Below are 112,340 nucleotides of genomic sequence, written 5' to 3'. Positions count from 1 at the left end.
GACCCCCACCGACTATACAGTCTGTGGAATTCTCCAGGCCAGAATACTGGAGTGGGTAGCTGTTCCCTTCTCCAGGGGATCTTCCCAAACCAGGGATCGAATCCAGGTCTCCCGCATTAACAGGCAGATTCTTTACCAGCTAAGCTACCAGGGAAGCCTGAGATGGGGGCAGAGTGGGTGGGAAAACTTAGCAGAATGTTCAACTTCCTGGCTTAGGCAACAGGGTGGTGCCATTCAGAGAGGTAAAACAGACTACAAGATGAAGTTGAGAAAATAACTGAGTGGTTTTGAAAATGCTGAAATTGAGGTTTATGTGACATCACAGGAGAGATGGCCAATTGTCATTCAGATATACTGAATATCTGATATTCTGATATATACTGAATATACTGATATTCAGATATACTGAATATTCTGTCAGATAGACTGACAGAATTTGAAGTTCTGTGCAAAGATATGGGCTGGGCTATAGGTCAAGGCAAAACCATGAATGTGACTAATGTTACCAGAGTGTTTTCAAGTAAAAGGATAAAAAGAGGACCTGAGGGACTTCCTTGGTGGTCTAGTGGTTAGGAATCCACCTTGCAAAGAGGAGGATGCAGGTCCATCCCTGTTCAGGAACTAAGATCCTAGATGCTGCAGAGCCACTAAGCCTTTTAACAAAAGAAGCCCATGGTGCCACAGTGAAGACCCAGAGCAGCAAAAAAAAAAAAAAAGAGGATGGGAGCAGGGACTTCCCTGGCGGTCCAGTGGTTAAGACCCTGTGCTCCCAATTCAGGGGGCACAGATGGGGGAACTAAGATTGTGTGTGCCACACGGCACAGCCTCAGGAAACAAAGAGGATGGGAGCAGAGATAGGTGACAGGATATTTAGTTGGCATTTGGGGCCTTGAGGGATGGTGGAGCATGAGCCCAAAGAGTCTAGGTCCCTGAGGATTTTATGGGACAAGCTGTCACACCAGCCCTAGGCTACCTGCTTCTAGGTAGAGAAATAATGCTCTATCGTGCTAAAAATATTCAGCACTGTTATTTTGTATTTTCGTCTCTTTTGAAGCAGAATGTAATGTTAATGGGTTCAAGGACTAAGGCTGAAACAGTTATTCAGGCTATCATAGTCATACCTTTAGGTTCATTCTGATGCATACCCTCAGATACTGAACATAGATAACATAAGCCCCCTTAAACACAAACTTACTTTCACAAACACAGATTTGTCCCCTCCAACACATATATTTGACACTCTTTCATATACACGCAATCCTCCATTATACCTACCCACCCCTGACTATGAAAAACACGCTAACCTCATACATACACACATTGATTTTGAGCTCATATTTTCATACTCTTACTATACCGCTGCTTAACACAAAAGACTCAGTCCTTTAGATCCTCACTGATGCCATCTAGACACACTGACCTCATTTTTCACTCTGTGACTCCTTAACATGTACAAACTGACCCCCTCACTCACACTCATTACTTCAGAGAACTGTGGTGTTGGAGAAGACTCTTGAGAATCCCTTGGACTGCAAGGAGATCCAACCAGTCCATCCTAAAGGAGATCAGTCCTGGGTGTTCATTGGAAGGACTGATACTGAAGCTGAAACTCCAATACTTTGGCCACCTGTTGCAAAGAGCTGACTCATTTGAAAAGACCCTGATGCTGGGAAGGATTGAGGGCAAGAAAAGGGGACGACAGAGGATGAGATGGTTGGATGGTATCACCAACTCAATGGACATGGGTTTGGGTAGACTCCAGCAGTTGGTGATAGACAGGGAGGCCTGGTGTGCTGCGGTTCATGGGGTTGCCGAGTCGGACACGACTGAGTGACTGAACTGAAGTGAACCCTGGGTTGGGAAGATACCCTGAGGAGGGCATGGCAACCCACTCCAATATTCTTGCCTGGAGAATCCCCATGGGCAGATGAGCCTGACGGGCTACAGTCCATAGGGTCACAAAGAGTCATACACGACTGAAGAGACTTAGCACGCCCGCACCTTCAAATGCACGCATGCTTCTTGAAGTACACACATTGGCCCTTGATAAACTTCATTGGCACCCATGAGCAGACATGCTTATTCCTTCTTCATATACATTTGTTCTCCTCTATAAGAGAAAGTTTGTTGACCAATAATGTGCTGGTAAATAATCACCTCTCTAGGTTGGAAGAGAGGTGATCTGATTTATAGCATTTGCCAATTTCCATAGAGTAAATACTCTAAGTATGCCCTTTCAAGCTATTGTTTCAAGTTATCAATGCTTTTGCAACCTGCTCACAAAATTACTGCCAATTTCACAATGCTCTTAGAAGCACTTTGGTTCAGTACACCATTGAATGCTGACCAACCCAGATGCCCTCACTTGCTTTAAGTGACTAGTGAGTCTGGGTCTTACTGCAAAATGGCTTAGAGCATGGGCTTATAATTCTCTGCCTCATGGAGGCAGTATAGTGCGTAGTTAACAGCTATTACATTACCATTATCTTGAAGGATTGTGATGAGGCTTTAAATTAAATGAGATCACCATGATTTTTAAAAACTGATATTTACAAGTATGAACAAAAACAAGAGTAAAAAAAACACCAAAAGTTGAAAAAAAAGATGTTTAAAAGTCCTGAGCACAAATGTCTGGCATTTGTAAGACAGTTGTACAAAACTTTTTAAAATAACCCTTTCAGATTCATTGACTCACAGAGACACCCAAGATTGCAGAAATACAGATCCAAACTCCTCCTCAATGCAGTCAGCTCTATCATGGAGAATCACTAAAATATATCCTCTGAATAAAGGCATGCTCTAAATTGTGTGATGCATACTTTTAGAACTCAAGGAGGTTAAAGGAAAGGAAACCCAAAATGTTACAATTGGAAGAGATTGCAAACTGGCAGCCCTCAGGCAAATTCAGTTCTCCAGGGAGTTTTATTTGGTCATCAGAATGCCTTTAGGGTCACATTTCTTTCCCATTTTCACAGTCCCAATCTTTCCCCTTGTTTTACAGGGTCCTCTCTTAGCTTCGGAGAAGGCAATGGCACCCCACTCCAGTACTCTTGCCTGGAAAATCCCACGGACGGAGAAGCCTGGTAGGCTGCAGTCCATGGGGTCGCTAAGAGTCGGACACGACTGAGCGACTTCACTTTCACTTTTCACTTTCATGCATTGGAGAAGGAAATGGCAACCCACTCCAGTGTTCTTGCCTGGAGAATCCCAGGGACAGGGGAGCCTGGTGGGCTGCGGTCTATGGGGTCACACAGGGTCGGACACGACTGAAGTGACTTAGCAGTAGCAGCACTTAGCTTATTTGGTTTACCAGCCCAGCCATTCAGCCAATCCAGTTTCCCAGTCCCTGAATTTAAACTAATAACTTTAAGGTTTTTGGTTTTTTTTTTTCGCCCCTACATGCAGCATGAAAAACTTCACTGTGCAGGGATAAAACCATTTACCTCTGCAGTGGAAGCACAGTATTTTTTGTTTTGTTTTTTTAATTATGAAAATATGATAATACATACAGGAGACTTGGAAAATACAGAACAAGGTTACATATAGATCCACTATATATTGAAATTAGTTTTTAAGTAGATAAATTAAGATTTTTAGTTGGAGTTTTAATATCAAACTCTCAAGAATTAATAAAATGAATATACAGAGAAGTAGAAGGATATAGTAGACCTGAAAAGCATTATGAACCAGTTCAACATAATTAAGATTTATACAGTTTTCACACAAGAGTAGGATACAAGTTCTATTCAAGTTCCCATAGACTAAAAACTAGGAAACACAGGAAAATATCCAGGGACATAAGACCAAGTGCAAAAACTTGATGGTCTAAATTCCCATTTTTCTTTTTTTTTTGCAACATAGTATTTCTTTATATTCTCTGCATTAGATTCGAAGTTTCAAGCCTCATTCAAATTTTTTTTTTAAATCAGTAAGATAATAAACTTTCCAGACTTTAATCGGTAATACTACTAGATACCAAAATACATGAAACTATATCAAAGTTTTGAGTGAATATAAATTAGAAATCTAGCATTCTATTCATATTAAGTCAAACAAGTAGAATCAAAATGTCATAAATTGTTTAGCTAGTCAAAGATTGTAAGTTTTCCAAAATGTATATATATATATATTTTATGTATACATATGAATACACAGAAGAACTATACAAAAAAGATGACCCAGATAACCACGATGGTGTGATCACTCACCTAGAGCCAGACATCCTGGAATGTGAAGTCAAGTGGCCTTAGGAAGCCCACTTGAATCACTAAGAACAAAGCTAGTGGAGGTGATGGAATTCCAGTGGAGCTATTTCAAATCCTAAAAGATGATGCTGTGAAAGTGTTGCACTCAATACGCGAGCAAATCTGGAAAACTCAGAGGTGGCCACAGGACTGGAATATGTCAGTTTTCATCCCAATCCCAAAGAAAGGCAATGCCAAAGAACGTTCAAACTACGGCACAATTGCACTCATCTCACACACTAGCAAAGTAATACTCAAAATTCTCCAAGCCAGGCTTCAACAGTACGTGAACCGTGAACTTCCTGATATTCAAGCTGGTTTTAGAAAAGGCAGAGGAACCAGAGATCAAATTGCCAACATCCGCTGGATCATGGAAAAAGCAAGAGAGTTTCAGAAAAACATCTATTTCTGCTTTATTGACTGCCAAAATCTTTGACTGTGTGGATCACTATAAACTGTGGAAAATTCTGAAAGAGACAGGAATACCAGACCACCTGACCTGCCTCTTGAGAAATCTGTATGCAGGTCAGGAAGCAACAGTTAGAACTGGACATGGAACAACAGACTGGTTCCAAATAGGAAAAGGAGTACGTCAAGGCTGTATATTGTCACCCTGCTTATTTAACGTACATGCAGAATACATCATGCGAAATGCCGTGCTAGATGAAGCACAAGCTGGAGTCAAGATGGCCGGGAGAAATATCAATAACCTCAGATAGGCAGATGACACCACCCTTATGGCAGAAAGTGAAGAGGAAATAAAAAGCCTCTTGATGAAAGTGAAAGTGGAGAGTGAAAAAGTTGCCTTAAAACTCAATATTCAGAAAACTAAGATCATGGCATCTGGTCCCATCACTTCATGGCAAATAGACGGGAAAACAATGGAAACAGTGACAGACTTTATTTTTTTGGGCTCCAAAATCACTGCAGATGGTGACTGCAGCCATGAAATTAAAAGACGCTTGCTCCTTGGAAGAAAAGCTCCGACCAACCAACACAGCATATTAAAAAGCAGAGACATTACTTTACTAAAAAGATCCATCTAGTCAAAGCTATGGTTTTTCAAGTAGTCATGTATAAATGTGAGAGTTGGACTATAAAGAAAGCTGAGCACCAAAGAATTGATGGTTTTGAACTGTGGTATTGGAGAAGACTTCTGAGAGTCCCTTGGACCGATGGAGAAGCTCTATACAGTCAGCAAAAACAAGACCAGGAGCTGACTGTGGCTCAGATCATGAACTCCTTATTGCCAAATTCAGACTGAAATTGAAGAAAGTGGGGAAAACCACTAGACCATTCAGGTATGACCTAAATCAAATCCCTTATGATTATACAGTGGAAGTGAGAAATAGATTTAAGGGACTAGATCTGATAGACAGAGTGCCTGATGAACTATGGATGGAGGTTCGTAACATTGTACAGGAGACAAGGATCAAGACCATCCCCATGGAAAAGAAATGCAAAAGGGCAAAATGGCTGTCTGGGGAAGCCTTACAAATAGCTGTGAAAAGAAGAGAAGCGAAAAGCAAAGGAGAAAAGGAAAGATATAAGCATCTGAATGTAGAGTTCCAAAGAATAGCAAGGAGAGATAAGAAAGCCTTCCTCAGCGATCAGTGCAAAGAAATAGAGGAAAACAACAGGATGGGAAAGACTAGAGATCTCTTCAAGAAAATTAGATATACCAAGGGAACATTCCATGCAAAGATGGGCTCGATAAAGGACAGAAATGGTAGGGACCTAACAGAAGCAGAAGATTTTAAGAAGAGGTGGCAAGAATACACAGAAGAACTATACAAAAGAGATCTTCACGACCCAGATAATCATGATGGTGTGATCACTCACCTAGAGCCAGACATCCTGGAATGTGAAGTCAAGTGGGCCTTAGAAAGCATCACTATGAACAAAGCTAGTGGAGGTGATGGAATTCCAGTTGAGCTATTTCAAATCCTGAAAGATGATGCTGTGAAAGTGCTGCACTCAATATGCCAGCAAATTTGGAAAACTCAGCAGTGGCTACAGAACTGGAAAAGGTCAGTTTTTGTTCCAATCCCAAAGAAAGGCAATGCCAAAGAATGCTCAAACCAATTGCACTCATCTCACACGCTAGTAAAGTAATGCTCAAAATTCTCCAAGCCAGGCTTCACCAATACGTGAACCATGAACTTCCAGATGTTCAAGCTGGTTTTAGAAAAGGCAGAAGAACCAGAGATCAAATTGCCAACATCCGCTGGATCATTGAAAAAGCAAGAGAGTTTCAGAAAAACATCTATTTCTGCTTTATTGACTATGCCAAAGCCTTTGACTGTGTGGATCACAATAAACTGTGGGAAATTATGAAAGAGATGGAAATACCAGACCACCTGACTTGCCTCTTCAGAAACCTGTATGCAGGTCAGGAAGTGACAGAACTGGACATGGAACAACAGACTGGTTCCAAGTAGGAAAAAGAGTACGTCATGGCTGTATATTGTCACTTATTATTGCTTATTTAACTTATATGCAGAGTACATCATGAGAAATGCTGGGCTGGAAGAAGCACAAGCTGGAATCAAGATTGCCGGGACAAAAATCCTCAGATATGCAGATGACACCACCCTTATGGCAGAAAGTGAAGAGGAACTAAAACGCCTCTTGAGGAAAGTGAAAGAGGAGAGTGAAAAAGTTGGCTTAAAGCTCAACATTCAGAAAACGAAGAGCATGGCATCTGGTCCCATCACTTCCTGGGAAATAGATGGGGAAACAGTGGAAACGGTGTCAGACTTTATTTTTGGGGGGCTCCAAAATCAGTGCAGATGATGACTGCAGCCATGAAATTAAAAGACGCTTACTCCTTGGAAGCAAAGTTATGACCAACCTAGATAGCATATTCAAAAGCAGAGACATTACTTTGCCAACAAAGGTCCGTCTAGTCAAGGCTATGGTTTTTTCCAGTGGTCATGTATGGATGTGAGAGTTGGACTGTGAAGAAAGCTGAGCGCCGAAGAATTGATGCTTTTGAACTGTGGTGTTGGAGAAGACTCTTGAGAGTCCCTTGGATTGCAAGGAGGTCTAACCAGTCCATCCTAAAGGAGATCAGTCCTGGGTGTTTGTTGGAAGAACTGATGCTAAAGCTGAAACTCCAATACTTTGGCCACCTCATGTGAAGAGTTGACTCATTGGAAAAGACCCCAATGCTGGGAGGGATTGGGGGCAGGAGGAGAAGGGGACGACGGAGGATGAGATGGCTGGATGGCATCACCGACTTGATGGACATGAGTTTGAGTGAACTCCAGGAGTTGGTGATGGACAGGGAGGCCTGTGTGCTGTGATTCATGGGGTCGCAAAGAGTCGGACACAACTGAGCGACTAAACTGAACCGAACTAGACCACAAGGAGATCCAAGCAGTTCATCCTAAAGGAAATCAGTCCTGAATATGCATTGGAAGGATTGATGCTGAAGCTGAAACTCCGATACTTTGGCCACCTGATTCGAAGAACTGACTCATTGGAAAAGACCCTGATGCTGGGAAAGATTGAAGGCGGGAGGAGAAGGGAATGACAGAGGATGAGATGGTTGGATGGCATCACTGATGCGATAGACATGAGTTTGAGTAAACTCTGGGAGTTGGTGTTGGACAGGGAAACCTGGTGTGCTGGAGTCCTCGGGGGTGCAAAGAGTAGGACATGACTGAGCGACTGAATTGAACTGACTGACTGATGAATACAAAAACTTTTCTAGTATGCTTGATAAAGGCTTGAGAAAGAACATAAAAAAAAAAGATGGAGAAATTGGAAAACATAAGCTAAATTAAATGGGAACACTGAATATGAAATAGAAAAAGTGAAAAAAAAAAGAAATAGAAAAAGTGAAACAAACTAGATAAAAGTAAAAAATCTTCATATAGTCTAATTGTTTTTAAACATAGCTGCTCATTAGAAACACATCTGGATCTTCGGAGGAAAAAAAGCAATACCTGGGCATTTGTATTTTTCAAAAAAGTCCGAGATAATTCTGATATGCATCTGAATTTTAAAAAGTGATTGCAGGTTTTTCTATTAAACAGTAGTTTTAGTGATTTAGAATTCTATCATTTTCTGTTGGCCAGTCATGATACAATGCTATTAAGTGAATAATAGTTACATAATTATAATAGTAAAAGATGCTTATCAACTTTCACAATCAATAGTCAGGCAAAAAAGAAAAGATAATTACAGTTGCAAGCCATAATGGAAACATGATTAACCTAACAATATAAAATAGTTACATACAATTTGGGGGGTTAAGTAAAGTGTTGTAAGTGGAAGTGCATACATGTACATATTTTCATCCAGCCAGCCAGTCTATGTCTTTTGACTGGTACATTTAATCCATTTACACTTAAGGTAATTATAGGTATGTATGGTCCTCTGGGTGGAGAAGGAAATGGCAACCCACTCCAGTATTCTTGCCTGGAGAATCCCAGGGGTGGGGGAGCCTGGTGGACTGCCATCTATGGAGTCGCTCGGAGTCAGACACGACTGAAGTGACTTAGCAGCAGCAGCAACATGGTCCTCTGGGTGGCATTAGGGGTAAAAAACCATCTTACCAATGCAGGAGATTTAAGAGATGTGTGGTTGATCCCTGGCTCGGGAAGATCCCCTGGAGGAGGACATGGCAACCCACACCAGTATTCTTGCTTGAAGAATCCCATGGGCAGAGGAGGCTGAGGGGTTGCAAAGAATCGTACTCTTGTACTGAAGTGACTTAGCATGCACATTATCATTTTGTTAATTGTTTGGGTTTGTTTTGTGTTGGTCTTTTCCTTCTCTTGTGTTTCCTGCCTTGAGAAGTTCCTTTATCATTTGTTGTAAAGCTGATTTGGTGATGCTGAATTCTCTTAACTTTTGCTTGTCTGGAAAGTTTTCCTTGCTGAGTGGAGTATTCTTGGTTGTACGTTCTTCCCTTTCAATACTTTAAATAATCTTGCTATTCCCTCTGGCTTGTAGTGTTTCTGTTGAGAAATTAGCTGATAACTTACAGGAGTTTCTTTTTATTTGTTGTTTTCCCCTTGTTGCTTTTAGTGTTTTATCTTTGTCTTCACTTTTTGTCAGTTTGATTACCATGTGTCTTGGTGTGTTCCTCCTTGGGTTTGTCCTGCCTGGGACTCTCTGTGCTTCCTGGACTTGGTTGACTATTTCCTTTCCCATATTAGGAAAGCTTTCAGCTAATATCTCTTCAAATATTTTCTCAGGTCCTTTCTCTCTCTCTTTTCCTTCTGGAACCCTATAATGCAAATGTTGGTGCCTTTAATGTTGTCCCAGAGGTCTCTTAGGCTGTCTTCTTTTTTTTTTTTTTTTCATTCTTTTTTCTATATTCTGTTCTGCAGTAATGATTCCCACCATCCTTTTCTTCAGATCACTTAACTGTTCTTCTGCCTCATTTATTCTTCTATTGATGCCTTCTAATATATTGTTCATTTCTGTTTGTTTTTTAGTTCTTCTGAGTATTAGTCATTCAGTCATGTCCTACCTTTTGCGACCCAACCCCGTGGACTACAGTCCATGCGACTCCATGGACTGTAGACCACCAGGCTCCTCTGTCTGTAAAATTCTCCAGGCAAGAATACTGGAGTGGGTAGCCATTTCCTTCTCCAGAGGATCTTCCCAACCTAGTGGATTAAATTTGAGTCTCTTGCATTGCAGGCAGATTCTTTACTGTCTGAACAACCAGGGAACCATTCTTCTAGGTCTTTGATAAAAATTTCTTGTATCTTCTCCATTCTGTTTCCAAGATCCTGGATCATCCTCACTATCATTCTGAATTCTTTTTCTGGAAGGTTGCCTATCTCCATTTATTTAGTTGTTTTTCTGGGGTCTTATCAGGTCCCTTCATCTGGGACATAACTCTCTGCTTTTTCATCCTGATTAACTTTCTGTGGTGTGATTTTCATTCTAACTGCTGTGAGATTGTGATTCTTCTTATTTCTTCTGTCTGCCCTTTGGTGAATGAGGCTTGTGTAAGTTTCCTGATGGGAGGGACTATGTGGGGAAAACTGTGTCTTGTTCTGGTGGGTAGGGCCTTGCTCAGTAAAGCTTTAATCCAATTATCTCTTGATGGGTGAAGTTGATCCCTCCCTTTAAGTTGCTTGGCTTGAGGCCACCCAGCCTTGGGGTCTCTGGGCTCTATGGTAGGGTTAATGGTGAACTCCAAGAGGACTTAAGCCATGGGCCTCAGGACTGCTGCTGCCAAGGCCCCATCCCTGTGGTGAATCACTGCCAACCCATGCCAACCCAGGAGGCCCTCCAACACTAGCAAATAGGTCTGGTTCAGTCTCCTGTGGGGTCACTGTTCCTTTCCCTCTGGGCTTTTTTTTCTTAATTGGTTTTGCCAAATATCGAAATGAGTCCACCACAGGTATACATGTGTTTCCCTCGGGTCTTGGTGCACACAGATGTTGTTTGTGCCCTTCAAGAGTTGAGTCTCTGTTTCCCCTAGTCCTGTAGAAGTCCTGTAATCAAATGTGGCTGTCCTTCAAAGTCAGATTCCCTGGGAATTCCCAGTCCCTTTGCTGGATCCCTAAGCTGGGAAGCCTTACGTGGGGCTCAGAACCTTCACAACAGTGGGAGATTTTCTTTGATATTATTGTTCTCCAGTTTGTGGGTCACCCACTTGGCCGAGTATGGGATTTGATTTTATCGTGATTGTGACCCTGCTACCATCTCTTTGTGGCTTCTTCTTTGTCTTTGGGCGTGGGGTATCTTTTTTGGTGGATCCAGCGTCCTCCTGTCCATGGTTGTTCAGCAACTAGTTGCAATTTTGTTGCTTTTTTTTAGGGATGAGTGCACGTCCTTCTACTCGACTATCTTGAACCAGAAGCCAGAAGCGCAGTCTTAACCACTGGACCACCAGAGAAGTCCTAATACCCCCACCCCATGTTTTTAAATTGATGCTTCATGTGTGAAGAATAATAACAAAAGTTACTTTGTGCCAAGCATTATCTTAAAATTCTTCAACTCTATGAAGTGAGTACTTTTTAATCTTTTTACAGACAAGAAACTGAGCATCAGAGAGAGGGAGGAACTAACTTGCCAAGTCACAGACCTAGAGAGTGATTTGAATCTAGGTGTGTTTGACTATAGTTTGCTAAAACGTGACTAGATCAAGGGGATAGGGGGACATTGCTATGCTAAGTCACTTCAGTTGTGTCCGACTCTGTGCGACCCCATAGATGGCAGCCCACCAGGCTCCCCTATCCCTGGGATTCTCCAGGCAAGAACACTGGAGTGGGTTGCCATTTCCTTCTCCAATGCATGAAAGTGAAAAGTGAAAGTGAAGTTGCTCAGTCGTGTCTGACTCTTAGCGACCCCATGGACTGCAGCCTAACAGGCTCCTCGGTCCGTGGGATTTTCCAGGCAAGAGTACTGGAGTGGGGTGCCATTGCCTTCTCTGAGGGGGACATTAGCAAAAATAACTAAGTGGGAAGGAGAGACAGCCTTGCTTTCTGTGGATGCAGGGCAGTGAGAGAAGGCAGCACACCAAGGTGGGAAAGTCTTGAAATGCAGAAAGAAAGAGGTATTGACTTGTGGACACACTGAGTTCTCCCACTTTGCTTCACCTTCCCTGCCATCTCCGTAGTGTGAAATTTGGAATCCTGCAAGAGGCATTTCATGTTCATTCCTCTTCATCTCAATATAATTCTCACCATCATCAGTATGATTGGAGATGCAATAGATCTTCTCTAACTTCCCCCTGCTCACACTCCTTCAAGGACCTGCCCTTACACTAAGGATAAAATCCCAAAGCTTTAATGTGGCCTTTGAGGCCCTGCTTCTGCCCATCTGCCCAGTCTCCACTTGTGCTCTTCTCTCCACCCCATTGCCCGTTTTGCCATAGAACAATACTACCGGCTAATATTTATTGTCTCTCTTCACCAGTTGGCCATTTTATCCTTCAGATCTCACTCAGCTTAGGGTTTCCCTGGTGGTTCGGTGGTAAAGAATCCACCTGTCAATGCATGAAACATGGGTTCCATCCCTAGTCTAGGAAGATCCCACATGCTGCGAAGCAACTGAGCACATGAGCTCTAGAGCCTACATGCCACAGCTACTGAAGCCTGAGCACCCTAGAGGCTGTGCTCCGCAACCAAAGACGTCACCACGATGAGAAGCCAGTAAGTCACAACTACAGAGTAGCCCCCACTCACAGCAACTAGAGAAAAGCCCACACAGCAAGGAAGACCCAGCACAGCCAAAAAGAAATAAACATTTTAAAAAAATCTCATTCAGCTTAAACGTCATTTTCTCAGAGAGGCCCTCCTGATTGCCTACTCCATCTATGGGTTCTCTATTGCATGCAGAAATCTTCAGCTGTGGGATCTAGTTCCCTGACTAGGGATCAAACCTGGGCCCCCTGCTTTGGGAGTGCAGAGTCTTAGCCATTGGACCACCAGGGAAGTCCCAGTTTGTATAAAGATTAAGGTACGTCTCCATCACTAGACTGTAAAACCCTTGGGGACAATGATTGTGTCTGTTTCCATCATTGCTGTATACGCAGTGTTAAGCATAATCCCTGCCTGTGTTAGGTTTCCAATAAGTGTTCATGGAAACAATAGATGAATTAACAGATAGGTAAGAGCCATACCTCCTTTTCACTGAGTAGTGCACACACAGACAAACGTCCAGTTAGTCATCAGTAGACACATAAGTTTTGACAATGAGCACAAACATTTATTTCAGCTTAAACTTAGTTTGATTTCTTTGGAGTATCTTGGAGTGGAGCTGAAGCAAGAGCTGAGTAAATGAAGGGCAGAGTCCAGTTCTGAGCTTGGGTTTGGTCAGAGTCACTGAAATCTGTGCAGAGTGGAGAGAGGAGGGGAATATCGGCTTAGAGTCAGCAAAGTAAGTGTATTCTGGCACCCAGCCATAGTTCAACTCCTCCTACCTCCAAATTACCTTTCTAATGGTAATTATTCCAAAAAGTGCATAGACTGTTACCCACTTTACCAAGGAGATTTTCTCATACTTTTTTCTCCATTGTTCTGGCCACATAGGGTCCTTCTAACCCTCTTACAGGAAGCCATTCCAGATTTGTTCCCTCAATCCCTCAACTTCCCATCACCGGTCTGAATTTGTTTTGGTTTCTGCACCTTGGCGTCTGCATCTTGAATGAATGTCCTGTCTCACTGTTCGAGTGGCTGAATCTCTCCATGGTTTTGAGTCATCCCTTTGCTTCTAAGACATGATATTAATAAACTGAAAGACTTCCTAGCTGAGGAGGAGGATTCGAGGATTATTGAGACCAGCTGGAGCTACAGAGAAGGGCAACATTCCTCCAACTCTAGGGGTTTCATCACTGAGAAGCTGCCATGGCACAAGGGTACTGAGGGAAAGCTGAGGATGCTATGGTCTTGGGTGGGTAGGGCAGGTGAGAGCAGCGTCTCACCTGGAGGAAACTGAGGAAGAAGTGAAAGTGGTACGAATATCTGTCAACATTGCCAAACTCTTAATACTCTGCAGATGTTGCTGTCACCCTTTTCCTAGCATTATCTCATTCAAACCCCACCAAATCCTATGAAGTGGTTTAAATAACCCTGACTTTCACAAAAATGCCTCTTTGCGACCCCATGGACTGTAGCTACCAGGCTCCTCTGTCCATGGGATTTTCCAGGCAAGAGTACTGGAGTGGGTTGCCATTTCCTTCTCCAGGGGATCTTCCCAACCCAGGGGTTGAACCCGGGTCTTCTGCATTGCAAGCAGACGCTTTACTGTCTGAGCCACCTGAGAAGTCTCAAGTTTCAGAGAGTGTAAGTAATTTGGCAGCCTGTGTTGGGGTGAAGATCTGAACCCACGTCTGACTCCAGAGTGAGAGCTCACATCCAATATGCAATATGCCCAAAGCTGCTAAACTCCCACCTGAGCCTGCAGAGCTCCATCTGATCCACCATCCAGGCCAGCAGCTCTCGAATCAGTAAATGCTTTAGCAAATCTTCATCACTGGGGTTCTTGGGCAGGGAGCTACAAAGAAGAAAGCCTCTGGCAGGCCCCTTAAGCCCAGGCCCCACCCAGAGAGAGTAAACACTGGGGCTGAGACTCCGTCGTGGTGGGACAAGGTGGGGCGGGGGTGGGGGGTGCGAGTCAACACAGCTGCCTCTCAGTTGTCTCAGCTTTCAAAGCTCCGCCCAGATCTGTCGGCCAGGGAATATAGGCTCTTCCATACAGGCAGACAAACAATTCTGGTGGGAGACATCCCACCCACCCACCTCTACAGTTTTCCCAGAGTGTATTCCAGCCCCGCAGAGATTACTTTGGGAATGTTCACTCTTTAGAATGATCTGTGTCAATTCCTCAGCTTCCTACAGAGACAGGGTAACTGATTTCAGGGGACTGGCCTTGGGAGGGTCCTTGTTCCATAAAAGCCTTCCTGAAGTTTAGCAGACAAAAGGGAGAAGCCAGTTTCTGAAGTCCCTCCTGGAGCCTTGAGCTCCTGGACTTGAGTCTCTCCTGGACTTGGTGACTCTGCACATTGTCATCAATCTTAGAAACTCTAGCCCCAAATCCCCTCCCAGGACCCCCATCCCCATTCCTCCTAGGCTATTCCCTTAGGCTTGGGCTGATCTCCAGGAGCTTTGTGAAGACCCCTCTTTGAATTCTGGGTAGAAGAGGATGCTTGTCTGGGGCCTAGCCCTGCTCCGGTCTGGGAAAGGGAACAATGAGGTGGGAGTGAGTCGGAGGCCCCACCCCCACCCCTTCCCTTGCGGGCAGACTCACCCCTGCTTCTCCTTTGCCTCCTCCTTCCTGTTAGACTGATGGGCCAGCTCTAGGGCCCCAGCCTCCCTCTGGGTGATGTTGTGTATCCAGCTGGTAAAATAAAGATTAGGGAATAGGTAGGGCCAGGGGCGATTCCAGATATTCTCCAGCCCAAAGAAGCTCCAACCATTTGGTACCTCAACCCAAGGAGCAGAGGGTACCTCTTTCTTCAGTCAACCTCCCAACTGCTTGTCTTCAGCTGCCAGTGAAAAACTTTTCAAAAGCTACCACGCAGGTCAAACAGCAAAGTCAGGGAAAGAGACTTTGCAAAGAGAAGACCGAGATCAGCTCGTCTTATTTCCAAAGTCTGAAGCTGCCACCACTGAAGAGTCATTGGCAGCAGTTCAGCTCCTCTGCCTTCATCCCCAGCCCCCTAGGGATCCTCTCAGAGCCCAAAACACCTTCCCTGACCCCTCCCCTTAGAAGCAAAGGATTGGAAAATTGCCCACGTCCTGCCCTCAGACCGGACTGCTGCCTGAGCCAGGAGCCCAGGCAGGACTGCCGTGCAATTCAGCTCCCGATCAGCACCTAAGTGAAAGACGACATTGGGCTTGTGCATCACACGGGGCACAGGGAGCAGGGGTTGGGGGTGCACGTGACTCACTCGCTCTTCTTCCCCTTCTGCGCCAGTAGCCAGTTCACAAAGTCTTGTTGGCGGATCTTGTCCATGGCGATACTGTAGTCACTGATGAAGGTGCCCTCAGCATACCTGGTTGCTCGAGGCTGGGAGCCACTGGCCTTAGAGTGGAATCTGAGAGGCAGGGAGGGGAGAGAGAGGGAAACCGAGGTGCCATAGGAGCAGAGAGCGCAACAATAAATGATTGTCACCACCATCTGAAAAGGAAGCAGCCCATTTCTTGGGAGTCAGTTTTTATGGAGTCACCCTTTTGTCCATGCATCACGCCCCTGGGACTTTATCCTTAACTCAAGAGCCCACTTCCTGCATCCTCAGTATGTGAGGCTCTGGCTTCTGGGCAAAGATCAGAGGTTCCCCTCGTCCCCAAGGACTGAATCAGAGTTCCCTCCTTCGCTCCTTTTGTCCTGGTGCCACCCAATTCAGTTATTTGGTTCTCAGTTTCCTAATAATGGGCTTCCCTGGTGGCTCAGATGGTAAAGCGTCTGCCTGCAATGCAGGAGACCTGAGTTCGATCCCTGGGTCAGGAAGATCCCCTGGGGAAAGAAATGGCAACCCATTTCAGTAGTCTTGCCTGGAGAATTCCATGGATGGAGGAGCCTGGTAGGCTACAGTCCATGGGGTCATAAAGAGTCGGACATGACTGGGTGACTTCACTTTCACTTTTCCTAATAAGAGTGAGCTCTTATAAAACAGGACTTAATATGAGTCAGGTCCTGTACAAGTCCTTTAAAACATAAATTCATTGTGTAGGAGGTAGACACTACATGTCTTTGGCGAGTGAGGCAACCACGATGCAGAGAGATTAATTTAGCACAAGCGTGAGCAGGGCTGACCCTCAGCTAGTCTGGGTCCAGGTCTACCATCTTTAACTTCTACACGATGTTGTCTCAAACTTCCACGGCCAAGTTGATAGGGCCATATGGCTTGTCCTTGCATCTGAGAAGGCCTAACTCTACTCAGACGTGTCTCTCTTGGTCTCCCCAACACACAAACAGAGTCCCCTACTGTGTGTGTTCAGTTGCTAAGTCGTGTCTGACTGTTTGCAACCCCATGGACTGCAGCACACCAGGCTTCCCTGCCCTTCACTATATTTCCCCCTATTATATTCACTCATAACCTTCTCTGCCTCTCCTCACAGCACTCATGACAGTTTGAAGTTTGCTTAGATGGGTCTTTGTCTTCCCCTTGGATCTATATGCTCCATGAGGACAGGTGGCATTTGCGGACCGCTCTTCATGTGTATCCCTTGTGCCGAGCACACAGGAAGCTGCCTATAAAATCTGATCAAACGCACAAACAAATGAGCAGTTAAGGCTTTCATCAGGGAGATACTTTCACCTACTTCAGCCACTTCACTGCTGGGAAGTCCTTCCGGAGATTTAACTGCAATCTCTCCAGCTGCAACAGTAGCTGGTAAAAATACTCTCTGGTTCTAGCCTCGTTCTGCACCCCGATTACTGTAAGGTTTTCCCTCGAGCATCTTTCTTCTTGGCCTGGGATTCCTCCCTTTCTTACCTGTCTCTTGAAAACCAGAACCCAGTCATCCCCCCAGCCACCTGACCCCTCCTTCTCACCCCAGCTTGGAGTGATCCTCTTCTTTCTCCCCCAGCACCACTGCCAGGAGCAGGGACACCACCAGCAGGGAGAAGGTCTTCATGGCCAGCATCTTCCAAGGGTTCTTTCCTGCGATAAGAGAGAAGAGGACAAGGATGAGAAGAAAGCCCTGTGCTGAGGGGACAGCCAGTATGGTGGTGCACTTAGGAGCCCTGGAGCCTGTGGGGAATCTGGAAGCTGGGGGCCAGGCCTTGGGAGTTAGAGCTTTTCTAAGACCCTGGAGAAATACCTTGGGGATGGTGAGGGGTGCTGGCATTACAGCTAGAAGGGACATTAGAAGGCACATGGAACCTGGCCAAGAGTGAACCTGTTTGGGGGGTTTTAGGAGGAGTCTAAGCAGGGAGGAAGGAGGGCAGCAGGGAGCCTTCCTGGCAGGAGAAAGCAGTGAAGGCTTGTATGTCTGGATGGCCCCCTTCCTGGCCCCCATGGCTAGACATCATGGGCATGTGAACTGGCAAGATTTTCACCTGCAGAGTCTCCAGCTCTCAAGTTGGCTGTCACCTAAATCATCGCAGCCCTCTGGCCCAAAGTGAAAATCGCAAATAGAAGCCCTCTCCATTTCTCAGACTTCACTGTCCCCACTCAGGGACGTCTGATGCTTCTGCCTAGGGCGAGCCCCATTTCCGCAGGGCATCTTCAGCAGAACTTTCCTTCCAAGCCCTGAGCACCAAAGCTAGCTCTAGAGATGTGTCGGCTGCAAGACCCTGCCTTCCTGCCTCGTCACCTGGTATTAAAGGAGCCCTTAAAGCCACCTTCTTATTACCTGCGTAGAAGAAAAGTGCTAGGTGCCGAGACCCACCCCCCAGCATCTCGTCCACGGCCACCCCTTCCCAGCTGCTCTCCTACCAGGCTTCCTTTCCAGCTCACCCAGAAGGACAGGGCAGGGGTCTTCTCCTCCTCCCTCCTGGCCTTTCAGAGCCTCAGGAAAGTTTGCCCTGGCTCCTTTATATCCAGGCATCACTGATCTGCTGATTAGCCTAAAAGCATCTTATCTCAAGAAATTAAGCCCACAGCTCCCGCCACATTAAGTCCATTTTACATGTAATAAAGTTGTCCTTTCCACTTGGACTGTGCTAATTGGTGATTAACATTTGGGGATCTCCAGCTGCTGTCTGGGCTTGACCTGTGGGCAGGGTACCTTAAGTGCCCCTTTTCTTCTCCCCTTCCCCTTCTGGGCCCCAGTATCCCCCCACTTCCTTTATAGATGCTCTCGCTTAGAAGGATGCCCCTGGTGAGGGCAGATGCATGTAGGGTGGCACTAACTGGAGTGGGGTCACTCCCACCAGCATCAGGCTACTCCTGGGTTGGAGGGCGTGGGGCCACAGTGGCCTAAGGCTTAGTCAGTGCGGCAGTGTCTCCATCTAGATGTCTAGGAGGGGGTCCAGCTGGCTGGAGAAAGGGCGGAGAGTGATGGGCAGAGGGTTAAACCCCCATGAAGGATGGGGGTTTCCTGGTGAGAGCTGTGAACTGAGAACTTCCACTTGAGCTACCTTCCTGCTGAGGGGCAGGCAGAGTTGGGAAAAGAGGATCATGGACACCGTGAGGACGCAGAGCAAAGCGGGCCAGCTACAACTCGTTCCTAACTGGAGAGATTTATGAGCTCCAAATCTCTCTCCTCAAATGCTCTGCTCTCCTCTAAGAGAGAAGTATATGCCCCTGTCTTTGCTATGGGAGTGGGGCCCCTGAGGCCCTGCTCTCCTCCATCAGACCCTGGGCTCTAAGCTCAGCACTGGGAGCCAGGCTGTGTGCCCCATCGCACGGAGGCTTCCTCAGGTTAAGGGTGGTATCTGATCCTTGGACTGGAGACTTGTTGAGAGGCGCCCTTTTCTTTCTGCAAGCACTTAGTGCATGGCTCTGTCTGCATGGGCTCTCAGTCCAGAAGGGACAGGGCACAGCCTGCACATTTGGCCGACCCCCAAGGCCTCCTGCCCAGGCTGTCCCTTCTCCACTTGCTGTGGGTACTTTGAACCCTAAACAGCCCTGCTAGCTGCAGGGCCGAGTAAAGGCCACTTTCCTTTCCAGGTCAACTCCCCAGCCTGGGAACAGGTCCAGCATGAAATTAAGTGCTTGTGTGGGATGAGGGGGAACTGACTGGGACAGCCACTCACCTCTGCTTCCTAGAAACCTCGCCTACCCACTACCCATTTCCCACCATCTCAGAAACTTCTCTCTGGGCAAGCTCTGCAAATTCCATCTCCTAGCTATCAATGGGCAGAGATTAGACATCAGTTCAGATTTGGCCTCCAAGGACGGTGTGGGGGCTGCTTGTGATCCTGCTTCCTGGTGAGCAACACAGTAAATGGGCTGAGAAGGGTTCATGTCCAAACCTGGGCCTCTGCTGGAGGCACAGCTTATCCAAAAAGGGTGGACATCGTTCCCTGGGACCCTTACGTCTCATGCCCAACTGAAATCAAAGAAGGTTCTGGAATGGGTCCCAGCAGTCCTGAGCCCCTGCCGGGTACCCTGGGGACTCATTTGGAGTGGAGGTGCAGGATTGCTTGGAAGACCAGCTGTGCTTTTTGTCCCTACCTTACCCGCTCTTGGCACTGACCTTTATGAAGCCCTCCTCCCTTTTTCCCTTTGATTTGGGGCTCTCATGCCCAGCAATGGACAGATTAGGGAGAAATGTAGCCTGGGTCCTGGAGAAGAAGATCAGAGAAGATGCCAGACTCCAAGGGGAGCCCACAGGCCCCTCTCCCTTTCTGGTATATTGGGAGGCCAGAGAATGGGAAAGATGACTTTGGGAAGTTTCTGGGGATCAGAAGGGCCTGCTGAACTTAATCAAAATAGTTAAATAGGGACTTCCCTCCAGTGGCTAAGACTGCACACTCCCAGTGCAGGAGGCTCAAGTTCAATCCCTGCTGGGGAACTGGATCCCACACGCCACAAGTGGGAGTGCCATAGATCCCCCATGCTGAAAGAGAGATCCAGTGCAGCCAAATGAATACAATAAACATTGAAAAAATAATTCAGTAAACCAACTGGCAACCCAGTCAGCCTGTCAATGCCATGATGGGCAGTGCCCTGGTGTGCAGAATCCAGAGCAGTGCAGTGCAGGAGTGGGGGTGGGGCAGAGAGGCCCAGGAGGGAGCAAAGAATTCTACTGTGGAGAATTTCTAGGATGTGAGGATCAGAGAGGACACAGGGGATGGAGAGGCAGGAAGACACGCCCCACTGGTTGGGAGCCCAGACACAAAGGCCCAGACAGGTGGAGAAGATCTGTGGATCTGGGGGTATCTGAGGAATCAAGTCAAGGAATCAGAGTGGGGAGGGGAGGGTGATGGCAGTTCTGCTGCAAGAGAACCCAGCATCCTGCTTCCCTGATCCTCCTGGCATCTTGATTGAGGCGTTGGGGGCTGTAGCAGCAAAAAAGCTTTGGGAGCTTCCTGGCTCTTCCAGCTCATGGAGGTGACTCACTCTCGCCCCCCATGAGGCCCGAAGGGACATCACAGATGTTCCAGGCCTGGCTCTGAAGCCAAGCCAAGGTGACTCAGAGGGCTGGCTGCAGCCTCCCTGCCGTGGATTCTGTTCTAGAAATTCTCTCGATCTTCAAGCTTACCAGCTAACTCAGGAAGTAGCCATCCCTCTTGGAGCTTCCTTACACCAGGTGGCAGATTTTATTCTCCTCCTGAAGAGGAGACAAGAGGTGACTGGGAACCCTGACAAACTCTGCTGAGTCATCTGGTCTATCGTGATTGCTGGAAGGATTACCTAGAGCTTTACCCTTGAGTCACATCACAAACACAGGCATAGTCCCAGACATTTTTTCCCACTTAGCCTCCACTGCCATTCAGATCAAGATACTTTTCAGAAAGATCTTAAAGAAAATATATACTACCTATAGCTTCTCTTGACCATCTGCTCTAGGGGATTAGTTTGGAAGTTCCCTCTGGTGGCTCAGATAGTAAAGAATCTGTCTGCAATGCAGGAGGCTCAGGTTTGATCCCTGGGTCGGGAAGATCCCCTGGAGAAGGGAATGGCAACCCACTCCAGTATTCTTGCCTGGAGAATTCCATGGACAGAGGAGCGTGGTGAGCTACAGTCCATGGGGTTGCAAAGAGTCAGACACGACTGAGTGACTAACACTCACTTTCTTCCCTCTAACTCCAGTCCTTCTTGCTGTTTTCAAAGGTGTGGGATTTTTTGTTTGTTTTGGGAGGGTTACTTGTTTTGTTTTTGTCTGCTTTGGTTTGTTGAGAAAAGGGCTCAGTCCTTAGTAGTTGCAGGAGAAGAGCGGTGAGGAATTAGAATTGGGAGAGGGTGGCCACAGGTTCTCAGTTCCAGGGACTGAAAGAATTGGGATTTAGGTAATAAAAGGTCAAAGAGCTGGCCCTCCCAGAGAGAACAGCCTTCCTGAGCCTCTCACTCTCCTGTGTAGGAGCACATCCCAGTGAAAGAAAAAGAGGGGTAGGAAGTGAGGGCTTTCCCTTCCTTTTCCTTGTATGGGGAACATGAAGGATGAAGTGATTTTCAGGGTCCCCAGGGAGTGCCCCCCATCCTCCCATCAATACAACACACACACTTTCCTGCAATGGATATGGAGAGAGCCTTCTGCAACTTCAGAAAACATGAAGTTTTAGTTAGATTAGGGAGTAGCCTGGTAGGATGGAAAGAGAGGAGTAGAAGGATTCAAGCTCAAGCTCCACCCTCTCACCACTCCAGGGGTTGTTTGGCTTTGTTTCCTTGAAGGCTTTACCCACACAGAGCCTTAGCTTCATTGTTTCTAAGCTGGGGACCAGAAAACAAAATCTGCTCTGCCTAGCTTATGGGAAGTGTCAAATACTTGTTTTGTTAATTTGAGGGCTTCTTGCCAGTGTTGGCTGGTGGTTTTCTCTGGAATGACCTTATTTACCTCACTCTATCATGAGACTTAAATAAGATGAAATAATAAGTCCAGGTTGGTTCAGTCCAGCACCCAAAACATAGAAGATGCTGAAATTGCCAAGGAGGGCTGAGGGCTTTGGAGACAGGTCCACCTATAAGGGTGATTTGGAGTAATGTGTCCTTCTTGTGCTTTGGTTTACCTTCCGGCAAAATGAGGAATGTAATAGTTCCTGCTTCAGAGCATTGGTTTGGAAAGTATTGTACTTAGAAAATGCATTATGTTACATTATATCTTGATGCATTAGGTATCTTATGCTGTTTATCAAATTACTCCAAATTTTAGCAGCTTAAAGCAACGAACATTTATTTCTCACGATTTCTGAGGATCACTGATGTGAGAGAGACTTAGCTGGGTGGTTCTGGCTTAGAGTCTCTCCTGTCAGCTGAGCTGTAGTCTCAGAAGACTCATCTGGGGCTGAAGGTCACCTTCCAAGTTCACTTCATGACTCTAGGCTGAAGGCGTTAGTTCCTCACTACGTGGATGTCTTCACAAGGGTTCTCACTGCGTGGTTTCTTTCCCCCAGAGGCAGGGCATGCGCCTAAGATGAAAGCCCAAGTGTCTTAACACCTAAACCCGGAAGTGACATACCACATATCATCAGGTAACCTGTACGCTATTGTCACAGGGAGCAGCATTAGCACAATGTGGGGGGGACTCCACGTCTGTGGCTACCAGGAGGCAGGGTCATTGGAGGCCGCCTTAGAGACGGGCCATCTTAGGCGTACTGAAGCAGGCCTTCTTATCTCTCCTTGCTAGGCTCCGGCACTCAGCATTTAGTTGGGTGTACCTTTCCCTATGCTCAAAATTCTCCAAACCAGGCTTCAGCAACCGTGAACTTCCTGATGTGCAAGCTGGTTTTAGAAAAGGCAGAGGAACCAGAGATCAAATTGCCAACATCCGCTGGATCATGGAAAAAGCAAGAGAGTTCCAGAAAAACATCTATTTCTGCCTTATTGACTGCCAAAACCTTTGACTGTGTGGATCACTATAAACTGTGGAAAATTCTGAAAGAGACGGGAATACCAGACCACCTGACCTGCCTCTTGAGAAATTTGTATGCAGGTCAGGAAGCAACAGCTAGAAATGGACACGGAACAACAGACTGGTTCCAAATAGGAAAAGGAGTACGTCAAGGCTGTATATTGTCACCCTGCTTGTTTAACTTCTATGCAGAGTACATCATGAGAAACGCTGGACTGGAAGAAACACAAGCTGGAATCAAGATTGCCGGGAGAAATATCAATAACCTCAGATATGCAGATGACACCATCCTTATGGCAGAAAATGAAGAGGAACTAAAAAGCCTCTTGATGAAAGTGAAAGTGGAGAGTGAAAAAGTTGGCTTAAAGCTCAACATTCAGAAAACGAAGATCATGGCATCTGGTCCCATCACTTCCTGGGAAATAGATGGGGAAACAGTGGAAACGGCGTCAGACTTTATTTTGGGGGGCTCCAAAATCACTGCAGATAGTGATTGCAGCCATGAAATTAAAAGACGCTTACTCCTTGGAAGGAAAGTTATGACCAACCTAGATAGCATATTCAAAAGCAGAGACATTACTTTGCCAACAAAGGTACATCTAGTCAAGGCTATGGTTTTTCCTGTGGTCATGTATGGATGTGAGAGTTGGACTGTGAAGAAGGCTGAGTGCCGAAGAATTGATGCTTTTGAACTGTGGTGTTGGAGAAGACTCTTGAGAGTCCCTTGGATTGCAAGGAGATCCAACCAGTCCATTCTGAAGGAGATCAGCCCTGGGATTTCTTTGGAAGGAATGATATTAAAGCTGAAACTCCAATACTTTGGCCACCTCATGCGAAGAGTTGACTCATTGGAAAAGACCCTGATGCTGGGAGGGATTGGGGGCAGGAAGAGAAGGGGACGACAGAGGATGAGATGGCTGGATGGCATCACTGACTCGATGGACATGAGTCTGGGTGAACTCCAGGAGTTGGTGATGGACAGGGAGGCCTGGTGTGCTGCGATTCATGGGGTTGCAAAGAGTCGGACACGACTGAGCGACTGAACTGAACTGACTGACCTTTCCCTTTCTCCCTTGCTTTTCACTTCTCTTCTTTCCACAGCTATTTTAAAGTCTCTTCAGACAGCCACCTGGCCCTCTTGCATTTCTTTTCCTTTGGGATGGTTTTGTTCGTTGCCTCCTATACAATATTACGGACCTCTGTCTACAGTTCTTCAGGCGCTGTGTACTAGATCTAATCCCTTGAATCTATTGGTCACCTCCAGTGCATATTCATAGGGGATATTATTTAAGTTGTACCTGACTGGCCTAGTGGTCTCCCCACTTTCTTTAGTTTAAGCCTGAATTTTGCTATGAGGAGCTGATGATCTGAGCCACAGTCAGCTATAGGTCTTGTTTTTGCTGACTGTATACAGCTTCTCCATTTTCGGCTACAAAGAATGCAATCAATCTGATTTTGGTATTGATCATTTGGTGATGTCCATGTGTAAAGTCATCTCTTATATTTTGAAAAAGGGTGTTTGCTATCACCAATGTGTTCTCTTGGCAGAATTCTGTTAGCCTTTGCCCTGCTTCATTTTGTACTCCAAGGCCAAACTTGCCTGTTACTCCAGGTATCTCTTGACTTCCTACTTTTGCATTCCAGTCCCCTATGATGAATTTGCTCTTCAGTCACTCAGTCATATCCAACTCTTTGTGATCACATGGAATGCAACACTTCAGGATTCCCTGTCCTCACCATCTCCCGGAGTTTACTCAAACTCATGTCCATTGAGTTGGTAATGCCATCTAACCATCTCATCCTCTGTCATCTCCCTCTCCTCCTGCCCTTAATCTTTCCCAGCATCAGGATGTTTTCCAGTGACTTGGCTCTTTGCATCAGGTGGCCAAAGTATTGGAGCTTCAGCTTCAGCATCAGTCCTACCAATTAATATTCAAGGTTGATTTCCTTTAGGATTGACTGGTTTGATCTCCTTGCTATCCAAGGGACTCTCCAGAGTCTTCTCCAGCACCACAGTTCAAAGGCATCAATTCTTCGATGCTCAGCCTTTTTTATTGTCCAACTCTCACATCCGTACATGACTTCTGGAAAAACCATAGCTTTGACTATATGGACCTTTGTAGGCAAAGTAATGTCTCTGCTTTTTAATATGCTGTCTAGTTTTGTCATTGTTTTTCTTCCAAGGAGCAAGTGTCTTTTAATTTCATTGCTGCAGCCACCATCCACCGTGATTGTGGGGACCAAGAATAGGACATCTTTCTTGGTGTTAGTTTTTGGAGCTCTTCTGGGTCTTCATAGAACTGATCAACTTCAGCTTCTTCGGCTCTGGTGGTTGGGGCATAGACTTGAATTACTGTGATATTGAATGTTTTGTCTTGGAAATGAACCAGGATCATTCTGTTGTTTTTAAGGTTGCAGCCAAGTACTGCATTTTGGACTCTTTTATTAATTATGAGGGCTACTCCACTTCTTTTATGTGATTCCTGCCCACAGTAGTAATTATAGTGGTCATCTGAATTAAATTCACCCATTCCCGTCCATTTTAATTCACTGATTCCTAAGATGTTGATGTTTACACTTGCCATCTCCTGCTTGTAACTGAGAATGGTGACTGCATCCGTGAAATTAGAAAATGATTGCTTCTTGGCAGGAAAGTTGTGACAAACCTAGACAGTGTGTTAAAAATCAAAGATATCACTTCGCTGACAAAGGTCTATATTGTCAAGGCTATGGTCTTTCCAGTAGTCATGTACAGATGTGAGAACTGGACAGTAAAGAAGACAGAGCGTTGAAGAATTGATGCTTTTAAACTGTGGTGCTGGAGAAGACTGTTGAGAGTCCCTTGGAAAGCAAGGGGATCAAACCAGTCAATCTTAAAGGAAATCAACCCTGAATACTCTTTGGAAGGACTGATACTGAAGCTGAAGCTCCAATACTTTGGCCACCTGATTCGAAGCACTAACACATTGGAAAAGACCCTGATGCTGGGAAAGATTGAGGGCAAGAAGGTGACAGAGGATGAAATGGTTGGATGGCATCACCAATTCAATGGACATGAACTTGGGCAAACTCTGGGAGATGGTGAGGACAGGGAAGCCTGACGTGCTGCAGTCCATGAAGAAGTCAGATATAACTTGGTGACTGAACAACAACAATATCGTATGCATAATCAGTACTAAAAAAATGTTAACCACTGTTTCCACTGTTATAGAAAATGCTAGATTCGTTTCTTTTCATCATCATAAATTCTGGCCATTTAATATCTCCCTATCCCTATCTCTCCGCTTAGTATCTCCCAGTCCTGATCTCTCTGCAAGAGTGGAAATGGAGATGATTTTAGATATCGAAGACCAGCAGAGGACAGATAGCAGAATGAATTGCATTCCAAGAGGGTACTTGCTTGGGTAGGCAGCAAATCCTGCATGGGATGTATTTGTAATAAAAGTGTTTTAACATGGTTGTTTATCTGAAATTCTGATTTAACTGAGCATCCTGTGCTGTTACTTGCCAGATATGGCAACCTGAACTTCCCCAAGATTTTAAAAATCCTAGTGCCTCAGTGTCATTCCCAGAGACTCTGTGTGTCATTTGTCTGGAGATTTTTAAAACCTTCTGTTTTGAAATATGTTAAAACTTACAGGGAAGTTGTAAAAATAATATGGAGAACTCCAACATACGCACAGCATTCAACGTTTGCCACTTTTCTTCCATCACTCTGTTATCTATCTTTTAAATTGAGAGTAGATTATGTACATCATGCTCCTTTACCAGTTAATATTTTCAAGCATATTTCCTACAAACAAGGATATTCACTTATCTAACCACAAGAAGTACAATTATGAAATGTGAGACATTTAACGTTGATATGGTTTTTCCTGTGGTCATGTATGGATGTGAGAGCTGGACTGTGAAGAAGGCTGAGCGCCGAAGAATTGATGCTTTTGAACTGTGGTGTTGGAGAAGACTCTTGAGAGTCCCTTGGACTGCAAGGAGATCCAACCAGTCCATTCTGAAGGAGATCAGCCCTGGGATTTCTTTGGAAGGAATGATGCTAAAGCTGAAACTCCAGTACTTTGGCCACCTCATGCGAAGAGTTGACTCATTGGAAAAGACTCTGATGCTGGGAGGGATTGGGGGCAGGAGGAGAAGGGGATGACAGAGGATGAGATGGCTGGATGGCATCACTGACTCGATGGACGTGAGTCTGAGTGAACTCCCGGAGTTGGTGATGGACAGGGAGGCCTGGTGTGCTGCGATTCATGGGGTGGCAAAGAGTCGGACATGACTGAGCGACTGAACTGAACTGAACTGATAAACATATAGTCTATATTAGAATTTTTTTCGATTATCCTGCTAAAGTCCTTTCAGGTATTTCTCCTCTGTTCATAGATCCAGTCCAGGATTGTGTACTGCCTTTCATTGTTATGTCTCTTTATTCTCCTTTAATCAGTTTCTCAGTCTTTCTTTCTTTAATGATACTGACATTTTTAAGAGTATAAGCCAGTTATGTTATAGAATGTTTCCCCATTTGGTTTTGTCTGATGTTTCTTCTAGATTAGATTCGGGTTATACATCCTGACCAGAACATTGGAAAATGAAAATGTGTCTCTTTTTCAAGGTATTGCACCTGGAGGAACAAGGTGTCTGCCTTCCCATGACTGATGATAATTTTGATCACCTGCAGTTGGATTTTCCCACGGTACAGTTCTCCTTATAACTAATAAGCAATGTACATGGAGACACTTTAGGACAATGCACATCCCCATTTCTTCATCAGAATTCCCCCACCCTCAGACTTATTTAACAACTTTTGATGATTCTTGCCTGAACTTATCTCTACTATGATGATGGAAAATGGTTATTTTTCCAATTCACCACTCCTTCCTCAGTATTGGGATTTTTAAAAATGGCACTGTTGAGGTATAACTGACACATACTTAACTGCACGTATTTAAAGTGTACAATGCAATGTTTTGACATGTGTCTCCTCCCGTGAAATCATCACTCCACTTAAGGCAGAGAACATAACTGCTGTCTCCCAAAGTTTCCTGGAGCCCCTCTCTCTTATGACTTACCCCTCCCATCACCAATCTTCTTTCTGTCACTGTAGATTTGTTGGTATTTTCTTGAATTTTACATGCATGGAATCACACAGTATGTATTCTTTTGGGCTGGCTTCTTTCATTTAGCGTACTTGAGATTCAATCACATCATGGCACACTGTCCATTCTTTTTTATTGCTATGTAATATTCTTCCATCGTATGGATATATTAGTTTATCCATTCATCTGTTGGTGGGCATTTAGATTATTTCCAGCTTTTGGCTATTACAAATAAAACTACTGTGAATACTTGTGGACAAGTCTTTGTAGGGACATATACTTTTATTTGTATGGACATATAAAAGAACAATACCTAGGATTGGGGTATATTTGGCTTTTTAAGAAACTGCCAAGGTGTTTTTGAAGTGATTGTAACATTTTACATTTCTACAAGCTGTATGAAAGTTCTTCTACCTTTTTGCCAAAACTGAATTTGGTCACTTTTAAATTTTAGTCATTTTAATAGATATGGTATCTCATTGTGATTTTAATTTGCATTTCTCTAATGGCTAATAATGTTAAGTAGCTTTTTTATGGGTTTATTTGCTATCTGTATATCTACTTTGGTGAAATGTCTGCTCACATTTTTTGACTATTAGGGAGGAGGGGTGGTTGTTTGTTTTCTTGTTATTGAATTTTGAGAGTTCTTTGGATGCGAGTCCTTTGTCAGATATATGATTTACAAAACTCTTCTCCCAGTCTATGATGAGTCTCTCTTTATTTTGCATTTTTATTTTTTATTTTTCTCTTCCAGTTTAGAGGTATCATTGACATACAGCACTATATATCCAATCAGCATGATGATTGGACTTCTACCTACATTGTGAAATGATTACCAGGGTGTTTAGCAGACATCTATGAAAATTTTAAAAGGAGAAAAAAAATGTTATTATGATGAGACTCTTAGGATTTACTCTCCTAACAAGTTTCATATATAGCACCAGCATCGTTGAGTATAGTATTCATGTTGTACATCATATTCCGAGTGCTTATGTATAACTAGAAGTTTGTAACTTGACTGCCTTCACCCTCCCCTCACCCATCCTCTCTAGTACTACAAATCTGACCTTTTTCTATGTCTGTTTGTTCAAAGCATAATTGACCTACAATACAACACTGTATTAGTTCCAAGCACACGACACAGTGTTTCTATAGGATACTCACCACTGTGACTTGTCTTTTCATTGTCTTAACAATATCTTTTGAGAAGCATTTTTAAATTTTGATGAAGTCCGCTTTATCAATTAGGCTTTTTTGTGAATTTTGTTTTTAGTGTCAGACCAAAGCTTTGTCTAACCCAAGGTTGCAAAGATTTTTCTCTTAGAAGTCTTATAGTTTTGGGTTTTTCAGTTAATTATATGACTCAAGTGATTAGATTTAGGTATACGATTGAGTTAACTTTTGTATATAGGATGGGGTATGAAAGGATATTTATTTTTTGCATGTGGGTATTTAACTGTTCCAGCACCATTTGTTGAAAAGATTATCCTTTCCCCATTGAGTTGTCTTTACACATTTGTATGAAATGAATTGTGATGTATATGTGGGCTACAGTGGGATTTTTAAATGCTCCACTGATAGAATAGCAAGCGCAAGGACTTCTGTCTAAGCATACCTGGGTAGACTCCTGGTCTATCTGTGGCATAGTTGACCTATAGAGTAGAAACAATGATAAACCACCTCAGGGTGTTTACCACATTTTCCATTGTTCTTTGTGCATCTCTTCTTTCCTCTTCTGCTCTCCTCCCAAGCAAAGTACTGGAATTAGGAAAGCTGGTCCTGACTAATGGTTCTCAAACTCTAGAGTCCTCAGATCCAGGACTCTAAGAAGGAAGGAGGGAAGGTGGAATGGGTACAGTGTTATCCATGAGCTATTTTCAGCATGATTCAGTGGGTAAAGAATCTGCCTGCAATGCAGGAGACACAGGAGACACAGGTTCAAACCCTGGGTCAGGAAGATCCTCTGGAGGAGGAAATGGCAACCATTCCAGTATTCTTGCCTGAAAAATCCCAAGGACAGAGGAGCCTTGCAGGCTACAGTTCAAAAGGTTGCGAAGAGTCAGACCTGACTGAGCGACTAAGCATGCACGCACACCAGACATCAAATACAAATTATTTAGGCACAGCTGTATGGGTAAATTCCAATGCCAAGTCCCTCTGCTTTTGGTGGAAATAGTGTAACCTCTTGCCACTTGTGTAGAAGCTCTGCTTTGTTGTTTATTCGCTCAGTTGTGTGCAGCTCTTTACAACCTTGTGGACTGCAGCATGCCAGGCTTCCCGATCCTTCACTATCTTCTGGAGTTTGCTACAACTTGTCCATTGAGTTGATGATGCCATCCAACCATCTCATCCTCTGTTGCCCCCTTCTCCTCATGCCCTCAATCTTTCCCAGCATCAAGGCTTAGCCACTCATTTGTTATTACTTGATCAATGGAATTTTTTGTTAAGGCAACATTTTGAAAAATGTTGGGCTTATATATGCAAGCATGTTCAGTCGTGTCTGACTCTTTGTGACCCCGTGGACTATAGTCCCGCCAGACTCCTCTGTCCATGGACTTTTCCAGGAAAGAAAACGAGTGGGTTGCCATTTCTTTCTCCTGGGGATCTTCCCAACCTGGGGATTGAACCCATGTCTCTTATGCCTCCTGCATTGCAGGCAGATTCTTTGCTGCTAAACCATAGGGAATTTCTCACTTGATCAATGGAATTTTTTGATAGGCAATGGTTTTCAGAATATTGGGCTTATAGGGAAATAATAAAGGAGATCTTAGGTGGTAAAAATAATGAAGCCACTCAGAGAAAGGAAACAACATGGATCCTGCCATGCGGTTTCCAATGTATTGAAGGACATGATCCCTCAGCAAGAAACTCCCAAACTAATGAGAAAGAAATAAGCTTCACCCTATGGGTTTCCAGTGATGCCAATGAAATGCATCTGTAAGATCTAGGATAGACTGGGCAGGTGTGAATCTGGGTGCTTGCTTCCTATTATTCACCAGCTGGTCCTAAGTTTCAGCACAGACCATCTCAGTTTATTATGAATACATGTATAATTAATCAGACCTTTAGCTAAAGTCAAGCCACATCCATGATTTGGCTTGTAAAGATATTTTGGGATGATTAATTTAAATATCCATTTTACCTTTTAAAAAAAGTTTGTTACAAGAATGTAATAGTTGGGAAACCCTGAAAAATATAGCAAAGAGAGAGAAATGGACAGTGGGGAGAGAGAGAGAGAAACAAGGAGGGGGAACAGAAGGAAATTCACTAATAGTCTTAAAACCAAAGAGTTATTGTTAATGGTGATAATACTGAAATGTATAGAAATATCAAATCACTGTGTTCTGCCTCAGGAGCTAACATAGTGTTGTAGGTCATTACTTCAAACAAACAAACAGAAAGAGATCAGATTTGTGGTTACTAGAGATGGGGGTGGTGAGGGGAGGGGGAACTGGATGAAGGTGATCAAAAGCTACCAACTCCAAGTTATCAGATAAATAAGTACTAGGAATGTACAGAACAAAATGATTAATATAACACTTCTGTATGTTATATATGACAGTTATTAAGAGAGTACATCCTGAGTTCTCATCACAAGGAAAAACTATTTATTTCTACTTCTTTAATTTTGTATCTATATAAGATGATGGTCACTAAACTTACTGTAATCATTTCATGATATACTTGTCAACTCATTACACTGTACACAAACTTATACAATGCTGTATATCAACTATAGCTTATTAAAACTGAAAGAAAAAACCATTGTTAACAATAGTTTTCCAAGCTTTATTATTTCCATTAATTTTTATTATGAAATAATTATACTTAACAAAAATAATGCAAACTATACACATAGAGTTTCAACAATAATAAAACAAATACTTACGAAGCCATGACTTAGATTAAGAACTAGGACATCCATTCCCAATCTTTGAAGTATCCTGAGTCTCCCTACACACTGTTTAGTTATGCATATTTTTTGAACTTAGATAAATGGAACCATAATGTGTATATTACTCAGTCTCTGGTTTTTCTTTTTAAAATCAAATTATGAAATTCATCCATGATGACACATTGCTGAAATTCGTTCATTGTCATTGCTCACTAGTATTCCATTGCATAACTATACCTGGTTTTACTTACCCATTCTCCTATCAATGAACATTTGTAGGGTTTCTAGGTTTTGTTATTATAAACAATGCTGATGTAAATATTCTTGTACATGTCTCTGGATCTCCATGTACAAGAGTTTCTATAAGGTAATTTCTAGTCCTTTATGCACATGTAATTTTTATTTTCAATCATACAGACTACATAAGCACAAATACTGTTTTGCGACATACATTTTTGGGTAAACTTCCCCTAAGTTTTTCTAAACTCTAAACATAATTTTTTTTTAACACAAATGCAGTTTTATTTTAATAAGATTTATGCTAGTAACTGAGTTAAGAATTTGTATACTCAGATAAGATAAAGAAGAAAATTCAAAATTGTAGGACTTATGTATTCAAGGAATTTTATACAAAATACTGACTCCAAACAATCTTCCCAAATTTAACTCTATGACAAATGCTAAAGTATCTGTTTTGGCAGTAAAACTAATATTACTGAGGTTACACTTTGAAATGATATTACCTCTTCTGTACTTAGTTAAGGAAACAACATACTCCTGTGGCCAGTTTCTTGAGCTGTCTAAGCAGAAAGTACCATGAAGTAGGTTTATGCCTCTCTAATCACAGTCATCATTGATGATCTATGGAATCTCATTTTCATATCACTTAATGAAAAACTGATCAAACTTAATAATTTCACAAATTCTTATTTAAAAATTTAGTCTATTTATAACTTTAATTTTAAACTCAATGTAAACCACAGTTCTCCCTCTACATTGTATGTTCAGGCTTGATCTGGAACTCTTGACAGTTTACTGTGAAGGATGGTAGGAAAGATAAGATATAGGTCAAGTATACAATTTGATAAGCTTTGACACATGTATAGACGCAGGAAATCACCACCCTAATCAAGAACGTGATTCAGAGTATGTGAGACTTTGCACACATTCTTTAAGAGCAGAGTTGCTGTTTCCAGCATCCTTCCAGTTCCTCCAAACAAGTCCCACTGGCCTTGTGTGAACATAATTTTTAATGACTACATAATATTTTACTAATAAAGTTACTTGAACAGTTCTGTGTTTTAAAGCATTTATATGACAGATACATAACATATCCTTATTCATTATCTTTTTTTTTTTCCTTTTGAAATTTTCATTAAGTTTTTTGCCTTTAAAAATTTTTTTGGGGGGAAGCGGCGCACTGCACAGCATGTGAGATCTTAGTTTCCAAACCAGAGATTGAACCCATGCCCCTTGCAGTGGAAGCAGAGTCCTAACTGGACTGGACCACCAGTCCACTGGACCACTGGGGAATCTACCTTTTTTGCCTTTGTTAATCACGGTAAAATATATATAACATAAAATTTATAATTTTAACCATTTTAAGATTCAGTGGTATTAAGTACATTTATAGTGTTGTGCAATCATTGCACTGTTTCCAGAACGTTCCTGTCCTCTTAAGTTGAAATTCTGCACCCTCAAAACAGCAACTACCCACCCCACCTTTTTCTCCCAAATCTTGGTACTTTCTGTCTCTGAATTCACTCTAGGTATCTCAGGTAAGTGGAGTCATATATTTGTCCTGTTGTATCTGGCTTATTTTACTTAGTGTAATGTTTTTAAGGTTCATCTATATTGTAGCAGTTATCAGAAATTCACTTCTTTTTAAGGCTGAATAAAACACTCTATATACTGGACTTTTGGTAGAAATGTTCTCAAAGTGCAATTTCTTAGTCAAATGGTATGAATTTTTAGAAGTGTTTGTTGTTTTAAACTTCTCCTCCAGTTACATGGAATGTTCTATTTCCCTATATTCTTGCTAGTAATGAGTATAAATTAAAAACCAAACAAATCATTTTGCTGTTTTCATAACTGGCTTTATTTTTTTCCTTATTTAACCTGCTATTCAAATATGTTTGCCTTCTCCTTGAGTGTTTATGGCTGTACTGATACCTGTGTGTCTGTGCTCAGACCTGTCTGACTCTTTGCTACCCCATGGACTGTAGTCTGCCAGGCTCCTCTGTCCATGGAATTTTTCAGGCAGGAATACCAGAGTGGGTTGAAATTTCCTACTCTAGGAGATCTTTCCTGAACCAGGGATTGAACCTGCATCTCTTGGGTTCTCCCGCATTGGTAAGCAGATTCTTTACCACTGCACCACGTGGGAAGCCTGTACTGATAGCTAGAATGTTTAAAAAACATCTGCTATTGTTGGGTGACTATTCCAGACATTCTGAGAATCATCAAGATGGGAGGGCTGTCCTGGAATGACATTTTTGCTTTGGATGATGGTTAATGGGAGCTGCCTACATTCCAGAGGAAAGACCCAAAGAGGGATCTTGGCAGGAGGTGTATGTAGATAGGGATTGTCATGCTGGTTGTGTGGCATCAAGGGAGATCAAGATAGTAAAGAGACTGGCCAGCTCTGTTGGTTGCCAATGACTGCCTGAAACTCTGAGTTGAGAATAATTTCAAGACTATTCTTTGGACCAGACATGGAAAGAGGATGCTCCACATTGGGCATTGGGCACTGTCATGGCACAAGACTAGGGAGTGAAAAGCCCAGAGATGCCATTTGGTTGCTATTCTTGATGCAGGCGAATCAGTTTTTTTGGATGGCTGCATTTACTTGTACTTCAACTGATGATTGTTGAGTATTGTATTTAAAAAAGAAAAGAGGAGGGGAAGGTAAGGGAAATGAAAAGAAGGAAAGAAGGGAGGGAGGGAAAGAGGGAGGAAGGAAAGAAAGAAAATGCACTTATAAGCTGAATACAGCATTTTATCTGATTGCATTGAGTTCATCTTCTTCTCAGGTAGCATCAAAAGACACTTATTTTATATATACATATATCTGTGTATATATATATGTCAGACACCTGTTAGCACTGTGTCCCACTCCCTGGGTAACAGTCTTTGCTGTCAAGGATTTGATGCAGAAAAATGCTAATAACCAAGTTAGTTATAAGCAACACAAGACACAGGAAAATGATACAAAGAAGGAAAAGTGTCTAGGTAATGTTCAGACAAAACACACTGGGGGTACAGGGGTGAAGCAGCTCTGGGGTCTGAATAACCCTGGAGTTCTCAAAAATTTAATAAGTTTCCCATTTTGGTGTATAAAATAATTCAAGCATCTCTGTGTCCTTCCACTTCACTGGAAATAACAGTTTAAATGACACGTCAATGATAGTGGGAGAGGAAGCGGGAAGGAATGAAGAAAAGCAAAGAAAGTTTGAATAGGTGTACTGATTAAAAAGAGGAAAGGAATGGGTTGAGGGGCATAAGACTCAGAGAATAATAAAAGGGGGAAGAGAAGTAACAAAGAAAAAAGAAAAACTGAAAAGAGGGTAAAGGTAAAGGGGGAGGAGGAAAGGAATTGGCAGTGTCGGGAGTAGGAGGAAAAATGGAGGAACAAAAGGAGAGGAGGGGGAAGAAAAAGAGGAGGGGTGGGGGGAGGGGCGGGGAGGAAGAGGAAGATAGAGATCCTGAACCTCATTTCAAAGCAATTTAGAAACAACTCTAGTATTTGTTTCCTACACACTTTGTAAGCACATTTTAGAAATGAAAAGAAATTCATAAAAGGTATTCAATCATTTATCACACACATGCTCATCAAATACTTTCAGGTTATGTTTAAAACTGGAAGTTGTGCTAATAAAAATTCTTAAAAATTTTTTAGTATTTATGGGAGGAGTGGATGGACCAAAACTCTAGACTGTTAACCCATGAAAACTGAAATAACTTTTAGAATTGTGTCTCAGTTTAGTTAAACAACCATTTAAAAAAAAAACAAAAAAAAAACAACAATGTACTATTAGGCTGGGTCCTTTTTCTTTTACAAAGAAAAAGTTTGTTTTACAAAGACAGATTGAAGTGTTTTTAATGAGTATTTCGCTGATGAACTATCAGTGAAATAGTATATGTATTAATTTTTTCATCTTAAATATATTTTTAAAAGTATCCCTTTTAAGCACTCAGAAACATTTAAACATTCAAGACACCTCCTGAAAAAAAGGGTCCAACTAGAAACTGGAGTAAGGTAAATTAATTTTATCATCAGAAGTAAACTTTTAATGAAGAAAACAAAAATAGTTTGAGTTCCAGATAGAAAAATTCTTTTAGTCTTGAAAAGCATAAAGGTTATGCAGATAAAATCAAATTAACTCCATTCAATTTAATGTTGTAACTTAAAATCATTTACTTAGAAGACATGTAGCTTTCAAGTAAAAAATTGTCTTATTACTATTCCCACTTAAATAATATCCATGTATGCATTCCCTCACTTTTGTTGCTTGTTATAATTTATTTGGGAAAATAACATTTACTTCAAAAAATAACATTTATTTCCTTGTCTTATATTCAGTTGTACAATTTTGCCCCAAACATACCAACTATCTATTTTACATTTTGTGCAAAATAATGACTAAATAAAGTTGTTTATTGTCTTTTAACCAAATGATTTTGCTGTAAAAAAAAAACTTGTGTAATCTGAGGAATGTTATCACCATTTCTTTTACATGTGTGAATAGGGGTTAGTGTGGTGAAGTTTAATTGACTAACAAATTGAATTTGGAAGCATTTATTTTTTAAAAAGTTAATTAAATAAATTATTCTCTCCCTTATCTAAAAGTTTCTACATTGTAAACCTGAGCCAAAACCAAAAGTTAAGCAGTTTTTGTCATACACATTGTGTGACCCATAGAAAAACAAATGACTGTTCTTAAAGTTTTTTTCCCCCTCCATGAATCTCTTCTATCTCTGGAATAAACACATTTCTTTTCAAGGCTTTAAATACTGAACACTTAAATAATAATTTGAAGGAGGAAATTTCCTTTTCTGCTTATAATTCTCTTACATTTTGTGAGTTATCTTAATCATATAATTATCCTTATTGACAGGAGAAAATGCTGAATGTGCTTTAATAGTGGGACAAATTTACACTTTTTCAAAGTTTGTAGGCATTTAAAAGAACCACACTAAAACTTCAAGTTGCAGGAAGAAATAAAATATCTCAAGACAGTAACAATGAAAAACAAGCAAACAACAACAAAATAAACAAAAACCAAGCAAACAAAAGACAAATTCTTTCAAAAAGTTTGAAGTCAAAGTGGCCAAATGTCAGGAAATGTGCAGTCTTCTTTTTCTGTGTTTCATAGAAACCATAAGTGTATTTCAATAGTGATTATGATTCATTAGAAAACAAAAATTGTAAAAATTCTATTTTAATGTATTTTCCTTTTAAGTGCTTTCCAATTTGTGTCCTCTTTTTTGTAAAGCATGTTAAGTTTTTGAAATAGAAAGCCATTGATAACTTTTAGATTTAAAATGCAGTATACATTCTGGGGATTTATCCAAAGGAGCTAATTTAAAAGAGGAAAAAGTTATATGCCCTCAAATACCTAGTCAGCACTACTAACAAAAGTAAAAGATTTGATGTAACTTATATACCTAAGAATAATGATTCATGATTAACACATCTATTGGGCTAAATATAACATTTTGGCTAAAAATGGTCATTATCAAAGCTTGGGGCAGCATAGGAAAATACTTATGGTACAAGAGTGAGTAAAAAAATCAAGATATACAAATAAGATGACAAAATAAAAAATATAAAATTATTACAAATAAAAAACTGAAAAAATATTAAAATTAATTTGTGGAAATGCTGATTTTTTTCACTTTATATTTAATTATTTTTATATTAAAATTTTTTAAGCTGTATTATCCTCTTAAATTTTTTTTCTCTCTCCAAGTATTTGTATGTTTGCACTGAAGGAAAATGGATCAGAACCCCCATCTTTAAAATGGAGTCAAGTTTCAGTGTTTCTGAATTCAGAAAACTGAATTATGTAACTAGACCAAACACTTCTTCAGGAAAAATAAAGGAGGAAGAGGAGGAGAACAAAAAGTATGGTAATATTTTTAAAAATCATTATTCTCAAGATAATTTACCCTGCAGCTATTCTTTTAAACTCTCACAAAGTAAATTTAACTCTGCACTGAAGATTAAATTTTCCCACAGAAGTGATGTAAGGGAAAAAAATGTAACAAATACAATGTTTACTAGTTGTCTTTAATTTTTAAAAAAGCCAAAAAAAAGAATGATGACAAATGATGGCATCCCAAGTCTTCCCACCCCTATTCCTAACCTGGGAGTGAGTCTTGACAAGAAATAACCCCTCTCTTAGGTTAATTTTAGAGCTAGACCCACTCAGAGGAAAAGATGAAGCACCAATCAACATCATTCAGTACCCCCAACCTCAGCCTAAAATAGCCAGGTCACTGAGGCAAAACTGATTTGGGGGGCTAAAAAGGTCTGCATCTCACCCAGCTGTCTCCTTTCCCTTGTGTTCTTGCAGCCTCTGACTACGCACAGAAGCTCTTGGTGGTGGGGGGTGGGGGAGGGTTAGAATTCAGTGAAACAGCTGATTTTTAAAAAGTACTGATCAGTTTATCAGCATTTGGTAAATTTTTTGTTTAATATATTTATACTTTTTCCTTTGTCATTTTAAAACATCTGAAAAACTGAGTAATTTCAGCTAACCTTTACACTTCTATTATTCTTTTAAATAGAAAAAATCAAGCTAAAAGCAAACTGAATAATATTCAATTATTAACTGAAATTTGTTTCCCTTTGAATTTAGGATAGGAAAATGTGGGCTGCATTTTACAGGCATTTAGAGAGTTGAATGGAGATTTTTGTGGGGTGTAACTGGCCTTTGTTTTAGGAATAAAGAGATAGAGTAGTGGATATGTTCCCCAGGGAGAAAACCTGAGAGGTGCTTCTATTAATTCCTGAAGATTTAAATTAAATGAGGGAAACAGCACTTAAGGTTTCTGGGACCTGGAATGCCCCGCCGAGTACCCTCTTCCTTGTTCCCCAATGTAACAGAAAAGGTTTCAGGAAGCTGGGTTCCTATTTAGGGAAAGGCCAAGGAACACAACAGCCTTTCTGAGACCATCTTTTAGCCCTTTCAAAAGTAAGCACACAGCACCAAGAAGAGTCCCCGGGCAACAGACCCACAAGATAATTTTTCCCCCCTAGCCTCCTAATTTTCCTCTTAATTTTCTTCGCTCTACAGCTTGTATTAGCTTGCTTTTCACTTAAGAGAGATTATTTATTGAATGCCTACTATGTGGCAGGCAGTGGAAACTCGTTGGTTTGTTTAAAATTGTTTATGTCAAGAGCCAAGTATTAAAGAGTCTGAAAGAGACAGGGTCGGAGGAATTAGGGGGTGGAATACAGATATCGCCCACCTTCTTGGATAGAAAACATTTTTTGTCTACTCAGCAACTGATGGCTTATAGTATTCAGATTTCTGTAGATCCATGGGAAAAAAAAAATCACAGAAGTAAAAATTCGAGAAACACGTGGCTGGCAAGAACAAAACGCGGATTTGGAGGGTGGGTTTGGAAGGTAGTGGAGATGGAGAAACCGAGTTGGAAGCCCTCCCCCACCCCATTTCTTTTCAGTGCGCGGGGAAAACGGGGTGGGGGACAAAGGTGCAGCGTGCGGTCCTTTAACTCCCGACTTTTGAACGGTGGAAAATCGTCTGCCAGAAGGGCGGTGCGCCGAAGTCGCAGCCGGCTCACTGACTCTGCAAACACCAAATAATAACAAGGAAAAAAAAAAAAATCCAAGGCATTCATATCGGTGCAGCTAACACGTGTTGCGGAGTCGGCCCGGGCCGCCGGCGACTGAGACAATGGGGTCGGGGACCGGGAAAGGGAGAGTGACCCCCTTCCTCACCTGCCCTCGCAGCATGCGTGCCCCGACAAAATTATTTCTCCCTCTCGCAGAACCAGGAGCAAACCCCCAGCTTCCGCCCAGTTCGGGGAGACTCCGGCATTACTGGGGGTCCACCCCCCTCTTGCCCTGGTTCGCTGGGTAAAGGGGCTCCAGGGTCCCAGGGCCGTGTTCTCCACCACCCGCTGGCGCCGTCCCAGCCCCCGCCGCTGGAAACTCGTTGGCCTCGCTCGCCCCTCGGCCTGGGATCCCGGCTGCGCGTGGACCGCACGCCCGGCTCTGCGCCGCGCACCCGGGACTCCGAGACGCGCGGCCAACCGCCCCCTCCCCCACCGCCGAGACGGGGTGCGACCGCCCACGTGTCGCCCCTCGCCCAGTCGGGTCCGTCCCTCGGGCTCCCGGGGCCAGAGGATCCGGAACGAGTTGGTCAAAGGCGAGGGAAGGGACCAGGGCGGATCCGCTTCCCCCTCCCCAGGCGGGCGGGGAAGGCGCCGCCGCCCCCTCCTCCGAGCTGAGCTCCCGCCCCTCGCTTCCCCGAGCGCCGAGCGGAAATTACCCCCTCCCCCCGCGGGCCTGACCTGGGGACGTGGGCGGGGCTTAGCGCTCGGCTCCCCCCCCCCCCCGCCCCTCGGCCCTTCTCCCGCCTTCCAGCCTGGATCCAAATCCCGCACCCTAGAAAAGTTCCGAGACCCGAACCCGGAGCTGGGAAAGCTGCCGTCGCTGTCGCGAGAGGGACGGGCGGAGGGGACTCCACCTGTCTGCCCCCGTATCTGGGAGCGAGAAGGGGATCCTTCGGATCTCCACCCTGTCACTCCCTCCCTGAGACCTCCCCCTTCGGTTAGCCCGGGTCCGCTCGTGCGACCACTCCTCTTCCTTCTCTCCACCCCTCCCTCTCTCTCGGGGTCATCTTGGGCCGGAGCCGCGCTTTCCCCCAGGACCCCGAGACGTTAGAGTTCAACAGCCGAACCCCGAGTGTGAGCCATCCTTTCTCCCGAGGGAATCCCGAAACACGATTTTCTGCGGATCCCTGGTTTCCAGCTGCGATCCCCCGTGTTTTCCAGCTTCCCAGTCCCGCGCTCTCGGGGCCCCTCAGTCCCGGACTCCCCGAGGCGAGGGAGTCTCCTAGAGCTGGGGTAGGGGAGGCCGAGAACCACCCACCCCACCCCCCCCGCCCCGCACACACACTTATTAAAGATCTAGGGGAAAAGCGCCTTTCTTTTGAAATCACCGGCTCGCGCGACCCCCTCCTGAAGACCCCAGAGTCCTCGTTCTCTTTGTCTCTCTCGGCCGTCCCCCGCCTGTCAGTCGCTAGCAGTTAGCTGGGGTAGGGTGGGCAAACTCCCCCCCAGCCCAGACCACTTGAATGAAAAATAACCGCACATTTTACCCAACGTCGTAAGAGGAGGGAGATTTTGGGCTGGACCACCCTCCCCCAGCTAGGGCCCGGGTAGGGGGATGGGTGTGTGGGGGGGGCGGGGCGCCTCCCTAGGGGCCAGATTCTTGGAAGGGGGAGGGGGCAAGTAGAGCTACACGAAAGCAGCCCCCTCCTACCCAGCTTACCCGGGGGGTGAGTTGAGAGCCCACCCCCCCCGGGTGGGAGTTTGGTGGGCTGGGCTGGATTGGAGGGCCCAAGGGCCCTGAGGCGTCGGGGGTCTTCCCCTGCAGGGTGGGTGGGGGCTTTCACCACGTGGCTTTGCCTTTTTTTTTTTTTTTTTCCGCTCCATTTTTTTTCAAGTCGATTTTATTTAGAGGCGGCGCCAGGGCGGCCGCGGAGAAACGTGACACACCAGCCCGCTCGGAGGGGTTTCGGACAGAAGGGAAGGAGCCGCGCCGCGTCGTCCGCCTCCCAGCGCGCCGCGGGCACTTCTCCCGGGCCTCCCCGAACTCTCCCGCGACCTCTGCGCGCCCTCCGGCCGCCCTCCCCGCCCCGGCTCCGGACAACTTGAGGGGTGGGGTGCAAAGAAAGTTTGTGTCTGCTGCCGCCGCCTCCCGCCTCGGCCTAGGAGGCTCGCCGCCCGCGCCCGTCCGCTCGGCCTTGCCCGGGACCGCGTCCTGCCCGAGACCGCCACCATGAACAAGCTGTACATCGGCAATCTCAACGAGAGCGTGACCCCTGCGGACTTGGAGAAAGTGTTTGCGGAGCACAAGATCTCCTACAGCGGCCAGTTCTTGGTCAAATCCGGCTATGCCTTCGTGGACTGCCCCGACGAGCACTGGGCGATGAAGGCCATCGAAACTTTCTCGGGTAAGAGTCCACCCCCTCCCCGGAGAAAGCACCGCCTGAACAACGGGGACCTGCTCCTCCTCTTCCCCTGCCCGCCAACTCCTCTTTGCTCCCGGCCTGCGGGGCTTGGCCTGGGTACCGACTTCCACCCACCTCCTCCGACGCCCTCTCGGTTCCCCTTTTGACCCCTCGCCGGTCCCTCCCAGCCCGAGATGAAGAGCTGGAGGTTTTAGTGAGGTGATCCCTTTACCCCTCCACCGACGGGGCGGGAGCCCCCGTTGGCAGGAGGGGAGGGGGGACTCGCCACCAGGACGACCCCCGCGTGGGCGTCCTTCTAAGTCAGGCCCTCGGTGTCCGAGGCTGGACACCGCCCCCCCGCCCCCGCCCGCCCCAGCACTCCCTCCCCTTCCTCCGCCCTAGGCCTTTCCGGGCGGGGAAGGGTCCTCGCTCGGCTCCTGATCTCCAGGGTTTCCGTGGGGACTGCAGCTTTCGGGCTCGACCTGAGAGCGGCGGGGTCCCGCCTCCCGCCCAGGGCCCGGGGCTTGAGCCATTTTGATTTGAAAGTGGGGCGTGAGCGGGGTGGCGCGGTGGCGGCGGCGGGTCGCCATGCTGCTTCCCGAGACCCAGGCTGGGCCGAGAGGCGCGCGCCGCGGCCGCCGGGGACCCTCCCGCGGGGCCCCGCTCCGCTCCCCCAGGCCTCGCCTCCGGGCCGGTCCCGACAGGTGACCGCCCCGCCACCCGAAGCCCTTCTCCCTGGCTAGGCAGGAAAATAAAGTTTCATTCTGCACCCCATCTCCCCACCCCCCGCCACACACTTTAGGAGAAACGGGGAGCCCTTTCTCGGCCCCCTCTCCCCACATCTGGGAGCTGTAAAGGTAGCCGGCCCACACGGACGCCCTCGCATCTCTCCCAAATCCGGCTCCCAGAGCCGTCCACTACTCAGCTAGCTTCAATGAGAGAACAAAACACAAATTCAGAAAACACGATAATGAATTTATAGAGTCCACCATTCCTCCAGCGACCTTCTCACATCCGGCTGCGGAACCCACTACCTGGATTCCTAGGAAAATCTCAAATCCCAGTAACCCCTGAATCACCCTAGTGTCTTTCTCCTTCCTTTTCCCGCCCCCTACCCCCTGTCCAAGCCCTCATATTGTCTTTTTCAATTTAATCTGTAGGGAAAGTGGAGCTGCAAGGAAAACGCCTAGAGATTGAACACTCCGTCCCCAAAAAACAAAGGTAGGAATGAGCTCTTCTCTGGGGAGGGGTCAGCCTGGGGATGCTGAGAGGCTGTGTTTAGGGGTCCATCCTGTCTCCAGGGGAAGAAACCCTTTACTGGCCTTCCCACCCCGAACTCCGGATGTTGGGGGCAGGGAGGGAAGATTGGCTAAGATCTTGTAATGGGTGGTTTACAGCTTGTAAAAAAAAAAAAGCTGGGGCTGGGGTGGACTAGGAGATGTTACTTGGAGAAGTAAAGGGGGAAAAGATCAATGGGGGAGAAACCTTGTGGAGTTTGTTCGGGTGTGTGGGGCTATTTTTGTAGGGAAGCTAAAAATCTTTTAAAAAGAGTTTAGACTCATGGCCATTCAGCAACTTTTTAGCAGGCCTGTTTTTTCCACCCTTCTCACCATAATTTTTAAGTGAATTGGGAGAGGGGTCCCCTCTGACTTCCTAAGGGAAGTGGAATGAGTTCCTGGCCCCTAAAGAATTCTATGCTTGTGCTTTATATTTCTGCAACAGGCAAAGGCATAATTTTTTTTTCACAGACCCCTATCTAGTCCCTCCCCTCAGACCTAGTCCTCCCCTTCCAACTGGATTTTGCAAATACGCTTTGGCTGTACTATCCTTTCTGAGCCCCCCACCCCCACTCCTTCAGTCCATTGTTACAAGGGGACCATCTGGGGTGAGAGCTTTGTGTTCAGGCTGTGAGCTGGGGCTCTTTGGAGGGTCTAGAACTCCCTGGATGAATGGGTGTGTGTGTGTATAAGTGTGTAAGAAAGAGACTGTTCCAGTACCTTCCTGTTCTCTCTTTAGCAAAGGGGGTACGTCTGTCATGTTATCCCCAAAACTGATTCATGGTTCATATCTTTCACTGAACTCTGGCTGGGAAGTATAAGGGCAGAGTCTTTCTGCAAACCTCACTTTAAACGTGTTGACAGTGCAGAATTTTCTCTCGTGTTGCAGTCCCCAGTAAATCTTTGATCTTTTCCCCCCGTCATTTCAACTGGAAACTTGCTGCATTTCAGGATAGTCCCTGGCTTTTTCTGGGTGGGAGGGTGGAGGTGGGTGACTGTGCTTTTTTGAAGGCAGTTAAGAGGATCTACAAAGTTTAATGTGAGAAAAATCTGTTCAGTGCTTTAGCTTGAGATATTTAAGTAACATGGAACTATTGTATCTATAGATGATCAATATGACTTGTAACTATGTTTATAGAACTTGTGATTTAATCTCCAGTGCTTGAAATACTCTGTTATTGGAAAGGCAATTAGGGTTAAGGAATAAAGAGGCAATAAAATCAGAAGAAAGAAAAAGAAGTGTTATTTATTATTTGGAAGCATTTCCTGGAGATGGGATTAAGAGAAGTATGTACACTGACATCAGTAGATTTACTGAGAAGATAGTGGATTTTTGAACTGAAAGCTGAGTGTTTGAAACTTGTTGATGGGAAATAACCAGAATAACTGGAATTCTGAAATATGTGGAATTTTTCCTTTTGCTTTAAAGGATGGTTTAAATTTTAAAGGGAATGAAGTGAAAAGCAAGAAAAATAGCAAAATGTGATGAAATGGAACTCCAAACATTTATATTTTAATTTTCATGGTGCTCTGTATTTTATGGATCTTTTCTCCTAAGCCATCTGCTTGCTTTAAAGCCATTTTTAGGCTGCTTCTTGTTCCCTCCAAAATGTATTACTGAGGGCTTCTTTGAGTTGGGAAAGGGTGGGGTTTGTGAGGACTGGGTACAAAATCTTCTTTCCACACCCATATTCAAAGTTTTGTGTGTTCTCCCCCCTTCCTGAAACAATTTTTGAGCACAAACATTGAGTCAGTTGTGTTTTGTTCCTCTGAGTGGTGGTAAGGCACTTCATTTTTCTAGAGTGAATCAATTTTTGAAGTTTTAGGATTTAAAAAAAGGTTTGTTTTCCTGAAGTCGGTTTGCTCTATCATTTTGTGTTCTTTGAGGAGGCATGTTGTGGTATGTGTTTTCAGTCTGTCTGAAAAGTTATTTCTTCAGTTGGTTTGTTCCTGGCTTTTTTAGTTTTGTGGATGTATAGGACAGGAACTAGTTAATTAACTATGACGGAATGTATTTTAAGCAAAATGAACAATGGTGCATATATATATATGTGGTGTGTGTGTGTGTTTGTGTGTGTGTATATATATATTGTTTTCACAGTTTAAAAATAGAGGAAAACTCTTCTTGATGTACTCAGTTCCAAATGAACTATGGCTTTAAAGATTTCCAAGAGATTCATAAAAACCTCCCAACCTAGTTCCTGGGGTTTTTTTGGTTTTGTTTTGTTTTTGTTTTTAGAGGGTGGGGTTTAGCAAGCAAAAGATACAATATTTTTTAGCAGTTCCCTCTGAGTAACTGATTTTGAAGTGTTAATATATTTTGTTTTAATCTTGTATCTATTTGATAAATACAGTTTGTTCCTTTTTAAGAACTCAAGAGAATGAACGCTATACATTTAAACTGAAAACATTAAATTGAATTTTTTAGATGAATGGCATTAAATTTCTCTTGAGATCACCTTTCCAAATGACCTCTAAGTCAGTGTTGGAATTTTAGTCAAGAGTTTCAGCTTATTGTTGAGAATTTATATAAATTTACTGCCAAGTGTTAAGACAAAGGAGGGAAAGCAAAAGCATTTTAGAAACAATTGTGGAAAGCATTTGTATTTATTTATTTTTAAATTTGAGACACTTGAGTAGTGAAGGTAAAAGGGTATCATCCTAATGAGACTTGGGTATTTTGGAAGAAAATTCCTTAATTTTTTAAGGGAATTAAATTTTTGTTTAATTGACCACTGTGTGTGACTTTTTCTAGAGGAATGTGGCCTAAAGATAGCATACCTCCTGTCAACTGGTGTCATCAAAATAAAAGGTGTTGTTAAGGAAAAAAAAAGAAAAGATGTACTCCATTTCTATAGGTGAAATGTGTTCAAGATGAAGACTTTGATTTTATTAGGCAGGTTAGTGTTGTTTTTTCTGACTTAAAATGAGGTGGGCTAATTGAATACTTTCCCTTATATTTCTAACTACCAAAAAACACACAAAAAATGGTCTTCCAGCCAAATGAAGTGTGAGAACTCTCAGAAGAGTATGTATTCAAACTTTATTCTGATTTTACAGTTTAATTTTTAAAAGTTGGTTGCTTTAAAAATCTCTGTAAAGGGATGGCTTGTGAATGGCAACAAATATTTTTAAGTGATTTGTGGAGATGCTGAAGAAATAATTGGATCACTGAATGTATTCAAAACAGACAAAAATTTTGCCTTCAGGAATGGGTTTGCCTTTAAGGAAAATTGTTCTTATGGGCTGAAATGAATTATAAGAGAAACAAGGGAATGTCTTAAAAAGAAAAATAACTTCAAAGGAGGAAAAGTACTAGCGTTGGGAGTATTTGCAGGCACTTTTGCCATAGTGGTTATAGCTGAAAGGTACATTTGACCAGGTCTTCAACAAGTAAGTTGAAAGTAGAAATAGTTTGACACTTTTAGTAAAAAGGTTTTCTTAACTAATAGCAGTTTTTTTGAGTTTTAAATAAGTTGAAAAAAATCAGTTGATTCTTAATTTTTCTGCACTGTTTGGAGGAAAGGTGGAAAGCAATTCACTCTTTGCATTTTAATTGTCACCTAGAAAGTAAATGTTTGCAAATTAATTTTTTTCACTGCTAGAGAAATCCTTAACTTAGCGTTTAGTGCTCGGTATTTGAAAATGACTTTCCTAAAGACAGTGGTATAAGACTGTCCTTTGGAAGAGCTGTAGGTTTCCAGAACCCTTGGCTTTCTAACCCAAAGTAGATGAAATTTTAATGGTTTCCCAGATGGAGAACTTTTGCGTAAAGAGGTGGAAGAATTGTAATTCCCATCACTGATTTATTCAAAGTATAGTTAACTGCTCCAAATGTAAAATTGTAATGGCATAGACTTTGCTGGAACAAGAGCAAAACATTGTTACGTTAACCATTGGAAGAATCTTAATTCAAAGCTTCAGAGCGTCTAATCTTTTAAAATTACCTTAATATATGTCATTTGAATCATACTTTATGTGTTTGAGTACTTTTAAGCCTCGTTTTTTTGAGCTTATTTATTCTATAATGTGTAACAAGTCAGTTGACAAAGATACCATTGAGATAGGCTTGTGAGTATAAAATTTTTAAACTAATTTTTTTTTCCAGATCTGGTTTAAAGTGAAAAGAAGGAGACCTAAGTGCTATTTGTAGACGTTTAAGGGTTTTTGTGATGAAGAGATATAGACTGGTTATACGTGTGTTGATTTGTGTTGTGTGTGTGTGTGGGGGGGTGTTGGTGTTGGTCATGTTGTCATTAGAATAAATGTATGAAGCAAAGGCGTTTGAAGAACAGACATTTTGCCAACTGTTAGAATTTAAATTCCCTCTTGTTCGCTCCCCATCCTCTTAAAAGATTCTTAAAATGTGGCTAATGCCTTCCAGAAAGTGCAGCTTAGATTTTGGGATGGGAGTGTTTGGGAGAGAAAAGGGGAGGAAAAAAGCAGCAGGGGAGACTGGAAAAATCAGACGAGTTAGTCCTGGGTTGGAAATTCCAGACGGGGAAAAAAAAGAAAGAGAGATGGGGGTTGGGGTGGATTGCCCGCTTCCCTTTTAAAGAGGAGCGGCCGGAGGCGCACAGCGACCGACGGGAGAGGGGCTCTCAGGCACCAGGTTTAGAAGACGGTGTTAGATTCAGCCCAGGGCAAGGCGATTTTTGCTTTCGGAGTTGCCTGCCTTCCCTTTGCTTTTTCAAAAAGCAGAGAAAGTCGAGGCGGCGCTGGAGGCGCTTCCTGGAGAGCCCGCGCCGGCCCCGCTGCCCTAACCCTTCCCCGCCCGCCGCAGCCCCAGCCCAGCCCCGGCCTCGCAATCTCTGCCCGCTCCGCGCAGGGGCCCCCGCCTGCCTGTGAGCCAGCCCCTGCCCGGGAACAGACGCAGGCCTGGGTCTCCGAGGAGGGCTTCCTTTCCCAGGGTCCCTGAGACCCCTGGCTGCGAGTCGTCGGCCCACAGCCTCGTCTTGGTCCTGGGAGCCCCCAGATCCCAAACCTCGCGGCGGCTTACCCGGGCTTCCACACGGGGAGAGGTCTCAGGCCCCATGGTGCAGACCTTCCAGCGCCCGCGCTGTCTCAAGACCTTTCCATTCTAAGGCAAAAGCTAAAGGCTGGTGGGTGAATGTGGAGTGAAGAGGCAGAGGAGACAGGAAAAGAGCGAGTCAGGGGAAAAAGAGGATGAGAGAGGTGGAGAGAAAATGGAAGTGCCTCTAGTTGCTGCCCTGTCCCATAGACCTGAGGCCCTTAGCCATGGGGCATAGAACCTTGAAGAGTTAACAGAGTGGGATAATATTTACTCTTTAGTAGATGGACTGTGTGTCCCTACCTCCCAAAGGCTGACTGAAACAATAACAAAGGGAGTAATAGTAACCAGAGGATTTACCATGGGTTTTATTTAGTTGTAAGTGATTGACAACAGGTCTTTCAGTTGGCCACTGGTGAGGCTGTGGAGATCAACCAAGTGTTTGACTCCATGTTAATATCAGATTTGCATACCATTTCCATTTGTGTCCAGTCCATACCTTTTAAAATGTCTGTCAAAAGAAATAAAAGGTCTGTCCTTGAAAAAACGTGGGATCGAAATGTATGCTTTTTTGGTAATTGATTTGATTTGGCTGGAAAACAATCATCCAGGAGGGCGCCTGTGATAGCAGCACTAACAGGGAGATGTCCAGTCCTTGGTTTGTTAACTGCGTTCTAGTAGAAGAACCTGGAGTTTGTTCACAGGGGGCTCTGTACTTTTTAGCAGGTCCAAGGGGTCATCCTAGTATTGAACAAGCAGAGTCAGCTTTCTAAGACCAGCTTCTCCTTTGCAGCCAGTAGGTTTGCAATAAAGAGGCGTGGAGTGAAGGAAGAAGAAGCTTGAACAAGCTTTCACCCTAAATGCAGACTGCTGAAATAAGATGTGTGTTGATTATGGGTAAATCACAGGAGAAGAGTAGGTCTGGACCTCATCATTTTAATATAGTTGGAGAAAACTTGATTGCGAAACGCTGAAATGTAACTGTATACAGAACAAACACCACCAGAAAAGCAGTTCTAGTGCAGAAGTCCAGGCTTCCAGGATCTGATGTTCTGGTCGTGTGGCAGAGAGCATGGCGAGCCACCAGTAAACTGCTTTTGTGTGAAATACAGAGCAAATAACTGGAAGAGTAAAAAAAATTTTCACTAGATTGTCCAGATATTTTCATAACCCCTAAGGACAAGTCTGATTTATTAGACAAGGGGCATTTTGGTGGCTAAAGGCATATATAAGGTCAGGATCGGTCAGGATGGGTGGGAACTTTGTCCATAGTGTAGGTGGGAGGTTGTGGAGAAGATCCCTGTTAGAGAGGAGACAGAAGTGAAGGATCCCTTTTCATTTTCTCTTTCCCTCTACAGCATATCTGTTTTGTGGATGTTAGTCAATCCTTTTAGCATTTCCTTAGGAACAGTGGGTTAAGGAAGGCTTCATTTTTACTCATTTTGAGTTAGTTTCAGTTAAAAAATTAGTTTTTCATCCAGATGTTTTGGCCACTTGGGATGGAAAATGTTAAGTCTGAGTGAAGTTTGATTGGATGGTTTAATTTAGTTAATTGGATATAGTTAGAATCTTTAAGAGGAGAAATGAGAGAATTTAGAAATTTTTAAAAGATTGTTTTGTGTAAAGGTTGTTTATGGAGTCTGAGTTCTTTGGCAACAGGAGCAGGGAGGACAGGAATCATTTTCAGAATTCTTGAGGCTCAAGGAGAGAGGAAGCACTAATATTAGGTCAGAGTCTCATGACCTTTCCTAGGTCCCTCACTCAGTCCTACAGAAGTGTGGACACCTTTCCAGGTGTCTCCAGAGACCTCCTAAGAGTTTTAGAGTCAGGCAGTGACTGGGAAACTGGGAAAGTTAATTAATCTCCTTGAGCCACCATTACCTTAATTGTAAACTGGTGCTACCACACATTAGCTATTCCTATTCTTTGTTTTCCATATGGGCTTGTGCCTCCTGTCTTTGGACTGGGTGTAACCATTGGGCTGTTTTCCTATGGCAGTAGGTAGGGTGTTCAAGTCCACTTCTGTGAATATGGTGTGCATTTTATGTGGAACAATGATGGATAGGTATATTGAAGGGGATTTGTGTGTAGGATGCTTTTGATAACCTGTGTGCTAAAAGGAAAGGCCACCTTTTGGGAGATAGAGATGAAGCTCATCAGGGCAACTGCCAAGAACCCCTAGATATGGGCCCTGCCATTGTCTCTTAACCATCCTTTTAGGAGAATAGAGCATATTTTCCATTGTTGATGCTCTCAGCCTGGACCAGGTTCCTCACTGAAATTTCACTCTGGTAATACTGTCAAAGGTGCTTGTAGGGTAGGGAAACTGATGAGAGGAGAGTTCCCCTAATTCTGCAGATGAGGTAGGTGCTGTGAGAATTCCGGGTGAAGGGGACTCTTAAGTCCTCTACAAGGTCTGAGGAAGGAAGAAATAAGCAGCTTCCTCTACCTGGTAGGAGATGGGCATGTTTGTCTTGAAGTTCTCCTCTTAAGCTAAGAAAGTAGGCATTCAGGAGTTGGGGTCCCTTGGATTCAGAGGTAGTGACTGCATCCATGGCTCCCCTCCCTGTGCCCTCTTAGATGGCAAAGCCGTGGTGGTCTCAGTCTGTTTCCCTGGTCTGGAAATAGTCTCCAAAGGTGTACTCTGGACCCACCTTCATGTCCATTTCCTTTCTTCAGCCCTTTGTGCTCAAAAGGTACAAACATACCTACCCACAGACTTAGAGTCCCTTTCCACATCTCTGTGCAGAGAGTGAGGATTGACTCTTCTCTTAGTGGGGTGGAGAGGGGTAGGGCTTTCAACCCGGATGTGGTTTTTGACCATTTAACAGGCTTGTGACTTTAATCAGTTACTATAAAGGGTTTTACAATTAGTTTATGTGGAATGATGTGTATTGCCTCTTTTCTGGAGTGGCATTTGGGATTGCTTGGGGCTTGTCAACTTTCCATGAGGTACTCTTGAGGAGGAGAAAATGAGGGGAGACAGGAACTAAAGTGGGGGCTGTTGGGTGGAGTAAACTTGTTGGGGCTATCTCTTCAGAATTAGACATTTATGCCACTTCCTCCTCCAGGTCTCTAAGTTGCTTGGGAGGAGAGGTCCAACTGTAATAGAGAGCAGTTGCCTTGGCAGGATTTGGAGACGGAACCCTAAATTAAAGGGCAAAGACGATCCTTTACAGACGTGGCTGTTGGTGGCTGCAGCCAGTTTGTTCTGAGCGAGGACTGGATGTAAATAAGATGTTGGCTGGGGAGACAGCAGGGTTCAGAAGAATAATCTTTTTCACTTCTTTTCTGGAGTGTCCACTCCGGCAACCTTTTATTTAATGTGGAAGAAGGGAAAATCTAGCTGGCTGAAGTTTCATTTTATATAGAGGGGTTTCCTCCCAATGTTTATTACCATTTGATTCAAAGCTGCTTCTGCTGACTTTTTAGAATAGGCTGGAATGATTTAAGTCCAGAATAAGCTGTGGGAGGCAGGAGGGGGAATAAAATGATTTCACAAACCTCACAACCTCACAGATCTCTCAGATCATCTTTATTTTACTTTCCCACCCTTGCCCCTGACCATCTTGGGTAGTTCCCTTTAAACTTCTTTTTTTTTGGCGGTGCCCCATGGTGTGTGGGATCTTAGTTCCTTAACCGGGGATGGAACACCTGCCCTGTACATTGAAAGTGTAGAGTCTTAACCACCTGACCCCTAGGGAATTCCCTGAACTTCTAACTAGAAGAAGAATAATGCCTGTCCAGGCCCAAGTTCTTCTCTTCTCCTCTAAAACACCACACAGTCAGCCACTTTAGTCTGAGTGTGTGGGGGTCTTGCCACTTAGTCATCATCCATTTTAGGGGTTGAAGTGGGGTATAATTTTAAAAATACATATTTACAACTAAATCACGTAAGAAAATATTTAACTAGACATCTGATAGTTTGCATATTGCTCCAAAGCTTGATACCTCTATTCATGCATGTATCCATGCATGCACTTATTTTTATCTGTTTAGAGTCTGCTATTGACATGCCCTCTGCCAGGTACCAGAAATACAAAGAACAAGATGTAATACAAAGACAGACTTTAGTCTTTAGTGTGGAGATGGAAGGAAATACACTTTATCAGATCATTTTTCTCCTGAAGCTTTTAGGTTTCCTCCTCTATCCTTGTGTGTTTTTTTTTTTTTTTGGATAAGCTGTGTGGCATAGTAAAAAAATTAATTTTAAATTTAAAAAATAAATTTTATATTAAAAATTAAAATTAAGCAATAATTAAAACAATTTTATGAAGTAAAATATAGAGAGCATAAAATTGACCATTTTTAAGTATACAGTTCAGGTGTACTAAGAATATTCACATTGGTGTGCAGCCATCCTCTCTACTTATCTCTAGAAATCCTTTTATCTTGCAAGATTGAAACTCTGTACCCCATAAACAGTAACACCCCATTCCTACCTCCCTCAGCCGTATTTGCATCATCGGTTTTGATTTTCTTACATGGTGTTTGCCTCCCCATTTTATATAAAATGGGAGTCTTTGCCTGACCCTTCTCCTGAATTAAACATTTGATTATTCATTGGTTTTTATCTAGCATTATTTGGTCTTTTTCAGGGCAGGGAATGGAGACATAGGGAGAAGGAGCTGCACAAAAAAGGTGCAAGATAACATTCCTGCCCCCCAGCATTTTCACTTTAGATCCAAGAAAAGCTGTGGGACCACAGAAGCCAAGAGACTGCAATGGGAGGCACTCAACCTCAGGAACTAGCAGGAGGTAGGCTTTGAGTGAGTGTAAGCTGTGTTTCGAAGGATGGGCAGAAAAAATAGGAATGGATTTGGGAGAAAACTGTGGGCAGGCAGCGAGATGTTTGTGGGGTGATAACTCTTCTGGAAGAGAGTGGTGGTATCCTAGTGGGGAGAGCAGAGCCCCCCTCCAGGTAGATACCGAATGTGTCACTGTTATTTCCCCTATTGAGCATCTTCTTTGTGCTGTAGGTCAAAAGATGAGTGCCTTTTGCAATGATAAGCATTTATTGAGTCCCTACTCAGATAGGCATTGTTCCTACTAAGAACCCTGCAGGCATTAGTCTTCATTCCACAGAAGAAGCTGAACCTCTGAGTGGTTATGGTAGCTTAGTCAAGGTTATACCTTGAATAAGGAGTGCTGGGATTCAAACTCAGACCTTTGTACCTTCAAGGCTGAGCTCTCTTAGAAGGTCGGAGCAGCTGATCCTTTAAGAGAAGTTGAATGTTTTTTGGGGGGGAGAGCATAAGGTTAGCAAAAAAAAAAAAAAACATGCCTGACATTAATTTTTCCCGTGTTCTGAGCCTCCTGACTCTGTAGATGCTTTATACTTGCTTTGCATTGTATTTTCTTCTCATCACTGGGATTTTCAGGCAATCTTGACTGGTTGAAGAAAACTAAGAATGTTCTCCCTGTGTCTGGGCAGCTGTGATAGGAAATGGGAATTCTTCTCGTAATGAAAAACCTACAGAAAGGGAATTGAATGAATTGGAGAAGGACTTGAGTGGTTTAGGATTCAGATGTCTATCTCAGCTTGCCCTTTGGCCAGATGTGGGTACACTGTGGGATCTGGGGTCAATATTTTCTTGGGCCTCCTGCCATCTGAAACCTACCCATCTCCTAAACCCGGAAAATAAACTGGGTACGTATGTATTTTGAGTTCTAAGAGCTTCCATCCTTTGGCATTCTTGGAGGTGCCAGGACTGGAGCTTTGGGCTAATTTTTTTTTTCTTTGCCTTTTCCTTTTGTTTAGGTTCAAACCTGGGGAAAATGGGAGGCTGGGGGGAAGGGCAGGGCCCAAGTGGCTTCCCCTTCTACCCTGCCTCCTCCTAGCAGGAAAGGACAAAGAGTTAACCATTGTTACAAGCCTACAGAATCATAATTCATAGCTCATACATGTTTTTGAGGAGCGAGAACCCAGTTACCTTTTCCTGATGAGCAGGAGCAGGCTCCATGGTGTGGTGACACTTGCGGGCTAGTGTCAACTTGGGACTAGGCACTCAACCTCTGAGCCTGTTTTTGAGCTGCAGAATGAAAATAAAAATCTTCTCAATATTCTGTGGTTTAGAGGCTCAAATCAACCTCTTGTGTTCTAGGCTCATAGGAGAGAGTGAATTGTAAACCCTAAAGTGTTAGTGGCTCAGTTGTGTCTGCCTCTTTGCTGAAGTACTGTGTAAACGTGAGTTATTAATAAGACTATCTTTAACTGATGACACCCCAAGAGGGCGGACAAAAGAATGTCATTCGCACCCCCAGACAAATGCCCTACTCTACGTGGAGGTGTGACTCTTTGATTATAAATTTTCTATAGTGGCTCCCAGAAGGCCCAGGGAGGAGGGTCTTTTTTTCTCGAGGCCCGGAAGGCCTCTTGGTTCCGCGCCCCCAGCCCACCCCACTCCCAGGCCTCAGTTCCTGCCTTCTCAGTGGGAGGCCTCCCGGCCCGGGTCCTGCCTCCTCCCACAGCCCAGCCGAGGTCTCTAAGGAATGCCGCCTCCCGGGCCATTTTCTCCCCTCCTGCTTCTGCGGCCCCACTTCCAGCCCCCTACCCCCAACCGGTTCCCACTTAAATGCTTGCAGGCCTGTTTGCAGGCGGGAAGCCCCCTCCCCCACAGGACCACCTCAGTCACAGCCCTGACCACAGGGAGGTCGGGTCTGGATTTACTAAAGGACCCCAGAGGGGGAGCCTGCCCCTCGCTGGCTGCCTGACTCGCTGATGGGGTCGGGTTTCGGCCGGTGGCTCTGGAGAGAGAGACAAAGGGCAAAGTCCTGGTCCCCACCCCCACCCGGCAGCCCCCCGGCGGCTGTCCCCTCCCCCTCCGGGCCCTGCGCGGGTAGCCCGGGGCCCCCTGGGCCGGGTGGGACCGGCTGTGGCGAGTCGGGAAGCCGAGGGGGTTCTGGCGGCAGAACGTTCTAGACCGCCCGGTCCCCACGGGCCCCGGGCACACCCTCTGTCCCCCTCCTTGTGCTCTGCCAACTCGGCCCACCCAGCAGCCGGGTTGGGGGGCTGAGCGCTCGGCTTCCCCCGGGTGAGGTGAGAGGGGCTGGGGGAAGGGGCCAGCCCACGTGGGGCACAGGCCCGGCGACGCCAGCCCGGCCGCTCAGCTGCTCGGCCCTTCTCAATTGCCCGTTCATGAGGACTCCCCTCCTCCCCCCCAGCTGCTGCCAGCCCTCCCCCACCCTCAGCTGCTGCCGCCCTTCCCAGGCACCTCTTTCTCCTTTGCCTTGCCGCGCCTGCTCCCCGTTGTCCTCCCCGCCCTGGGTTCCTTGGGCTCTTCAAGCCCTTGCCCCTGCTCCTGGCCCAGGATGGTGAGAACCATCTCGCATGACGCTGATGGGACGCCCTGGCAGAGTCTGGGACTGGGGAGAAAGGCCTTTAACAGAGAGGGCATGTGGCTCCCGCACAAGCCGGGGCAGAACTCAGGGCTGCGCGTCCGTGGCAGAGGAGAGTTGTTTTGATGCACTACCCACTAGAAAGAAAGAAACAGCAGTTCCTGAAGTTTTCCACCACCAACAGGTCTGTGTTGGCAGCTGGAGGAGAGAATTCCTTGAGGTTGTTAACCTCCTGTTGGAGGAACACAACCAGAGCGCCTTCTCACCAACAGGGTGAATTGTGTTTTTCAACGTCTCCTGGCATACATTCCCATTCCCTCTCTGTTAAAGGCCTTTCTCCCCAGTCCCAGACTCTGCCAAGGCGTCCCATCAACGTCATGCGAGATGGTTTTCACCATCCTGAAACACTAGCAATTCCAAGAAGCGCCCAGATGACACCAAGGTCTTTCTTTCTCAGTGCAAATTGTGAGTTGCAGAAGAGAAGGTTTCTCTTAAGACTGGTGTAGTTTCCATTTGTTTGCTTCTCTGCCTCAAAATCTTAGCCTGGAGCTGCTGGTCCCTCATGAGGGGAGACCTCCCCCCCGCTCCCCCCACCACCCCCCTGCTTCATTTCTGAGGCTCACCCTGGTAGTGCCTTCCCCTGAGTGTCCACTCCACCCTCAGCCAGGTCTCTGGCCCCTGAGCCAGACCTTCTGGCTCTAAAGCATCTTCGAGAGGTGCTGATACCTCCACTGAGGGGATGAAGGCTAAATCTATCTCTCCGTGAGGTCTTTCTAGCCCCCTTTACCTTTCCCTCTGTCAGAGTGTATTAGCCTCCCCCACTCTGAGGGAAGATCCTGGAAACGCTTCCCATTACCAGCCAGAGAATGAAGGTGAGCACTGTCCCCAGTGGTTCATTTCTTACCCACAGCGTCGCTCCCTCCACCTGCAGGGTTGCGCTGCTCACAGTGGGCACCTCTGCTGTTTGTCTCCATGCATTCGGTTTAGTGCATGGCTCCTTCACACCTCACACTTCACACTGTAGAGCTTGGGAGGCCAGCTCTGGCTCTAGGCAGCCCTCAGGTGAAAGAGCATGGATTCTAGGCAGAGAGAGCACTGTGGAGGGAGGGAGGGAGTGGCAGTTGGCCCAGGCCGACTTGGAATTTGTCTCGAAAGAGCTTCACTGTCTCAGCTTCTGTTTTGGCTTCCTTTGGCACTGCCCAGATGGGCAAGGAAAAAAAAAAGTGGGCTCTCTAGTCAAACCATGTATTTCCGAGATGAGTAAATTGAGCAGAGGATTTATTCCTCCTTTGCTTGCTCTCCAACACCAGGTAGCGCCTTCCCAACTGCCTGTCACTTCTGCACTCCTGCCTATCCCAAACCAAGATGAAATTTTGCAAGACAATATTTGGTGACTATATTTTTTCCCTGCTAACAAATCTCTCTGACAATCATCCAGCCGTATTATAGTGTAGTTAGCTCTTCTGCAAGTTAAATCCTGTGCCCAAATTGGAGCCGCATGCAATAAAAGCCAGTTGGCACGCACTTAGCCATACAGAATATGGGCATTTTTCCTGCTGCTGACATTGGGGCTATACAAGCTTCTGCTGTGTTAACACTTCTTGTCAGAGAGAAAGAACCGAAGTTTGGTGAGATGAGCAGAAACCAGCCTGGGAGGAGAGCTGAGTTCTAGTCCTACCTCAGTTTCCAAGTCTCTTTCCTTTTCCTGTGCCTCGGTTTCTCCTTCTATAAAATGAGAGTGACTATTTAGGACTCTGTTGGACCTCAGTGTCTACATCTGATTTCCTCGGTGTAGGAATCTGATTTTCTTCAACTGGAACTTCCTATTGCTGGGTTAATGATGTATGTATGTCCTTGGTCATCTGAGAAGCTTAATGAATCCCCCTCTTCTTCCCTGATTCCAGGCGGGCCAGGGGCACTTTAAACACAGTACAAGAGCCTTCCAAAGAGGGAATATGATTTGTCTCAGAGTTTCTCCCCAGAATTTGCTTCCTGTCCTCAGCATTAGTTCAGGAGCACACGGGACCGTGTGTGTGTGCTGCATACCTTTAAAAGACCATGTTCGAGGGACCAGAGGTACATTCCAGTGGTGTCCCTGCTGCCCAGTTCCCCCAGTACTTCAACCCCTTGGTGGTGGCATCTGCTCTGCCTGGTCCTGCATTTTCCAGCAGGTCCGTGTTTTCCTTTCCAGCCCCTACCCTGCCCGTCAACCCACCCGGCTGCCTGCCTGTCTGGCTGCCCTACCTCTGGATCAGCCTGGCACAGAGCCCTGGGCATTGGGCCAGCTTCTCCTCCCCTCCCCAGCCCCGCCCCCTTTCTCAGCTACTGCCATGCTTGGAGCGTGCCAGGTCCGCCCCCTTCAGAAGCTTTCCTCCACGATTATTTTTTTCTCCACCTCTCCACTCTACAGGGGTAAGGAGGCAGGGTCGGGAGGAAGGACTGGGTCAATGGTGATCTTATGGAAAGGGCAGAGGTTGGCACATTAGGACATCTTTTATGTGTGATTTTTCAGTTGGGCAAAGCAACTGGGATGGGAGCCAGCTTTGGGAGGGGGGCAGTGCCTCTTCTCTGGTGTCAGCTGCATGGGACTCTCTTGTTGAGGAGTCGACAGTATCACCCACTTCTGAAGGGTTACTCTGCCCAGCCCACCCCCTCAATGCAGTCAGCCTTGTCTGTTCCCTTCTCCCATCCCTAACCAAGCTAGGGTGTCCTGCTGGACTGTAAACGCAAAGCAGGAGCTTGCCTAGCTTCCTCATCCCTCCATGCTCTACTGCAGCACAGTGCCTTCACTGTCCAATAGAAACGTGAGGCAAGGCACATCTCTAAGTGTGAATTTTCTAATAGCCACATTGAGAAAAAGTGGAAAAAATTTAATTTTGGCTGTGCTGGGTCTTCACTGTTCGAGGGCTTCCTCGTTTCGGTGGCTTCTCTTGTGCGTAACGTGGCCTCACTAGTTGTGGTCACGGGCTTAGTTGCTCTGAGGTATGAGGAATCTTCCTGGACAGGGATCGAACTCATGTTCCCTGCATTGGCAGGTGGCTTCTTAACCGCTGGACCACCAGGGAAGTTCAAAAAAAGTGAAATTAATGTAGAAGTTTAACTCAGCAAATTATTTTTAAAATTTATTCAAAGATTATTGTCAGCATGCAATCTGTAAAAGCGTACTTTTACTACTTTGTTATTATTATTATTAATTTTGGGGGATACTACCTTCCCTGGTGGCTTGGCAGTAAAGAATCCGCCTGTAATGCACGAGACCCAGGTTTGGTCCCTGGGTCAGGAATATCCCCTGGAGAAGGAAATGGCAACCCACTCCAGTATTCTTTGCCTGGGAAATCCCATGGACGGAGGAGCGTGCTGGGTTGCAGGTTCAGAAAGAGTCGGACATAACTGAATAACTGATCATGATGAGCATGAAGTCTTAGGAACCCAATGTGTATTTTATTTTACTGTTAGAGCCTGTTCTAATTCATATGATAAATTTTCATTGGACGCATTTCATCTGTATTTAGAGTTCATAAAATTTAGAGAAGAAAAAGTTAAATTATATAAAACTTTTATTTTAAAGAAAAAATTCAATTGCTAATTTGAAGTGCTCAGTAACCACATATGACTAGACTAATGGCTACTGCAGTGTGGATAACACAGGTTCAGTGCATAGCAGGTGCCAAGAAAGTCTGGAGTGAATGACTCCAGCAGCTGGACACCAGAAACCTTAAGAAAATGGTAATGACCTTGACTGCTGATTAGAATGAAAAGAACATGGTGTTATTGCAAGTTTGAAAAATCTTAATTAGTTGCTCACTCTTTTAAAATAGCCAGGTAATAACCCCAACCCCATCACCAGGCAAGCTTAGTTTTCTAATTGCCCTGGGCTTGTTTCTTCCCACTTTTTCGAGGAGATGCCTGGAGGCTGGAGTGAATTTGGGTATCACTGGGGATGAAGTTAAGTGTGGATGTGTGAGAGAGTGTCTTAACTTTGGCCTATGGATGGATTCCAAAGCTTTCATTAACCCATGAAATCTTTAAATTGTGTGCAGAATGTTTGCATCTTTCTGGTGAAGAGTGTTCTTACCTTTTATCATATTTCCTAATGGGAATCTCCAGGGGAAAAATCGGTTCACAACCACTTATTTAGACCATTAAGACACAAAAAAATCACTCTAATTAAAAAGGTGTAGGAACTTTTAAAATTAGTGATCCAGTGGTTAGAACTCCATGCTCCCAATGTAGAGTGGTTTGATACCTGATCAGGGAACTAAGATCCCGCATTCCACAGCAAAGATGCCACAGTGGAGATCCTGCATGCCACAACTAAATAAATATTTGGCACAGCCAAATACATTAAAAAAAAAGAAAGAAAGCGTATTACTATAGGTGGACAGGGTTGATCTCTATCTGGGAACACAAGATCCAGTAAAATGGGCTAATCCTAATCCTTGTTTCTGTGATGTGAGAAACTGAGGTCTGGAGAGTTGAAGGCCTGACTTGCTCAAGGGCATGCAGCCTGCTAGTCAGAGAACCATGACCTTGGGGAGAGGTGGAGATGAGGGTCTAATCTGGAGAATCTGACTTAATCCTAGTTCTCTGGAGAGATGAAAGCCTTGATTTGATTCTGATAGGGGGCTCTGGGGGTTGGGGCCCCAAGCCTGAACAGTTTTCCAAAACCTACTATTGCCTCTCTCCCCACAACTGGCTTGCTCCACCTAGATGTAAAGGGAGTCTTCCCACTAGGGGAAGATGAGGTCGCTAGCATAATTGAAGGTCGCATCCTACCCTCTGGACATGGGGGTGGAAGGAGGAAGGAGGTGGTTTGTCTGCAGGAGTTAGAAAAAGAACACTTCTTGGGGCAGGCAGTTTTTAGCTGTCCTCCAGAAGACCTAAAAACTTCTCAGGGTGTGTTCTGTCCAGGTGTGCATTCTGTCATCTGGGGAGACCCCCTTCTGAAAGTGTTCTGTCTGTGCATCTGCTTGTCTCTCCACTGGACCTCAGACCCGTCCTCCCTGCCCCCATGAGGCTCCTCACCAGGGCCTGGATTCTTGCTAATAAAAATAAAATAAGAAAACTTCATTGGCTTAGGCTCATTAATTTTGAATCTGTGATGACATTAAAATTGGGTGAGCTAGAATTATCTTTTTTAAAAAGTTTTTGTTATGGAAAAAAGTATTTTGAAAAGTAGAAAGGATAATTAAATAATTCCCCCATGTACCCATCACCAAAAATTACCAAATCATATTTGATCTGTATTAATTTTCCCCCTGGTTACTTTAAAGTAAACCTAGACATGACATTTTATCTGTAACTATTTCAGTATGTATTTCTAAAAATCAATATTTTATCTTTTTGGCCATGCCTTGAGGCTTGTGGAATCTTAGCTTACCAGGGATTGAACTCTTGACCTCTGACGGTGAGAGCTGCCCAGAGTCCTAACTGCTGGTGTGCGTGCCTACGTGCTATCTTTCTCAGTTGTGTCTGACTCTTTCCCACCGCATGGGCTGTAGCCCTCCAGGCTCCTCTGTCCATGGGATTTTCCAGGCAAGAACACTGGAGTCGGTTGCTATTTCCTACCGCAGGGGATCTTCCCCACCCAGAGATTGAACCCATGTCTCTTGCATCTCCTGCATTGGCAGGCGGAACCTTTTCCACTTTGCCACCTGCAAACCCTCTAAGCACTGGACTGCCAGGGATTCCCTGACTTTTTAAGAATCTAATTTTTTCAAAAATGGTACAAATGAACCTGTATACAAAACAAATAAGACTCACAGATACCGAAAACAAACATTTGGTTACCAAAGCCTGTTCTAATATTATCAAATATCTAGTCAGTGTTCAAAAACCATAGAATCACTTTTAGCGACCTCATCTTCCCCTAGTGGGAAGACTCCCTTTGCATCTAGGTGGAGCAAGCCAGTTGTGGGGAGAGAGGCAATAGTAGGTTTTGGAAAACTGTTCAGGCTTGGGGCCCCAACCCCCAGAGCCCCCTATCAGAATCAAATCAAGGCTTTCATCTCTTCAGAGAACTAGGATTAAGTCAGATTCTCCAGAAGTTACAGGTGGGGCGTTTTGACTCCTGGAGAGCAGTACCCACTCAGCATGTCTGCTCTTCACTCTGATGCTTGAACTCTATGAGTGTTATAAATCTGTCCTCAAGCCAAACCTTTCCTGTATTTTGGCAAAGACTTTTGTTTCCTTTCTGTCATCAGAAAGGCAGCACAAGGGGACGAGCCTGGAAGAGCCTGGAACCAGACAGCCTCTGTGTTTCAGTACTGACTCTGACTCTGGGTATCTGACTTGGCAGATACTCAACCCCTCAATCTCAGGGCCTCAGTCTGTAAAGTGGAGCCACAGTTACCATGGGCATGGATAGTGGGAGGCTTCTTGGAGGTGTAGAATCTGCACCTGGCGACTGGTAAGCACTCCTGAAATGTTCGTGTCTTCCTTAATGAACTCTTTTCCTTCCCATTCAAGGTCAATGACATGTCTTTAAAAAGGTTAATAGGGCCAGAGCTCCCTGCCCCGGGGCGGGGGCTTCCAGTCATACTTCCAGGTGCCCAGCTCCTGTTCTTCCTGAATCTCTTGTTTTCCTACTATCTCCTTAGTGGTTGCTCAGATGCTCTCCCTCTGGTCTCTCCTGGAATCTCCCCTGGGCTCGAAGGAGGTCACTTGGTCCCTGTGGCCCTGGTGTCCCCTGCTTGCCCCCAACCACATCAGAAAGGAGCACCCCCTATGACTCTGTGTCTGGGGAGCTGCCCCAGGGCCCTGCTGGTTAGGGCAGGCAGAGGGGGTCAGAGGCCTCAGGGTGTTGGCATCCAGGGAAATAATTTGACTCGTGCACCCATTGCCTTCATTGCCAGGGGCTGGAGGCGTCACTCTTTCACTTCACAAGTTTATCAGCTCCAGGACAGGTGGTGGCTCCTGAACCTTGGGGAGTCCTCTTGCTTTTCTGAACAGTCGGTATTGGAGTTCAGGGTCCTGCTCAGTGTGCAGTGCCCCGTTGCCTGTAGTGCAGAAGCTCCATTTTGAGCTAGTGGAAGCCTGTCTATCAGTCAAATGCTGGATTGGGGCCCTTTGGTTGTCACAGGAGGTGGGGGTGTGGGCTGTGATATTTCCCGCTATTTCCCCATCAGTGCAGAAGCCTAACTGTTTTACTATCACAGGTAGCCATCCTTGTCAGACTTGTAGCCTCTTCCCATGCTAGTGTCCTGGGGACTCGAATTGGGACTGGGACAGAGCACCTGGACGGGGCCATGACTTAGCAGGCCTCCTGCCTGTTCTAAGTCCTCACAAAAGCCCTATCCGTTTTCCACAGGAGGAAACTAAGGTACTGAGTAAAGAAGTCAGGGCTTCTTAACTTCCATCCTGATCCTCCAAGCCCTCAGCACCCTGCCCTGGCCCAGCTTGTACTGGGCAACCGGAAATGCCTGTAGCACCCTACAGGCATTATTAGCACCCTACATGGCTAATGAGTTAGCCATGGGTTCCTGGTCCAGTTCTCAACATGGCCCCATGTGCCTTGGGCCTGAAAGAAATTAGGTAGCACCATACTTAATACAAACCAGGCCAAGGGCTTAAAAGACAAAAGCTCTTGGTCTCTGTTTTTTTCAGGGTTTGCCTTGCTGGCCAGGTTTGGAGGCCTGAAGTGGCCTTGTGTGGGTTCCCAGGATTGGGTGTGTGTGCCCTGGAGAGGTGGGTGAGCCGTGCCTTTTGGGGGTGGGGGAGGGCTGCAGGATGTCTTTTCTTTCATTGGTTGGGTATCCCTGCCCTCCTCCCCCCTCCTTCTCCTGAAACATTCCAGACATTCCAGACTGCCATTGCTTTCAGGATATGGATTAACATCCCAAACTGAGATTTGATTTCACCTCCCCATCCCCTCCCAACTCTTCCCTACCCTGAAAAGAAAGCCCCTAAAAGAGGGAGTTTGAGGAAGAAGAGGGTATTTTTTTTTTTTTTTTGAAGAGGGTATTTTTGACCCTTGACCTGAGATTATAGTAAGGGACCATCCTGAAAGTGTGCTCTTAAAACTAAACTTCCATAGGGGGCTGCTTTAAGCCCTTACTGGTTTGAACTCCAGGCTGGCAGCCGCCCATCCCCTTTGGTCCTTCCAGAAGCATTTGCTTGAGAGAGGTCCTCACTCAGCTTGGGGGACCCCTGTCACTAGCATTAAGGTAGATCAGTGTTCCCCATCTTCTAATGGTATAAATCACCTCTTCAGTTCGCCAGGAATTTGACTTTCCTCCTGTGAGAGCTCCTGCGTTTTCTTTGCCCATTTCATCACAAAATGAGTTGTTTATGGGAAATCCCATAGGGCATGTGATGCAGATACCGTGAAGCTCACTCTTGGCCATTGAATTGGATCCCAAGAAGCTGGCCTGGTGTGGGACTCGAGGCCCTGGAAGTGGGCTTGTTTCTGATGCTTGTTCTTTTGTCCGGCTATGATCTAACCTCCTTAGATCAGGTTCATGAACCAAACCAAAGTAAAGAACCATTATGGCACATTTCCCTTAAGCTGTTTCAACCCCAGAAGAGATTTCGTTAGTGTATGTCATTGATAAAGACTCTCTATCCTCAAAACTGCAGAGCTAGAAGGGGTCTTAAAGACCCTTCTGTTTCCGTTCTACATCTAAAGACTTGGTCACGGGTGAAATGAGTGAGCTGGCCGAGGGCAGAGAGCCAAGATCAAAACATTTACAGTTAGAGTTTAGCATCCCTTCCCTTGCCCTCATGTGTGTGTAGGGTTTTGTTTTTTATATTTTCTTGTCCACGCCACATGGCATGTGGGATCTTAGTTCCCCCACCAGGGGTGGAACCCATGCCCCTTGCATTGGAAGCGTGGAGTCTGGACCACCTAGGAAGTCCCACTCTTATGTGTTTTGAGCATGATTTCCCCCAACTTGGCAAGAACTGACTGGGCCCTGTTGCATGTCAGCCAGGAACACAGGGCCTAAAACTTGAGTGGCTTAGTCAGGACAGCCAGTCGGGGGCAGTTGAGGGGCTAGAACCGGACTTTCTTGCTCCCTGCTCTCATTTTTCCCTCGCGCCACTGGAATCTCGTTGGACCATGTCCTGAAACTGAGAGTTTTGTAATCAAGGATACACAAAGACAAGTGACAATTGACCAATGCAGATCAAGTCAATTGAAATGTTTTAAGCCCAGGGATTAGGGCATTGATTTGGGTGGTGAGCAATTAATTGCCCTGGGCATCAACCTTGAACCTGAAAGCCTTCCTCAGGGAAAACTACATTTTTAAGAGGCGTTTGAAAGATGGGAAGGAGGAACTATAATAAACTGGGAGGAGGGAAGGGGGTGATTATGATGCTGGATTGTGTGTGTTAATCACTCCACCTTAGTATTCACACGTGTGTCTATTATTACATTTTAAGTACGATGCTTACTCCAAACCCTTTGCTAAGCTCTTGATAATATTATCTAACATCACTTTATACCTCCCTGTGAATAGGTATTATCCCTGTTTTACAAAGGAGAAAACTGAGCCTCGAGTTAAATAACCTTTTAAAGATCAGTGCTAAGTGGAGCGCAAGTTTAAATCTGTATCAAAGAAAGAGCTTAGCTACTGCCAACTATCCTGCTGCAATTTGTTTGCGTATATGTTTCCCCTAATAATTGTGAGCAGCTTGAGGCCAGGTACTTTGTTCTGTCTATCAGTTGTGTCCCCAGCATGTAGAACAAAGTCATCCAGCATGAAGTAGACACCGACTAGAAAGGTATCAGGTGAATGATTCATACAATAATTCGCATAGCTAGCTCTGTATTCCTAGAGTCTGAGACATGGTGGGTGGTAATAGATGGTTACTGAGTAAGATATAATGAGTGAGGAACCTAGGAGAGATGAACAAAGCAGGTATGACTGGGGGGATTATGTTATCCTAGTGCTTAGGGCACCTGGTTTTGGCTTTCCTATCTGTGGTCGCACTGTATTTCGCTCTCTAAAAAGAGGCCAGCTTTCCATTCCCAAAGGTTATCATTCTTAGACTCTTAAGTCTTTGGTGTTGAGTAGAAGGTAGGAAGATAGACTGGAATGAGGACTAAAACCTGCAAGGTCACAGGCCCCTAGAGTATCCAGAGCTGTCACTGATGTTTTCTCTCTAATTTCAGGAGTCGAAAAATACAGATCCGAAATATTCCACCCCAGCTTCGATGGGAAGTAAGTGATTAGGGGAAATTGTTAGTGGGGTCATGGAGACTGGGAGGGGAGTCTTGGTTAGCCTGAGGTGGCAGAGATGACTGGGAGGTGTCCTGGGGGCTTGGTGCTAGGCCAGAGAGTCTGAGGGAGGGGGTGGCGGGGTGGACAGTTGGATTGCATCCTCAGCCTAAGACTTGCAGCATGAGTTCTTGGGCATTCCCTCTGGTGAGAGGCATCAGGGAGGCGGGAAGGGTGTTCCCTGAACCCCAAGCTTAGTGATGACAGAGGACCGGCTGGAGACCAGGTGCTACAGGTCTGCTTCCAAAAAGGACCTTAAGTTCCACACCCGCTTTTTGAGCACATTCTGTGAAGAAATTCTGATGGCTTACCGCCAGCATTAGTACCTAAGAAAGGGCAACCCAAGCAGGTAACATGTTGAGTCCCCACCAAAGGGTTTCCCAGTGCTTTGGGGTGAGGGGTGTGCCCAGTGATGACTTGGTGAGTTCCTGGGGTACTCAGGTTAGCCGTGCTCCCTTCCCCTGCTCTCAGGTACTGGACAGCTTGCTGGCTCAGTATGGTACAGTGGAGAACTGCGAGCAAGGTAAGAGTGGATAGAGGCGGCGGTAGTGGGGTAGGGGTAGATGGGTGTTGGAGGAGTTGTGGGGCGGAAGGGCGGAAATCTGCTCTGCTTCCTTTTCTGGTGCCACATCTCTCTGGAACACCAAAGACAGCCCAGAGGGTACCGTGGAGGGAGGTAGAGTGGAGTGTCCCAGCTCTGGCTCTGCTACTTCTCTGGAACTGGCTTCTCCTCTGGTTAAAAAGAGAATCAGCAAATCACTCATTCCCAGCATGGAGTCTCCATGGGCCAGCCAAGGTAGAAACAGAGGTTCCCTGGATTTTAGAAATAGGTTAAGAATGGAAGCTGTGCGTGCAAGCTAAGTAAATCTGTAGCCCTTTTACTTTAAAAGCTTCATAACTCTTGGTTTTTGTCTGAAATAATCAACAGGTTGTCTTTTTTTGGGGCGGTAGGCAGAGAGGGTAGAAACTGATTATCAGCTACATGTCTTTGGTTAATTAAACAAAAAAAAGGCAGAGAATCACTTTTGCACATATTGATGGGCAGGCAAAATCTTTCTCAAGACTGGGCCCACGGGAACGTCCCTGGTGGTCCAGTGGCTAAGATTCCGTCTCGCAATGCAGGGGGCTTGGGCTCAATCCCTAGTCAGAGAACTAGATCCCACATGCCACAGCTAGGACCTGGCGCAGCCAAAAAAAAAAAATAGTAGGCCCACAGTTCAGTTCAGTCGCTCAGTCATGTCTCACTCTTTGCTACCCCATGAACCGTAGCAAGCCAGGCTTCCCTGTCCATCACCACCTCCTGGAGTTTATCCAAACTTATGTCCATTGAGTTGGTGATGCCATCCCACCATCTCATCCTCTGTCATCCCCTTCTCCTGCCTTCAATCTTTCCCAACATCAGGGTCTTTTCAGATGAGTCAGCTCTTCACAGCAGGTGGCCAAAATATTGGAGTTTCAGCTTCAACATCAGTCCTTCCAGTGAACACCCAGGACTGATTACCTTTAGGATGGACTGGTTGGATCTCCTTGCAGAAGGAGAAATAATAAAAAAGAATTCTAGATCATGAAAAGTTTGCTATGATTTTTGAAGTTTCTCCAAAAACTTCTTAAGTTCTTCTCAAATTGCTTAAGATTATAAATTATTTTCAGAGGAAATGAGCTAAAATAAAATTTGGAGGACTTGCTTGGTGGTCCAGTGGTTAAGAGTCCACCTGCCAGTGCAGGGAATGTGGATTTCATCTGATCTGGGAAGAGGGAAGATTCCACATGCCATGGGGCATGGTGCATCAGAGCCCTGGGTGCCACAGCTCCTGAAGCTGGCTGTCTAGAGCCCTTGAGCTGCAACTACTGAAGCCCTTGTGCCTCTGGCCCACGCTCTGCAACAAGAGGAGCCATAGCAATGAGAAGCCCGCCTATGGTAATGGAGAGTAGTCCCTGCTCGATGCAACTAGAAAAAAGCCCATGTGTAGCAATGAAGACCCAGCTCAGCCAAAAGTGAATGAATGAATGAATAAAAATTTGAACTGTTTTGGGCTGGACATAAAGTAGAGCTTGGTCATTAGGCAGACAAAATGGTTTGAGTTTGCAGATCTTTAAGAAACCTAGACAAGACAAAATATTCATCTCCAAATTCTAAATAGGCAAGCTGTAAATCATTACAAATGATTAAAATACTCGCCTGCACAAAAATCTGAGGTGCTGAATCAGTCGAACAGGTTCTCTTCTGCCCTGACCCTGGAGCTTGCTTTTACTATAAGCACCAGGACATAACTGGAAGCACTGATAACCATTGCTCAGTCCCTGATAACCATTGTCCAGTGCTGCTTACATCTTAGACTGATGACTCAGTTACTCCTGGACAGACAGCAGTGGCTTGGGAGCACGTTGGAGAGCTTCACTAGGGGTGCCCAGCAGGGGTCACTGCTAGTTCAGAGGCTCACCAGAGAACCATAACACACCGAATCTGGGGGCGATGCCTGCTCCCTGGAGAAAACAGAATGGCAAATGTTTGCTTTTGTAACAATAAACTCTTCGTCTGCTCAAACGCCGCTTACTGAGCAATGCCCTTTCTGTCCACCCTATGTGAAATTATACCCCTGACCACCACCTCCTTTTCCGTGCTTTGTATTTCTCCATAGCACTCAACCCCTTCTACTTTTTTGCAGGGAGAACATGAATTTTTTTTTTAATTGAAGTATGGTTGATTTATAATAGTTTCAGTTACACACCATAGTGATTCAGCATTTTTCAAGATTATACTCCATTGAATGTCATTACAAGATAATGTCTATAACTCCCTGTGCTGTGCAATTTATTTTTATCCTTTGACTGTTTTGTTTACTTATTTATTTATTGGCTTGTGGGATCTTAGTTCCCTGACCAGAGATCCAACCTTGGCAGTGAAACCGCTGGGTCCCAACCTCAGGATTGCCAGGGAATTCCTGTCATTTTACTTGATACATAGTAGTTTGTATCTGTCGGTCCATACCCCGTACCCTTGATGCCCCCCACCCCCGCCTTTTTTAGTAATCACTAGTTTGTCTTCTGTATCTGTGTTTCTGTTTTGCGTATATATTCATCTGTATTTTTTAGATTTCCCATATGGCTGATATCACACAGTATTTGTCTTTCTTTGACATTTCACTAAGTGTAATATGCTGGCAACCCACTCCAGTGTTCTTGCCTGGAGAATCCCAGGGCCGGGGGAGCCTGGTGGGCTGCCGTCTGTGGGGTCACACAGAGTCGGACACGACTGAAGCGACTTAGCAGCAACTTAGCAGCAATATGCTCTTGGTCCATCCACATCTCTGAAAATGGCAAGATTTAATTTTTTTTTTTTTTTTATGGTTGAGTAATAGTCTATTATCATACCATCTTTTCACAGTCTTTGCTTATTATATTTTTTGCTTTCTCTTCTTACTAGTATGTTTAACCTCCGTGAGAGCAGAGGTTTTGTTTGATTCACTCCTGTATTTCCACTTAACTGCTAGAAGATTCTTGCAGAATCTTCCTCTCCACTGAGTTGGGAGAGCTCTACTGACAGGCCAGAGGGGCCAAGAGTGGTCTGCACTGCAGTTTTGTGGTGATAAGTGCCGTTGGTATTGTAGAGGGAGGGGTGGATTTGGTTTTTTTTTTTTTTGGTCCAAGTCCCCCACGCCAGGGCTGAGCAGTCTCAATTCAGTTCATTCGCTCAGTTGTGTCCGACTCTTTGCGAACCCGTGGCCTGCAGTATGCCAGGCTTCCCTGTCCATCACCAACTCCCTGAGCTTCCTCAAACTCATTTTGAGTCGGTGATGCCATCCAACCATCTCATCCTCTATCGTCCCCTTCTCCTCTGCCTTCAATCTTTCCCAGCATCAGGGTCTTTTCCAGTGAGTCAGTTTTTCATATCAGGTGGGCCAAGTATTGGAGCTTCAGCTTCAGCATCAGTCCTTCCAATGAATATTTAGAACTGATTTCCTTTAGAATGGACTGGTTTGATCTCCTTGCAGTCCAAGGGACTCTCAAGAGTCTTCTCCAACACCAGAGTTCAAAAGCATCAATTCTTTGGTGCTCAGCTTTCTTTATGGTCCACCTCTCACATCCATACATGACTACTGGAAAAACCATAGCTTTGACTAGATGGACCTTTGTCAGCAAAGTAATGTCTCTCCTTTTTAATATGCTGTCTAGGTTGGTCATAGCTTTTTTTCCAAGGGGCAAGCATCTTTGAATTTCATGGCTGCAGTCACCATCTGCAGTGATTTTTGAGCCTAAGAAAGAGCGCTGCTTTCTTGAGCAGGTCTAGGGGACCCAAAATCACAAGACAGTGATACATAAAGCAGAGGTTAATTTTATTAATTCAAAATGGGGGAAGACTATGTGGCCAGATCACATGGAACATCCAACCCAAGTCCATTCCCAAATCCTGCCCCTCCAGACTCCATGGCAGACTCTTGTAAACTTATTCAGCTAGGTGAATGATACACTTTTATTTGATCAGTGAATACTTGAGGGTACTCTAAAATGGATTTAGGTGTTTTCTCAAATCTCTTCGGGGATGTCCTTACAGACCTTTTCTTTGTGTAATCTCACTCAGTGTGTGATTTTTAACTAGTATAAATTTGTTTCTAAGAATAAATTTATTTCCAGATTGGGGTATATGTGTATGTGAGTGCTCTCTGCTGCATAACTGCTGATATGTTGACTGCACATCCGTGTATATGCCTGGCTCTCTTGAGGGCTGGCAGGGAAATCGAAGGAAGACATTAAAGTTAAAGGAAAATGATAGGCTAATTTGAATTTTCCAGGAGTTGTGATGAAAGGGGCCTGTAGAGGAAATGCTCTGCTTTGTCATTCAAGTGTTTCCTTCTTGACTGCATGGCCCTCAGAGATGAGCCTTTTAAGAACATCATTGGTGCCATCTCCAGGACTCACTGCTCTAACCCTGATCTCTCTTTTTGCTCCCCCAGTGAACACGGAGAGTGAGACGGCAGTAGTCAATGTCACCTATTCCAACCGGGAACAGACCAGGCAGTGAGTGGACCCTGAAGTGGGATAGGGAGGGTCTCTGTGGAGGTTGGGAGCCAGGTGCCCCTGCTTTGACAAGAGTGGGCACTGGCCCCGCCTGCCCTCTCATTTTGTTGCACCCAGTGCCAGACTCTTGTCATTTGGTTCAGGAATCTCAGAGGTTCAGAAACCTCCCTGGGGTTGATAGGATAAACTTTGAAGACCCAAAGACTTCCCCAGAGGAGGTGGGAAATCCTTTTTAGAAGATCCTGGTTTTTGATAGGTCTCCGGTTGCGGACCATAGGAGCCTTTGCTGTGTTGATGGTGCCATCTAGTGGTGATGAGAAGGAACTGAGACCTAAAAGATTTGTGATGTGGCAGGAGCAGACATTTTATTCATATCTCCGGAATCACCTTGAGTCCCATCACATCCACAATTTCTGGCTCCCTAGCCGTTTGGTTGAGTCACCCTGCCCCACCCCATTGGTACTGATAGTCTTCATTTATATTCTGTTATAGGCCTTTTGCCACATTTTGCTTTTGATGGCTTTCTCGTTCCTTCAACATGTTGCCTCTATCCCATTTGTTTCCTCCAACCTAGTTTAAAACTGTACCACTTTCTCAAACCTTCAGTTTTCTTTCAGGTGTCTACTGGGCTCAGAATTTTCTGGAGGTCCCTGTGGCCAGTCTATGGGCCTTAACTTGGTTTTAAGTCCACACTTGCTTACGTCTTACTGCATATTGTTGCTTTGTTAACATTTCTAACCAGCCCAGGGAATGGATGGCACATGGCCCCTCCCTTCAGTGTTCACTAGTCCTGGTTTGCAGACATTCCAGATAGACTTAAACTTCTGCAAGCCGTTCTGTTTCCACTTCTGTTTCCATGGAGTTTACTTGGAAACTTGAAATTAACAAGCCAATCCCCAAATTCAATGGAAATAGCTTATTTTTGCTATACTACCTTATTTGATGTCTTATTTAGACTGGGTGTCTCTAAGGTGAAGGTGGGAGTGTGGGCAGGTGGTCATCTCCCTTTCTTCTGGAATGTTCCATGTTGTAACCCAGCTGAGTGCTTTATACCTGGAGAGCATTTGGTGTGATTTGCATGGATTGGAGTGACCAGTAGATTTTCTCTCTGTCCTCAGAGCCATCTTGAAGCTGAACGGCCACCAGCTAGAGAATCATGCCTTGAAGGTCTCTTACATTCCTGACGAGCAGATCACACAGGGTCCTGAGAACGGGCGCCGAGGTGGCTTTGGCTCTCGGGGTCAGCCCCGCCAGGGCTCCCCTGTGGCAGCTGGGGCCCCAGCCAAACAGCAGCAAGTGGACATCCCCCTACGGCTCCTGGTGCCCACTCAATATGTGGGCGCCATCATTGGCAAGGAGGGTGCCACCATCCGCAACATCACAAAACAGACCCAGTCCAAGTGAGTCTTGGCCGCAGGGGAAGTAGCGGTGGGGCCAGAAAACAGTGGTTGGTGCCCAGGAGGCGAGGCCCCCTCCTGGAAACACACGGAGGGGTTTCAACTCAACTTTACCTCTTAGGAAATGTTGGGAGATAGAATAGGCCTGGGATGTGCCATTTGGTGGCAGTGGCTGGGCCACACACTATAGTTGTAAGAAGGGTTTCTTTGTAGAGCTTCTCATGGAGCAAAGCTAGTCTTGGGAAGAAAGCCTCCTTAGTGCTCTGTGACCTCAACACTGGTTATTGGTGGCAGCAGGACAGGCCAGTCAGGGACCTCAGTGAGAGGCGTAGTTCTGACCTTCTCCCATTGCACATAGCCACCGCTCTTCTCTAATCTTTATAGCTGATCTGTGGAACAGAACAGGTCATTTTGTGTTCTGATTCATAACGCACCCTTTTATTGTTTGCTTTTAATTTGACACAGTGTACCGTCCCTTTATAGTTGTTTCAAGGGGGAAACGCAGCTTCAGAGCTGAGGGCTGTTGATCCCCAGCCCTGGATTCCCATGAAAGATGCCATCGTTCTCGGCTGCCGCCTCCTGACTGAGACAGAATCCATAGCAACAGGCTGCCCTTTCCTTGCCTGTCTCAGTTCCACACTTGGCCTTGTTCCAAGAAGAGCGGGCCTGTACTTTGTTTTGAGGAGATTCACCAGGGACAGCTAACCATCCATGTGCTTGTTAGGATCGACGTACACAGGAAGGAGAATGCAGGTGCTGCCGAGAAGGCCATCAGTGTCCACTCGACCCCTGAGGGCTGCTCTTCTGCTTGTAAGATGATCCTGGAGATTATGCACAAGGAGGCCAAGGACACCAAAACGTAAGGCGTTAGCTTCTCTGGGCACTGTCGCCTCCTCAACTCTTAACACAGACAAACAGGGGACACAGAAATTGTACAACAGGGTAAAAGCTGAAAAATGAGTCCTCCTCCTTGTAAATAAGGGCCTGTGTATCCTGGCAGTGCTGTGCCCTCGTAGGCATGCGCACACGTATGTATATGCATGTGTTTTAGCACACGTAGGATCATTGTGAACATACTGTCGCGCAGTCTGTTCTTTCCACTGCTGTGCATCAGTACATAGGATCACCTTGTTCTTGATTAGCTGCATAGAACTCTGTGAAAGAAAGTTGCACAGTCGTGTCCGACTCTGGGCAGTCCCATGGACTGCCAGGCTCCTCTGTTCTTGGGGTTCTCCAGGCAAGCATACTGAAGTGGGTTGCCATTCCCTTCTCCAAGGGCTCTTCCCGACCCTGGGATTGAAACCGGATCCTCCTGCATTGCAGGTGGATTCTTTACCAACTGAGCCACTAGCCCAAAGGTACACAGGATTCTGTGAAAGTGGAAGTGCTCAGTCATGCCCAACTCTTTGCGACCCCATGGACTATATGGTCCGTGGAATTCTCTAGGCCAGAATACTGGAGTGGGTAGCCTTTCCCTTCTCCAGCGGATCTTCCTGACCTAGGAATCGAACTGGGGTCTCCTGCATTGCAGGTGGATTCTTTACCAACGGAGCTAAATTCTACAGTATGCCCATTTGAGAGTATACCCTTGGATGAGCTTTTGATACAAGTCTATTTACAAAAACCATCACCACAGTTAAGGAGTGTGCCCATCGCCCATCGTGACCCGTGCCTTTGCCACCGGTCCCTACTCCCCATTTCTCGCCCACTGATTGTTTGAAAACATGATTTGGTTCTGGCGTCTGTCCCGGAAACCCGCATCTGCAGCGGCCTACCATCTAAGGAGCTCTTGTGCCTCACTTCTTTCCAAGGGCTGACGAGGTTCCCCTGAAGATCCTGGCCCATAATAACTTTGTGGGGCGACTCATTGGCAAGGAAGGGCGCAACCTGAAGAAGGTGGAGCAGGACACGGAGACAAAAATCACCATTTCCTCGTAAGGCACTTTCCTTTTCCTCTGCGAGTGGGATGCCTGGGCCCCCAGGGTGGCATATTTCATTATCTGTCCTTAACACCTGCCCCGTAAGTCAGATACAGTTTCTGCTTATCGAAGAATAGTTAAAGCAGCAATGAAGAGCATTTTTCTGTAACGGCTGAAGTCCTTCCATCACCGCTGTGGTTAGGGTGCTGCCTCTTCAGTCCTTGGCTGCCGCATCCTGTCTCTCTCACTCTGCCTCTGGGGGAGAGAGCCTGCAGCCAGGGGCCAGGACGGGGGGTCTCCCGGCACACTGCCAGGCCACAGGGAGAGGACAGACCCAGATGCTTACCTGAGCCTTGAGCAGGTGCTCTGTGGTGGCCTGCTTCTCAGGAGGAATCTGTTAGCCCCTCTGTGAACACTGTGTCTCTTGACTGTGTCAAGAGACTTACTTGCGGGCAGATTACCTGCTCTGCTTCAGGAGGGCTCAGAAAATGGATTGCTGGTGCCACTGGGGAATTCCCAGCCAGGAGCACCCTCCTTGCTTACAGTCTGTGCCCAATGTCCTCACCTCCCTGTGGGGAAACCTTGCTCTGGGGATGAGCTGAAAGCCAGAGACAGAGCTGTTCATATTTGCCCCAAACTAAACATCCTGTGGAAACGGCGTGGCTGTGATGTCCTCAGCCAGGCTCTTTTCCCAGTCCGGGCTTGTCAGTGGAAGCTTGACGCTAACCTGCTCCCTGCCCCAGGCTGCAGGATCTCACCCTCTATAACCCCGAGAGGACCATCACTGTGAAGGGCGCCATCGAGAACTGCTGCAGGGCCGAGCAGGAGATCATGAAGAAAGTGCGGGAAGCCTATGAGAATGACGTGGCTGCCATGAGCGTGAGTGTCGGACGCCTTTGAGCCGGAGCCATAGCAGAAGTGGGTCTCCAAGTGGGTGGGCGTTCACATGGTGGGGTCCTGGGAACACTGACTTTGCTTTTGGGCCTCAAGATTGATCAGTCCTTTTAACACTGAATTAATAGGGGTTCTTCATTTGATTCCTGGGTGCAAGTGGGGATCCAGTATTGGGTCTGTGGTCCCCCTGTAAGCTTTGTGTTTATGTGCTATGTGTTAGTGGGGGAGAGGGTTCCTAGTTTTCATCTGGTTTTTAAAGGTGAGTGAGGATGTGGGTCACATGACCAAAAATGTGAGTTTTAGAAGTTAGAGACCCATCTCCCCCACCTTGTCACGGGCTGTGAGTCTGAGGTCTGCCTCCATCAGAGCGGGGGGACCGCTGGAGAAGGACGTCTGAGGGTCTAAAACAGTGTCCCTTCACCTCAGAGGTGGGAACCCTTGTGTACATGTGAGTGTTGTGAATACCAGAGGGGCAGGCAGGTTTGGGGCAAGAGCATGCCATTCTCCTGTTTTGGCCCATTCACCCTCCTGTTCAGCCAGCACCACGTACAAGAGCTACCAGGCCCCATCCGAATGAGCCAACCTCTTTCTCTTTGCCTTCTTTTCCCCAGCTGCAGTCACATCTCATCCCCGGACTGAACTTGGCAGCTGTAGGTCTTTTCCCAGCCTCCTCCAGTGCAGTCCCACCACCTCCCAGCAGCGTCACTGGAGCTGCACCTTACAGCTCCTTTATGGTAGGTGCAGGGGACCCTGGGCTGTCCGTGAGCTCACTTAGGGCTCAACTCCTCATGGGAGCCTGATAGCTGGTAATTCACAGGGAGAGGGAAGCGCTCCCAGCCACTCGTGCTAGCGTCCAGAGCCTCAGCCCTGTGGGCAGTCGTGGGAGCCTGATAGCTGGTAACTCACAGGAGAGGGAAGCGCTCCCGGCCACTCGTGCTAGCGTCCAGAGCCTCAGCCCTGGGGGCAGCAGCCTCGGGTGCTGGCGGCACTCGTCCTCTTCGTCTGGTCCAGCTTCTTCCGTTTGTCTCTCTGGGGCCTTGGGAGAGCTGCAGACCATGTCGCCCAGGCCGGTGTCTGGGTGCTGCACCCCTTCTTCCTTGACAGTGCAGGGCAGGGCCATGGACGGGCTTCTGGGCTGTGCCCCTTGACTCGAGCTGCATTAATGACATGTCCTGTCTTGGCAGCAGGCTCCAGAGCAGGAGATGGTGCAGGTGTTCATTCCCGCCCAGGCGGTGGGCGCCATCATCGGCAAGAAGGGGCAGCACATCAAGCAGCTCTCCCGGTTCGCCAGCGCCTCCATCAAGGTGACCAGCTCTGTTCTCCTTCTGGTTCCCAGGGTGGGAGGGCGCTCTGCTCCCATCGCCCTCTCCTTTGTTCTCAGACACCCCATTTGCCTAGTGTTAGGGCTCTCTCCTGTGGGGTCCCAGTTCCTTTTGCTTTCGACTTCACTTTCAGACTAAGGGAGGAAGTGGTATCGTAGCACAGGAGAGCTTCAGTTCAGGCAAGACTGCCTGGGTTCAATCCCAGTTTTTGAGCTGTAGTACCTGAGCCTTCATTTCCCCATCAGTATAGTAGTGATGAGAATGATCTGAGATGATGCAGCCAAAGCCCCCAGCTCAGTGCTTGGTGCACAGTGGTTGCTGGGTAAATTTTAGCTGTTTCCACCTTCCCTGGTCAGGGAGAACCTGAACGAATACTTGTTAAATTTCACAAGTCTAAAGCCACTGGTTTTAGTGGTCTGAGGATTTTGGTCAAATGGAGTATATGTTCTCTGGTGAATAAGGGCTCCCAGAGATTCTCTAGGAGATCAGTCTGTTCCCCTGTACTGCCACCACCACCAGGGGTACCTCTTGGCAGGACTCAACTGAACCCCTCTGGGTGGTGAGCAGGGAGGCCCTACTTAGAAAACGTCAAGAAACAAATGCACTTGTGCCCTCCTAAGAGTTTTGGCACAGGGGCAATAGCCTTGGGTGCGGGGTCTTTGTTCTTCACTCTCTTGGCCATCAGAAGTGGGAAGTGGAAGCAGGGTGTTGGTAGGGTTCTGGAGGAGAGGGCGATAGAGGGCTTATCTGTGACCAGTGTTTGCTTTGTAGATTGCTCCTCCTGAAACTCCAGACTCCAAAGTTCGTATGGTCATCATCACTGGACCCCCAGAAGCCCAGTTCAAGGTTCTGATCTTTATTATTTTTTCGAGTAGGACCCAGGGGAATCAAGTTTGTGTGGGAGTGCAAATCTGCATCAGATTTTAAGCTTCCCTGTAAATTCGGGGCTGCACAGCTGCTTTCAGACTGACATCCAACTTGCATTCTATTGCCTTCCCTCTCTGATTCCTGAGAGTGAATAGGCACACGGAAAGGAAGGCCGTCTCCTTGCCCTCTGCTGTCATGACTAAGGAAGGCTCTTCTCTCCTTTATGTCCCTGCTACGTTCCTAGGGTCTCGGACTTCTGACAGACAGCCAAAGAGCTAATAAAGTAACTTGTTCTGGTCTAGGGAGGGATGGAGAATGGGGACAGCCTTAGGCTGTGTACAGTGACCAGCAGCCGGCCACTGAGTGACTCCTCCAGCTGCCACTCAGGGCTTGACTTGCCATTCACTGCTTGTCTGAGTCCATGCAAGCCTCCCAGACCCCTTAGGTCTGGTTTGTGATTTAGGTACTGTATTCGCCTGGGGAGTTACGTATTCATATTCAGTTACTTTGCCCAGGCCTCCTAGTGTTACAAGTGAGCAGAAGGAGTGTTGACAGGTCAGGGCTGTGGACCTTTCACGTCACCTGTCCTAGGTGGTGATCTACCCCTCACGAGGGAGTGGGGCGTGGGGAGCTTCCCTTTTGTCATACATATGTGTACTGCCAACATAACAAAGACCTCCTTTGCCCAGGCTCAGGGAAGAATTTATGGAAAACTCAAGGAGGAGAACTTCTTTGGTCCCAAGGAAGAAGTAAAGCTGGAGACCCATATCCGGGTGCCAGCGTCAGCAGCCGGCCGGGTCATTGGCAAAGGTGGCAAGACGGTGAGCCATGAGGGTCAGGTTGAAAGCTCTGGATGTTAGTCCCTGAACCTGAAAGCTCTGCCCTGGCCCCCTACTTCCCCACCCTGAGTGATCTCTGAGTGTGAATCACTTGGTTGTGCTGACTCTTTGCAACATGGACTGTAGCGTGCCAGGGTCCTCTGTCCGTGAGATTCTCCAGACAAAGAATACTGGAGTGGGTGGCCATTCCCTTCTCCAGGGGATCTTCCAGGTCTGCTCAATCTTAGTTCTTGCCCTTTGCCCCTTTACTTGATTCTACTCTCCAAGCTCAGCTCCTGAATCCTGCAGTTTCTACCAGCTAGTGACTAAACTTCTTTCCCCTCCCTCCACTGCCATCCATGTTTGACACCGTCAGCACTCAAGCACCTCTCTGATCTGTCCTGCTCCCGCCTCTGCCCCCAGGTGAATGAGCTGCAAAATTTGACAGCAGCTGAGGTGGTGGTGCCAAGAGACCAGACCCCTGATGAGAACGACCAGGTCATCGTCAAGATCATTGGGCATTTCTATGCCAGCCAGGTACATATGGCACTCCCCCATCACAGGAGGGTGGCAGGAACCTGGGGATCAGAGGAGCAGGACTCTGCCTGCCTCTGGCCTGGGTCACTCTTCTCTTCCAGGTATAGGGTGTGATGTGTAGATGTCTTATTCCCTCTTAAGACTGTAGGGACTTATACCTGTGGTGGATTCATTTCGATATTTGGCAAAACTAATACAATATTGTAAAGTTTAAAAATAAAATAAAATTTAAAAAAAAAGACTGTAGGGACAATGATTTGACTATTTTCGTGGGTATATGTTATGTACAGTAACTGTTAATGTTACATGTCGTATGTTATATGTTGATAGTCTTCGCTGTCGTCTAACCACGTGGTCCTTCTCTTTTGCACTGGAGAAGAGAAATGGGTCTTAGCCACTGCCCAGTCTTGTTTGTGGGGTAACACCATGGGTTGCCCTTTTCCAGTGCATTTCCTTCACCTTTCCCAGAACCACTGCTCCATCCTTGCTTCCAGTTCTTCCAGTCTCCTGGTCTCATCCTGGCACTCATCATCCATTTCTGTGCTGCTTCCAGTGAGCCTGTCAGCAGTGCCCAGCATTGGGACTGACCCCAGAGTCTAGAAAGGAGGGCAAATATCAGATTCAGGTTACAGGATGATTGAAACTAGTGGGGTTTTCCTAAAACCCCCTATTGTTGGAGCTGGAAGGCTGTGAAGGCTATTGGAAGCCACTGCTTCCATTTCCAGAGGATAAGCCTGTCACAGCAGGTTTGTGGCCCACCTGAGGCTGCTTGTGAAATCAAGGGCCAAACAGGAACCCAGACCCCAGCGTGGCGTAGCAACTTTCTCTGACAGTCCTTTGGGAGCCATTAATAGAAACCTATATGCAGGTCAGGAAGCAACAGTTAGAACTGGACATGGAACAACAGACTGGTTCCAAGTAGGAAAAGGAGTACGTCAAGTCTGTGTATTGTCACCCTGCTTATTTAACTTCTATGCAGAGTACATCATGGGAAATGCTGGGCTGGAGGAAGCACAAGCTGGAATCAAGATTTCCGGGAGAAATATCAATAACCTCAGATATGCAGATGACACCACCCTTATTGCAGAAAGTGAAGAGGAAATAAAAGCCTCTTGTTGAAAGTGAAAGAGGAGAGTGAAAAAGTTGGCTTAAAGCTCAACATTCAGAAAACGAAGATCATGGCATCTGGTCCCATCATTTCATGGGAAATAGATGGGGAAACAGTGGAAACAGTGGCTGACTTTATTTTCTTGGGCTCCAAAATCACTGCAGATGGTGATTGCAGCTATGAAATTAAAAGACACTTACTCCTTGGAAGAAAAGTTCTGACCAAATAGTGTATTGAAAAGCAGAGATATTACTTTGCTAACAAAGGTCCATCTAGTCAAGGCTATAGTTTTTCCAGTGGTCATGTATGGATGTGATGGAGAAGGCAATGGCAACCCACTCCAGTACTCTTGCCTGGAAAATCCCATGGACGGAGGAGCCTGGAGGGCTGCAGTCCATGGGGTCGCTGAGGATCGGACACGACTGAGCGACTTCACTATCAGTTTTCACTTTCATTCATTGGAGAAGGAAATGGCAACCCACTCCAGTGTTCTTGCCTGGAGAATCCCAGGGACGGGGGAGCCTGGTGGGCTGCGGTCTGTGGGATCGCACAGGGTCGGACATGACTGAAGTGACTTAGCAGTATGGATGTGAGAGTTGGACTGTGAAGGAAGCTGAGCGCCGAAGAATTGATGCTTTTGAACTATGGTGTTGGAGAAGACTCTTGAGAGTCCCTTGGACTGCAAGGACATCCAACCAGTCCATCCTGAAGGAGATCAGTCCTGGGTGTTCGTTGGAAGGACTGATGCTAAGGCTGAAACTCCCAATACTTTGGCCACCTCATGCAAAGAGTTGACTCATTGGAAAAGACCCTGATGCTGGGAGGGATTGGGGGCAGGAGGAGAAGGGGACGACAGAGGATGAATGGCATCACCAACTCAATGGACTCAGTGGACATGAGTTGGAGTGAACTCCAGGAGCTGGTGATGGACAGGGAGGCCTGGCGTGCTGGGATTCATGGGGTCGCAGAGAGTCGGACACGACTGAGCGACTGAACTGAATAGCCACAAAAACTATCTTAAGGTTTGTGGGTGCTCCTGCCACACCAGGCACCATTCTGTGTGGTCTCTATTAACTCATGTCATCCTCATAACAACCTCATGGTACAAATGAGGAACATGAGGTTAAGAGAGTAAATGATGTATTCAGGGATGCAGAAGAGCCAGGATGTATTAAATACTGAAGGGGGGTATTTTTTGTTGGTTAGAATGAGAACTAAATGAAAAACTTTGTAAAACATTACGCACAGGGCTGACAGGAGGCATTAACATTTAAAAATATCGACTCCACATTCGTTCTCCAACGTAGACCAACTTTTCTCTTTAACCAAGAAAATCAGTCACTCATCTTATGGAAAGCAGACATTCTAGTATTTTTCTGTCAAGTGAATCACAGTTGACAGTTGGTTTCGCTCACCAAACTTTTGTTCATAGGGAAGAAATTTTTAAGAAGCAAAGAGTTAAAGATACTGGTCCTTTGTTTTCTCCACTGTCACGGTGGAGCTTACTTCACTTCCTTTTGGTTATTCCATTTCATCCCCTTTCCCAGGATATTTAAATGCATAGTGGAGTTGTGATTGGTGACAAGGCCTTCTGATTTTTGACCTCCTGACAACACATACTCCTGGAAACTTAGGGAGTGCCCCCTTGAGTTCAGAAACGTGTGTCAGCTTGGTCATGTTTTAAATTCTGATGAATGACTTTATACTGCTTTTCTCCTCCATTCCCCTGTATGAATCCAGTGGGTGCTCAGGGTCTGCTCAGAGGCAAAGAAACTTTCTGTCACTGTAACCCTCAGCCTTCTCTTACCTTTCTTTTAAGTCCCATGTGATCTCTTTGTTGCCAGGATCCAAACCCCGGTGGCCTGTCTCCCCAGTAGGGCTGTCTCTCCCCACCTTTGAAGGTCCTCACTCTCACGTGTTCTCTGTGCAGATGGCTCAGCGGAAGATACGAGACATCTTGGCCCAAGTCAAACAGCTGCACCAAAAGGGACAGAGTAACCAGGCCCAGGCCCGGAGGAAGTGACCAGCCCCTTCACGTCTACCCCCATCATGTCGGCTGAAGGACAACAGGCCGAAATCGAGAGCATGATCTCCCCCGCAGGCCTGAGAATGAGCGGGAATCAGGGACACTTGGGCCGGGATGTAGATCAGGTTTGCCCACGTGCTTGAGAAAGTTGTTCCAGTGAGGAACCCTGATCTCTCAGCCCCAAACACCCAACCAATTGGCCCAACACTGCCCATCCCTGAGGGTGTCACCTTGGAAATTCTAGCTCAGGGTGCTTTTAAACGTGGATTGTTTTAAGTTCTCCAGGTCTCATCGAGAGGGTTGGTCAGACCCCAGTGGGAAGAGAAATAAAATTTCCTTCAGGTTTTTAAAACATGCAGAGGGGTGTTTTAATCAATCTCAAAGGATGATTTACTTCTTGACCCTAAAGCCCTTCCAGCCTTCTCCTCCTTGGTTTATTGATTAAAATACCTCTATTCTCGTGCCCTGACATAACCTCTTCCTGTATTCACACTGGTTAGCTCATCTTTCTGCTACTGGCAAAAGTGGGAACCAATGCATTGCTTTGTGTATATTATTGACTCGAAGGGAAAAGACACATCGGCATCTGTAGATTAATTCCAGTCCCTTCCTAACCAACCTATAGGAACAGCGAGTAATAAAGAATGGGAGAGACAGATGATTAAAATATATAGTAATCCACGTTTAAAAGGAGTGCCCTTGTGGCTGATGGATTCCAGATCACCACCTTAAGAAACTGGTGCAGTTCAAATTGCCCGCACGGTCGGGGCTTCCCCACCAAGATTCCTGCCCTGTTCATGTCCCTCTAACCATGAAAGTCCCACGTCGTGTCCAGGAGCGCATGGGTGGTACTGACTGCTCCGCGGGACAGGGGCTGACCACTGTACTGTCCCTGATTCCTGCCATTCTCAGGCAGATTTTATATTTTTTTAAAGTCTATTTTAATGATTGGATACGAGCACTGGGAAGGGGAGCCTAACTCCCCTTGATAAAGTCTCAGTTCCATGGAGGACTTGAGTGGCCCCAAAGGCTGCCACTGTGCCCTCACGCTGGCCATGTGCTTTCCTAAGGGCTGGCTCCCAGAAGCGGGGGTTGCGGGGCACTCCCCCACCACGGCACTGTTCCCTTGGTGGTGGTGGGATGTGCAACCCGACCCTGAGCTCCTGCAAAAGCTGAAGTCCATCATTTGGCATCTATTATGAATATTCAGTAAATCGGAGACTATTTGCTTCTGTGTTTATCCTAGAGGCGTATTTAACTGATGGTTTCTGCCTCCACGAGTCGTCGGTGTGATGTTATGTGTGCCTAAAAGAAACAAAATTCAAAATACCAGCAGCATTATGCACAAAAGGGTAAACAAGCTTAATTTATTAATTTTCCAGGCTCAGTAAGGTCCCATTTTAAGTTCAGCCCTCGTGGAAGACAGCAGCCGTCAGTTAAGTGAGGTTTGGCCTCCCCTCCTCGTGTGCTGATCGTCAGTGCATATTAGCCAGGTGGTGCACTTTAGCTGCCTTGGACAATGCTATCCAGTGTGCTGGGAAGGGAGGAAGGCCTCTGCGTGTGGAAGAGCCCATGCTCGGGACTCCCCTCCTTGCAACATTGCAACAACAGTAACAACCAGACAACCATGACATGTGGGCGGAGTCAGTCAGGTAATGCTGTGCGCGAAGTAAACTACCTCAAGGTATGAAGTTACCTCAGCAATTACTTTCCTTTTTGTTCCCCCCACCTCTTTTTTTTTTTTAATCTTTTTTTTCTTTGCGGCTTGCTGATATTTTATATAAAAAAGAAAAGCAAAGCAAAAGAGAAGCTGATAGTCTTGAATATTTTATTTTTTTAATGAAAAGAAAAAAATGAGAAAGTTATGTTTCATAATTTCTTACAACATGAGCCAGTGTAACTCTTTAGGAAGTCTCTATGGAGAACAGGCCCTGTGGGAAAGGCAGCCGGCGCTGCCCCTTGGAGGGAGGCTGGGCCCAGAGGGAAGGCCCAGGCGTGAGAGAGCCCAGGGCCAGGCTCTGATCTCTAAGCCACCCACCTCTCCCAGGAAGACCTTGCCTGATGAGATTGACAGGCCCAGCAGAGCTGTGGCCCCAAGGGCGAAGCAACAGCCTCCAACAGCTGGCCTGTGGTCTCCCCTCCCCCCTTTGGTTAAAGGGCACCCCGGTTGTTTTTTCCCACCAGTGGTGCTGTTGAGATATTTTAAAGTATTGCCTCCGTTTTATCGAGGAGAGAAATAATAACTAAAAAACATACCCTTAAAAAAATGTATACTTCTCTAAAAATATGGGAGCCAAGATTCCATTGGTGGAAGAGACAAAGCCACCCTCTCGCCCTGAGAGAGGTCCACCCGGCTTGCCGTGCAGTGCTTTTCATTTATCGTGACTTAATTCATTTCAGTCCCATCTTGCCATTTTTGGTCTTTATCAGTAGACCAAGGGACGAACAGATAACTGGCCCTTCTGTCTCCTCATCTTCTTTCAATTGATATGATTGATTCTAACAGTGGACCCACACATACAAATCCTTGATTTAGGATGGTGGGTGGCAAGGAGGGGCAAGGGATTTGGGAATGTAGCTGGGGACGGGTTCCTGCCTCGTTGGTGTCTTGTTACTTTCTTCCCATGACGTTCCTTTGTAGACCCCCAGAACTGTCTGCCCCAAAGAGGAGGAAGCAGGAAAGCCTTTAGAGATGATACCAGGCCAGTTTAATTAAGCTTCCCACCTGTCCAAACCACAGAAAAGGGTCTCCCAACTTATATTTCTGGCTCTATATGCTTTATTCCAAAATGAAGCAGATAACTTCAGACATCGGCCATTTAGTGATTTAAGGTGAATTTCCAGCAGCAAGCATGCTTTGATATCTGGTTCAAAACTGCCATCAGAATAAAACCCCCCACAGTACCTGAAATGTGATTGTTGCAGTGTTCAGTTTCCTTGGGATCCTGCTCCCATCACACCTGCAGCCCACATCCTTTCCCTCTGGCTGGTTCAGCTCCCAGAAGAGACCAGGAGTGTGGCAAGGGACTGTCAAACCTGGATTCGGCATGGCTGATATTTGCCCAGCAGGAAAATTGTGCAAGTTACGCTACCGGAAAACAAAGGAATATGGTTTGGTGGTTAAGGTTTAGCAGGATAAAGGGCTTGTCTTGGTGGTTCCACCTTTGACCTCTGGGCAAGGTCTTGGGGCAACTCCGCCCCCTGCACATCACCTCCATGTCCCCATCCTTGGTGAGATAACAAGTTAATGTGAAATGCACTTGAGAGATTTGGATGATCTGAAAAGAGTGACTTTTAAAAAACAACTTCTGTGCTCTGATATGTGTGTGAGCTACATATATATTTTTAAGAAAAGACCATCACTTTTAGGATGTATTTTTTAATTCTGTGGAACACATGAAAAAACCAAAATGGTTTGATTCCCTGACTTTGAAGCTGCATCTGACAGTGACACCCAATGGCCCGTGAGGGTCTGGTTGCCTTTTGCGGTTTGGGTTGTGGACTTGGCTCCTCAGAGGGGCCTGGGGAGGAGAGAGCCGTTTTTAGGGACAGGGAGTTTCATCACCTTCTACTCTTACCTGCGCTCCTCTCGGTCCTTTCTCAGTCTTCTTTTCCTTTACCCTGAGCTCTCCGCTTCTGGGACCAGTGGGGGCTATTCTGTTAAGTTATGCCTCACGATTGGCAGAAGAGACCCCATGTAAAACCCAGAGAACACTGGAGGGGAGCCCTCCAGTTGGTTCTGTGTGTCCATTTTCCCCTGTGCCAAAGACAGGCTGTGAGAGACGCCATCTCTGAATCAAAGCAATAACCATCCTTTGAACCCGTACCTGGGCTGTCTGAGAGGGGGAGAGGTCCTGGGAACTGTATGGGCTAAAAGACCCGGCCCTTCCCTTCTGAGGCTCCTGGGGGATGTGGGGGCGGTACGTGCCAAGGCACAGGGAGCTGAGAAGGGGTCCACTGGCTCCGGTTGCACTTTGGGGAAGGAGAGGGGTTTGGGGCTCCTCCCTGTGAGGCTGCGCTCCATCCCTCGCCCCCACTGCAGAGACAGCACCGCGAGTTCTCTTCAGGCCTGGCAGACTGGCAACGAGGAGGGGCCTCAGTTAACTCTCCAGGGTGCCTTCCCCTCCTCCCACCCCAGACATGCTCTCTGCCACACTGGGAACAGCGGTGCCGCGTAACTACCTCACAGAGCCCCCAGGGACCGCCGAGCTTCTGCCTCTACTCCACCTTCCCTCCTTTCTCTCACTCAAGGGTGGGGGTCCTCCTTCCCCTGAAGTGTTGATGCGGAGATCCTAGAGGCTTTGATGTTCAAAACATGCCAACTTTCGCCTAGCCTATTTGTTGAAAACCGGTAGGAGGAAGACAGCACAGCCTGCCCCTGTAACTGCAGGAAGATGGAAGAAGGATCCTCGGTGCCAGGGGACAGAAAGCCATTTCCCTTCCAAACTCTTGGCGATTTAGAGGCAGGGCTTTTCTCTTGTATTCAGACTTAGGGCAACACCAGCTGAAAACTGCAATTTCTTTCTTTTGGATACATAAGGCTTCTCTATTGGGGTACAGGACAGGGAGGAGGCCTCATGACTGAAGGTGGATTCAGAGGGTGAGGGCCGGAGCCCCAGCCCTGACCCTCAGCCCTGTGCACCTCCTTGGGGGCACAGTCTGATGGCACCATTACTGGTGCCTTAGTCTGGTTGAATCTGGATGGACGAGACAAAAGAATTTTTTTCTTAAGTGAAATAGCAGGAAGCTCCTCGGGGCATGTGTTTTGAGTAACCACAGATGATGGATGCTACGAGTATAAATGGATTAACTACCTCAATCCTCACAGTGAGATTAGAACGAGGGCTGGGACTGGTGAGTGAGGGGGTGGATCCCAGCCAGGAGGAGTGAGCTGAGGCTTGTGCCACAGAAGGTTTGTCCTTGAGGAATAGGCATACCTGCTAGATACTCATTGGTTGGGTTGAGAGGACTGGTCATTAGGCCCCCCTTTCTGCCTTCTTCGGCCTGGGGACCCTTGCTTCACCTCTTCCCTGCAGCCTGCCCTGCTCTCACCTGCCATATCTTGCTGCACCAGAGGGGGCGGAGAGGACGGGCCTCCTGTCTCCTACCAGAGCGGGGCAGCCTCCTGTCTTCTACCGGAGGAGGCTGCCAGGAGGTGTGATGTGGGGCCTGGCCTGGAACCCGCCACTCAGCCCCACAGCCAGGAAGCCTGGGGAAGCCGAAGTTAAGACGTCTTCAACAGGGTTTCTCTGAGATTCTCCACCTCTCTACCCCTTCCCAGTGTTCACAGGGACGGTGGGCTCTGGAGGTGGAGCAGGATCCCTTATCCTGAGAGGCCGAGGGCCTGTCCTCTGGTCGTCAGGAGCCTTTGTAGTCGGGGAGTTCCACTGGGCGATCCCAGCCCCTCCCCACCCTCTAATGGACCTCCTCATAGAAGCCCCATTTCACTTTTGTTTTATCTACCTCTTAGCAAGACAATAGAGAGAAATTAGGTAGTGGCAACTCCACTTGCTTAGATTAGGGGGGGAAAAAGATTTCTTTTTCCAAAGGAAAAAAAATATTACCTTAAAAATACTTTCCAAAAAATTAAAAAAAAAAAAAAAAAAGCCAAAAAAAAAAGTTCTTAAGAGGGAGACATTTTCCAGTGACCGCTGGATTGTTTTAATTCCCTAAACATTTCTCTTTTTTTCCCCCACAAATAAGTTTCACTCTTTGGCAATTTTCTGCACCTGGTCTAAGATAATGTGCTATTCTAACAGGTACAGCTTCTGCAGTCTGCCCCCCTGGCTTGCCCCACCCCGCACCTTGTTCCTGTCAGTGAGTTCCTGTCTGTGCTCTCCCTGTTGCTTCTCAGCCAGGTGACTTCACTCAGCCCCACGGAACAAAGGCTTTGTGTGTGTGGCGGTGCTGAAGTCTGGACTCACCGTTTCAACCTGTGGAGGGTGGGGGCGAGGGCGGGGGGCACTTGCAACCCTTTTGTGTCAAGTTTCTGTAACCTACTGCAGTGTAAAGGTGTTCAGAATGAATTTCAGCAGATAATGAGTTAGCAGGAGGAATAAACATTCTCTACCACCACTTGAATCCTCCCCTTACTCCAACATGTTGATCCTGATCCCAGGAACCAGAATAAGAGAGTCCCTTCTCCTGAGGCAAAGTGAATCATGTTCAGTCCTGAGACATCACTTAGGAAAGTGGAAAGTGATTTTTATGAAGGCAAAACTTGGTGGGGACTGGAGGGGGGACTTGTGCCTGTGATTGTGTGACCCTGTTCTGTAACTGCGGCCACTTTGAAAATTGTACTTTGCTGGGGATCGGCCAGCCGTCACCACCAAATTTTGATTGTACCCTTTCTCCCACTCTTTAATCTGCCCTGTGCTTGGTCTGGGAAGATGGGGCGGCTGGCTCAGACTTTTTGGAGTTTGTTCTTTTGCTGGATGAGCACTCCAGTTTTCTTTCCCATGAAAGTTGTTTCTGCTACAAATCACTTGATTCCGCTGTTTCAATTTCAAAATAAAAGGAAACTTATATTGAAAGCTGTGAGAGAGTCTATGTCTCAGGGAGGGTTTGGGGGATCTGGTTGCTGAGATGGTCAGACCTCTGGGGGTGGAGTCTTGCTTTCCAGGGACCAGAGTCACTCAGATTTGAAGTAGGCATTTTTCTTAAATTTACAGGATAGTAAAACAAGAGTGGCTTTTAAATGGTGCCTTGCTCTTTATTCCCTTGGCATGTTGGTATAAGGCCTTCACTATTAAAAATGTTGGGTAACGTCTGCAGAGGAGTTGCAGCTGTTCTTCCTGATACCTACCATAAGAAAAATGATGCCGATGGCCTTGAGAGGGGAGGGTTCGTGGAAGGGAGCTCAGTCACCATCTACTGTGACCTTGCCCTCTCTTTTTTTCCTTTCTGAAGACTAGATGGGTGGAGGGACACCCTTGTGCAAGACAACCTGGACCCTGACTTGGCTCTCCTGATTCTTGGTCCAGCCTTTTCCTTAAAAGAGGAACAGCTCCCCATTTAAAGTGTCATGTCATTCCAGGTTATCTTGGGCTTCCCTGGTGGCACAGAAGGTAAAGAATCTGCCTGCAATGCAGGAGACTGGGGTTCCATCCCAGGGTTGGAAAGATCTCTTGGAGAAGGGAATGGCTATTCATTCCAGTATTCTTGCCTGGAGAATACCATATACTGAGGAGCTTGGTGGGCAACAGTCCACAGGGCTGCAAAGAGTTGGACATTACTGAGCGACTAAGCACACAAGCAGGTTATCTTCTGAGGGGACACATGTGGCTACCCTTAGAAGTCTGGGGTAGAATGAACACACTAAGAACTGTCCCTCCCACTTTTTTAAGCAGCCCCAGATACCGAGCAGATCAGTGAAACCTTGACTTCCACAGGGGACAGTGGGGAGTATTTACTAAGTATACTGACACCACACCTACTCTCGTCCTCTGCATAGTGATTCTGGATGGGGTGGGATGAGGTCACTGGACTAGTTTCAGTGTTGCTGTTACAGTGCCTTCCCAAATAATTGGGTAGATATTGGGGCATGATTCTCAAGCCTTAGGGGAAGCTCTATATAGCAGTGAAAGTGACTGAAAGTCACTCAGTTGTGTCCAACTCTTTGTGACCCCATGGACTGTATAGTCCTTGGAATTCTCTAGGCCAGAATACTGGAGTGGGTAGCCTATCCTTTCTCCAGGGGATCTTCCTGAACCAGGATTTGAACCAGGGTCTCCTGCATTGCAGGCGGATTCTTTACCAACTGAGCTATGAGGGAAGCCTAAGCAGAGTAGTATTTATTTGTTCCCTGACTTGTTTCAGGAATAATTAAGGTAGGAAAGGGAAAAAAAAAAAAAGCTTTAGGGAATTCCTTGGCAGTCGAGTGGTTAGGACTTGGTGCTTTCACTGCCCAGACCCAGGTTCAATCCTTGGTGGTGGAACAAAGATTCTACAAGCCACATGTAGCACAGCCCCACCCTCCCCTGACAAAAAAGGGATAACTAAGGTGGTTTAACATGGGAACGAAACCCTGTGGATATTTCCTAATGGTGGCTAATACTTGTTGTGATAAATATTGTGCTTGATAAGGCATTAGAGTCTATATGAGGTATTATTTATTTAACTCTGACAACAATCCTAAAGTGAATGTTATTCCTATCTTATAAATGAAGCAATTGAAGTTTAGAGGTTATGTTACTAGAGTCACATAGACATTTAATTCTAGAAACTATCTTTCATAAGGCTGACTGGCACCTCTGCAAGAGAAGTCTTCATTGCTGACTATGAGACAAGATGAGTTTTACTGGAAAACCTTTTTCTTCTTTTCACCATCCATGTAAGTAATAAACTATACATTTCTTTCTATCTTTGCTGGTCAAATCAGTCAGACCTTGGCCTTGGCCCTTCGTCATGGGTACATGAGTGTGACAAATTTGGTGCCCAGCATGGGGCTCATAAAGTGCCCTTGAAAGAAGACTGGAGGGGGGTAGGAGGGAGGTTCAAGAGGGAGGGGCAATATGTATACTTATGGCTGACTCACGTTGTATGGCGGAAACCAACATAACATTGTAAAGCAATTATCTTCCAATTAAAAAAAAAAAAAAGACTAGAGTATGTGTGGACAGGATAGAGAATAATATATGTGCCCCAGGATCTGGTAATTCAGTGGTGGGCAAGAGGGTAGAGGTCCTTCTATTCAGGGGCTGCATGCTTCATGGGACAGGACTTCCAGGGACCCGATAGCTGTTGCCACTTGATAAACGTTGAAGGTCAAGCAGCTAGAGGTAGGATTGGTGCTTTCAGGTGTTAAAAGTGAGTTTGAGGCTGAATTAATGGCCACTTAAAACCCAAAGTAAGTGCAGAGCTGCTTATTGGTGCAAGTTGCTCACTCAGCTTTCAGCTATTCCTGTGTTTCCTTGAGAAAGCACCTACTAGAGTTTGGGCAAAAAAGTAAAGAGAGGGAAAAAAGAACAAAAGTAACTTTGCAGGTGAAAGGTCCAACCCATTCACTGTATAAATGTGTAGCTGGTATTGAAATGTGTCACCTATTTGAATTGTGACTGCGTGAAGTATTAGAAAATTCCTCTGGTGTCCAAAATTTTCACTCAATACTGATGTCTTGTTTGGCAAGTTAAATGTCTCCTCCTGAGTGGCCTTGGATGCCTGCCAGTGGTGGCAACCACAACCCTTGAGCCTCATTGAGACGCAGACACGCTTACCAAGTCGTGTCTTGAAACAATGATTTTCTCTGACAGTCAAGAAAAAACTTTTTTTTTTTTTAACGAAACAAGAAACTCTATGTTCCTAATTCTAAACGTAACTCTTGTTAAAAGTTGGTCAGAGTTGGCCTATTCACAGGGGTGGGGGTAGTTACTCTGGGTCTTCATTGCTGCATGCAGGGCTTTCTCTAGTCGCAGTGTATAAGCTTCTGACTGTGAAGCTCTAATGGTGTGATCACTCACCTAGAGCCAGACCTCCTGGAGTGTGAAGTCAAGTGGGCCTTAGGAAGCATCACTATGAACAAAGCTAGTGGAGATGATGGAATTCCAGCTGAGGTATTTCAAATCCTTTGCTGTTAAGGTACTGCACTCAATATGTCAGCAAATTTGGAACACTCAGCAATGGGCAAAGGACTGGAAAAGGTCAGTTTTCATTCCAATCCCAAAGAAAGACATTGCCGAAGAATGTTCAAACTAGTGCACAATTGCACTCATCTCACACGCTGGCAAAGTAGTGCTCAAAATTCTCCAAACTAGGTTTCAGTAGTACGTGAACCGAGAAGTTCCAGATTTTCAAGCTGGATTAAGAAAAGACAGAGGAACCAGAGATCAAATTGCCAACATCCGCTGGATCATAGAAAAAGTAAGGTAATTCCACAAAAGCATCTACTTCTGTTTCACTGACTATGCTAAAGCCTTTGACTGTGTGGGTGGATCACAACGAGCTGTGGAAAATTCTTCAAGAGATGGGAATACCAGACCACCTTATCTGCCTCGTGAGAAATCTGTATGCAGGTCAGGAAGCAACAGTTAGAACTGGACATGGAACAGTGGAACATGGAACAACAATTTGGTTCCAAATTGGGAAAGGAGTTCGTCAAGGCTGTATACTGTCACATTGCTTATTTAACTTATATGTAGAGTACATCATGTGAAATGCTGGGCTGGATGAATCATGAGCTGGAATCAAGATTGCAGGGAGAAATATCAATAACCTCAGATATGCAGATGACACCACCCTTATGGCAAAAGCGAAGAGGAACTAAAGAGCCTCTTGAAGAAAGTGAAAGAGGAGAGTGAAAAAGCTGGGTTAAAACTCAACGGTCAAAAAACGAAGATCATGGCATCTGGTCCCATCCCTTCACAGCAAATAGGTTGGGCAACAATGGAAACAGTGACAGACTTTCTTTTCTTGGGCTCCAAAATCACTGCAGATGGTGACTGCAGCCATGAAATTAAAAGACGCTTGCTCCTTGGAAGAAAAGCTGTGACCAACCAAAAGAGCATATTAAAAAACAGAGACATTATTTTGCCAACAAAAGTCCTTTAGTCAAAACTATAGTTTTTCCAGTAGTCAACGTATGGATGTGAGAGGTGGACCATAAAGAAAGCTGAGCATCAAAGAATTGATGCTTTTGACCTGTGGTGTTGGAGAAGGCTCTTGAGGGTCCCTTGGACTGCAAGGAGATCCAACCAATCCATCCTAAAGGAAACCAGTCCTGAATATTCATTAGAAGGACTGATGCTGAAGCTGAAGCTCTAATACTTTGGCCACCTGATATAAAGAACGGACTCATTGGAAAAGACCCTGATGCTGGGAAAGATTGAAGGCAGGAGGAGAAGGGGACGACAGAGGATGAGATGGCTGGATGGCATCACTGACTCAATGGACCTGAGTTTGAGCAAGCTCTGGGAGTTGGTGATGGACAGGGAGGCCTGGTGTGTTGCAGTCCACAGGGTTGCAAAGAGTCAGACACAGCTGAGTGAACTGAGGGCATGCGAGCTTCAGTAGTTGCGGCCCCTGGTTTCTGGAGATAGTCTCGGCAGTGGGGCGCACAGGCTTAGTTTCCCTACAGCCTGTGGGATCTTCCTGGACCAGGGATCCAACTTGTGTCCCGTGCTTTTGCAGGTGAATTCTTAACCACTGGTACACCAGAGAAGTCCTGGCCTATTCATCTTGCTGTAAATGAGGCCATATTAGTTTCCTTGGATAACTGTAACAATTTACCCCAGAACTGATGGCTTAGAACAAGAAGTCAGCTCAGGCTGTCGCCAGGTCTCCTTCTTCCAGAGGCCCTTGGGAACATCTGTCTCATGTCTCTCTTGTAGCTTCTGGTAGTTAATAGCAATCATTGGCCCTCCATGGCTTGAAGACAGATCCCTCCAATCTCTGCCAACATGGTCTTCTCTGTGTCTCTGTTTTTGTGTCTTATAAAGATAATCTTCCCTGGATTTAGGGACCCCCCTCATCTAGGATGATCTCGTGATCCTCTTCAAAGATCCTTATTTCAGTTAAGATCACATTCTAAGGTTTGGGGTGGGCATATGTTTTGTGGGGACACAATGCAACTCGCTATAGAAGCCATACCAGGTGGGTGGGCCCATCTTGTCTGTAGCCAGTGACAGGCTGGCTACATGGAATTTTTTAATCCTTCTTCCCCTGGAGGTTGATAAGACCACAGTGCCCTTTTGGAAAAAGGCAGCTATGGATCAGGATTCTCAGATGGTGGCACCCTGGTTACTGAAGCATTTGGTGACAGGAGAAAAGTGGCACTTGACTGTTGCCCATGGTTAGAGGATCCTATAACACTAAGAATAATTAAGCATGGTTGCTGTTCACCCGTCTGCTCCATGGGGAAGCAAAACTGCTTCCTCCCACCTATGGGGGTAACCTGATATAAAATACTCCCTGTGGTCAGGTGCAGTCAGTTCTGCAGAACCGTCCTGCGGTCTGCTCTTACAAAGAGTGGAAGAGGAGGAACATGAGGTTTGGACAAAAGCCCAGTGTCTTAGCTGGGGCTGCTATAACAGTTAAGTACCATAGATTGCATGCCTTGCAAACCACAGAAATCTTCTGTGGCTGGGAAGTCCAAGATCAAGTTGCCTACAGATTTTGTGTCTGGTGAGGACCTGCCTTCTGGTTCATAGATGGATGTCTTCCACTGTGTCCTCCCGTCAGATGAAGGGATCTCTTTTATAATGATACTAATCGCGCTCATGAGGACTTCCCTCCATGACCTAATCACTGCCCAAAGACTCCTCCTCCAAATACATCACTTGGAAATTAGGTTTCAATATATGGATTTGGGGGACACAAACATTCAATCTATAGCCCCCAATGAAACTAGAGGGATTGGCGCTTTAGCTGTAGTGAAGGAAGAAGCTATACCAGTTGTGTTGGATGAGAAAAAGTAGAAAACATTTGGTTGTCTAATGACTGATGTGGAAGCCTGCCTGGCTGATGACATGAACACGGGGAAGACCTTGGATGAACATGGAATGGTTTAGGGCAGTTGGTGGGTCTTTACCTCCACAGCGAAACAGTGGCCTACCTCACAGGAGCTTACCTTGTCTGATAAGCATCCGTGGTGCTAGAAGGGGAACCTGTACATTTCCTTAAGGTAACTGTAATTATATGGAAACCATGAGTACCCAGGTGATGAGATAGTCACTCAGGGTCTGACTGGTTTGTTCAGTTGGCACCAATTATCAGGGACAATTAAGTCCAGAAAATTCTTTAACAACTGGGCAACCAGCTCCCCAGAATAGAGGCCTGACACAGGGCAAAGTAAATGCCCTTCAAACTAAAGAGGAGAAAAATGGGTTGAAGATTCGGATGGTAGGACAATATGGACATAGCATTTACACCAGGGAGTTCCCAGACAGGAGATTGGTGACTTGCCCATGAGGGAAATCCTCACTCTCAGGCCAGTAGAAAGCCACAAATGTAAAGATCTGGGCTGTGGCAGGTGAAGATGCCAGGCCAGCTGTGCTGTTTGCTGTGGACAAACAGGAGGGCCGGGAGGGCTGAGAGACCCTGCCGAGGCCTACGCTATGCACACTGGAGCTGGTCTGGCGCCTTCACACCACCTGTCTGACCAGACGTCACCCCTTCAAGAACAAATAAGACTAGGGCAGAAGCCAAGCTCCTCTCTTCCCTAAGGAGGGCTGATGGTGCTGGTCAAGGTATGCTGGGGACTTGATGGCAACCAAGGTCACCAAATCTTTTCAGTCCTTTTGGGCACAGAAGTACAAGTCTCTGGTGCCAGGAAATACCCAGGGACATGGCCGGAAAACTACTGCCATTGAATTTGGGACAGACTCTCAGCTTGGACAGTGGACTACTGTAACTCGATGAGTGGGCCCTTTGGGACAATAGACACTCAAGTGGCTGTCACTGATACTGCTGCTGACCACAAAGGAGGTTCCCAACGGGGAAGTGCCACAGCTGGAAAAGTGGTAGTGGAGCAAGTCCACAGTCTTGTTCTCAACAGGCTTCCCAGCCTACCCTTATGACTGAACCAACACACAGTGCGGGGGGTGGGGGGTGGGGGGCAGGGAAGGACAGGATGTCACTAGACCAAGAAGCTAATGGAGGCAGAGATGTTTAAAAAGTGTTATCACCTTGTAATAACCCTGTGTGGCCAGTGAAAAAGTCATTGGTTACTGATATCTTCCTGTGGATCCCTACAAACTGAATGTGGCCCAGTGCCCTATTCTGCAGACTGGAGCAGCTTCATACACTGGAGGCCTCACTAACCCTGGCTCCAGCATCTCTCTGCATCCAGATGATCAGAGATGATTTGCCTTCATGTGACTTAGATTAGAATGTGTCACTGGGCTGCTGCTGCAAGGCAACCTAATCTCTCCCATAACTTGTCTCTGATGGGCAGACCGAGACCTCAAGAGGCTGATGTCTCACCAGCAGGGTCCAGTACCGTTACCTGGAGACGTTATTCTGGCAGTAAGGGCTACGGCAGCATACTGACTGCCTTAGGTAAGATGGTTCAGTTTCCGAGTGAACAGGGATGGAATATTAACCTCAGCATGAATGGGGACCAGTAACCTAACCAAAGTTCTTGGAAACTGTTATGGTCTGAACTGTGTCCCCTTAAAATTCATCTGTCAAAACCCTAACCCCCAGAATTCCCTGGCAGTTCAGTGGTTAGGATTCTGTGCTTTCATTGCTTAAGGCCAGGTTCAATCCCTGGTCAGAGCACTAAGATCCTGCACACCATGCGGTGCAGCCAAAACAAAACAAAGCCCCTGAGCCCCAGGACCTCAGGATTAGATTGTGTTTGGAGAGAGGGGCTTTAAAGAGCTTAAATGAGGCTGTTAGAGTAGGCCCTAATCCAGTCTGCCTAGTATCCTTATAAGAAGAGAAATTTCTAGATAACCAACAAGGACCTACTGTATAACACGGGGAACTCTGCTCCATAGTCTGTAATAACCTAAATGAGAAGAAGAATCAGTTCAGTTCAGTTCAGTCGCTGAGTCGTGTCCGACTCTTTACGACCCCATAAATCGCAGCACGCCAGGCTTCCCTGTCCATCACCAACTCCCGGAGTTCACTCAAACTCATGTCCATCAAGTCGGTGATGCCATCCGGCCATCTCATCCTCTGTCGTCCCCTTCTCCTGCCCCCAATCCTTCCCAGAATCAGAGTCTTTTCCAATGAGTTAACCCTTCGCATGAGGTGGCCAAAGTACTGGAGTTTCAGCTTTAGCATCATTCCTTCCAAAGAAATCCCAGGGCTGATCTCCTTCAGAATGGACTGGTTGGATCTCTTTGCAGTCCAAGGGACTCTCAAGAGTCTTCTCCAACACCACAGTTCAAAAGCATCAATTCTTTGGTGCTCAGCCTTCTTCACAGTCCAACTCTCACATCCATACATGACCACTGGAAAAACCATAGCCTTGACTAGACAGACCTTTGTTGGCAAAGTAATGTCTCTGCTTTTGAATGCGCAACTAGGTTGGTCATAACTTTGCTTCCAAGGAGTAAGCGTCTTTTAATTTCATGGCTGCAGTCACCATCTGCAGTGATTTTGGAGCCCCCCAAAATAAAGTCTGACACTGTTTCCACTTTTCCCCATCTATGTCCCATAAAATGATGGGACCAGATGCCATGATCTTAGTTTTCTAAATGTTGAGCTTTAAGCCAACTTTTTCACTCTCCTCTTCCACTTTTATCAAGAGGCTTTTTAGTACCTCTTCACTTTCTGCCATAAGGGTAGTGTCATCTGCATATCTGAGATTATTGATATTTCTCCCGGAAATCTTGATTCCAGCTTGTGCTCTTCCAGTGCTATCATTAGGTACATTTATTTCAGCCAAGTCTCTTAAGTATTCATGTTATTAGGGAAGGCCTATGCATAGTAAGAATTTTAAACCTTCATCCTAAGCAATATCTTTATCTGCTTACTCTTTAAATTCTTTATCAGAAGCACTTGCATGTAAGGAACACCATATTTGCAAAATCATGATTTGGAAGTCTCACTCATACTCTTCCTGTTTTGTGATGGAGATGCTGTGAGAAAGCAGTGGACTGGTTAATCCATGAGCAGAGAGCCTCACACTCTTGAATCCCTGAGAACCAGCTGCGTGCCTCACTCTCAGGGGCTCAGTTTTCCATCTGGTCTCTCTGGGGGCTTTGAACAGGCCATCAAAGGGCCTTGGAAGAGCACTTGTCGGTGCTTGGGGTCCTGGAACCCACCGTTCTCCTCCCCTGGGGAGGTGGTCAGTTGAGCAGACACCTTCTGGTGCCCATGGCTGTTTCCTACCTGAGGACAGTGATGAACAGGAGCACTTCGGCAGTTGAGGATTCTGGGCTGTGAACTCAGTTTGGACACGGATGTGGAGGTGGAAGGGTGTTCTGGCTTCGCCATGTCTCTAGCTGCTAGAGCCATCCCTGGCTTCTTCCTCCAGTCCCCATGGGGGCTCTGCAGCAGCGCTGTGGAAGCAATTACAATGCCTCATCTCGTTCTCACTCTCTCCATTTAGACGCATCTGACCCTCGGGAAGTTCACAGAAACGGTGGAAGCCAAATAGGTGGCTCAGCAGGAAGAGGATGCAGCAATTAACACACAATCAGATGATTAAAAGGCTCATGAGTCTTAGCAAAATATACTTGAAACAATAAAGGGTACAATACAATAGAAGAAAGAGAACCCAAGCAAACATCAAAGAGGTCGAAGACACAGCTCTTTCTGCAGTCACCTAGGATAGGCTTTCGGAGAAGGCAATGGCACCCCACTCCAGTACTCTTGCCTGGAAAATCCCATGGACGGAGGAGCCTGTTAGGCTGCAGTCCATGGGATCGCTGAGGGTCGGACACGACTGAGCGACTTCACTTTCACTTTTCACTTTCATGCATTGGAGGAGGAAATGGCAACCCACTCCAGTGTTCTTGCCTGGAGAATCCCAGGGACGGGGGAGCCTGGTGGGCTGCCGTTTATGGTGTCGCACAGAGTCGGACACGACTGAAGCGACTTAGCAGCAGCAGCAGGACAAGCTTTAGTGGGGATTCACAAACAGAAAAATAAGATTAAAAAACTGCAGTGCTATGAACTGCTTCAATATCCTTGCCTTGAGAACCCCATGAACAGTATGAAAAGGCAAAATGGCATGACATAGGAAGATGAGCCCTCCAGGTTGGCAGGTATCCAATATGCTACTGGGGAAGAGCGGGAAAATAGCTCCAGAGAGAATGAAGTGGCCGGGCCAAAGAAGAAACGACACTCAGTTGTGAATATGGCTTGTGGTGAACGTAAAGTCCTGAATATTCATTGGAAGGACTGCTGCTGAAAATGAAACTCCAATGTTTTGGCCACCTGATGTGAAGCGCTGACTCATTGGAAAGGACTCTGATGCTAGGAAAGATTGAAGGCAGGAGGAGAAACGAGGGACACAGGATGAGATGATTAGATGGCATCGCTGACTCAGTGGACATGAGTTAGAGCAAACTCTGGGAGATAGTGAATGACAGGGAAGCCTGAGTCAGACAAACTTAGTGACTGAACAACAAGAACAATGGAAGAATTGTGTCCTCTCAAAATTCATGCACTGAACCCATAGTGTAATGGTATTGGAGATGAGTCCTTTGGGAGGTAATTAGCTTTAGATGAGTTCATGAGGATGGGGACCCTAAAGAATGAATTAGTGCTCTTACAAGAAGATACACAAGACTTCCCTGACAGTCCAGGGAAGTGGTTAAGAATCGGAGCTTCCACTGCAGGAGGGATGGGTTTGATCCCTGGTTGGGAAACTAAGATCTCACATCACATGCCATGCTATGCTATGCTATGCTATGCTAAGTCGCTTCAGTCGCGTCCGACTCTGTGCGACCCCATAAACGGCAGCCCACCGGGCTCCCCCGTCCTTGGGATTCTCCAGGCAAGGACACTGGAGTGGGTTGCCATTTCCTTCTCCAGTGCATGCAAGTGAAAAGTGAAAGTGAAGTCGCTCAGTCGTGTCTGACTCCTAGCGACCCCATGGACCGCAGCCCACCAGGCTCCTCCGTCCATGGGATTCTCCAGGCAAGAGTACTGGAGTGGGGTGCCATTGCCTTCTCTGCACATGCCATGGGATGAGTCAAAAAAAAAAAGATACATAAGAGAACTTCTAATCTCTCTCTCCTCCATATGAGCACATAGCAAGGACATGGCAGTCTGCAGGCCAGGCAGAGAGCTCTCACCAGAGCCTGACCATGTTGGTACCCTGATCCCAGATTTTCAGCCTCTGAAACTATGAGAAAAGAACTTCCTTTTGGTTAAGCCACCCATTTTATGGTATTTTGTCACAGTGGCCCCAGCTGACTAACATATACGATCAAGTTGTTCCAGAACCAGGAAATGCAGGGCAAACTAGCTCAGCCTTCAGCTGAGTGAGAATAGCTCATCTAATTTTATTCCAAAACCTTCCACTATGTATCTCTTCATGGGCCTGGTCCTGATTTATATCCTTTATAATAAAACTGTGTAGTAAGTATAAAGTTTCCTGAGTTCTATGAGTCATTCCAGCAAATTATTGAATGTGAGGGGGATGACACCCCTAAACTTGGCATGTGAAGTAAGAGCAGTTGGGGGAGATTGTGCCCTTAAACCTGTAATGTCTGTGCTAACTCTGAGTAGTTAGTGTCAGAACTGGATTGCAGTATTGCAGCGAGTCTGGATTTAAGAAAATGATAGATATACAGATTTAATAGTCATTGGCATGGGGTTGGTATCTAATGTCATGGTCTGAGTGAAATTTCCTAGGGATATTGTATAGTTGGAGAAAGGACTCTCAGAAATGACCTTGGATTACTCCAGCACTTTGAGTTTGAGCAGAGAGAGAGCCAGTAAAAGAGACTGGAAAGCAGCTGTCAGGATGTAGGAGGGAAACCTGAAAGATGTCATAGGGTGGAAACCAAAAAAAGAATGGGTACCTAGAAAGAGGGAGTGGCCAACTGTGCTCACAGTTCCCAAGAAGGCAAATAGTATGAGTGTAGAGATGGGACCATCATGGCACCATGACATTCTCAGCAAAGTGTTTACCACCTTAATAACCTTCCTGCTAGGATCTACCTCAGTATTCACAAGATCCTTCCTTCCTTATTCTCCTCCTTGGTCACTTTGGAAGCAGGCATTAAAAATATGCCCTCTGTGCTGGTGGAGAAGATTTGTTAGCCTTCTTCTTGTCTTCAGTGTCAACTAAAATAATAATAATAATGCAGGAGCTGCAAATAAGCAAAGAATTTATGTATTTATTTGGGATCTTAAGAATTGCAACTGGAGAGGCACAGATTTGAGTAACTCCAAAAGAAAGTTCCAAGCCACTGGGTTGTTAAAAGTTACCTGGTAAGAATTATGATGGACTCTGATGCAAATATTTGATGAAAATATTTGTCCTCAAGGAATCACAAGTTATTTTAGGGTAAGGGTCTGATAATTATCTTGAGCTTCTGGCACATGTTCAGCATGACTTCATCAGGTCAAAAGGTTAGATTCCATCCAGGCTGAGACATGCATATGTCACACTCTCCTAGTGGCTTCCTGGCTCAATTGTGGAGAGTGCTCTTAGCAGTACAGAGTCCATTTTGATTTTCCTTTCACAGTAGAAACTTGGGGCATCAGAATCCTTTTACATCTCCTGTCTCTTTCAGTCCAAGTTGGGGTCACCTTGCCAACAATTCTACCACAAATGAATGTTTCCTATGTATTTTATTTCAGGCAGCTTCATGGGCTAAAAGCCATGCAAACATTTCTTTTATGCTTCCTCTTAATATCAAATATTTAAGAACAGACATATCAGGCTTCTGTTGGTTTATAGTTAATCATTCCAGGAACACTTTTGTCTAGCTGAATGAATTTATAGGCACTGCCTTTATCTTCTCAAGGGTCATTTACAAAGGGTGTGATAGCCACACCCTTGATTTTTCTTTGTCCTAAAGCCCTGTGGTAGATTGCAATAATGGCCACAAATTGCTATATTCACACCCCTTTCATTGTGACTGCCAGTCTTTCCATCAAAAAATAGATCGTGTTTTTCACCCTTTTAATCTAGGTTGGGCCAGGTGGTTTGCTTTGTGCAATGGTACATTAGCAAAAGTGATGAAAGCAGAGGCTTGGGAAGGGTCTGCCCTCTCACTGAACTTCCAGATGATAAAGAATAGCTTGGTGGATTGGTCTGGAAGGAGAAAAATTGAAAGACTAGAGAGAGGAGGTCTAGAGATACGTGTGAACGGACATGGGAGTGGGCATCAATGTGCATATGTTTTCCATCTGCTGCTGCTAAGTTGCTTCAGTCGTGTCCGACTCTGTGCGACCCCATAGACTGCAGCCCACCAGGCTCCCCCGTCCCTGGGATTCTCCAGGCAAGAACACGGGAGTGGGTTGCCATTTCCTTCTCCAATGCATGAAAGTGAAAAGTGAAAGTGAAGTCACTCAGTAGTGCCCTACTATTAGCGACCCCATGGACTGGAGCCCACCGGGCTCCTCTGCCCATGGGATTTTCCAGGCAGGAGTACTGGAGTGGGTCACCAGTGCCTTCTCCCATGTTTTCCATCAGTAACCTTAAAAGGGCATCCATCTCAGAGGGGCTCAACAACCAGGTAGATACGCTAACTCATTCAATGGATGTCAGCCAGCCTCTCCTTCCCCACCCTCCAGCCCTGCCCAGTGCATGCCAATGTGCCCATGAGCAGTATAGCTATAATGGCAGGGGTGTAGCTAAGCATGGCCCTGTGCGTGGGCTCCCAACTTCAAGGCTGGTCTACTTTCTGCTGCTGTCTTTTGAGTGTCTGACTGGTCAGCAGCAGAAACAATGGCTAAGCTGTCTCCCATTTCTAGGAGACCAACTTGCCACTCAGAGGCAGGTTGATAACAGCAGACCCTTTCTGCTCTGGAAGGCCCTAACTAGGATCAATGTAAATAGCCGGCATGAGGTTGTTTTCCCTGCCTAGCCCCTTAGTGCTTGCTCAGTGGGCCCAGGTACAAAGCAGCCATAATGGAGACATATTCTTCCCTTCCCAAGGGTGAATTGGCTCCTGCCACTGCTGAGCGCCCAGCCTGCCAAAGCAGACTATACTAACCTCCCCAAATTCCCTGGGAATCAGCTGGCTACCTAGAGGCAAGGTGGATGGACTTCACTCAACCCTTCCCCATAAGGGAGGGCAGTGCTTTGTCCACATGGGGGTAAGATACATTTGGGTACAAATTTGCCTGCCTGCCCTCAGCACTCCTGCCAGAACCCCCTGCATAGAATGCATCATCCATTACCATGATGCCTCTCATAAAATGTGGAATGGCAATCAGGGGACACTTTTTGTGGTGAAGCAAGTATGATAATCTTTTTTTTTTTTTTTGGTGGGATCCCCATTCTCTGGGTGATGGTTATTCAGCAATGAGTTGTAATTTTGGAGTTCTTGCAGGAGAAGATGAGCGCATGTCCTTCTACTCCGTCATCTTGTATGTCAGGAAATTGGGAAAGGAGTACGTCAAGGTTGTATATTGTCACCCTGCTTATTTAACTTCTATACAGAGTAAATCATGCGAAATGCCAGGCTGGATGAAGCACAAGCTGGAATCAAGACTGCTGGGAGAAATAGCAATAAACTCAGATATGCAGATAACACCACCCTTATAGCAGAAAGTGAAGAAGAACTAAAGAGCCTCTTGATGAAAGTGAAAGAGGAGAGTGAAAAAATTGGCTTAAAACTCAACATTCAGAAAACTAAGATCATGGCATCTGGTCCCATCACTTCATGGCAGATAGATGGGGAAACAATGGAAACAGTGATAACCTTTATTTTTCAGGGCTCCAAAATCACTGCAGATGGTGACTGCAGCCATGAAATTAAAAGACATTTGCTCCTTGGAAGAAAAGCTATGACCAACCTAGACAGCATATTAAAAACCAAAGATATTATTTTGCCAACAAAGGCCCATCTAGTCAAAGCTATGGCTTTTCCAATAATCATGTATGGATGTGAGAGTTGGACTATAAAGAAAGCTGAGCACCGAAGAATTGATGCTTTTGAACTGTGGTGTTGGAGAAGACTCTTGAGAGTCCCTTGGACTGCAAAGAGATCCAACCAGTCCATCCTAAAGGAGATCAGTCCTGGCTGTTCATTGATAGGACTGATGTTGAAGCTGAAACTCTAATACTTTGGCCACCTGCTGCGAAGAACTGACTCATTGTGAAGTGAAAAAGACTCTTCACTTTCTGCCCATTAGGGTGTTATCATCTGCATATCTGAGGTTGTTGATATTTCTCCTGGCAATCTTGATTCCAGCTTCTGATTCATCCAGTCTATCATTTCACATGATGTACTCTGCATATAAGTTAAATAAGCAGGGTGACAATATACAGCCTTGTCGTACTCTTTTCCCAATTTTGAACCAGTCAGTTGTTCCATGTATGCTTATGTACATGGACATATATGCACACACACACACATACTTATAACCAAAAGGTAGAGAATACACAATCTTTTTTTTTTAATGTCACACACACACTTACAAAATGGATGCTTTACTGTGCCTTCAAAAATCTCCCAAAAGTCAGTATGCTATAGACCACATTCTCTAACCACATTGCAGTGCAGTTAGAATTATACACACACATACACAGGCCAAGAAACCTTATTAATTTGGAAACTGACACATACTTCTAAATAGTGTGTGCCTTAAAGAGGAAATCTCAATGGAAATCTCTAAATATTTAGAAATGAACTATGGTGCAGTTCTGGTTTTTACCAATAAGCTGAACTGTGGAGGGAAAATACCATAAAATGGAAAGATTGTGAAAGAACCTAGGGGTTGGGTAATAGGTGGAAGGTATAGGATAGTAGTTTTAGCTCAAGGCTCACTACTGTGGGGTATATAAACTCACACCTCAGAGCTTGTCCAGATTTCCTCAGAATGAAATCAGGGCAGCACAGACAAGTGAAGGGCTAAGGAAAACAGGTCAACTAACCTGGAGAGTCACTTCTGTCCCCAAGCCTCCAGGAGACTGGTTCAGCTTGTAATTCAGTGAAGTCATGAGTGTGCATTTCAGTGACAGCATTCCTCCTTGTTCATTCACTAGGACCTTCACATACCCAAACCCAAGGTCATGGGGGATGGAAAAAGATTATTCAAGAAAATTATTATGTGTAATAGTAAGAGGGCTGCTTCATCCATGAAGCATGCTTCTGCAGTCCATGCTTCCAGGCTGAGGGGAAGAAAATAGCATATATTGGCCACAGGTTTAAAGGATATGCTCATTAGACAGAGGCAAAAAGGGGCCCTGACTTGGGCCAAGCACTTCAGAGGCCCTGCTATGTTTCTCCTATGAGGGGTGTGGGGTCCTCATGATAGGAGGAGTCTGGGCCAAGGGGATGTATCAACCCAGAGCCCACACATACCCAAGCCACTCTCTAGGTGCCCAGGACCCTGGAATTCCATGCCCACTTCCAGGATCTGCACAGGCCTCTCCCACAGGCCTGTGTCACCACCGTCAGCATATACATCCCTAGGCTTACGGAGTGGCCAAGGGTTAGTTCTTTGCAGGATGAGCAGATAGCACGTGAGATGTGAAGGCTTGGTTCATGAAAATTTATGAAAATCTGTGGAAAGATGAAGGAAGTGGCTGGAAGGGGAAGGGACTGGACCGTGGGATGCAAGACCAGGCTAGACCGTGGGAACTGGCTTGCCATGCAATACAGGGATGGCAGAACCCTAAGTTCAAAGTTGAGTTTCCTCTGCTAGTTTGTACCTCTTAATCCTCTTTACCTGTTTTTCCCCTCCCTCATCCTTCCCCCTGTAGTAACCACTACTTTGTCTCAGTATCTGTGTCTGTTTTTGTTATATTAATATTTGTTTTGCTTTTTAGATTCAACATATAAGTGAAAACATATAGTATTTCTCTTGCTCTGTCTGACTTAGTTCATAATACCCACCAGGTCCATCCATGCTGTTGCAAATGGCAAGATTTCATTCATTTTTATCATTAGTATTTCAACGTATTACCATACAACTGGGCTCAATTCACATGCTAGTAAGGTTATACTCAAAATTCTTCAAGCTAGGCTTTAGCAGTATGTGAACTGAGAACTTTCAGATGTACAAGATGGGTTTAGAAAAGGCATAGGAACCAGAGATCAAATTGTCAACATTCGTTAGATCATGGAGAAAGCAAGGGAATTCCAGAAAAGCATCTACTTCTGCTTCATTGACTACGCTAAATCCTTTGACTGCATGGATCACAGCAAACTGTGGAAAATTCATAAAGAGATGGGAATACCAGACCACCTTACCTGTCTCCTGAGAAACCTGTATGTAGGTCAAGAAGCAACAGTTAGAACCAGACATGGAACAACTGACTGGTTCAAAATTGGGAAAGGAGTATGACAAGGCTGTATATTGTCACCCTGCTTATTTAACTTACATGCAGAGTACATCATGTGAAATGATAGACTGGATGAATCAGAAGCTGGAATCAAGATTGCCAGGAGAAATATCAACAACCTCAGATATGCAGATGATAATACCCTAATGGCAGAAAGTGAAGAGGACCTAAAGAGCCTCTTGATGAGGGTGAAAGAGGAGGGTGAAAAGCTGGCTTAAAACTCAACATTCAAAAAACTAAGATCGTAGCATCCAGTCCCATCACTGTAATGCAAATAGAAGGGGAAAAGTGGAAGCAGTGACAGATTTTATTTTCCTGGGCTCCAAAATCACTGTGGGTGGTGACTGCAGCCATGAAATTAAAAGATGCTTGTTCCTTGGAAGGAAAGCTATGACGAACCTAGATATCACTTTGTTGACAAAGGACTGTATAATCAGAGCTATGGTTTTTCCAGTAGTCATGTATGGTTGTGAGAGCTGGATCATAAAGAAGGCTGAATGCTGAAGAATTGATGCTTTTGAGTTGTGGTGCTGGAGAAGACTCTTGAGAGTCCTTGGACTGCAAGGAGATCCAACCAGTCAATCCTAAAGGAAATCAGTTCTGAATATTCATTGGAAGGACTGTTGCTGAAGCTGAAGCTCCAATACTTTGGCCACCGGATGTGAAGAGCCAACTCACTGGAAAACACTCTGATGCTGGAAAAGATTGAAGGCAAAAGGAGAAGGAGAAGGGAACGGCAGAGGGTGAGATGGTTGGATAGCATCATGGACTCATTGGACATGATCTGAGCAAACTCCATGAGATAGTGGAGGACAGAGGAGCCTGGTGTGCGACAGTCCATGGGGACCCAAAGAGTCAGACACGACTTAGCAACTGAACAACAACATAACTGATTTACTTTGATGTTCAGCAGAAACTAACACAACATTGTAAATCAACTATACTCCAGTAAAAATAGAGAAAGAAATACTTGTTCTGAATCAGGTTTACATTAATTTGTCACCTGGGAGTTTCCACAAGTAAGCAGTACAGTCAGTGACAGCTATTAATCAAAGAAATTTACACAGTTGGCTTTATAGAAAAAGGATGAGGTTCAAGGCAGGGCTCAAATTCCAGCCCTGCCTTGAACTAACATTAGACATCTTCCATTAGGGTAATTAGGGTAGGCTCCTCTTCTTGGGTGTTGCATGCATATCCAAGTTCAAATGGCAGTCTTCTCTGGGTGTGATAGGAACTGCGGGGTGCTTTCCAATATCCATTCTACCCCTTTTTCTTCATAGTAGAACCTCAGTTGTATTCAGGATGTCAATAAGTTCGGCTGAAAAAAAACCTCCACATTTTCAAGCCTATCTTAAAGTTATGGGTGGTCGTGTGACACAATTCTGGCCAATAAGATGTCAGTGGAAGACACTGGCTTATTAAGGGGGGAAAACTCCACTGGTAGTTTCCGCTTTGTATACTTGGTCCTTCCTTCCCTACTCCCAGGAATGTGGAATTGATGGCTCCAGCCTTAGCAGCCATTATGTGAGCGGAAGGATGAAGACTCACCCCAGGAATAGCAGAGTGGGAACCAGAGGAATCTGGGTTCCTGGTGATGTGAAGCCATCATTCCAGTTCTGGATTACCTTTCTCTGGATTTCTTATTATACAAGGTAAATAAAACTTTTATTTTGTTCAAGCCACACTTTTGAGAGTCTCTTTTTCTTGCAGAAGATTTCAATTCCCAACCGATTCAATGTATTTTCTGCTTGCTGCCTGGTGTATGGACAGCTTGACTGGGGCTCCAGCAGCTTTCTTGTAAGTGACTGAATGCCAGAAGGGGCTTAAGACCTGGAGGATATGTGTGTAAGCAAAAAAAAAGTATATAAAACACCGAATAATTGGATAGCTGAGCCCTGGTTTGGTAATCACAGATAAAGGGGTATGGTCAGAAGTGCCCAGAACTCTTCCTATGCTTAGATTGGAAGACTAAGGCAAAGCTCCCCTCTGGCTTACTACCCCTGTTTGGTATTTCCACTGCTCTCTTAAAGAATCTGCCTGCAATGTGGGAGACCTAGGTTCGATCCCTGGGTTAGGAAGATCCCCTGTAGAAGGGCTTGGCAACCCACTCCAGTGTTCTTACCTGGAGAATCCCCATGAACAGAGGTGCCTGGCAGGCTACAGTCTATGGGGTTGCAGAGTTGGACATGACTGAGCAACTAAACACACACACACACACACACACACACACACACATACACTGCTCCCAGGCCTGGGACTGCCACAAGGTACCCAACAAAACTCTATGGTAACCTGAGGCTTACATGATGCCATCTGGTTGAGTGAGGCACCTTTGTAAGGTGCTCATAAAAAACTGCAAACAATCTCCACCCACTCCTCACCTGGCCATTTGGGTCTCCAAGGGCCTTCTGAGTTAACTGCAGGATGATGCAAATAAGCAGCTTTCCCAAGGATCACAGGTGGAAAATGTCATCAGTTGTCTTTTGAAGTGGGAAATCATTCTGCTCGCACAACTCTGGACAAGTTGAGAGCCTGTGGGGATACACAGAGCAACGAGTGCATGGTTCCAAGCATGAACAAAAGCCTCCTATGAAGCTTCGGTGGGAACTGTGACTGGTTCACCCAGTGCCATGTTCTCTGTATTTGCTCTAGAAACAGAATGCTGGTTCTAGATGATAAAAAACAGTATACCTAAAACATCTCTGCCCTTTTCTGTCCGAGCTTGTGCATGGGGCAGAACAGAGAACTTAAGTGAATCTCAGCTCTAAGAAACCAAGATATTTCCTTAACATGTGTGGGTGATACAAACAGAACCTGGAGTCACTGATATGTGAAGAGTTAAGGATTTATGAATAATGTGGGTATTTAATGAACTTTCCAAATCTAGGCAATGGCATGAAATTCGTGGGCATGATGGCATGAAGACTCTGTGGCCTCATAATACACCTGGAGGTGGGAGGGAGCTGTGGGCACTTGCTGAAGCATCAGTTACAGTGGGTAATAGAGCCAGACAGAAGAGAACACGGGGGTAACCCCATCATAAAATTTGTGCAGCTTCTAACTACAGCTGGGGCATTATTATTGAGTTGTATGTCAGGAAGAAGAGGAAAACCCTGATATTTATGTGCACTCATGATCTCTGATGAAGGTGAAAGAGGAGAGTGAAAAAGTTGGCTTAAAACTCAACATTCAGAAAACGAACATCATGGTACCTGGTCCCATCACTTCATGGGAAATAGATGGGGAAACAGTGGAAACAGTGTCAGACTTTATTTTTTGGGGGCTCCAAAATCACTGCAGATGGTGACTGCAGCCATGAAATTAAAAGACGCTTACTCCTTGGAAGCAAAGTTATGACCAACCTAGATAGCATATTCAAAAGCAGAGACATTACTTTGCCAACAAAGGTCCGTCTAGTCAAGGCTATGGTTTTTCCAGTGGTCATGTATGGATGTGAGAGTTGGACTGTGAAGAAGGCTGAGCACCAAAGAATTGATGCTTTTGAACTGTGGTGTTGGAGAAGACTCTTGAGAGTCCCTTGGACTGCAAGCAGATCCAACCAGTCCATTCTGAAGATCAGCCCTGGGATTTCTTTGGAAGGAATGATGCTAAAGCTGAAACTCCAGTACTTTGGCCACCTCATGCGAAGAGTTGACTCATTGGAAAAGACTCAGATGCTGGGAGGGATTGGGGGCAGGAGGAGAAGGAGACAACAGAGGATGAGATGGCTGGATGGCATCACTGACTTGATGCACGTGAGTCTGAGTGAACTCCCGGAGTTGGTGATGGACAGGGAGGCCTGGCGTGCTGCGATTCATGGGGTCGCAAAGAGTCAGACACGACTGAGTGACTGAACTGAACTGATGATCTCTGACACAAGGATTATAACCCAAGTTGGTTTTTAAATTCATCCAGCCAAGGCAGTCCCCTTCAGAGCTGGACACTTCAAGCCTAGAAAGGGTACCTATTAATATTTATGAACCCAACTCAATTCTTCTTCACATTTTTTCATGGATGTGCCACAGAGATTAGAGAAAGATCATTAAAAAACTACACTAGCTTGGCATTACAAATATAGAATAATATAGAAATAAAAAATTATAGATGACTTAGCTATGAAATATGACTAAAACTACTGCTGCTGATGTAACTTTAGGGCCAGTGTCAAAGAGATACATAACTCAGAAAATAATAGAAATTGTTGGAAGGCATTTTGGAATTTAATAAAGAGCATTTTACTGTTTTTGGAAGTATAGGAAACTCTGTTAATATTTATGGCCATAAGCATTGAACATTAGGAATCTAAGATCATAAATACCAACCAAAAAAATAAGTGGATACCCATTTATACAAAATTGAAACAAAATTTTGTTACTTTAAGTTCCACATGGCAGTTCCTGGACCAAATTGGTTTGATATTTGAAGAGCTCCCACAAGGTCCAACTGACAGATCCCATCCCAAAATCTGACATGGAAATATGAGATCCTCACAAAAATTCCAAGAGCTGACATGTCTTCTTCGTAGAACCTTTCATTCTTCTTTCACTTCAAAGACAAGAGAAATGGAAGAAGAGTCTTAAGACAGCCTCTGGTGAACAGCTTTGATTTCTAGATTGACCAATTTTGAGGCCCATGACTTTTTTGTGGGGAAGGCACAGCATTATCAAGTTGCAACTGCTACAGCAGTGCTGTGTAACAAACAGCCCCTAACCCAGTGGCATGCAGCAGTGCATATTAGCCATCACACTCATGCTTATGGGTCGGTGGGTCAGCTGGAAATGCTCTTCTCATGTATGTTTCAGTTTTCTGGAACCAGGGCATTTTTTCTCCCATAGTGATGGCAGCGGCACAGAGGAAATGCAAAGTCACGCTACCAAAGGCATAAGGAAGGGTGAATAATTGGGAACAATAATGCAATCTACTATATATGGTATGTTCATCAGCAGTTGAAAAAAGGAGGTGTAAATAACCCAATTCTCTAGACTTAGAATTGTGAGGACACTGCTGGGAGATCGAGAAAGATGAGAGCTGAAAAGCATACATTAGGCTTAGCAACATGCAGGCCACTGGTGATATTAACAAAAGCTAATTTTGTGATATTGTGGAGTGGAATCCACAACGGGGAGATAGAGGCATGTGTGGCAGGTGGAAGAATGGTGGTAATGAGTATAGACAACATTTCAGAGATCTAGCTGTGAAGGGAGGAAGGAGACTAGTAGCTGAAGAACAATCTGAGGAGGATTCTTCTTTTTTAATGAAAGAGGCACAAACATGTTAAATGTTGCCTATAAGGGTCCAGTAGAAAGGGAGAAGTTGGAGATATACGAGGTAGAGGAGGTGACTGATAGGGCAAGGCCTGGAAAAGGGGGCATGGAGGGACCCAGGAAACAGGGGAGACTTGCATTATAGGGAGGAGAAGGGACACCACCAGGTCCCACTCGACTCATAATGAACTTAGAGAAGAAACTGACTCCCCCATCTTTTCCACAGCTGGTGTAGTATGCTCTGACTTCCTTTTCCTGCCATGGAGCATCAGTATTTTGGATCTGTGTGCCCCTCTGGATATTTAGTCCCATACATTTCACCAGAATCAACTCAGTCTTCACTAGATTCCCTCAACATTGTTGCTGTGAAAGCAAGCACCACAAGTTCTAGCCTTGGATCAGAAGGTCCAGAATTGTTTGGAGACTGTACTGGTTGGCTTTTTTGCATCAGCATGACTAAGCCATGGGTTGCCCAGATATTTGGTTAAAGTATTATTCTGCATGTGTCTGTGGAGGTGTTTCTGTATAAGATTAACATCTGAATCAGTAGGTTGAGAAAAACAGATTGCCCTCCCCAATGTGGGTGGGCCTCATCTGATCTGTTGAAGTCCAAAATAGAACAAAAAGGCTGAGTGAGAGAGAATTCTTTCTATCTTCACACTTGGGAAATCCTTTTCTTGGTCTTTCAGACTCAGTCACTGACCTGAACTATTCCATCAGCCCTCTTGGATCTCCAGCTTTCTGATTAAAGATCTTGGGACGTCTTAGTCTCCATAATCACATGAGCCAATCCCTCATAATAAATCTGTCTATATAGATATAGATATGTAGATACCCTAGGGGTCTTTTGGTTTTGTTTCTCTGGAGAACTCTGACTAATACCAAATCCTTGGAACATCCCCTCTTAGGAAAAAGGCTTGGCCTGGGGCTGGGAAGAAGTTTAGTGGGAGGATGCTGGGGCCTCTGGTGTGAGAGTAATGTAAGTGGGGGGCACCTGCTCCACTCTCCCCATTAGAGGAGCTGCTGCTTTAGTCTTTCCACCATGAAGACAGTACTCTTAGGAACAGTGGAGGATCATGCGTTTGGGACCTCTGTGACACTGGTGAGTCACTGAAAATTCTGAGAAGCAG

General features: G+C 45.6%; 2 protein-coding genes across 4 annotated transcripts; one reads left to right on the top strand and one right to left on the bottom strand.

The window, feature by feature from the left end:
• Positions 1–12,907: 12,907 nt before the first annotated feature.
• Positions 12,908–18,186, bottom strand: GIP (gastric inhibitory polypeptide). 2 transcript variants are annotated; one of them, XM_010816125.4, is made up of 6 exons: positions 18,106–18,186; positions 17,220–17,328; positions 15,613–15,759; positions 14,970–15,059; positions 14,115–14,216; positions 12,908–13,052 (listed from the first exon to the last, which is right to left on the bottom strand). In XM_010816125.4, the coding sequence occupies exons 2-6, from the start codon at positions 17,309–17,311 to the stop codon at positions 13,043–13,045; spliced, it is 441 nt and encodes a 146-aa protein (XP_010814427.1). In that variant the 5' UTR covers positions 17,312–17,328; positions 18,106–18,186; the 3' UTR covers positions 12,908–13,042. The 2 variants fall into 2 exon arrangements, with proteins under 2 accessions (XP_010814427.1, NP_001160077.1); NM_001166605.1 differs by having other exon boundaries at positions 12,913–13,052; positions 18,127–18,158.
• A 23,672-nt stretch (positions 18,187–41,858) lies between these two features.
• IGF2BP1 (insulin like growth factor 2 mRNA binding protein 1) lies at positions 41,859–88,850 on the top strand. Of its 2 annotated transcripts, none has more exons than XM_059878052.1 (15): positions 41,859–42,333; positions 43,491–43,551; positions 66,071–66,119; positions 66,648–66,699; positions 71,129–71,192; positions 72,311–72,592; positions 73,314–73,448; positions 74,401–74,523; positions 75,252–75,387; positions 76,014–76,136; positions 76,590–76,706; positions 77,496–77,570; positions 78,281–78,412; positions 78,833–78,946; positions 81,985–88,850. In XM_059878052.1, exons 1-15 carry the CDS (start codon positions 42,159–42,161, stop codon positions 82,075–82,077), a joined length of 1,731 nt encoding a protein of 576 aa, XP_059734035.1. In that variant the 5' UTR covers positions 41,859–42,158; the 3' UTR covers positions 82,078–88,850. The 2 variants fall into 2 exon arrangements, with proteins under 2 accessions (XP_059734035.1, NP_001179383.1); NM_001192454.2 differs by having other exon boundaries at positions 42,159–42,333; positions 76,587–76,706; positions 81,985–82,428.
• Positions 88,851–112,340: the final 23,490 nt, after the last annotated feature.

Source organism: Bos taurus, chromosome 19, assembly GCF_002263795.3.
Source record: "Bos taurus isolate L1 Dominette 01449 registration number 42190680 breed Hereford chromosome 19, ARS-UCD2.0, whole genome shotgun sequence".
Lineage (NCBI taxonomy): Eukaryota > Metazoa > Chordata > Mammalia > Artiodactyla > Bovidae > Bos > Bos taurus.
The sequence above is the reverse complement of the archived record's forward strand: the minus strand, read 5'-3'. Positions and strand labels throughout refer to the sequence as shown.

Excerpts from the sequence above, each read along its gene's own strand:
- IGF2BP1 (NM_001192454.2), top strand. The coding sequence starts at position 42,159 with ATGAACAAGCTGTACATCGGCAATCTCAACGAGAGCGTGACCCCTGCG. Across the intron at positions 76,707-77,495 it reads TCGCCAGCGCCTCCATCAAG|ATTGCTCCTCCTGAAACTCC; the intron begins GTGACCAGCTCT and ends TTTGCTTTGTAG. Across the intron at positions 78,947-81,984 it reads GGCATTTCTATGCCAGCCAG|ATGGCTCAGCGGAAGATACG; the intron begins GTACATATGGCA and ends TTCTCTGTGCAG.
- GIP (XM_010816125.4), bottom strand. The coding sequence starts at position 17,311 with ATGCTGGCCATGAAGACCTTCTCCCTGCTGGTGGTGTCCCTGCTCCTG. Across the intron at positions 15,760-17,219 it reads GAGGATCACTCCAAGCTGGG|ATTCCACTCTAAGGCCAGTG; the intron begins GTGAGAAGGAGG and ends CCTGCCTCTCAG. Across the intron at positions 15,060-15,612 it reads CAGAAGGGGAAGAAGAGCGA|CTGGATACACAACATCACCC; the intron begins GTGAGTCACGTG and ends TTATTTTACCAG.